The sequence below is a fragment of the Pezoporus flaviventris genome, unplaced genomic scaffold (assembly GCF_033815535.1).
Source record: "Pezoporus flaviventris isolate CSIRO_AGI_PZ_B2104156 unplaced genomic scaffold, CSIRO_AGI_Pfla_v1 ptg000005l, whole genome shotgun sequence".
NCBI classification, from domain to species: domain Eukaryota; kingdom Metazoa; phylum Chordata; class Aves; order Psittaciformes; family Psittacidae; genus Pezoporus; species Pezoporus flaviventris.
In genome coordinates, this window is record NW_026892553.1 from 4039715 (window position 1) to 4161610 (window position 121896).

Here is a 121896-nt window from a genome sequence, read left to right on the forward strand (position 1 = left end):
GTTTTAATTTGCTCTTCTCCTGGCATGGCACTGGTTTAATTAACACTCTTTTTATCTAGATGATGCCTGAAAGTTTAGTCAGTGCAATGTTTAGTTGGATTTATTTAGTCAGATAGATCAGATCTATAAAAACACCAGAAGGAAGAATTTTGTGCATTCATTTACCTGAAAATGTCTGTAATTAAATGTGAGTTTGGGAAACACAATGCCCAGACGTTGTGCAGAGTTGCTACTCTCAGAGCATCTTCTGAGCTTGATGCAACAACCATTCTGAAAAATGCTGAGCACTGTTCTGTGGGATGATTTTTCCACTAGGAACAGGTTTACACAGCAAACAAAAGGATTTTAGAATCGGTTTAACCAAGTTAAGAGGTTAAGAAAATATATTAGTGTATGTTGGATTTAACACTTAGAACATTCCAGCCTTTGTTTGTCTGATTTTCACCTCCCCTCTTTATTCTACACTATAAATCGGTGGAAAGCTAGATTTCCAGGTCTAGACTTTGTTTCAATCCCTCTTTTTCCAAACCAGGTAGAATAGGAACAATCATAAAAATACAACAGTAAAAAACACAGAAGACTCCACTAAGCATGTAATTATTCCTCCAGTGTCATTAATTCCTGATTGGATTCGTGGTGATGAATACAGGAATCCCTAACTAATTTCACTTTCTGATACAATTCCCTTCCGATTTCCCTTTATCCTTAAACTCTTGCTCCTGAGAGCATTCTGTGAGATGGACAATACCAAATCAGCATTTCATTTGTCACATTTTAGTTGTTTTCTAATTGTTTGGCTTTATATATGAGTTTAATTTGTTCAACTAACAGAAGTCAGGGTAACACGAATACATACGATTTAGCAAATATGCAAGATTGTGTTATAAAAACACAGCTACTGTTCTTGCTAGAGGGAAGTGCCAGGGGCCCTCCCAACATCAATTGTTAATGACTTTCCTCTTCAGCTGCCATAAAGAACCCATTAAGTGCCAGATTATTTCCCTAAACAATGAAGAGCACTGGTTCCTCTTTGGCCTATGTGTTTATTTAGTAAGAACTACAACTTCCTTCATTGATACCTAGATTCAAAGGAAAAGGAAGTCCAACATTGAGGCTATTTTCGAGTCAGCTGTAGTCAAGGAAAACCTCAAAAATATGCTTTAATGATGAATACAGGATTCAGTTTTCAGGACCCCTAATCTAAAATGCAGCAATATGAAACTTTCCAAAAGTCCTCACATTTTATTTTACCCTTAGGCTGAGGACATAGGGAACAGCAACCTGGAGTGTTTGTTGCTTCTTTAAGTTCTAAATGCTTTTTAACAGATCCATCAGCTTATAACTCTTCCTCCACCTGAATGAAAGCACTGCTTGAACAGCATTATAGTATGCAAAAGCACTTGTGTTTGGGAAGGAGAAGTTTGAAAAGGCATTACGTAGGAAAGGTGGACTGACGTTGGCATTGCAGGAAGCATCTCAGAAGATAAAATATGGTAGATATTTTGACAGATATTTTGGGCTTCGGCAAAGCACAGAAACTCAGAAGACTAAGAAGGTAAACACAAAAGTATAAAAGAGCAGAGCAAAATAATGGAAGAACTGTTAAAATAGTTCCATTCAAATATGCTCTGGTAAGCGTTCACCTGGAATGTCTAAAGAAGAGCATGTCTGCAGTGTACCATCTTGAATTCGTTGAGGGTTTGCAGGTGCAAAGCCTATGTAAACTGATGGGTCTATCCCATGTAGTGCTGACGCCCTTGTGTTCCACATTGAAGGTTCTCAGTATTTTACAAAATCAACCCTCTGAAAAGTCCAAGAGAAATAATTCATGCTGGGAAAAACATACACTCATAAAAAAAGAAACAGTTTTGATAGTAAAAAGATAGTGAGACACAGTCCTGTGATAAAAAGTGATGTGATGCTGCCTCCTGAGCACAGCTAGGGACAGCTGGAAGACGGTGGGAGGGCTTTGTCAAGGGTGACTGTAGACAAAGGCCTGTAAGACAAAATACCGGTGATGTGAAAAGCTGAGCAAAGACTGATACGTATCACAAAGCAACAGGTGAATAAAATACATAGTGGATGAATGCTGTTTTATAACAGCTGGGCTAGTGCTGGGGGTCAGATAACAGACAGTGGAGATCATAGGATGGCTTTAGACCTGACAGGCTCCTGTAGAAATCAGTGGCAACATCATTAATAGCATGATATCACACAGCCCTGCTTAAGGCACTCAGCATTTGGTAATGCTTCTGGGGTTTGTGAGGACTGATCCATTGCTGTTTTCAGCCCCAAGCAGTGCTGGCTGACAGGGGCTGCTGAGTGGTCGTTACTGGTTTTAGCAGAACTTCTCTATATTACATGGGTGAGCACGTGTCCAATTACCATGCAGAAGAGCTTATTAAAGGGCAAAATAACAACCATGTGATTGTCAACATCACCATTTCAGACTTGCTGTGGCTCTGGCCACACCTCTGGTCACACCAATTTTCTGGGTGTTGCTCTTGGGCAGAACAAAGACTGAATGCTTTGCTCGCACAATAACAGAGTGCTCGGGACACTGTTACTACTTTGGTTTGTATTGCACTACTTTTACAAGTACATTCAGTAACTTCTGATGTGTTTACTCACAGACTGTGCACGACAATCAGGGCCTGATTTTCATGAGCCTTCATTGCTAGTAGGCAATAGCATATGGTAGATTCATCTAACATGTTGTTATATTTTCCTATACTAACCTTTTGGGGGAGGAAAAAACAAATAACTTTGACACACACACAAGGAATGTTGGTCTGCAACCCAGGTCAATGTAAGCCTACCAAATTCCTCTTGCTTTTACGGCTGGCATTGTCATTAACAGTGTTCTGTGCCTGTTATCTGGTCAGATGAATTATTTTTTATGTTATTTCAAGACATTCCAGTATATTAGCTTAAAGTTGTCCTTGATGTGTATGCAGTTCATAAAATAATGTTACCATTACCTCACCATTTCACTTCGCAATAAGATACCCTCCCTCCTAGTGTTCTGCCCTGCAGTATGACAATGTCATGTACTCCTCCCAGCGATTTTCCCTCAGCAAAAGCCATGGCTGTGGTTTTCATAGTAATTGAATTGCTGTGCTGAAACAGCTGTTTGCCCATTTCTTTCCATTTCTGCTGAGGATTCGTGTGAAAGGTTATTTGGTGGTATGTGTTGTCTGACTTAGAGCAGCTGAGCCTGTACACAGTAGTTTGCGATCTGCTTCATTTCAAAAGCATCCAAAAAAACCATTGCTCTCTTTACAGTCTGTGCCTCTGTAGGGAAGTTGTGTCCCATGTGGGTGATCTCAGCTAAGGCATGTGGAAAAGAAAGAAGAAATGTAAATGAAATGGAGAAATATATGCAAAAATGGTGGGTGTCAGGTGCTGAAAGAAGGGAGGGGGTTAAGTCATGACATTTCCACAAGAAGGCAGGCTAAGAAGGACAAGGCACAAAAAGAGCATGAAAGCTAAAGAAGAAGGGGAAAAGAATGAGTGACAAGATGTAAAACCCAGTTCTGACAAACTGTCAGGACAAACCAGTAAAGAACAGCAGGCAGAAGCAGATCACATCTCATCTTTTGTACTTGTGCTGCTGAGAGGGCTGTGTGGAGATGTTTGGATTCATACATGGTGTGATGGGTAACTGCTGGGAGGATTCCCTCTTGGAGCACTGAGAAGAGGGTGTATCTCCTTTTTAATATCACTTTCATCTGGAAAGAAACCTATGTTTCCATTCCAAAAGTGCCTCAAGAACTGAAATACCGTGAGGTAAGTAGAAACAATTGTTGAGATGAGAGACAAATACCTGGGAAGTTCCTTTGCAAATCACCAGTGTAGACATAGAAAGCAGGTTGATCCTCATCATTAGTGTTACCATCTTCCTTCCAAGTTCATCATGAAACTTAATCATTGTACAGAGGCTACTAACTTGAATCCTCCTTAGGGAATACATAAAAATAGACTGTACTCCAGGAGCTAGATTACCAACTCAGGGAGTAATTACTTTGATTTCAGGGTTTACAAGAGTGTAACTGCTCAGAATGTTTTCTCTCTTCTTGTGTGCAAATTACTTTGTCTATGCAAGCTTCACTTCCAGATCTGGATTTACAAATACAAAGACATATTTTATAAAGGGATGCAAATTAAGTTTTTCTGCTGTTCTACATGCCTGCTTTCAAGGCACTCACACCTTCTCATCTGGTAGGAAGCAGCCACGTTGATGCATTTTCAGGGACTGGCTGTCCACCAGTGCAAACAAGAGGTAGTCATCAGCTTATTTGGCATAGCTGCCAGTGTGGTGGCAAGTGAACCTGTGCCATTGCAGGCCCCTGCAGTAACAGGTGTCACATGCTGCAGAGGCCATGCCAGCTTGAGGATGCAGATACAGGCTTAAGTTCAAAACACGGCTAATTAATTATTATTAAAGGGGTTATGTTATTTCACAACTCTTTTGCAGCTAGAATTTTCCCAAAATAGCCTCTCCTAATGTCCATGCCTTTAGTCTAAACTGCATTAAAATAGGATACAGATTTGGGTTTACAGGTTGAAAACATAAATAAAATTACAAGTATCATCACCACATGACCACAAGTAATCCACTTAGGAGTTTTATAGGAATAGTGAATTCTTTCCTAATAAAATGGATGGAGGGAGGGGGGTGTTCAGCAGAATTTATTGCTCAGGTAGTACCTGTTCAAAGCTTGACTGTTATGTCTACATCCTAAAACATTTTGCAGGGGGTAGAAGTGTTGTTCATGTTAACAAATTAATTTTTCTCTATAAGCTTCCATTGTCAAATGCATAGACACTGCATGTACCAACCCTAAGCGTAATATCCTTGATCAGTTAATTTGTTTTGAATTGTGCTGCTGGTCCATAAAACATCCACACTGGTCCAAGCCTTCACTGGGGTGTGACATGGTTTAGCGGTGGACTTGGCTCTTCTGGGGTAATGGTTCGACTTGATCTTAGAGGTATTTTCCAACCTAGCTGATTGTATGATTTCTTACTGCCTGCTTTGGCATGTTGTAATGTCTCTGACTGCATATATATGGTTTCAAAAGTCAGACAGACTTGTAAAGCAACTGGCAGTAAGATTTTTCAAAGTAGGCAGATGGTACCTACAGGCAGGTGGATGGCTATAGGAGGCATATACTCTGACAAACCCCATGCATTCTACTTCACAGACCCTTTGCAGTTCCCTGACCCTACTGTCTGAATTAGAACTGCCTTAGAATTTCTAGTTCAGAGTTTGTTTACAGCACTGTCTTCTTTCGCGTGATGGTTGTTCAAGGTTGTAAAGATCTGTCTAAAAATAAGAATTAGAACATGTCCCTTGTGCACATTTCTGTCTCCTTTCTCAAATGAGACCAACCAGACAGCAACTGACACCAGTACTCATAGTCTTGGTTGAATGTAGAGCGCTGCTGAATACACCAGGGCACTGGTGGTGCTGCTCTCAGGGCACAGTGGCTGTATGCTTCATTCTGGCAAAGGACTGGCACTGTCACCTGAGTTAAGCTGCTGGGAAGAGGTGTTCTTTTTTCAGACCTTTGTGTGATAGGAGAAACAGAAGTAAGTATGTACTCAGTGTGTATAGAAGCCTTGACAATGACAAAATCCCCCTGGTTCTCAACAGTCTTCAGTGTCTGAGGCATCTAGTGCAAATACTGCCAAAATTCCCTGTCTGTATCAATCTATCAGGCTACTGCCTACTCCAGAGCCCACTTGTCTTTGAGAACTGAAGCATATACATGTTCTTTTTCAGCAGCTGAGCATGTGAAGCTCTGTGCCATCACTGTCATTTTACCTTCTTGTCTCTGCTTGAAACTAAAAAAAGCCCCGTGGAAGCATTTCTTTTGATTCTGTGCTAAAGTGCCACATCATCTTATGTATCTGTGAATATAGAAGTAGTTCATTTAAAAATACCGTAATTGTATCTGTGAGACACTCAAAGATACTGTCTGTGTTTGAAGATCCTTTACTACAATGTGACTTCCAAATTTCAGGAATACTATGTTATTTTCTCTTCATGCCTAGGATGTTAGACAGAGACCTAATACACTAAAAAGCCATAGCTGTGTGTGTGGCCTCTGATATTCAGGAACATTCCCCCATAGCATTCTTGCAAATACCTAACATTTTGGACAACCTGCTGAATTCCAAAAGGAGAAAATATTCTACAGTGTTGTCAGACCTTTACAGAAATGTTATTCGTCCCTCACCTTTTGCTCCTTCAATCTGGAGAATGGATGTTTGAACAGTGAGCAGGAATCTTCACTAGACACAAGTGTTATCTCTTTCCCTTCTAGAGGAGTCACATGTTTATGGTCTTGCAGCCTCTCACCAACATTTTATCAAAGATCTACCAGATTGCAACAGATGCCCCAGTTAGAATCCGTGAGGTTACTAGAGTGCTGGGCTTGGAATGCAACCATCTGTATTACTGTTAATTACTACTACTAATGTTGCTGAGGTAAGTAGTTGTTGGGAAGTCTGAGCACTTGGCTGAGCTGGTGGCTGCCTTGGCTGAGCTGGGGGTAAAATTTTGTCTCAGTACTCTTAAGTTGTTTAACTCTTATCAGTGTCCCCGCTCAGGCTGGAAGGTTTGACACAGCCTTCAGGTCCCCGTCGCAGGTGAACGAAAGTGCTCTACGTTTTGGTAGTTGCGGAACAATGAATTCTGACACCTACTGCTCCACAGTGTTGTTTCATTGGTGTTTTGGTGTGATCAGTACATTAAAAATGAATGCCCAGACAGCTGAAAGCCACACTTTTAGCCACAGCTAAATATGGACCTGTGACTATGGTAGAGAACATTTACCAATGCATCTTCCTGTTTTTCATTCCTTACTCTTTGAAACCAAAGTTCCTCCACTGGGAGTAAGTAAATATATTGCACCAAATTTTGTCCTTTAGACTTTACTCTGACATGTGATGACTAAATGTTAGCCTGATGTTTGACCTCAGTCACAAACCATATACTGCTTGGTAGTCTAAGAATGTTTAGCCCTTGTCTGACCTCCTAAGTCGTTCCCGGAGTGTGGAAAGAGGGAATGCTGTCATGCCGGAGGTGCTGGGGAGAGGACTGCTGCAGGCTGTGCTCAGGTGCCACCTCTCGGTGAGAACGGGAAGAATTATGGCAGTGAACGTCCAACCGGATTGTCTTTGTTTCCATCCCCGTCTTTTCTACGTTCGGTGAAGTTAAAGATCAGCATCACTCACTGAAGTTCAGTAAAAAACTTGTCCTTCTTTAAGGGACTGATGGAGACAATGGTGTCTGCTGTTTATTTCTGTTCCTTTACGCTACAGATTCCCCTTTAAAACTCCTTGAGCTTAGTGGGGTTTAATCACATCCTATTTTAGGAGGAATAATATTTTGGGTGATTTATTTACAGCAAGTCCACATTGTTGATCCAATTTCAAAAACTGCCTAGGTAGTATTCTTTAATCTTTAGCTTAGTCCAAAAACTTAAGCAAAGCCTGTTAGGAGGCATCTACCAACCCTGGCTGCATGCAGCAGAGAGAGAAGAGGTTATTTCAAGGACAGGGCTGTTGTGTGTGTGGAACATACACTGTCTGCCCTAGAGCTTCATAAATGACACACGCCTCTGACGGTGCGTGATGTTAGTGGGAAGGTGTTTCGAAGTGAGGTTTTGTGTCTGTTGGTGTATGTTGTGGGCAGTTGAAGTGAAGGTGCTGAATGGTTTCACTCTGCCATATTCTCCTGTGCCACACACAGGACTTACAAAGAAGTAATTAGGTGGATGATTGTCTGGCAGGTACTGTCTCTGCTAACTACATTTCCCATCCATTACACGCTTTACTGATTCTGTTACTCACTGGAATAGACTTTAAAAGCAGTTTTTTTCAGGACGCATCTTGATCTACTTATTTCCTAACCTTCACTCCTGGTGCTTATCTCTGACAGTTCATAAACCATCTATCTTGATGGGTACACGTCCATTCTCCACAATATTACATGACTGTCTTCAATTCCCACATTTTCTTGTTTGTTAGGCACATTTGTGTGGTGATTTCAGCAACTCTTACCCCAAAGCCGGTCCGTGCTCAGAAGTTTTTCAGGTCTACCTCTCCAGTTCTAAGCAACACTATCACATAGTGTTGCTTCATTTCCTGTGGAATATTTTCTTCTCAGAAAACACCACCAGTGTGCTGCCTGTTGCTCAATCCTGGAACAACGTGCCGCTTCATTCATCTAGCATTCAAATTCCACTGCTTCATGCAAAACATGCCCTAATAACATTTCTAATAAACATACTTGCTCTTTCCTCACAGTTATGACTCTCCAAGGTCACTCACCAGCGTGACTGCTGTAACATCTTCCATACTTTCCATGATCTGGAATTTCCTTCTCCCCCACAGTTTGTATAAAATGGATATGTTAGTCTTATGTTCTTAGCCTGGTGATCTGACCAGATCCTTCCATCTTCTCTGCCACATAATTTAATCCATTAAACATTACTTCGCACCTCCCCTTACCTGGGTGTCCTTAGCTCACAGTGAACCACTTGCCCTCTTCAGAGATACTACAGGACCTGCACAAAATCCCATTCGGGAACCTTGCACATAATATAAGGAAGAATGCTCAAAACCTAAGGACAGGAACAAAACGTAACCTTTTTCCAGGATTTCGAACCGTACAGAGAATCCCTGATGACAAATTTAACAAGCAGTTGGTCATGTCAGACAGCATGACAACTACTGAGCAAATGGCTGTTGCTCCAGATGGAATATGTATGACAGCTGGTGGGCCAGGTGCAGTGCTCTGGAATAAATCAATGGAGCATTGGCATGTTGGTTTATTCTTGTTTCTTTTGATGGCATTTCTACCATTTTCTGGGATGCTCTGCTCTTGATCCTTAAGAAGTCATCTTTTTGCATAGTGGTGTGTTCGTGTGTTGAAATTTAAATACTAGGGAGAAGATTTTCAGTGTTTATTAACAGATAAGAATTTTGGGACACAGACTGTTGTAATTCCATTAAGATATTCACCTTGGGGTTTTAAAACATGATTACAATTTTTCTTGTACTTTGTCTTTTAGATATTCCTGGGTTGTTCAGAAGCAGAGAGAGCATTTCACCTATAGATAGCTTATCTCTATCTTCATTTTCCTTATTGGAACACTGTGCCAGGTGCAACAATGGCTGAGCCTTTATTGAGGAAATTGTCTGCTTTCTGAGAACTTAGCTAGGATCAATAATAAATGCCACCTAAGGCCCTGGATGGTGGATAGATTTGACTGGAGGTTTAAATATGTAAGGTTCTACAGCCTATTACCCTGAATCATCCTATTATCTGATCTATTTTAGTGACTAAAAGGAAAGGATATCTCTCAGTATCCCTGCAAAATAATCTTGAAATATAAATCCAGAGGTCACCTGGGAAATTCCTCACGTTTCTCACTTGGTTTGATCTTTTTGTTTCTGAAGAGTATCTTCATATCCTTAAACCTCTCCTCAAGACAACAGCAACACAGGGAATCAGTGTTTTTGAAGAGGATGATCCCTTTCCTTGCTTTGATGTGAACTTTGAAGAAACACAGAAACACCATTTATGAAATGTCTATGGGTTTGTTTTCTCTCAGTGTTTACCTTTCTTGTCTCTTTTATGATTAAATCATAAAGGTTCCTATAAATCACTTACAGCCTGTGTTCCCCTTACTTACTACTGTGGTTTTTAAACATATTCCTCATTGGCAGACTCATGCAGTCATGGGTGTTAATAATCAGATCCTGTGTTCTTTGGTAAATCAGTACTTACACATTTGTTACCAATAACTGTAGCAGGAATGAGAATTCATCCTACTGAGTATTTGGTAAATGCAGGAAAAACATGGTGAGAAGATTTACATCCTTTCTAAGAGATCCATTCCAAAGGTTACAGCCAACAGAAAAATAGATCCAAGAGGTGATACACTGACCTAGGTTTGGGTCTCCATAAATATATAGAACATGTAAAATAGGTGAGGTAAAAAGGAAACATGTCCTGGCTTGCTTTTAAGGCCTTCTTCTCATCTTTGGGACTAAACATCACTGTTTTAATGGATATTCCTGAAAATGCTTAGAGGAAGGGGGGCTCTCCCAAAGTGACAGTCATTATTTTTATGTTTATTTTAGAAAAGTGATCTATAATTGATTAAAAGCAATGATATGTTGAAATTGCAACTGGGGGGATATCCTGCCCAGCGTAACAGCTCTTTAAATTTGCATTGCTTTTGGTACCTAAGCTGCTTGATAGTTTGTCTTTAAATGGAAATTGCTCTGATGCCTATTGATGGGTTTCATGTGAAACACACTCATCTGTTACCAAATATTGATTTTTGCATCACCTTGTAGCCAAGTAGGTTAATTGAGTGGGACTTGGGGAGGTGATTTCAGATGCACTCTCTGTCTAGTATTTGCCTTCAATGAGCTGATGGAATTGTTTGACATTTAGCCAAGGTATCTGCTAAAACTGGAGCTCGAGCAATGAGGCTGCATAACCAAGGTAGTGGTTAAGGTCACTCACGTTTTGAATAAACTTTGTTTATTCCCTGTTTAGACAAAACAAACAAGCCAAAGGTCAGATCTGGCTTCCCTTAGAGCTAGTGGGTGTTTTGCCATTTTTTACCAGTTGACTGCCAGACTCCTGGTATTTTAGGGAACACTCAGTGCTGTTGTCCTTGCAGTTTAAGTCAGCACAGAGTACTGAACTGTTGAGCAAAGCTGCCTGTCCTTACAGTTGTGTTCTGTATTGCACATGTGGTCCTCATGTCAAAATAGCTGCTTTTGGTTCCAGGTTTTAGTACTGGGTTTCAGTCAGTGCTTAGCAGACAGTATGTGTATCTACCAAACAACAAGTGATGCCTCATTAAAATAAGACAATGTATTTCTAACACTTCACCTTCTCAAATGTCAATGGGGAAAAGAAGGAACATTTTTTCAGTTGAATCCCAATGAATATTCCCAGGAATATTCATATTCCTGGTATTTTATATTTATTGATAGAACATTCTGGAAGAGACAATAATGTGATAAAGCTGTTTGATTGGGGTTTTTTAATAAACCCTTTTCTAAAAAGTACACTCTAAAATGCTGATGACAAATTGTAAAGTGATGGATCATTGCTGCAAAATAATAAGTCTCTCACCATCTGCTGATGTATGTGTATCTGTCAGGAGCAATCAATATTATAGAAGCATTGAAAATAGGAGATATGATGATTTCTGTTTCTCCTTTCTGTGGTCTGTGTTTTTCTGTCTCATATCTAAGTGTTCCACTGACATCAGGATGCCTTCCAGCTATCTTTCTTCAAATATTTGTAAAGCAAAAGGTGGATGAGTCAATGAGTAGCCGAGACTTCAGTGAGTTTATCTGTGCTGTCAGTGTGGATTCTTGTCTAATGATGGAAGGGGTTTGTTTAGCAGATGTGGCAGCAAGCATCATGGTCTGCAGTGAGTTAATGAGTGTCATCTCACTGTACGGTTTTCAGCCAGATCAGTTCTGCGATCCGTCTCGGTAAATACCTACACAAATACAGACAGAAAGGAAGTGATGGGAATGCACAGCTGAGGATAGCACAGGATTAGAAATGGGACCACAGATTTTTGGGAGTGGGTGACATGTATGCTAAATTCAAAAGAGCACATTGGTGCTTTTCTCACCTGTCTTTTCTCCCCTTCTCATCCCAGTCATAAACTTCAGCTACTTACCTTTATTTGCCAACTATTGCTTGCAAGACCACTCTTTGTTCCATTTTAGCTTGCCAGGTATACAGAGGTAAGAAAAGGTGGCATCTTCCACAGTTTAATTAAATTAGCTCTGCAAAAGGTGAGCTTGATAGTCAGGGAGTAGATTGCTAATATGGAGAAAGTCAGAAAGTCTGGAAGAAAGGTGTGCTGCAGAGCCGCAGTTCAGATGCTCAGACAATGCTCAATGTTTTGCAGTATCCAGGGAATGAAAATAAACCATTTTCATACAAATCTGTTAAATAATCAGTTAATAATCACACAGGATTCTTGTAATACTGCCATTTGTAAGACAAAAGCAAGTGACAAAACTCTTTACTTCCAGTTGAAAGTAAACAGCTCTTCACTGAAAAATCATTCTTAAATGGCCACAGGTATGTTTGGCCTGGAGAAATATTCCTTAGCACTTGACTGTTGTTAAGTCATCCCACTGACCAGTTAATTGTTGTGGCCTACCTACTGATGCCCAGCATGCAGGTAGGAGCCAAATGTAAAGTGAGCTCAGAATATGATACAAGCTGCCCTGAACTAACCATTTCAGACAGCATTTAAACCATAATTCCAGCCCTGCAGGCCCTTCCCATCTGAGTGAGCTTCGCTCAGTACTTCTGTTAAATCTATAATGTGGAGTGGTTACTGCTCCATTGCAGCTGATCCAAAACTTATTCATAAAAATGTTTTTAATCAAAATTTATTTTAAGCTAAATTAGACAATTCCTAAAAGATGTATCTTTCCTTTTTTGAAGGGAAAAAGATACCGGGGGGGGGGGGACAGCTGAAAATTGGAAAGAAAAACTGCTTTTGATCAAAAACATACAAAAATCGGTTCACAAACAGAACTTCCTTGTTTCTTGTTTGTGTTTCTGACTTTAAAAATGACGGCTTCATTGAAAGTATCCATGGAAAAGGAACTCATTTTCCAGCTCCTGCTGCCCATAAATCTCTGGTACTCTGACCTGGACCTGGAGGGGACATTGATGGCCATTAAGACTCACAGTACCTTTTCTTTTCAGCTTCTGATGGACCCTTAGTGACCTTTTTCCTTAGAGACGGGAAAAAGGACCAGACAAACTCTGCAGCCTCAAAGCTTGCAGCCCTGATGCAAATGATTATGGAGTGTGCTGGTTCAGACCCACACAAGTTAAAGAAAACCATGGTCATGATGTGCAAGTGATGTCTGTAAAATCCTTTGGCTGTCATCTTGCTACAGTTAACTATGGTGGAGTCCACTGTAATTCAGATATGTTTAGCAAGGTTTTACTTATATATGGCCAGATTTTCATGAGAGCTCAAATCCTGTTTCATTACCTAATGAAATTGATAGGTTTTCAAGTGTCTTTAACTCACAACTGTGGTGACACTTTCAACTGACCTGTTTTGAAAATGTATCCCCCCTCGGGAGAGCTTTGACATGGACTAAATACAAGTTATTTGTACTTGATCTCACCAGATCCCAGTGGGTCAGTGGAACAGCTATCACTTCAATATACTGCAGGTTCTGTTCTTAAAACAACAAGAGGGGTATTTATCAGGGTAAGAGTCAGTCATTACATTCCTCCACTTCTGGTATGAAAGGAATTTGAGGTGGAGTGGTGCACAGTCCAGAGTCCCCATGGGATTGTAACAAACACGGGTTATGCTGAGAGTGAACTGGCCAAACCAGGCCTTCTGAAGTTCACTGTAGTTTAATAAATCCAAACTCCAGCTTTATCAGTGTTTTTGTAACCAGCATATAGGTCAAAGTGTGAATGCACTGAGCACGAGACCTACTCCCAGTTCCGATTAAAATCAACAGATCAAATTTGTTCTCATTCAGCCCTTGCTCAGGCTTTCACACTGAGTCATGATCCAACTTCATAGGCATTAATCAGAACCTGTCTGGAACTGGCTAGGCTCAGTTGCTTCTCTTGTTTTAGGAGACAGTTCCTTAAACTTCTGTACATCTGGGTAACGTTACTACACAGATGGCTGAATGCATTTCTGAAAGCTTAGTACATTTTTACTTATCATTAATTGTAACACTTTGAGTAGATCTGACTGAAGTGATAAAGCAGTGACTTCTAAGTAGAATTACTTCCTATCTCCGTACAGATACAGAACTATGTCATTCTATTTGCCATTTGATTTACAGGTTTAATTGAGTGTTCTTAGTATCAGCTATTTGGGAAGATTTTCAGCAACTAATAATTTTAAAGGTTAGCATTATTGATTATAGAATCAAAACCACCCCGTATATCCCAGCTCATCTCATAGTGATCCCAGCTATTTGAATAAAGCTACACATTCTGCCTCTGATTTATTCTGTGAGATCTAAACTAATTCACCATTTCCCTTCCATATGGTAAGTGGGTGTAGTAAAGCTGCATATTCCAGGAACCATCTTCACAAGTAAAGGTATTTTGATGAGTCATCTTGATGTAAACTGCTTGAACTCTGCATTGCTGCTGCGTCATTCCGGCATTTCTCTTTCATACATTCCTTCTGGAATATAAAGGTCTGGGGAGCAAGGGTGAATTGGCTTGAGGTATTGGAACTAAAGGTCAAGGAACTGTGAGGAGTATCTGGGCTTTTGAAGAGAAATTATGAGTTGCACTTGGTTATTACTTGAACTAAATCCACATGCATATTTAGGGAACATTTGGACAATATACAGTATGGCTGTAATTTGTTCAACTCAAAGTGGAAATTCTGCCTGCTTTACTACTCTTCAGACTTACACAAATGAAAGGCTTGTTACTGCTTGAGTGAATTATGCTCAAGGGAAGCATATTCCCTGAACATGCAGAAAATCTCTGGAATGTGTCGGATGGACTCCTTTGTTTCTTTCCTCTGTAAATGATACTTTCTCAGTAAAGAAAATCTGCTTTCAGGGAGTCAGATTTAGGTCAGTATTCTGGAAGTCTAATTTTATTCAATCAGCAAAACGCTACCAAGATTCCTAGTAACTGGGTTGGGTAGAGAAGTGAGAGAAGGAAAGCAGAGTCTCGTTATTCCATAGCATCAGTTGGAATGGTACTTGGACTTGTACCTTTAAATAAACTGTTTCATATTCAAACTACTTAACTGCTTCCAAGTATTCTAGAACCATGGATTAGGAAAATCTGAGATTTTAAGGAAATCGTGGAAGAATTGTTCACTACCAAGGCTCTTTACCTTCATGATTCTTGTCTCTTTTGAAGAACTAATAAGTTTGTGAAGAATAACTTCTCCTTAAAGGACTGTGGTGGGTCTACCCTAATACCTTGTGTTTATCCAAAACCCAACAACTTCTGTTCATTAGTATAATTTCTACCAACTTGTGCAGGACAGACATCAGATTTACAGGTTCATCTTGGAGCTTTTTTAGAGAGTTGACCTCAGATTTGCCACTTTCCATTCCTTGAGGACAGAGCCTATCATAAATTACACATTACATACCATGGTTAGTATGTCCTTTGGGAGCATGTAACCTGGCATATGGCTTCCCACTATTTGTTTTATGGATTTGTTCTAATGTTCTGGTACTGACATTCCATTTCATGACAGATCCTGCATTTCATTCCCTTTGAAGAAAGACTCTACATAAGATATGTTGTGAGCTCCTTCATGGTGATCAAAGACATGAAGGGTTTGTTTAGCTTTCTACTACAGCCTTGTCTTCTGGTGCACACTGATCACTTGTTGGCTTTACAGATTTTCTGGCACAGTTTCTTGCTTTTGATGCCTTTGAAAAAGGATTTCATTCATAGTGTTTCTGCCTTAGTAAAATGTTTCTCAGGACTAGGTTTGATTTGCTTTACTTCCTTTTTAAATCTTCCTAGCCAAACTTTATGGTTTGGTTTTTTTCCTCCATTTGGAAACAATTTTTTGGAGAGTGTTTCTGTACTTCTCTGCTCTTATTAATCATTTGGGACTTCTTTGGTCTTCTATAAAGCATATCTGCTATGTGGTACACATTTGTTCTGCATAGCCCATATTTCTAATGTCTTTAAGCAGTTTGCACCCCACCTGTAAACATTATGCTTGCTGCTCATTTTTTAAATTAATCACGGGGGTGGGGTGGGTTTCTTTCTTTTTTCCTTCCTTTTTTATAATCTCTTTTTCCCAAGAAGTTTAGACCTCATCATCATTAGGATGAAAATAAACATGAAATAGAGAATGGATGTATCAAATGGGAGTAATTCTGGTTTAATTTTACACTGCTAGACCTGAGAATGGGGTAAAGATGTTTATATGATGAAAGTGAAAGATTAGAATTGCAGTTTTCAGTTCTGCAATTGTCTCCCTTTGTGACCTTGAACGAATCGTATAGGGTTTCAGTGTCTTGCTTTTTTGTTTTATTTGGAAATTGATGATTATATGTGAAAAGTTTTAGGAAGTACTGTTAATAATTTGAGGCAAATAGATAATATGGCGATGACTTCAGTAAATTGAGATGTCTAAGGGGAGGACGTCTGAACTTTGGTATTAAGCAATGTTCATTGAGCAGCTGTGAATTCAGCAGGATACACTGTTTGATAGTGATACAACTCCTACACAGCAGTGACAAATGAGTGTACAGCTGACGCCGCTGGACAGGATCTGGTATCCCAAAGGGCACAGCCTCAGATGCCCTCACCCGAACTCAGTCTTCCCCTCTCACAGATGCACCTTTCCATTCCCAGAGTGTTTATCCCCTCCAGTATAGGATTTCTTCCCAGACAGCTCCACATCATCTTTAGTAATTAATTGCAGACCTCTTGAGTCTCTTTGGATTCGTTCCTGCTGTTCACTGCATGATGAAGATTTAAGCAGCCAGCCTTACAACCCAGCTTGTTCCAGGAAAACAGCGCAAGTTTCCTTCATGCCCTCACCTTGCTCCCTCCGCGCAGTGCGAACACGGCCCTGGATGCATTCCACCCCACTGGCACAGCCGGCAGGGATATTAGGGAGCTTCTGCCTATTTTTATATCCACATTCCTCCAGCATAGGGTACAATACCTGACCATGTTGTCTGTGATGGCAAGTTGCACTGTCAAGTAACCAACATGTGTCCTTTTCTACTGTGGTTATTGGCCAGGGTGTGTAAGGAATCTTTATCCTTGTTTGCATTCATAAATAACATACAGATTGCTTAAAAACCATTAACCACTTGTAGCAAAGCACGTGAGACTTGAACATTTTCACAGCTCTGGAAGGTGATGAAGTACTCAAACTCATGGGGTTTTATTAGTAAAAATATTACCTCTTTGGTAGAGCTGGAATGCACTGCAGAGGAGCCATCCGATGGCCTTGTGCTTCTCCCAGACAAGGTCAATGCTGCTTCATGACATTAATACTACTGTTACAAAATGTAGGGAGATCCTGGGCTGCATTGAAAGGAGCATGGCCAGCAGGTGGAGGAAGGGGGTTCTCTGCTCTGGTGAGACCCCCCTGCAGTCCTGTGTTCAGCTCTGGGGCCCCAAACACAAGCAGGAAGTGGAGCTGTTGGAGCGGCTCCAGAGGAGGCCGCGGAGATGCCGCGAGGGCTGGAGCAGCTCTGCTCTGGAGCCAGGCTGAGAGAGCTGGGCTGGGTCAGCCTGGAGAAGAGAAGGCTCCTGAAGGGGAGACCTTAGAGCAGCTCCAGTGCCTAAAGGGGCTGCAGGAAACCTGGAGAGGGGCTTGGGACAAGGGCCTGTAGGGTCAGGACAACGGGAATGGCTTTAACCTGCCAGAGGGGAGACTGAGATGAGCTCTTAGGCAGAAGCTCTTCCCTGTGAGGGTGCTGAGGCGCTGGCACAGGGTGCCCTGAGAAGCTGTGGCTGCCCCATCCCTGGCAGTGTTCAAGGCCAGGTTGGACACAGGGGCTTGGAGCAAGCTGCTCTAGTGGAAGGTGTCCCTGCCCGTGGCAGGGGTTGGAACTGGATGAGCTTTAAGGTCCCTTCAGCCCAGAGCAGTCCGTGATGCTGTGATCACCACATGAACTATAACCGAGTGTCACCACAGCAGAACCATCCAGTGCTGCTGTGCTGTGGTGCCCGAGGTACCGCCGGGCCTGCACGGCGCCTCCAGCACCCCCTGTACAAGCGCCGTAACCCGCCGCCGGCACCGCCCGGCGCTCGGAACGGCTTCCGCGGGTCACGCGTGCTCCGGAAGCGGCGGGCCCGACGGCGGCGCACATCCGGCGTCGTCTCTCCGCGCCGCGCGTCGCCTGCCCATGGCCGCCTCCGTGGTGAGTCCGTGGCGCCGGGCTCGGCCGGGGGGGAGCTTCGTCTGCGGCCGCGGCCTCGCCCGCGCTGGCGCGCAGGGTCTCCGCGCAGGGCCGCGGGCAGCGGTTGCTGCGGTTCGGGGGAGGAGCCTGATACCGCGGGCAGGGCCGCCGGTGGAAGAGGGTGGGGAGGGAAGCGCCTCGGTGCAGCGGTGTGCGCGGCTCCTTGCGGCTGGTCCCGCGGACAGGCCCGGTTCCGTGTGCCTTCGGCCTCGTGCGGGGGCCGGGGCCGGACGGTGGTTGGTGCGGTGCGTGTTACAGACACGATCGGCAGAGGCTGTGTGGATTGGCTGGTTTCTTGGGGTTGTCCTCAGCCTTCAGGGGGAGGGGTTTTGTTGGATGGGTTGTTTTTAATTATGCCTTTCTATTAAATATTAGGAAGAAAGATTCCCGAGGGAGGTGGTTAGACACTGGAACAGGAGCCCGGAGAAATTGAAAGCTCCGTCCTCTGAGATGTTCAGAGCAGGACACTGAGCAGTCAGGTCTGGCTCTGAAGTTGTCTCAGGCTTTGCAGTCGTCTCTGCTTTGAGCAGGGATTTGGACCTCCTGAAGCTTCTTCCAACCTAAATTGTTCTCAGAACTTAAGAACGTATTCCAGGCTATGGTGGTAAAGAACTTGTCTGGAGTATCAAAACTGCCAAAGCGTGTTTCCCATTTGACACCCACTGAAGGTACCCTAACAGCTCATTGCAGTCTCCTGGCGTTTCCTTAATGCTCTTCCTCACACTCTTTCAGTTCTGGCTGTTTGGCAGCTAAATGGCAATGTTTGGCTGCTGGTTAGAAAGTGTATCTGCGCAAGGGTGTGCTGATTGAGAGTAACAACTATCTACTTTAAATAACATTAACAGGCTGAGTTATAATCACTGTTCCTTTAGTGGGAGGTCTAATACTCTGTCTTACGGTGCCAAAGAGTTTCTCTTGGCACTTGCTGGAATACATCATCTTTAAGATGAGTTTGCTGTAGATGTTTGGAAATGCCCTGTGGCTTCTGAAGTTGCTGGCAAAGATAGGAAGATGAAGAGCAGGCTCGTGCCCTTATAGGAGATCAAAAGAAAAGTATATAGTAACATGAGAGTATTTGGTTTTGTGGAGTGAGCAGATATTATTTGATAGCCTTGTAAGTTGTAAATACTGAGAATATAATGCTGAAATAGAATAATGATAAATGATTGTATTTTAAACAGAATATCGTAACAGAACCAACACAGGTTTATAGATATATGGGCAGGAAATTGCGAATCACAACTTTCCAGGATGCCAGAGTTCAGGCTCTGTGAGAAATTGAGGACCAAACAGCCAAACAAACTGAAAACAATAACTGAATGAGATCACAGTAGCAACAAAGGCTGTTACTTGTGGACGAATAAAAGTAGAGAGACGTGAGAATTGTTAGGTTTTTATCTGTGGATATAGCTCTAGAGTGACTGATACTGGAATACATCCAGTGTGTGTGCATGTTCTCTCTCCATCTAATTTTTCTGTCTATATATCCACATATATAATACATATACACACATTTTACATATGTGTATACAAAGGTGTTTTAAAAAATGAGACTGTGGAGTGTGAGACTATCACAGTGTGATGGGGTTCTTGCTGATTTTCAGAAATATCTTGAATAAATCTTGTTCCCTAACTTTATTTCAGAGCAGCGTCACAGCAGCAAATATTTCCACTGAATACTTGCACGTTCACACGACTTACAGCCAGCTGTAGCCCATTTTGTAGTGTAAATATTTGCAATTTAAATACAATCAATATATCAGTATTCAAAATGAATCCTAAAGCTGTCACCTGGCTAAAAGGTGATACCTCCTGAAAGTAGAAATGGAGTTTGGGATCAATTTCAACATTATTTGATACAGTTTTTCAGTGAGGATGGAAAAGACCAACCAAGGTGACCTGCTGGAAAAATCACCTAGACAGCCAGGTTGCAAAAAGTTGCCTAAGTAATTTGGTATGATTTCTTCTCTCTAGGATTTCAAAACCTACGTGGATCAAGCTTGCAGAGCTGCAGATGAATTTGTCAACATTTATTATGAGACAATGGATAAAAGAAGAAGGGTATGTATCTATTGTGATAGTAGTTAGGACCGTCTTGTGCGTCTTTGCTTGCTTTTCGAACTACCATTACACTTGAAAGCACCCAGAAGGTGGTTACTGTGTATCCTATTGGCTGAGTTGAGACCTCTAAACTGCCCCACAGAGGATTTTGTGTTACTGAGCAGCGCACTGTAAAAAGTACCCTTTTAGAAAGTGCCTTTGACTTCTTAATGATAATAGTTCAGTTTGTGTCCAGCTGTGTTTTACAGGTACAGGGTTTGGTCAACACAGGCAGATAAAACTCGCTTTATTTGTCTCTGTTGTCAAGATTCAGCTTAATTTTTTCCCAAACTACTTTTATTAGCAGTTATTACTTCTGTTTCTGGGGGTCTTGAGGAGCCTTTATTTCAGGAGGGCATTTTATCTATCAGAATAATAGAAGAAGTCAATAATTCACAACATTCCTTATTCAAAGAATATTGGTTTGTATGTTGTCCATTCTACGTGTTTACACATTTTCCCCAAATATGTATTTTCAGGCTTTAACAAGACTTTATTTGGACAAAGCCACGTTAATTTGGAACGGTAATGCAGTGTCCGGGCAAGAAGAACTGAGTAAGTTCTTTGAGATGTTGCCATCTAGTGAGTTCCAGGTTAACGTGTTGGACTGCCAGCCCGTTCATGGTAAGCTTGTATTCCGCTTCACTCATTTATTTGTCAGTCTTTTTGTAACTGTTGAAACTGAACTGCAATTATGATAGTGTTTAATCTTTCTTTTGGAACAAGCTGAGAAAAAATGCTGAGGGTTGAAATGTGAAGTTGTGCATAAATAAAACACAAATCGAGAGATGCAGCAAATCCACACTTTTTCTCATATCTGGGAAAATATTTTAAGGACTTTTCTGTGAAGTTCATATTCATATATGATGTCTTTTCGTGTATTGAAAAAGTCTGGCGTATAAGGTTGTGTTGTACTTGACAGTGTCTAAGAGTTGAGACCTCTGCTGTAGCCTCTAATGCTGACCTGCAGTATAATGTGGAACAGATTGTTTACCTGTATGTACTTTGATTTCTTCACATCTAGAATAGATGTCAAGTTCTTTAGATTTCTCATTAACGACTGCTATAGGAAGGCTTACATAATTAAGAAGTTAATGAATTATTTCTAATGGACATTTTGGGAATGTAAGTAAGGACAATGTAAGCAGGGACAAAAGTGTATGCAGCTTCCTAAATATACATGTGTGTGTATATGTGAGTATGTGTTCTAAGCAAAAACTCAGGTGGTTGTTACAGTGCTCTAAAATGAACATGAGATGAAAATGGAAAAGCCATTAAAAAGCAGAGCTGGCCAACAAATACACCTGTGTCTGTGCAGAAATGATGCAACAAAACTGTACTTTCTGTAAACGTGTAACCAGGTGTTAGCTGACAACTAATATAACTACCGTGTACATTTCCTACTTCTTTACCTGGTAGTCTTTGAGTTGTTTTCTTAATACTTTTTCTCCTTGGGAAGAGCAAGCTACGCAAGGGCAGACGACAGTCCTCGTGGTGACAAGCGGGACAGTAAAATTTGACGGTGACAAGCAGCGCTACTTCAACCAGAACTTCTTGCTGACAGCACAGGCCACTCCTACCAACACAGTGTGGAAGATTGCCAGTGACTGCTTCCGCTTTCAGGACTGGGCCAGTTAGTGAGGACTGGCTGAGGAAGTGACCTCTCTCATGGGACGGGTTGAAGTCAGCTGTATGGACAGCCGTTGTCCTGCATGGGGAACACTTGCTCTTCGTCTTGCGCCTGTCATTTATGGAGGGTCTATCATCAGTGTTTGAGGGTTGGTCTCAGTGACTTTAGGTTTAGTAGTAAACAATCTTAAAATGTTAGAGGTTGCTGGTGTTAGTTGAACCTAATAAAATGCTAAAGGCAGTGAGTTGCATTGGAATCATTCCTAAAATGCCTTACATGCAGCTATGCTGCCACTTCAGGCTTCTCGTATATAATGCTGAAACTCTACTAATTGAACACAAAATTCTCTTAATGGACAATTCGGACCAAACATGTAGTTTTTCAACTTGAAAAGATCTGTTTTTACAATAGCATCTTCCCTCTTTTGGAGAAGATGCTTGTGCATGTAGATAGAATTCTGAAAGTTACCTACTCTTTGTTGTAAGAGGCTAGGAGGAATTGACAGTAATTTCTGATGTTTGTGAAAGTAGCAAATACAGCTCCTGAGTGTGTCATCTCAATCCATTCGAAAGGTAGCGTTACCTTCTCTGTTATGAAAGAACTAAATAATCTCATCAGGTTTCCTTTTGTCTTGAGCTTCCCAGACTGTGGTTATAGTTATTTTGCATCGATTTATGTGTACGGCATGCTGAATGATTCGGAGCACCTCTGCCAACAATTCCTGTCACATGCATGTGAAAGACTTCAAACGGATTCTTTTTCTTTTGAAGTCTTGAAGTTGTAAGAAATAGGTCAGTTGCAGCATTTCTGTTTGCTTTAACTGTTAATTCTGTTGCTATGAAGTCTGGGATATTTTTCCTGTATTCATTCTGCAAGTTTTGAATTCCTGCTGTCTTTTCAGGACACATTGGAGTAAAGAAGTGGCACTGAAAGTGTGTATTACTGTGAAGCCTTCAATTTTTCTCTTCAGTACTGTTATACAGAATAGGTGCTTTGGTTATTTTCAACCTAAAAGAACAGCTGTAAACACAATTACCGTCTTCCTCTCATGCAGATTTTTACTGTCGTTTCATATTAAGTATTGCCTTAAATTATTAATTCTGGAAATTTTTGTCTGTCTTGCTTGAAATTTGTGGTTTAAAGCATTCAGCCGCTTTAAAACAGTTTTCAAGACTGCAAGTTAAAACTGTCCATGTTAACTTGGGAACTCGAGAGTAAATCTGAGTTTCAAAAGATTTGTTTCAAACTGGTACATTTCTGTTTTAAGCTGAGTAAAAAAAATAGCTATATACCTGGGAGTGCACTTGCTTGTAGCTGACAAAACATGGGGGGAACTTGTAACTCTGATCTTAATATACATCACATGGGGGGAACTTGTAACTCTGATCTTAATATACATCACAGAGACAACAGCATCCTGAGTGCAAAAGCTGTTATGACTGGCTCACTTGTTTTATGACTTAAATCGGGGAAACTGTGAAAATGAGCATTATCCAACTTGTGTAAGACATCATAAAATGTGCAGTTTGCAATATAGACTCACAAATAATGGGATGTTTAGGTGAAATGAGTGGGTTTATTTCCTTTTAAGGCACTCTAGTGCCTTACAGAATTAGTTACCTGTCTTTATTCGGGAGCTGTTTGTGTTCTGAACTGTTGTGTAACTATTTTTTTATCCTGAAGAATATGAATTCCTGCAAAACAATGCAAGAAGTCCAGAATTTGTGAAAGCTGTAAATACTGTAAATAGTTATTTCTGTATGTAGTAACAGAAGGATTGGTCTGTTTATTTACTGTTTGTTCTTAACAGAGTATGCCAGGCTTCTAGATTTGCGTTCCTCCTACAAGTTTGAAAAGAAAACCCTACATTTGCCTGTTACTGACAGAGCGTTGTTGAGCAGTGATGCTGCCGTGCTGTGCTCTTCTGGTTTGCTAACTTGCTCTTGCTTGTATAAGTTGTGTTACAGATGTGTTTCCATACACAAAACAGGTTTTGACTGTTGAAACGTACTGATGGGTGCAACTGTTAGCATTTGCTTGTTGAACTTTGAAGGCAGTCAGCAGAACACACACTTATAGCTGTACCTGATAAACTTGTACTGGGAATAAATACTTATTGGGTATTTTTATTCAGGCTTTTATTTGTATAGTAGTTTTTAAGCTTTTTGTATGGAGATTGGGAGATTTTGAATATATATGGCAAAGTTTTAGCCCAATGTTATTTTCAGTTATTTTCATGCTATTCACAGGCAAGCCGCTTAAAAATCTGACTTCTGCAATGAATATTAAGAAAGAGGGGAGAGTGAGATGAGACCTTAAGAAGTTCTTCCATGTGAGGGTGCCGAGGTGCTGGCACAGGGTGCCCAGAGAAGCTGTGGCTGCCCCATCCCTGGCAGTGTTCAAGGCCAAGTTGGACACAGGAGCTTGGGGCAACCTTCTCTAATGGAAGGTGTCCATGCATGTGGCAGAGGTTGGAACTGGATGAGTTTTAAGGTCCCTTCCAACCCAAACCAGGCTGGGATTCTATTTAAAACAAAAAAAGCCATTGCTACCTGTAGCATCATTTAGGAAGCTCACTAATTGGCCTTAGCTGCACAAACCCAGTTTAAACTTTTACTTAGTAAGATGCGTAGCTGGAATTGGACTTGGTATGCATACAAGGGGGTTTGGAGCTAAACTTATTAGAACATAATTGCTTCAGCCTAGGGAGAAGTGCCAGTTAAGTACTGCCCAGTGCCATCGCCTCCAATGAGGATCACTTAGGGTGATTCCGTGCTACCATGATTAGCTGTTGCTCTTTTGTCTGAAAATGCTGGTGTATAAATATTTTTGTGGAGTGTAATGTAGCTCATGGATTAAATCAGTGATTTTACAGCCAAGTAATTAATGGCACAAACAAAAGATCTGTTCCATCTTAGCTGGAGAAGTTCGGGATGCTGCAGCTCTGCACTGCTTGTTAAAACATCTATGCTCAAAATAGGAGAAAAGAGCATACAAATGCTTTTTATTCCATTCAGTACCAAACCATCCAGCTGGTTTAGTGCTGCTGGCTCTGCTATAATGTCCAGAATTTACAATAGCGATCTATAAAGCAATGATGTTTATGCTCTAAACTGTGAACAGGAGGTACTGCCACCATTTTTTGCTGTTTGATACCAAGTTATTAATGTACAACCAGGCAGTGAGACCAAGCCAGCTGAAGAGCTGAGCACTTTCACATACTAAATTGTGACTACTGAAGATTTAATAGATCTCTTTTTTGTATATTCCTTGTGTTGTCTTTATCAGTCACTCATGTTGCTTTGTTCTTTTGAGATACTACAGTTAAACTGACTTAAAATACTTGTGCTGTTTCTTGGAATCCTAAAATCATAGAATAGTTAGGGTTGGAAAGGACCTTGAGATCATCAGGTTCCAATCCCCCTGCCATGGGCAGGGACACCTCTCACTAGACCGTGTCACCCAAGGCTCTGTCCAGCCTAGCCTTGAACACTGCCAGGGATGGAGCATTCACAACTTCCTTGGGCAACCCATTCCAGTGCCTCACCACCCTCACAGTAAAGAACTTCCTCCTTATATCCAATCTAAGCTTCCCCTGTTTAAGTTTGAACCCATTACCCCTTGTCCTGTCACTACAGTCCCTAATGAAGAGTTCCCTCTCCAGCATCCCTATAGGCCCCCTTCAGATACTGGAAGGCTGCTCTGAGGTCTCCACGCAGTCTTCTCTTCTCCAGGCTGAACAGCCCCAACTTCCTCAGCCTGTCTTCATACAGGAGGTGCTCCAGCCCCTGATCATCCTCATGGCCCTTCTCTGGACTTGTTCCAACAGTTCCATGTCCTTTTTATGTTGAGGACACCAGAACTGCACACAATGCTCCAAGTGAGGTCTCACAAGAGCAGAGCAGAGGGGCAGGATCACCTCCTTCAACCTGCTGGTCACGCTCCTTTTGATGCAGCCCAGGATACGGTTGCTTTCTGGGCTGTGAGCGCACACTGAAGCCAGCTCATGCTCATTTTTTCATCGACCAACACCCCCAAGTCCTTCTCTGCAGGGCTGCTCTGAATCTCTTCTCTGCCCAACCTGTAGCTGTGCCTGGGATTGCTCCAACCCATTCGTTCCCTCCAGCCTATCAACCGAACCACACAGCTCGGTGTCATTGGCAAACTTGCTGAGGGCGCACTCAATCCCACTGTCCATGTCAGCGACAAAGGTGTTGAACAAGACCGGTCCCAACACCGATCCCTGAGGGACACCACTCGTTACTGGTCTCCAGCCGGACATTGAGCCATTGACCACAACTCTTTGTGTGCGCCCATCCAGCCAGTTCTTTATCCACCGAGTGGTCCATCCATCAAATCGATGTCTCTCCAATTTAGAGACAAGGATGTCGTGTGGGACAGTGTCGAACGCTTTGCACAAGTCCAGGTAGATGACATCAGCTGCTCTACCCCTGTCCATCAGTTCTGTAGCCCCATCATAGAAGGCCACCAAATTGGTCAGGCAGTATTTCCCCTTAGTGAAGCCATGCTGGCTGTCACCAAGCACCTTGTTGATTTTCATGTGCCTTAGCATGCCTTCCAGGAGAATCTGCTCCAAGATTTTGCCAGGCCCAGAGGTGAGACTGACTGCTCTGTAATTCCCCGGTCATCCATTTTCCCCTTCTTGACAATGGGGGTTATATTTCACTTTTTCCAGTCATCGGGAACTTCACCTAACTGCCAGGATTTTTCAAATATAATGGCCAGCAGCTTTGCAACTTCATTCACCAGCTCCTTCAGGACCCGTGGATGGATCTCATCAGGACCCATGGACTTGTGCACGTTCAGATTTTTAAGATGGTCTTGGACCATATCCTCTCCTACAGTGGGCGCAAGGTCTTCATTCTCACAGTCCCTGCATCTGCCTTCCAAGACTTGGGTGGTTTGGTCAGAGCCTTTGCCAGTGAAGACCGAGGCAAAGAAGTCATTCGGAACCTCAGCCTTCTCCAAATCCTGTGGAGCCAGTTCTCCGGAGAGCTTCCTGAGGGGGCCTACATTCTCCCTCTCTGTTTTTTATTTGCTATGTACTTGTAGAATCCCTTCCTGTTATCGTTAATAGCTAAGTTTAATTCTAACTGGGCCTTAGCTTTCCTAACCTGGTCCCTAGCTTCTCGGACACATCCCTGTATTCTTCCCAGGCCACCTGTCCTTGTTTCCAGCTTTTGCAAGCTTCTTTTTTGCCTCGAAGTTTCCTCAGCATCCCCTTATCCATCCAAGGAGGTCTCCTGGCCCTCCTGCTGCACTTCCTTCTAGTTGAGATGCAACACTCCTGAGCTTGCAGCAGGTGATCCTTGAATATCAACCAAGGGTCTTGGGCCCCCCTGCCCTCTAGGGCTGTATCCCATGGAACCTTACTGACAGGTTCCTGAAGAGGCCAAAGTCTGCTCTTTTGAAGTCCAGGGCAGTGAGCTTGCTGCATGCTCTTCTCACTGTCCTGAGGATCTTGAACTCCACCATTTCATGATCACTACAGCCAAGACTGCCCTCGATGAAGAAAAGGGGTTTGTTGTGATGGTATGAATCATTTGTACTGATGGATTTGATATGCATACGCTTCCTTATCCTGATGGGAGAAAAGCACACTATAGAGATGCTGTTTTATCAGTAATTTTCCACGATTTAATATATTTTGTAAGTTTTGAAATTAAGACTTTTTGTAAGATTAATTAAAAAAAAATAAATGTAAAACTCTACCTGATGTTCTGCCCCTTTATTATTATTACTAGTTTTCATGGTTTGTTCTTATAATATTAAAAGGGCAAGAAATACATCTGTGCTTCCTTATCTTTACTACTTGCGTTCAATGTTACACATTGTGGTTGTTGCAGCCTGGTGCTGGGGCAGGCTGTGAGCTCTGTCAGTGCTGCAGTGAAAAAATGTGTCAGGAATAATAACCCCATGGCAAGTGCCTCACCAGGAGCACCATCAAGCTGTGAACAGTGTTGAACTGGCTGGAGTAACCATCTCAAAGTGATGCTTCCCTCTAAAATGTACGAAAGTTTAGACTGCTGTCCAGCAAATACCTGCATGAAGTCAGACAAAATTTGTGCCAGATTCTTGGATTGTAACTATTTTCACTGAGAATATATTGTTGTGCCTCTGGTGTTTCTCTGCCAGGAAGAAATGAAACACTCAAATAAGGAATGGTTCATGTGGTAACTTTCCTTTGCTGTTTAAATCATCCAGTTAGTAATGAACATCCAAGGTCAGTATTTGCATGGAAGCAGACACTGTTCTAGAAACAAATATATTGTAAAGGTCTTGCTGTGCTGGAAGGTGGAGATTTCAGTGAGGCTTTGCAAGCAGTCACATATTGCAGTTATCCTGTGCAAGGCTCTGACAGCTGATGCAGTGTAAAGGTTTAGGAACGCTGGGAAAAATAAATCACAGTTGAGGGACAAAAGAGAAGGTATTTTTTCAGCTATATTAAAAGTGAATCCAGAAATTGCTCTTTCAGTATTCCCCCTGTGCTGAAGGAAAGAGCAGTTCAGTCTTTCTAAACAAGCCTTTCATCTCTGATCCTAACTGTGAAGAAGTGGGTCATTGATAGCTGAGCTCATCCCTTCAGAAAGATGCCTTTAATAATACAAATAAATCTATCCTTTAATAATGCAAATAAATCTATCTTATTATCTCTTGTGTCCAGTGATTGAATGGACTTACAGAGACTAAATGACCGTGTTGCCCTGCATCAGCAATACAGGTGCCTTAGACTATAGTATTTATGTATAAATTGAATTTTGGTGGGTAATTTTTGTCTTTTACAGTCTAAATCAGTTCACTCATGGAAGTTTGCAGTTTCATGGGCTTCTTTAAGGTTTCCAACCGGGACTTACTAAATCAAACACACACAAATGAATGTTGCTGCTGGGTTTAATACTTATTTATCAAGGTCTCTGTGTACCACAATGGGAATTCCACTTAGGTGTTCAAGTACTTTAGTGTGTGTATTCGTGCCAAAGGGGTGAGAATGAACTGTATGTGAACTTAACATTATCAGCTCTGCAGTGTAACCTCCTGTCAGCTACAGCATGTTCCTGGGTTCTGAGTGTTTAAAGCACATTCTTCTTCAGAACTGAAGACATCCATGCTGAATCCTTGGGCTCTTCTGGACAGAATGATCCAGAGGGGCATTGTGAGTTCTTGTGTATAAGTGAATTGATTTAGGAGGCTTGAATTCCTAATGGACTGAAGTTTTGCTATGCTGAAAGGCTTCATTTGGTTGTATTTCTCCCAGACCTGGGGCAGTGCTGCTCAGTGGGGCAAGTCTAACCCATAGGGTTCCTGATTCTAGCTGAACTCTATGGGTGTTGCTTTCATTGGAGAGTCTTCAAGAAACTGAGGGCTTCATTTGGCTCGATAACTCTGCTGTCAGTTAGAGTCTCTAACTTAACTCCTCTCTGTAACTATCCCATGGCACACTTTCCCTTTAATTTGTGGTTTAACAGAATTTGAAACAGTATGTGGGCTATAACAAAAAATGGTACCGTGTGTTCACAGGAAAAGATAAACTGTGAAAGAACAGTGCTCTGAAAAGTATTTTGTATCTTTATAGTTGCAGGTTCTGCATCATCTTGATCATAGTAACTCCATCCCTGGCGGTGTGCAAGGTCAGGTTGGACAGAGCCTTGGGTGACATGGTTTAGTGTGAAGTGTCCCTGCCCATGGCAGGGGGGTTGGAACTGGATGATCTTAAGGCCCTTTCCAACCCTAACTATTCTATGATTCTAAACAAAGGGTTTAGGATTCTAAATGGAATTAGTTTGTGTAGTGGTTGTTATTCCCTGATGACTGGCAGGTGTGGAGAATAAAAACAATTCTTATTTTCTTGCAGACTTTCTGCACCCAACAGTTACAGTGATGAGGCGTAAATACAGGCAGTAATAAACAGGCACTTTTGTCTGTGTTTAGGGTGTGGGAAGAGAGGTCACCTGTGAAGACTGAGGCAGAGGAGTCCCCCAGCCTTGTCCATTGTTACCTGTTTGCCAGTTGTGTTCACCTGGGGGATGTACACTTTCTTTGACCTTTTCTGTCTGACATACCTGTAAAAGCCCTTCTCATTATCCTTTGTGTCCCTTGCCAAGTTCAGCTCCAGCTGTGCCTTGGCATTCCTGACCCAATCCCTACGCGACCAGGCAGCATCCCTATACACAGGTGTGAAAATCACCTGCTAGAGACACCAGGAGTATGTGTGAAGCGAGTAACACAGCTGTATAGCCACTTGCATTTGTGGATACATACTGTATTTATCTGTATATATGACGTAAATCTTGTTCCAGTGTAAGCTGCAGTTAATGCTTGATGGTGTTACTGTTGAACTGCAACGATAAGAATAGATGGACCGATGTAAATCACAGATTGCTGCAGTTCACCAAGACCTTGCAATTCTTTCAGGTACTGGAAGGTACAGATGGAACAGCAGATAATTAGAATGTGATGTTTTGTTAGTGCCTTGGCAGGAGGCCTTGTGCTTCCCTTACTGGGAACTCTCTAATGGAAGGTGAATTTTTCACAAGGGCGGCTCTTTTTCTAGGTAGGACCTAAATAATGGTATGTTACACATACTGTGGGTTTCGGGGGAGAGGGAAGAGAAACAGATTATGAATCAGTGGATTTGTTGGACACTGACTCCAAGGATTGCCACAACCTCCAAATTTGTCTATAGGATGAAGCAGTGGAAAGCAGTTAGTAACCAGCTGGCATTAAACAGGATGTGTTAAGCACATAGTGCATTGAAGGTTTAATATGTGCAAAAATGAAGACGTCTGGGTATTCACAAGCTAGTGTTTGATACCAAACAATACTTTGTCATTTGGTCTGTGGCTATTGCAGTCGTTTGCAGTGACAAAGTTGACTTGGTAACTGCCAGTCCTCTCGAGGATTTATTTCTCTTTAAACTCATCATTTCAGGTATTCAGTTTACAGTGATTCTCCACAGAGCTGTAGTAGAGAGGGTAAGGTGCAGTAGGAGACAAATGTAAGACTGTTTTGCTGTTGGAAAGAATATTCATGAGTGTTAGGAAGTCTATAACATAAAAAACTCTCCTCCTTTTAAGTTAATGTCAAAGCTGCTTTTTCCTGCAGCGTGGTTTGGATAAAATCCAAATAGCAGTTCAGATAGTGTGATGCACCATTCCTAGTGAAGGTGCTTGTTCCTTGGAATTGTTCCTTAATCTTTATCTGGAAAAACCCCACCCCAGGCCCAAACCAAGCAATGACAGACTGTTAACATGGCTAGAACACGCGAACAACCTCTGCCTGCCCAGCTTTTTTGCACAGAGCATATCCTGTGTGGTGTTTTAAGGTTTAACTTGTACAAAGGTATTCTTGCAATTCCACGTCTCTGTGTGTGTGTGGATGTTATTGATGCCTTTAACAGTTACTGTCCATCAGCACAGAATACTGTGATGAGGTTCTGATGCTTTCTCGTGGGAGCACCTTCAGCCTCTGAGCTCCTGTTTTGATAAATGATTCCAGAACAGTTGATTTATCAGAACGAGACCTGACCCTTCCAGTCCTTTGTACCTGGCACGACTGCCAGTGCTCTAAAGTGATAGAAGGGTTCGTAATACAGTGATAGGGTAGCTGCTTTTAATTCTGTGAAAGGCTGCCCACAGCAGTAGCACTGTGTTCGGGTAACAGGGTGGAATACTAACTGATTTTAGAGCAGAAGATGTTAGGTAAGCTCTAGAGGTGATTGATGAGAGTGGTCTCTGTACGTACGCGATGCAGGTGTTCATTGTAGAAAAGCAGTCCAGATCTGTGCAGAGCTGAAGAGCAGGTCCCGCTGCAGGACCGGCCGCGGGTGCCGATCTGTTCCTCACCCCGCCGGTCCTCGGGGAGCCGAGGGGGCAGGCCCGGAGGGACCGGCCGGGCAGCGCTCACATCAGCCGCTGCCCCTCGGCGGGGCAGCCCTCCTCTCCCGGCCCGGCTCGGCCCCAGTCGCGCTCGATGTAGAGGTGGTACGGGTCGTGCTTGGACTCCAGCTTCCGCGAGCGGGTGTAGGCCAGGATGAGCCCCCCGGCCAGGCAGCCGTAGAAGATCATGATGAGCAGGATGTAGAGCGACGCGTCCCCCCCGGCACCGGCATCGGGACCAGCACCGGGACCTGCACCGGCCGCGCTGGCGTTGCCGCCGCGGCGCAGCTCCCGCAGCAGCGCGCTGAGCAGCGCCTGCAGCCGCCGCGGCTCGGTGCAGTTCATGGCTCCGGCTCGGCGGCTCGGAGCGGCGGTACCCGGGATGGGCGGTGAGCAGGACCCGCGCTGTGCCGGTGGCGGAGAGCCCCGCACTGTGCAGGGGGATCACGGCCGCAGGTCAGATGAAGCGGTTCGTGCACGGAGCCCGGGGACCGAACCTCTCTGCTCGGGAGGAGCCGGGCGCTGCCGGGGCCGTGGGGCTGCGCCTTTCTCCCGCTGCGCTGCCTGCCCTGCCGCCGCCGCCCACAGCCTGGTGTTTGGAGAGGCTGATCCCACTTCCTCACGGTGCCAGGCTGCACTCAAACGCCCTCTCCCACGCTAGAACGGGTAAAAGTAATTCTGTTTGAAAGGTGCAGCCGAGCAGCCCTTGCTTGTGTCCTTGAGACCAGGAGCACATCCTACACAGTGGGACCAGTGGGCCTCACTGTGCACCAGCTGTGAGGGAGCAGAGAGAGAACAGAGATCTCCCTTTCGCTCAGAGAACGGAGCAAACTGAGACCCCTTGCCAGCCCCCCCCTGAATCACAGGAGCAAGATCTGTCATGAAGGTGAACACTTGGGTAAGTGTAGGTCCACCAAGGAGCAGGAAGGAGCTGGGTCTAGTTATGGGAGCTTTGGCATCTCTCCAGTCCCATTGCACCCAGGCACTGAGCGCCAAGACAGCCTGGCAGAGCTGCATGGGTTCAGCTGCTCCCAGTGCAAGAGTCATTTCCCTGCATCGTGGTGCACCGGATCCGTGTGGGAGGCCCTGGCTGGCTTATGGAGCCACTTGGCTGTGAATGGCATGGAACAGGCAAAAGCAGGGCAGTGCTGCAAGGAAAGGTGGTGGGTACAGGAGCTTGAGTGGCAGCAGCCGTGGGGGTCAGAGGGCCAGAGGGAGAATTAATGAGAGTAATGAAATAATTAAAACAATTGGAATTAGCGGATAGAGGGGTTGTTTTTGAGCAGAAAGGCTAGGAGAGGGCTGAGTGTTAGCAGGTTGGGGTTTGGGTTGTTCTTGGTGTTTGTGCTGGAGAGGGTTCTGAGGCGGTACCAGACACGCAACTTTCCTTCATTTACTTTCCTTTCCCTCCCATAGGTCTGTGCCCATAGTTATGGGGGTTTTGACATCCCAGGAATGTTCAGGTTTTCCCTCCTTCCAGGCTCTTATCTGGTAACTGTTTAAATTCAGTTGTTATCGTGCTTGTAGGTGGATGTGTCGGTGGTATGTGTTACAGGATCACAATCTTTCCAGCATGTAGAGTTGTTTTCACCCTGTGCAGTTTCTTTGCCTGTTTCCAGGAGGTGGCTAGGGCTGATCACTGTGTCCTGTCCTGTTTTCTTTCTCTGCTTTCAGGGAGAAGGATATGTTTTAACAGCAGACCAGGAGTGTCCATCTGTAAGGGCAGCTGGGAGGCAAAGTCAGTGTGGTATTGACTTACAGGCAGTAGGGTATGAGTGAGAGGTTGCTGCCTGCACAGTGAGGAGGTTGCTGATGTGCATATGGGTGCGTTTTGTCCTTTTAGGAGTCTTTTTACAGAATCACATCTCTTAAGCAAAGTTTTTGGCTCAGATGTGCAGGCACCTTGCTTTTTCACTGCTTGTGAGTGACCTACTGAAAGTACATTATCAGCTAGACAGTGGAAATAAAATGGAAAATACAATAGGTTACAGTTTTTGCTCCAGTTAGAAGGGCTGAATATCCATTTAGAATTTCAGCAGAGCCCAAAGGTCCAGTAGATTTTTCTTCACAGAGTGCCAGATTTTAATTTGCTTTTCTACAGGATGTTTTTTGTCGGTGTGAACAATTTCCTTGGCATCTTTCCTCTGAAAGCAAGGACTCTGCTTGCCAGTAAGTGCTTAGAGTGGGGTGTATGTGGGTTAAGACTGAGTCACTCTGACTTGCTGGAAAGTCAGCTTGGGTTGTGGTGTAGCATTTGTTTGCAGAGCTCCTCAGGAAGTCACTGTCACCACCTGTGCATTTCCACTCCTCACAGCAACATCCTTACTGTGCTACAGGAAGGTGTTCACAGCAGAGATTCGGGTTTAAAGATAACAAGGACAAAAAGTCACAAGGTGAGAGCTTCCCTGTTAGATGAGAGGCAAATATACTATGGAAGGCAATGAAATTAGAGGTCACTACCCTGAGCTTTATAGGGCAGAGGGGATGAGGGTTGTATTTTGAACATAGGGACAGAGTGGGGCTGGTTAAGTGACTGTACTGGGTTCAGCAGTAGCAGTCATTTTTCTCCTTCTTAGTAGCTGTGTTTTTGACTTTCAGCCTGGGAACAGCACTGATAACACCGATGGTTTTAGTTGCTGCTCAGTAATGTTTAGTCTGACCAAGGACTTTGTGAGCCTCATGCTCTGCCAGGGAGGAGGGGAAGCTGGGAGGAAGCAGAGACAGGACACCTGACCCAAACTGACCAAAGAGGTATTGGTCATGCCCAGGATGTAAAACTGGGGGCAGTTACCTGGAAGGGCTGAGATCACTGCTCGGTCAAGCTGGGTATCGGTCGGCAGGTGGTGAGCAGTTGTATTCTCTTCCCTTGTTATTTCCCTTATCATTATTATCATTGGTAGCAGCAGCAGTGGTTTGTGTTATACCTTAGTTACTGGGCTGCTCTTATCTCAACCAGTGGGAGTTGCATTTTTTGATTCTCCTCCCCATCCCTCCGGGAGCGGGAGCAGGGAAGGGGGGGGGGGGGGAAGTGGACTGATTTGCCGACAGGGTTTAATGACCCTGATGGCATTTCATAAAACCAGGCTCATCTGGAGGTTATGTGATTAGAACCGAAAGGCAGAAAGTAGAGTAGGGCAGGCAGCTGTAGAGAACAGTGATCTGTTCTTCATGTTCCCTCCCTGGGGGAGCACTGCAGGTAATGAGCTGCTCTATACCCAACAGGAAAGGTTTAGATTAGATACAGTGCTGTTTAAAACAAATAAAACCCTGGCAACACCTCCCAGGGCTGGGCCTTTCCTTGAGTGCAGCAATAATGTGTGGACTCCATGTGTAGTCAGGCTAGTCTTAGTCTTAAATAGGTTCAGCAATGCAGGAAGCCTGTTAGAAGTTGTTCAATGCTGTTTCAAATCAAGAAGTGCTGAATTACTCCCCCACCACTTAATTTGTTAAAAGGCAAATAAGGAAAACTTACATGGCCTCTCTTTGCTTTAGATGTTAACTGTAATGATAGGAGATCATGTCTTAAGAGTGATGGGTTTCATGCTCAGGGTTTGGGTTTTCAGAGGTAACGGGGATAGCATAGCTGGGGTGGTCACCCTTCTGTAACAGAGGACAGGTGAAGGTGTTAGTTACATGCTTGGCATCTTTGTTAATGTTCATTAGTGAGCAAGTTATTCATGTTCCAAAATGGGAAAACAAGTGAAAAATGCAACAGAGTTGGGTTTGGTGTTGTTTTTACCCTTTCAAAGCAGGTGAGGAGGCTGAGGACCACACACAGTGCCCAGAGCTGTTTGTCTAATGATGTCATTATCACTGGTCTGATGGCAGGACTGCACATAGTTTTGGACAAATTCCCTGTGATAATCAGCTTCATTAAAGCACTTTGGCAATATAGAATAAATCTGATTTTCTTCAAAACATGGCTTCCTAAAAAGCACAAGATTTATTCCTTTTAAATGTCTGATATTTAAATTTTAGCCTCCACAAGGGAAATGGATTTACTCTCATGTAAATAGAGTTCAGCCATTAGACAGGCTTTGTTAAACAAACAGCCTGCTCAGAACCACCCAAAACCAAGACACAACACAACAAACGGCACACCAAAACCAAATCCATAGTGAGAACGTATTTCTTGCATGGCATGTAATTGCAGAACATCCCTGGTTGATCATTCAAATATAACGTAGTTATTTGAAATAACTATTCTGGGACAGGGTAGGTTTGGGGCTGGTGGGGTTTTCTGTCTGAAAATTAGTGACCCACATTTTCAACTCGCATCCTTTTCCTTATAGAGCCAGAAAGTGTGCGATGGGAATGGCAGTTCAACACACAGGCTTCCTCGGCAGGCAGCTCTCTTGTGTCATGCTATGCTCAAAGATGGTGCAATGGGCACTAAAATTGGATTGGGTTGGTTAAACACCTACTCTTAAAGAGAATAACTCATCGCTTTCTCTGTTTATACATTTTTTGTCCCCCTGCAAGCCGTTTAATGACACCTTGCTGTTACCTGCAGCATTACTATTGCATTATGTGCAGCAGCCTGGTTCTCCTGCCCCAGCCCCAGTTCTGTGCTGAAGCTGTTTCTGAAAGGTGCTGTTCAACCTTTATCGACACAGAGGCTCTGTTGCCTTTCAGAAGGTAGGGATCTTGAGGCACTAGTTCAGCATTTAGAAAGGAATAGTTTTAAAGGTGTTTCTTTTAAAATATCTAATAATCAATGTCACTCAGTGTAAGCTTACTCTCTGCTTCTTCTCTTCCAATGGTGATAACTCTTGTGCTTGTCTTAGGGCAATATGTATGTAGCTGAAGGTTACTCTTGTCAATTCACCATTCTTCAGGCCACCTGAACTTAACTGCAATCTTCCTTCACACGTGAAGCTTTCTAGACCCACTTTTATGGTACTTAAACTCTAGATATCCCATGGGGCTTTTTGAACTAGAATGCCTAAACATCTTGTATCAGATGCCCAAACTGGATTTTGTTTCTCTTTCAACTTGTTTCTCAGGCTGAGGAGGGCAATTTGAAGTTCTGAACCAGCTTTCTGAAGATCTTGCAGCTACTGTGAGCTTTCTGGAATCTTCACGTTTCATAAATGAACTGCTCCCTCACACTGCAGTGGTGGGTTAGCAGTTGAATGCTACTATCTTAGAGGTCTTTTCTAACCTACATGATTCTGTAATGGTTTTGAAGCCTTCCACTGTTTATCTATGCATCCGAGTTCCTTACTTCTAATGACAAGAATGACATTCTTGCTCATCCTCTGTTTCTTTCTCCCCAAGCTGTCACAAAAGTATTCAGAATTCATTAAGAAAGAGGATAAAGCTCTTGCCAAACTGCAAATACATTTGTAAATAATCCCCGTATCTGAATGTAATCCTTCGCCTCCTCTAAAAACGCTTGAAAAGCTGATGTGGATCAAATTGCCTTTTGCAGCACATGCACATTTAGGCCACTTCCTAAAACCAGGCCCATGCTAGGCTGTGCTTTCAACATCTGTAGCACCTGCTCATTGCTGCTGTGTTCTAAGGTGTGCTCAGCCTCCAAGAGAACGTGAGGCACTGGACAGGAATTGGAGACAACTTGTGCAACACAAAGAGCTTGCAGAACACAGCTTTTTGAACCATTTAAATTGTATTCCACTGTTGAAATGTTAACATTGCGCATGTGTAGACACAGAACATACCTGCAGTCTCGATAAAATACATTGCGTATAAATACATTCATGGCTTAAAAACCAAACCCATAGAACCTGCAGACATACTCAAGTGCAAGTTTCTTACATGTATTTCACTTCTGTGATGCTAACAGGCCAACAAAAGGCTCTGTAATGATTCTGTGATGAATAGTGACCAATTTGAAACATGGAAAAACTGGTAATGTGGCTCCATGAGCAAGTCGTTCAAGAAGTTGCTCCTTAGATGGGAAGTAGTTGCTGTTGTCATACCTGTATATTAAAATCATTTTCTTTCTTACAGAAGCTATTTCCTCATTCCTTTTAGTGACTGTTTGGTTCCACACACAACTAAGCACAGTCAGCCCTGTGCCATTTTCCATTTCCCTTTCCCCTCGGCATTCTTGGAAGGGGAGGTGGCAGTGTTCTGGACTGGTCAGAGAAAGTTATGCACAGGGCAGTTTGAAGCTGGTCCCAAGGAGAAGGGATGGTTTAGTTCATGAGTACACGGCCATGACTTATTCTTGCCAAATCTGTTTGAACTGGAAAAAGGAAAAATGCACATACATGCAATCAAGGAAAAACTTGCCCTGGAATTGCAAGTGTGTTCAGGAGATGCATCATACAAAATCTTTACTTTCTGTACAGTGACAATACCAAATATTTTCTTTACCGTCATATACACAACACAAATATTATGAATAGAAATCTATAAATACTTTAAAATGAATTTGTAATATATAGCAGTTGAGGGCCACAGCTGTACAAAATGTAAGCAACATATATAAAACGATTAAGAAAGTGCAAAGTAGAACAGTATCAAGAGCCTCCACTTTTTACAGCACTTATGGTTCAAGTGTGAAGAGTAGCAGGAATGCGGGAGCTTAGCTACAAGTCAAAAGGAGACACAGTACAGGATTCTGCACACAAAGTGATGAACTATTATTAAGTTGTATCTTCCCACTTCTTCACATCTATGACTTCCAGTTAATAACAGCACATTTTCATAATGAATTTCTGTAAAGAGTGATTTGTCCCTTTCACAAGTTCCATAAAACAAAGGTTCCCTGGTCACAGACTACTCTTCTGTAAGTACAACAAGACTACGTGGGGAAACTACTGTTGGTTTCTGTTGCCTTGTTATACTCACTGTAGTTAAAAGGTGAACGGAAATACCTTCCATAAAGCGACTATTGATGTTTAGACCCTGATCCTCTAAATGACATACAGGTGACCTGTACCGTTGTTCACACGTATGTCAAGGTTTAGAGGATCAGTGCCTTAAAACCAACCACCCTTCAGAAAAACCCCAAACCAAACACTCACTGGCGCTTCAAATCCACTTAGAGACAACAGCCCAGCAATGTCACTGCTCTTTGGCAGTGGAGAGTCAAGTTTTGCATTCAGGTGATGATTTCTCATCAGTCCCTTGTACGGCAGTGCACGGCTTTGTCTTTTATGCTCTGTGTCCTAGTGGAAAGCTCTGTTTGTTTGAATTAAAATTCAGTGGCAAATAAAACCCCATTTGGTGAGATGGAAGCTGAAAGAGTTAATTCAACACTCTCAGCTGGAATCTCAAATACCTTGTTTTTAGAAAGCTTTTCAGTTCACCTTTATTTCAGTAAGTCTACTTTGTATCCTGTCTTAGGCACTGTAAATATTCAGGATGCTAACTGATGTGCAGAAGTATCCATCCATTCTCAGGCAGTACATTATCAATGATCTCTAGCAATTCCTTGACTAATGTTTTAATTTTTAAATGGAGAAAGGTAGATTTTAAATACTCTTTTCCTCTCTCACTAAGTGGCTTACTATAACAGAAGAATCATCACCATTACACTGATTTTTCTCAAGATTTCAGGCCAGATTTCAGAATGTATTAAGGAGAAGTTGTAAGCAGTTTGAATGTGCTAGAGAAACACAGTGATAAAATTACCTGGTCATACTGCTTCACATCGTGATGTCTGTCTCCAAACTGGAGATCATCACATGAAACTCTACAAAGACCATCAGTGTCTATTCTGCTAATAATTAAGAATCTGGAGTCTAAGATACTCTCTGTTGTACTCTATACAGATTATAGAAACAGTAATCCATTTGGTATATTTTCTGAATGTGTGATATCTACAGCATACACAGACATTCAAAATTGAGGCATGAGAAGGAACCATCTGCACAACCTGGTCAACACAACTTGTTTATTTGCCTCCATACATTCGCTCGATGTCGTTGAGGTAATGGTTTTTCAGTTCTTTCCTTTTCAGCTTGAAGGCATCTGTTACTAACCCAGTCTCTGGGGTCCAGGGCTCAGGGCTTAACCGTACTTTGATGGGTATTTCAAACCTCTCTAATTTCACTGCAGGGACAAGAAGAAACACAAGCATGACTATGATTACACAGCCAAATGAAATACTAATTCTTGTACCAATGCTGAGATAGTGTGCAGATATTCTAGTATTATAGCTTGTACTGGATGTGACAGTGTAAAATCTAAAGCTTGCAACGAGTGTGTAGCCTGGAGATCTGAGATGACTGTCCCAAGAGGATACGCTGAAGTCCAGACTTGTATCTTTATTGTAGGAATGTAGTAATAATGAGACTAACTCGGACTAGCTGGATGTGCTTCATATTTAAAGTACAATGAAGTACTTCTTCACTTGCCATGGTTGAATGATTCTTTCCCAAATTTCTGCTTCCCAAGAGTTTGTTTAAAGTTCAGAATAAAGGGCCTTCTCTGTATTTTTGTTACATTAGTTACTTATTTGCCCTTCAGTTGGAAGCAGCGGCTTGGCACATGCACAGCCTCACTGCTACCAAAGCAGCTTCTCCTTGCACAGGCCAAAGAGGGTAAGGAGAAGGCAGGTAACTGCTTAAGGGAGAAGGGCAGAGACATTGGGATAGAGTAGGGAGCTGCTGCACGTGTGCAATACCTGATGGACTCTGCTGTCAGCTCCTGCACATAGCCCTGTTTTGGGATCCCACATCCATAGACTTGTGGCTGAATTCCTAGACAATGTCTGGCAGTGTCGCCTCTAGGCGGCAGCAGATGCGGGCCAGACGAGGTCTGGCTCCAGGTCTGCACCAGGAGCTGTTCTCTGTAACTTCAGTCTGGGATTGTAATGTACTCTGTCAGTTTGTTTAGCTCTCTGCCTGCTCGTGACAGGGTGCGTTATGTTCTGCTGAAAACGGGAATGAGCTCTTTAAAACAGTTCTGGAGAAAGTAGTACCCCAATAGCAGAGCACCATCCAGAAGGCAGAAAGAACACACAAGCAACGGATTTTGAATAAACAAAGCTACCTATGTGGATAGTAATTTGCCTAGTTCACGACAGAAAACATGGATTAAAATGTTTAAACCCAAGTCTGAGACCTGGGGGACTGATTTATCTTTTTCTAAAGGAAGCCTTAACAGAAGTGCCTTTCATCCTTGTTTTCTTGGTTTCAAAAGGCACATTTCTCCTCTCTGAAGTTTGAGAGGCAGTGCTCAGCATGTACTTATGTCCGTTTTTACCACCTCCTCATATGCTGTCCCAAGTGCTCTAGAGACTTTCTTCCCCAGTGACTTTGTTACATTTTTGGCACCATAAAGGACTGATGAGGCTTTTGATCATTCAGTACCACAGCAAGGAATAGGAGGCCTTTAAGCCATTACAGCCACAGGGATCATGGTTGTTTCAGAGCTGCAGGGGAAGAAGTCACATGGGGGGAGGAGGAAACGCTTTGAAGTCTTTTGCTTAGCCAGTTTTTCTCACCAGCAAATGTCTTGTAACTTCCCTTCCAAATTTTCAGCTCTCTTGGACCTTATTTTAACTGTTTCACCAGTTTGATGTGGGGTTTTTGCATCCAATTAAACTACTAAGTTTTGGCAGATAGAGGCAACAGGAAGAAGGAAGGGCAGTTAGTGAGGATCACTTGCTGGGTAGGCACGTGAGACTGGCTAGCACAACATGCTGCTTTACTTACTCTTGTTTGCCACTTCTTTAATCTCTCGCAGGACTTCAGCTTCCATCGTAGGGTTGTTACAAATATCTACCCAGGTTCCACTGATACCCTTCTGCTCCGCTAATGCTGTCAGCCTCGTCTGATTAGGAACCACAAAGCTGATCACGTACGACTGGTCGCTAACATACGGTGGCAAGGGGGGAAAGGAAGAAAGATCCAAACAGTTGAGACTTCTGTTTCGGGGTGTCAGATGTTTCCCACAGACTCCCCCATACAGAATCCTTCTTGTACATCAACTCTTCACAACCGATGACTTATCAGAGGTATTCTAAGTTGTTTTACAACATTAGGTTTGACTGGTATCATGCTTTGCAGTAATGTCATGAGCACGTCTCTGTTTAGCTCCGCAGCTACATCTGGTGTTTAGCGAGTTCCCTTCAGTCCCCTTCATGTAGCGTGTTTAAGTTGAGGGGAGGGAGAGGAGACTGGGAGAATTTCCAAAACCCCGTGGAGAGCTCTGGATCAGGTGCAGAGCGGCCAGATTAACTTTACTCTGGTATTTTGCCAGAAAGCCAAAACACATGCTAGATATAATGACACCTGTTTAGGGAAGGGATGAGATGGAGCTGGAGTGCATTAGGATAGGAGAAATGCCAATAGAGGTAGGTCACTTCTTCAGGTTTTAGGGAATCTGGCTGCCTGTACTACTTCAGAGATGCTGTTTATAACTTGCACCCTGGGGGTGTGGGGTGAGGGTGTGTGTTCAATGGAAACCATGGAAAACTACAGTCTAGTGTCAGAGAATTGGGTCAGAGCCTGAATTTCCTGTTTACCCTAGATGGAGTTTCTAAATTAATACCACTCTTACCTTTTTGCATAAGCACAGATATTGTCAATCAATGGACAGTTCTTCAGTGCTGCCTCTACTTTGCCCAGAGATACATATTCTCCTGCTTGTAGCTTTACCAAGTCTTTCTTACGATCTAGGAGTAGGAGAAGGGAAAAACGGCTCCATTTAAACTTTTGCATTTCCACAGGCTCGTTTGCAAAACCACTGTATATGTATTATATGTGCAGTGCTATGCAAGATTCTTCATAAACATGAATAAAAGCATCTTAATAAACTTTGAAAGCAGCTAACAGCTTTATAAACCAACCTTATAAAGGCTTCTCTAAACACATTTCTGTAGTGCTACACTGCTTGTCACGCAACTTGTACCAAAGTGATGGGGATTTAAAGCTTTGTAATTGATACCAAAAATCAATCTTACATTTACTCTTTAAAGTCCATGTGCTAAACTTGGGTAGTGATAATGTCATAGGAAACAGCATCACTTCCAAAATATTCCTACAGCTGCGAGCACCTTTGGGAATGTGTTTTACCCTGTGATTCTCAAGCAGGTAACCTTCAGTAGATTAGCTCTAGCAAAGCCAACAACAGGATTAACAGCATGCTTGTAATTATGTTTAGTCAAGATCTTGTAATATGTTAAGGTATCAAAAACTGAGGCCAACCTATGATCTGCAGAGACCCATCCGGATGAAATTCCCCTATATCTCCTGTACAGAACCATCTCTGACCGTTCTCATCAACAGAGAAGTCATCTGTTGTCTTCTCTTCGTTTTTAAAATATCCCATTGAGACGTTAGGTCCACCAATGACGATTTCTCCTCTAGGATTAGGCTTGTCTTTATTGGTGTAGCCCCCTGAAAACAAGGAAATCCACACACAATTACACTGAACTTTAAATTCTGCTGCCAAGAAAATATTCAACTTGAAGTTAAAGTACACAAACTGATGACTGTTACAAAAGAACAACCACTTCATGTGCTACACCGAGCCAAGCAGACAGGCAAAGGAACCACGTAAGCACTGGTTACATCAGTTACTCTGAAATCAAAACCTTTCATACTCTCACCTTCTTGCCAGTCTTTCAGTTTTATTTCACAACAAATAAGAGGAGCTCCGACTTTGCCAGTGCTGTAATCAGTAGCTTGGAGAGAGAACAAGGAAGAAAACAGTTATTTTTGTCATATGAAATACACACTTGAACTATAAATAAGGCAGTAGCTTTTCTTACTTTATTGCAGTTAAGCACTACAGCTGTTCAGACTACAAAAAACCCCACCCAACCCTCATATATATATGATATACATACATATATATCTCAAATTATATATTTCCAGAAGCATTTTTACTACCTTCTGTAATTGTTCCAGCTCCACATGTTTCTGTTAGTCCATAGCCTTGACCAACAGGACAGCAAAAACAGATGTTCATGAATCTTTGTGTCTGAGGTGAGAGGGGCGCTCCTCCAGAGAGCATCATACGGATATTCCCTCCCAGCAGTGCCTTTACTTTTTTAAACAGGAGCCTTGAAAGAAGGAAAAAAAGCCTTAAAAACCATTCCCTCAGCTTTTCTAGAAAGGACGAAGAAGGTTTGTGTAGTTTTCTATTTGGAACACCTTCAAATTAACTTCATTCACAGATTTCAGCGGACAGCAGGAGAATCGGGAATGTTACCTCTTGTGCAACACTTAAAGATGGTAGAATTCCTGTAACTTAACTAAACAAACATTCCAGTTTTACTACCAAAAACCCCAATGCAATGAAAACTAACCAGTCATCTGTTCTGGAGATGAGTCACTCTTACCATTAAGTATCTGACCCATTTCCAGTAAGAACTTGGATTATTTCAGTGATTAGATAAGATTTGTGTGTTAGATGAGAATTCTCTGTGTCAGGTAGCTGAGCTGATTGTGCTTTTAGACTGTCTTAACAAACCGCAAGGAAAAAGGTCCATTTGGACTGTGAATTAGACTTACACGTTACACAGAGGTGCATCGTATCCCCTCTTGATTTGCTCCAGTTTGTAGTCATAGCCTATCTTGAACAGAGTTCTCTGAATGTAGTTCATCTCCTGCACTTTACTCATGACATTTTTATAAATTCTGTCCATTATTTCCTGGAAAGTGTTAAAAAAAGCAAGGAAAATTACCACACAGGCCAGCCTAGCGAGTGTAAGTGAAATTCCATGTGCAACATAGAATAAAACCACCCCTATTATTATTCTTCCTTTGAAACAGGTAATACAGTAAGAGTAAAAACGACTGCATCATTGGTTAGGCAATGCTTAACTGTAATGCTTTGAATGTGTGATCAGTTTATAGAATATTGCAGCTTGGAGCTATTCAAAATGGGTGGCACAAAGCATCAAAAATGAAGCAGAAAATGAGTGACTGAGCCTTACTCCTGTATTTGCTGTTTTCTCCTCACACCAGTATCACTAGAGAGGAAGAACCCCCGTGCTGTAGTATGTATCTCCTATTAAAACACTTGTCTTGAATTAGGCACACAGGCAAGTAATTGAGTAACCACTGCAGGTCTTCAGGTGTACTGCAGTAGTTCATAGCAGCCCTGCATTTCTACAAGCACCTTTTTGAACCTCACATTTAGTTGTGAAATACTTTCCTCCCCTCATGCTAAAGATGTCTTCTTTTTATCAACCACAGCTACAAATCTTGGGTAATGCTATGTTGTATTGCTTACACTGTTGATACCAGGTGATAACAGTTACATTGTTAACCTGAACTTAAATGCGACAAACTGATCTGAATTCAAGTTCAGCTCAATCTCTTTGCTAAAGGGTGGAATGTGCCATACAAGATTTATCGTGCTTAGGAGTCCTGGTGCTGTACTTTATCCACAGCAGCTCGCAAGCACACAGAATGAACTATGAGATTTCACTTCACTGCTTCCTTTACAAAGAGAAGTTTTTCAGCTTTCAAAGCAATGTGGTTTCAGTAATTCTTGTTACCTGACAAAAACCCCACAGACAAGAAACTCATTTCCATTAAAGTAATAAGCCTGTGATCACTAAAATATACAGAACTTACACAGTGTTCAGAGTGGTGAAGTATTTAACAGAAGTGGAAGGATCAGCTCCTTTGAGTTTGTGACAGCACAATGGTGTGATGGACTTACGTGCTTTCTGACAGAAGTCAATTTAAAATCGAAAAGAAAGCTATGAAAATTAGGTACTTTGAATATCAGAGTTCAAACTATCACAGTCTTATCAGAAAGCACTCTCATGAGGGGTTTTGATTAGCTCCTTCACATCCTCATTACTGGCACTGACAGAAACTAGCATTTCAGCAAACACATACTCTATTTTCAGCGCAGTTCACCCGCACAGTATCAGCTGCTAGTTCCAAAACCAGACAGTATTTTGAAGCAGAATTACTTGTAGCATTTTGGAAAGACTACAGAGGCATGACAAGGTATCTGGAATGACAGAGGCTGGAAGGAACGAGTGGTCTTATTACAATGTCCTGCTTGAATGAAGTATTTAGAATGTTTGTTTGTGCCTCTGGACTCGCCAGAATTATTTTCCATTTCATTCCTTAGACATTCCCATCCCTGGTGATGTTCTGGTGGTTTGTGTAATTTTTGGATAGCACCAAGACCTTGTGGAATGCAGAACCCTGGTCACCCAAATACTAACGTAAGCTACAGAAGCAATACGAGTTACAGTCTCCTGATCATATTTCCTTGTAAGAGGAGACAGCATGGCCTCCTTACCCTAAGAACAGCCAGGGAGACTTGGTCTAAGTGTTACCTTGGAGACAAGCACCTGAGACTCAGCACCCCAACAGCTACAGCAGCGCAGCCAAGCTCTATAATTCACCAAACACCCATATCCTTGGAGTGTCCATCTTGGCCAAAGCCACCCCGCTTTCCCCCTGTGCCAGAAGGGGTTTCAGGCTGTGAATGTCAGACACTTCACAACCCTGTCAGAGACTTTACGACTGTGTCCTACTGTTGTAGCAGCGGCCCAGTAAAACATCACTTGTAACTATGAAAACACATTCACAGTTTCAGACCAAAAAGTGTCTTGGCTTCAGCATCCATCTATTCTTGAGCTCATCTGCAGCACCACTACACTCAGTTCAGGCAATGGCAACTACAATTCTATATTGTGGTTTTTTTTCCCTATTAGTGACAGTTACACACAAAGAGGAAAAAGAGTTAGTAAGTGGATTGTTTCTAGCATGAAGAAAGCATCATTTTTTTGCTAGACATATCTGCTGCATACTCACAGGCACAGCTGCCATCAGTGTAGGCCTGAGGACAGTGCAGTCTCCTTTGCTTCCCTTCTTAATTTTACTTGACTGTAGTAAGGAAAAAGATGTCAATTTACAAAGTTGAAACCCAAGCAGTTCTTTAGAAAAGGACTAAAAAGAGAGTGAGATACATGAGCATGTAATTTAAACCTCTTCCTCTGCCCCTCCAGAAAACATTTCCTGCCTAATTTTTCTCCATTAGGATGGGAAAAGTAACAACTAACAACAATTTCAACAAAAACCACGTTTTACAAGCCCAACTTGGTTAAGTCCAGTCTGCAGATCTTGCTCTTATTTCCTCCCTCTAGTACTTGCTTTCTCCTTCCTCCTTTTCTGCTTGATGTACTCTCTATACCAGGTAAACATACAGCAGCATCCTTTTCCAGCTTAATTTGCTCTCATTTAACTGTTCAGTGGAAGAGGCAATGGGTTGAGTAGATGATCTACAGTAACTGGATGAAGAACTGCTAAAGTGAGACCAAAAACTTCAAATCACTTTAAACAGCGTCACCTTCAGCTCATCTATTAATAGCTGTTCTTCCCATAGCAAGTGGATAATGCTGTATGCATTTATTAGGTTTTCTTTTAGATTTCCTAAGTATTATATAAGTAGTGATTTTCAGAAGCTTCCTGTATGATGACCTGCTGCTGCCGTTCACAGGAATGGTCATTTGTGTTGAGTTCTGACCAAAAAATGGCCTTTCTGAAGTGTGCCACATCCATGAGCATTTCCTGAATGGCAGAGGGCAGCCATGCAAGGAGACTGCACACTGCAAAAGCTGAAGTTGGCTTTTGCTTCCCCCCCAGCCCTCACCTGATCCGACAGCGTGAGTGGAGAGGAATAGCCGATCCTGCAGCCATAAGTGATGCAGGAGATTTCTGCTGTCAGTTCTAACACGTGGGCCAGAGGCAAATAACCGATGTAAGTATCCTTGGACCTAGGACAGGGTTGTCTGATTAACACTGGTGCACAAGTGGACTCAGAACACTCTTCAACAGCTTTATTGTGTGCTTAGTTATTACGTCTTGAAAGACTTAAGCCACAAGTAGGGCTTATTCTTCTGCATGGAAGAAGGGTGTGATTTCAAAGAGTTTATAAACAGAATGGGGTAAATCCTACCCTACTGAAGTCAGTATGAATTATAGGATTTGCCCTGTTCTCTTGGAAACTCAAAGATTCCTTAATGCTCCACTGCTGTTTCTGAGTATGGAATTACGGATAAAATCGCTATATTTAAAAATAATCATTTCCAAATCCTTGACAGTCATCATAGCATCTCCTTCTAAAATATACTGGGTAGAAAGACAGCTGATCACTGCAGTGATTCCAGCTGCCTGAAAACAGCTACACAAGGTATCTCTTTATCTGGTGGCAACTGTAGTTTCAAACAAGAGGGTGAACTCAAACACAAGATTTATTTCTTACGAATTAAATATTACTGGGCTCATAACAGAATTTAATAACACCGGATGCCAGCAACAGACTTCCTATAAACCTCTGTACTTTTGGAGGTTCTGCTTTACCTCTCTGTGCACATGACAACTGTTTCTTACCCTAGTCCAGGTATTCTCTCACACTGTCCTGTCATTCCGGCTATTAAGTTCTTATGCACCATCATCACTCCTTTAGGTCTCCCGGTAGAGCCGCTGGTGTACATCACTAAAGCTAAGTCTGAAGGAGCAGGTCTGCTTGGCTGGATGCTTGCTACAAAATGCAGGAGAAAAATCCTTATTAACTCTTACTTACTTTCTAAATATTCTGTAATAAACTATTTCTGTAATTAATCAATGTGGCAATGTCTGTAATCAAGCAGTGTGAAACCCGTGCCTCAGCACAGTGTGCTGCTGAGTGCTCAGTGCTGGATGCAGAAGTCATGACAGAAAGATCAGTGGTGTTTTTAAGAGGAGGTGAGGGAAGGCAGGTTTTGAAAGGAATGTGTGCTGCCCTGCACAAAACTCCTTTGCCAGTTTACCTCCTCTTTTATTCAAGAGGGAGAGCTGGCTAAGCACAGGCTGGTGATTTAAGCAAAAAAGATGATCAAGTGCTTTCTCATCCTAGTGAAAGTAGGATGAATAAAAGGATAGCAGAAAAGGGAACACTGCACCAGATCCTATTTCACTTGATAAAGGTGGTCTTAAATTGTTCTGGTTATTATAGATAATATAGGTTATTACAGATAATTATTTCTATTACTCTAAAATTTTACCTACTATAAAGTGTTATCCTGAAGTACCTGTTCACAAAGGTGAAGGGCAGTAAACAGAAATCAGACATCTATTTAAAGGAAGCCAGAGGATGCACCTGCCACTGCCTTTGTGCTGGAGACCCGCATGGGTGGGATTTTCTGATACATGTCCTTCTTCACCTAGGTCTGATTTCACTGTTAACATTGCTTGCCTGCTTCTCTGTGAAGTGATTCACTTACAGTTCTCTGGTTTGGCTCCCAGCTCTTCTACTGTCTGCATACTGTGAATTTCCAGAGTTTCAGGGTATTCCGCTTTATTGATACTCCTGTTGTCCACATAAATGATGTGTTTCAGGCAGGAGACTTGTGGCAGTGCAGTCTGTAGAAGAGAAATGAAATTAACATTGACTGCACGGTAAAATTAACACAGGGCAATAACACGAGGTGAAGCGGGTACCAAATTACCTTAAGTTTGCTCTCAAGAAGTTCTACGCTGGTGACCAGATACGCTGCTTCACACTCGTTGAGACCATAGGTTACTGCCTCTTCCCCCAGGGTGGCATACAGCGTAATAACTGTTACAGCAAGGAGAGAGGGAACATGAAAGAAAGGTCAAGTAATACTGAATGCAAAAGGTCTTGTGCAGCTGACTGCAAAGCCTTGAGCGGGGAGCAGAGGGTGATGATGATAAAGTTAGCTCAAGGGGGAATTTGCTAATTTGGAAACAAACCAGCTTTTAATTTTTCCACCTAAGAATTTTCTGCCACACGAGAGCTCTGCAATAAGGGCAGAGCAAACAAAATTAACAAAAAAGAAAAAGCCCATATTCATCATTGTCATGAACTCAATCGGCTTTAAAATGTCACCAAACCCCCTTCAGATGAGCACATGATTTTGGTTACTCTGCCACTCCTCTCTCTTCTAATAACCATTTCGTGTTTCAGATGCGTAAGTCAGGATACAGAAAGGAAATACCATAAAACCTTCCCACACTCTGGGGGGAGAAACAGCTACTGATACCTTCAGAGTATTTAAAAAGCCCAACTGAACAGTAACTGTGCTGTTCTGTCTTCTAACATCTAGAACATTATTGCAACAAAAACAAAACTATCAGTCTTGTAAGTATGAGCACAGCGCATAGACTAGACTTGGAAACTGCTAAGAATCAGACCATAGGCAGAGTTACATTTATGAAATTCCTGTATTGTCAATGACAGGATCAGCAGATTCAAAATACTGAGTGCTGGGAAATGGTTCTAAAATACCCTGGAACAAATGAGTTGAGCACTCACGAGGGAAGTTGTACTTGAAGCAGGTCAGAGCCATGATCATCCATTCCGCTCGGGTCTCACAGAATATCACAACCGTACTCTTTGGGGTTAGTCCCAGGGCAGTCATTCCTCGCCCCAAACGATTCATTTTCTCATGTACTTCTTCATAGGATAACCATCTGTAAGTGCCTAAAATTAACTGGGGAGGGGAGAAAAAACCAACAACTGTGATGACAAGAAGCTGCTGGTAGAGCTCTGCGAGCTTACACGAGTTGGTGCCTAACACCATAAGCACACACGCTGCCATTCATTAGAGGAGATAAAATTGCTTTCATTTTTCTTGAGGTAGAATAAATAGTGCCTCCTGCGTTCTGTTAACTACTAGAAAAGGGACATTTTATATCATAAGATGATGATTAAGGAAGACCTCTAAGGAAACCTCCACTGTTGAGGCAAAGCAGCTCAAAACCAAACCAGCAGCTCAACCCCAAACCTTACCTTTTTGAACACTTTTCCATTTGGTTGCATTTCATTCTCTTCACTCAGGATTTCTCTGGTCCCAAGGCAGTCCTTCTTCGCAAACTTGGCCAAAGCATGGTCAAACAGCTTGTCCAGTGTGTCAGCTCCAGGAATGTTTATGTGTGCTAGTGAGTCAAGGTGGGTGACGGAGCGATAGGGGCTCCCAGGCTTGTCCGAGGTGGGCTTAGCTTTTAAACGCTTTGCCATAGCCTTTTTCTTCTTAACGTCGGTAAGAAAATACCATGGAATAAATACAAGCATACTGTACACATATATCAACAAGTACACAGGCAGCAAGAGGATGGCACGTACTTCTAGTCTAAGTTTCATTGCAGATATTTACACTAGAAAATCTCTTATTGTGTTCTGAAGCAGGCAAGAGCAAAGCAGCAGTGCGGCACGATGCAGCAAGGTAAGTGAAGCTTAGGTTCCAGAACAGTTGCTAAGAGTTTAGTAACCTTGGAGAGCCAACAATGGACGCCTGTGGGTGAAGACCAGAGCCAAGCAGAGAGGGGGAAAAAAAGAAGAACAGAATTAAATTAGTAACCTTACAGTCAGTCCATTAGGTTTAGTCCTTCTAAGAGTTCACTTCAAACACATCAAGACAGAGGAGGCTGAGATAACGGATTCAAGAGGCACGTACCCTGCAGGATGCAGCAACGTACTGCTCTGGAGACCAAAGGGATGAGTCTTTTCCACAGCTGTTTGCTGCATCCACAAATATTTACTTTTCAAAGGCTTTTCCCCACTATCTCTGTTTGAATAGTGCAGGGCCATTGAGATGAAGTCTGTCCTTCCCATCATAATGTTGTATTTAAGCTCCTTGAGTAATGCTACAGTTGTGTAATGATGGCAGAGGTCAAGTTGTTTTCCCCCTAAATATTTGTACTACAGGGAATAGACACAGTGCATCTCTTTACTGCTTTTCAGAATATATTAATGCGTACTCAGATTAAAATGTATCTTGAAACAGATTCCTCAGAAGTCTACAGATTGTAATCTAAAAATGATATAATAGTCCAAAACGGCTTTATAAACTTTGCCCAGCAACTGAATTATTCATCTGTTACTTTTCAACTATGAATTTCAGGCTCTTGGGAGAAGGATTACACAGATTTGCTTTTCTCCCTCCAAAAAGTACTTCAATATAGGTGTTTCAGAACTCCAGGTTTGAAAAAGTGGAATCCACTTAGACCAATTTAATCCAACTTAAAATAAAGCACAATTTGGCAAGATTTTGACAGAAGTCTTTCCTCATTAAGGAGAACTGGGCCTGAATAAGACCGAAGGTGACTGGGAGAAAACCAAAAGCATCATAGCAAACCTCAGCTGTGGACACCTAGCCCACTGGTCTGTAACTAGGCTGCGCTGGCACAGAAGAGATACAGGTTCTTATCTTCATCTGGGTGGCACACAGACACAGCACCAATGATGCTCACAGCAGGCGCAGAGGTGCGCTACCACCAGAGCAGTAGCTCAGACACGGGGCAGCGAGGACACTGCCTGTAGCTTACCCCAAAGCCCAGTCCCTGATGGACAGAATCCGATCAAAATAACGATGAGAACGGGGGAATTTTCAGGGCTCCCTCAAGACTCAGTGTGGGCACACCCCAAAAGGAACCTCGATGAATGTATCTGGCAGCCCCAGGTGAGGAGGCAGGCTACAATTAACATTTCAGGTTAAACCAGACAACTGCGACTAACAGCATAACAGAAAGCTATTAATAGGTTGTTGGGGTTTTTAATAAGATCAGCATCTGCAGTTGTGTTGTAGCCAGTACCAACAGCACCGGTAATGGAAAATTAAGAGATCTGCTAATACCTAAAATAACACTATTGCAAAGTTCATTTTTTCATGACATTTATAGAGTTCATTTATATTGAATACCAGTATAACGTACTCCACTAAGCTCAGACTTGTTCAGAAAGAGAGTATTCCACATATTTCTGCTTATAAAAAGTGAACACTCCATTCTTTTCACAACATATCAGCTTACTCTGCTCTAGTTAACGTCATCACCAGCAACTGCTCAGCAGAAGACACTTCCCCAAACTCTGCTATGGAAGTTGACTGGTTTATACTCAAATCCTGTGTGTTTTCATCCCAGTGAATCCAGTGCTCCAGAAGCAGCAGTTGAGCTTGTGTTAACACAAAAGCCAGCCATAGTGCTAAGACTGCAGTGAGGAACCTTCAGTGCATGCCAGGGTTAGACACAATGCTGCACGTGAAATAAACCCCCCAGAGAGCTCCCACTGCTCCGCAGCTCCCAACAAAAGGCGTGTGAGCAGACACTTGGATGAAAAGTGTAGGAAGTGTTTATGAGAACAGGACACTTGGCTTATCTGTAGACATCTGTGGTAATTTAAAATGCTTCAGCTGCAATTCTCAATAGACATCAGCTGGAAAAACACCGTAAATCCCAAAAAAGACAAACTTTGCCTTTTCCTTAGGACATACTCCTACAAAAACTGACACACACACACACACAGAGACAGGTACTTACAAGGTATCTGACAGCAGTGACCGAGGCTTTTTCAGTGTTGATTAGACCTATATGGAAACAGAAAAAACCCTTCATGAGGTAAATTTTCCCTATTACCATTACATGCTATGTGTGCACAAACCTCGACAGCCCAAGCTTACCACACCAAACACATAACCGATGTGAGTGCTCACACAAGCACTGACACTGTGTTTTGCAGACGCCACAGATGGAAGAGATGCTCTTTGATATCCTCAATTAAAAGCTTCAGAGGCAGATAACATGCAACACTCTATTCTTGTCCTGCAGCCAAGGCCACAGAACAAAGTCTGAAATCAGAGCTCAGGTTCTGGAAAGAAGAGGCACTCCTCTCCTCATCATTTGTCATTCATTTAACTAAAAATCTAAAACAACTGGCAGGTTTTTTAATGAAGAAAAATAGCTTTTAGATAGGCACAAAAGCTCATGAGATTAATGGCAAAAGCGTGTGTGGGGAACAGGGAGAGGGTTTATGGCTCTGGAAGCAACTATTCACAGAGGAGGAAATGCTTTCATCTTCTCTGCGTTTAACTATTCAAACAGGCAGCATCAACTTACCCAGCGTTTGCAACCACTACTAGAATTTCTGAGTGTAACTCAAGTACCTGCACCTAAAAACTTCACCCTTTGCAGTTTAATAAGGCAGCAAATGATCTTTGCTAGGAAAGGTTTTAACTAGCCAGGGCCCAAAGCACTTGTAACGGTTTAATATTGGAAGTATACAAATAGCAGTGTTTATTGTCCTTCCTCTTGTGATAAAAAGCTTGCCAAGGATCCCGTTTACTGTGTAACAGAGTTAGAAGAAAATACACTTCTTTTTCTATCGGCTTCATTCATTGCAGCTTTGGAAACAGTTTTTCATAGCGTTCGGGTGGTGAGACGGATGCCACTAGAGCCGGCAGGGTTCCACCTGCTGCCAGGGTAGTATCCTGCTTTGGGAAGAAAACCTGGATGTGCAAAACAAGAAGTTGCTTCGTTTAAAAACGCCATCGGAGGAAGTCCCGGTTCCCCTGCAGCCCAGCGCCTGCCAACTTTAGATGGAGACGCAGTTCTGGCTTTAGCATAAGTGCTCAGGGCTGACTCCTTTCAGGAAGCTCTGGGATCTTCCAAAACAATCCGGTATGAATAAGGAACAGCTATTTCCGGAAGTTTTCCAGCATTCAGGCAGATCCGAATGTTTCGGAAACCACAGTAAGTGTTCATAACCTGTAAGTGGAAAGGTGGTGCTACACCGTGAGAACAACCCGTGAGGTGACCTGAGTAAGTACACAGCTTGTTAGTTACAGTCAGTTTTTGGAAGGGAGTTTAATCAGTACCTAGCAGTCCTGGATTGGTTCCAGTGCTGGCACTGAAAGAAGCCAGGATTTCAAACAGAAATGAGAAACAGACAGAAATATCCCCTTGCCAGGAAGAGGCAGCAAGTTCAAACACAGCAAGCGCATACTGCCAGGCTCTCTGCACGTTTTGGTTTTCCAGATTTAGAGAGATGAGAGGCCTGTGACTAAACAGCAGTGAGAGTTAGAAGAATCCTGTGGCGAACTGCAGCTCTTTTGGGGTTGGACACACCGAAAAAAGAAAAACCAAGGGAAATGATTCAGTTCTTGCATCACGTCAGTGCATTTGAGAAAACAAACTCTGTCATTCTTAATGCAAGTTACTCATGGGAGAAAAGAAAGGACACGAGGTCCGGGGTTTGTTCCTTCCTACAGGCAGATTTCCACATATTTTCCTCTTACACAATTTTGTACGTTAAAGAGCAGTGAAAACCCCAGAGGTGAATCGGATCAAACACCAGCAGCTTTCAGAAGTGCTTCTGCACCCTGCCCATGCAATAGCAGCTCAAAGCCTGAGAGTTTTCAAGAGCTCTTACTATATCTGTACAGCTTAAATACTGTGTCCCAACAAACAGGGAGACGGGCAAGTCACATCCAGTGGATGCTGATAGAAATCAAGGATTCCTATTTAAATATATATATAGTCTATGCAAAACAGCAAACCCACAAGTAGGAAATCTTGTTTCTCTTATTGCTGCTTAAGAAGTAGTTAATACAATGTTTTACAGCAGAGATCAATAAAAAGACTGTTGTTGTCCTTTGTATTCTCTACTTCTGTTTTAATACCTCAGAACATATATGCACTTTATGTCAGTCAGGGAAAAGAGAATGCTTTTGTGTCAGGTGTCATACACCTATTGCTGTAACAACCTGCAGCGGAAACCGGACCAGCCAGGCTTAGCCAGGATTTCTCAATGATCTAACAGGCTGGTGTGAAACTTTCTCCCCTGATCTTGCACCATCAGGGCAAGCAAATATTTGATGAAAGGGTAAGAGCTGTTTGTGTGCCCTAAAGGCAGAAAACGTAGAAGGCCAAGGCAAGATTGCACAAGTGAAAGCTGCCCAGTGAGCACACACTGACCTGGGAAGGGATTTCCTCTAGATCCACTTCTGTTACTTTTGCCTCAGTAAATTCTACCCCAAATCTCCACTGTAAATACTTGAGGCTCATTCACTCCAACGCTCCCTGTCTCACAAGCCTGCACTCAAGCTGTGCTGGTTATGCTGTAATCTGATTAAAAGCCTAAGGTACACAAGGTTTCAAGTCAATCCAATTTATGCCGAGTATTGTGAGTGGTAGCAGCCGCTGTAAGTAACAGCAAATTCAGCTGTTCCAACACTTCTGTGGTAAGAGAAGTAAGGGAGCAGCATCCTTTTGTTTCATTGGCATTTTAGCTCATGAACATGGTAAGGAGGTGGCTTGGACAGACAGTGTTTCAGAGGAGGGGAGAAAATCGGCAGCTGAAAAATACTGATACTACCTCAAAACTCCACCAGCTACAAAATACACTTGGGCCAAAGGGCACAAAAATTCAGAAGGAAAATGCATCTTCTGTATACTTCTAGTAAGTAAGTGTTTCAGCCTCATCCCCTCAATACATACCCCAGTCTCATCATGCGGTATGACAAATGTTACTCTTACCCCATGTCTCGACAGCAGAGATAGCGACTGTACTGCTTCCACCCAGCTTTTTGAAACAAGCCCATGAAAAGGCAAGCAGCATGGTGAAGGACAAAGTTTAGAGGCTATGTGGTCGTGGAAGGTCTCCAGCAAAAGCTGAGTAAGAGGTCAAATAAGAATTTATCCTCCTCCCACAGGTAATAGAGATGGACCAACTGACTAGTTGTGTGTTCAGCTACACAACCGTTCTGCAATGGAGAGGTTGGGCCCTGATGGCCCAAGGAGCAAGATTTATGTTCTCATCTTCTTTTAATTTCCTGCTTCTCCCTCAGTAGTAAATTGCTTTGCAAAAATACCAAAGTAGCAGTCTCTCCTAAGGCTGCTGAATTACACAGTTGAGAAGATCAAATCAGTTTGAGACCTACAAAGCCCTCTTTGCCACCTCTTCCATAAGGTTCTTGCCTGCAAGCTCTGAAAGGGCTACTTCTTTCAGGTAACTTCTGAAACTATGCCCCCATTTCACTGCACTCAGCAATGAATGGATCATCTAGAAGACTTTGCTTCTGTCTCCTAATTGGAACACATCTGATATAAAGCAGGAATTCAAAGCTGGTTTCTTAACAGAAGCTGTTTTCTTAGGACAGGAGTTAGGAACTCTCTTTTCCCTGCATTTTCAGAAGTACATAACTGATGTACAGTGCTTTACAGTCTTCCGAGTCAGCCGTTTCTGTAATACTAATGAGCACATGAAGGGGGTACTGCAGCTACGCAAGTTACCTGCTAGATGCTTCCCTAGGTCTTGTGAGCATTCACTTTTATCTGTTTTCAACTTACTGGCAGTAGAGCCTTGGGTGACGTGGTCTAGGGTGAGGCATCCCTGCCCATGGCAGGGGGTTGGAACTGGATGAGCTTAAGGTCCTTTCCAACCCAAACCCTTCTATGATTAGGCACATATGCATGGACAACAGGCTGTTTAACAATTAGGGTGCTCATCTCCCCTCTTATGTTATTATCCATCACTTATGATAATCATTTCAACAACATCCTGTCATAGCATAAGGAAGCTAAGACACTGGGTGCTTTTTGTTTTGCAAGTAAAGATGGATTATAGGAAATAGTCTCCCTGGGTGACAGTTTTTCCGGATTTATCCAGAGATGCTGTATTTATGCTATGCCTGTTGGATGCAACTGCTTCACTGATGCCTGGCGTGCGTGCGTTCACGTTCAGACTCTGATCAAGCCATGGTATTCAGCTTGGAAAATGTTAATGATGTTCCACTCAACAAAGCAAAAATCTTCATTAATGACGTTACCCTGGCTGCGTAGATTAAACATCAATGCTTGCTTCCTGGCCTTAAGTCTGTTATGTTACCAAACATCTGGACAGCATGACCAAGGAGGAATCGGGTGTGCTTTTGTGCTGACGCATGAGAAATACTGAAAAGTAAAATGGCGTTCCCAATATAAGATGAAATAGTAACATGAATTATTCCTGCATAAGAACAAACAGGAGGAGAAAGTAAACACTGAATAATTCCTTTTTAAATAGGATTCAGCTGACAGATTCATCTGAGCAAAGCTCAGTAACATGAGCGCAGGACAGCCGGTCATTAAAAGCTACTTCCTTTATTTATAGATTTCCTGAAATCTGGCAGCGTTGCTCTGTAATAACCTTTAGTGAAAGGAGCAACTCAAACAGTAAAATGTTAAAGTGCATGAGCGCAGGTCCAGCAAGCAAACATGCAGAGTAATGACAAAGATCATCATAATCCCTCTTAATGCTCTATTGAGAAAGGCCAGTAACATTAACCTCCCGTGCTCTATTGAAATCCAGACACAATAATGGACTCCAGCAGCCTCTCCCTTTCCCTGTGGTTACATACTGCTTTTTAAATGTCTTGCCAAAAGCAACTCTTGTGTAATTTAACAGACCGTAGCTCCAAATACTATGCTCTGGCTTCAGGAAACCTGACTGGCTCTTCAGCTTTCATTCTGATGAGAAATTCTGCCACCAGTTGTGTATTTACTGCTTTCAGAAACCTCCAGTCTCTCTCATCAGGTGCATTCCGTTGCTTTCGTCTCAGGTACTGGTCATAGTTTAGGCAGTGAAATTCATTACATGCTTAAAGGGGGCAGGGGGAGGAGAAGTCAATGTTCCTCCTGGTGTAGTGCGTTAGCAGGGTTTTGCCTACCCAGAAGGGTCCTGTGGGCTGGGGAGGGCGCTCTCCCAAGTCCTTTCAGGCTGTTCGAAGTTCCGTGCGGTCAGGCAGCAGGAGGAGCACCGCTGCTGGGCACACACATGCCCTGTTCTCCGTGGAGCTCCCATCCAAACGCAAATTCCCCCCTTCTTTGTGACTAAGCGAAAAGCACCGGGCTTGCTTGTTTGCCATCTGGAGAAACTCTGTCCTTGCAGACGTTCTGACAGAGAACTGGGCGTGCTCTTAGGAAATAAGAGTAATAAACTGTTCCCACCCATGGACATTTGAGTTGGTGGCCCCTGAGGTTTCCAGCATGAGCCAGCTCTGGTTTTCGTTTTCACTGTGTAATGAAAACAGTTTTGGAGTCAATAAAAATGAGGAGCATTGGGAGCAAGTGGATCCATCTTCTGCACAAGCACAATCTTCCCCAGTGAAACAGAGAGGATGGATTCTGTACGTTTAAGGAACTGAAATTTATTATGGTCTTAATGCAAAAGTCTCTTGCTTGCTTCATGGTGACCCTGTCCTATCGCTTTCTAGCCGAACATACCTAAATGCATTTCTAGATGTCTCTCATCTCTAGATCCACACTGGGATTTCCCAGATAAAGAGTTTGCTAAGACAGTGCTTCATACTGCAACTTCATACTGCAACTTCATACTGCAACTTCATACTGCAGCTTCATACTGCAGCTTCATACTGCAGCTTCATACTGCAACTTCATACTGCAGCTTTACTTCATGCTGCAACTCTAAAGTTTTACTAGATTTACTAGATTATAACAGTTCTTGGACTTTACCTGCACTTCAAAGAGGTACTGAGATGACCAAGAGAATTTCAGTACATTTTCTCCTATAAGGCAAAGTGCACATTCAAGTTTTAACAGCTCAGTCTTGGGAGCAGTGTAACACTACCAAAGCAGAACAACGCAAAAGTAACTGGAACATAAGAATTTATACTGAGGCAGGAGAACCAGGTAGAAACTGGCACAATCCTTGGAGAAGTTAACAAAATGGAGAAAAATAAAGGACCTCTGAGACAGTTTTGAACAGCGACGTTTTGAACTTCACCACCACAGTACCCATGCACACACATTTATCACACTCATTTACAGGCACCGACATGCTGAAGGTGTACAGGCAGTTTCAGGCAGCTTTTGCTGTTCTTAGCCCAAAATACCCAAGGAGCTTCTGCAGAACACGGAGGACACGTTCACAGGACTGGGTCACAGCACCCTGTGCTCAGAGCTGGGAACGGAGAGAGCCCAGAGCGAGACCAGATCAAGGAGGTGTGTAACTGCGTAATCACGATCGTGCCTGATCCTCCCCTGGAGCAGAACATGCCAGCACAGGACAGCCCTGCACCAACACAGCCAGCAGCTTCCTGAAAGGAATTTGTTCAAGCCCCGACGGCCCACAGACATAAACAAAGCGTGTGACCGTTTGCAGCAAGCCACAATGCTACAGCTCGAGGAGTGGGATGGCACAACCTGCTATTTAGGTAACCAGATCACCTTTAGTATGAATAAAGCATGAGTCACAGTAGCAGCTGCAGAAGAAGGAATCTGTATAGACTAAAGTGGTCTTAGATGTAACAGATTCTGAAGGAAGCGCGAAGAGGAAACTGATGCTGTTGACCATTTAGCTTATTTTTGGTAACTTCTCTGAAAAAGGGACAGAAACATCCTGAGTATGACACCATTCATCACACAGCAGTATATGGTTAGTAATAAAAAAGGTAATTTAATTTGTTCCTTTAAGAAAAGGCTAACTTATAAAGCAAGAGGTAATATGGAACAAATTTATTAAACCACTTTGAGGAACACCAATGAATTACTTTAGAGAAACAGCCACCAGAAACCTTATCCTTACCTCACCCTTTCAGAGAATAAGGTCAAACACCCCCCTTTACATCTGCATCCAGTGTGTGGGCACAGATCACAACTCAGAAAGGTGGGGAAACAGCAACATTTTCCAAACAGAAACTTTTTAAGTGGGTGTATGTTGTACCTGAGTAACTGCAATGTTCTTACACTGGGGAACGGGGGGAGGAAGAGCACAGGATGGCCACCATCCTCTGTCATCAGGTAACATGAGCTGGAAAGAACCTTCCACTTACTTCTGACCATTCTGTGTATGAGATCATCATTCATCAAACCACCTTTGAGCATTCAGAGGTGCCGCTCCGGGGCTGTCAGTACTTCATGAGCAGGATGCTGTCTGTGATTTTCTAAGGCAAAATCTTGCCCTGATCCCTTTCCTAACTCCCACCTTCTCACCCTGCAGCAAGCTTAGTTTCACCTTCCAGTTGTTCCTCTTCCCTGCGGTGATACATTTCATAATGAAAGCACTTTTGAACACGCTGTTCAAACACAGGAGCTCATAAACATGCAAAACTATCTGCATGCTTATGAAATAAACAGAATCCATATTTCGTAATGAAAATTAAACACATCTATCTACCAAAAGCACAAAAACAAGGCTATCGAACTCAGTATTGCATTATAGCGTGTATTTACACAGCATGAATCAGCCGTATACACAGCTGTCTTCATGGAAAGTAATGTGCAAAATGACAAACTAATGGGCTGCTATGGACAGGACCTACTCCAGCCTCACTTCCCACTTCTGTGCCTCGTGCAGGATGACCACAGGCACCACAAACCAGAACCTCTTGCTGCTTTTTCATTTTTCCTTTCTATTGCTGTTATCACTTCGTTGTTGTTTGACGTTACCACTAGTTGCAGATTTACTGTCTCAACTCTTCTGTGTAACACACAAAGCTATGGGAAGTAGTGCTATAAAACTACCCCTTACCTACACAGTATCGTCATTCTTTTAGCATGTATGTTTTCATTGTGCAAAAAAGCTCCCAAAAGCACCATACTAAGAACAGAAAAGAGATTAGAGAGGTCAGAACTTAAAGCAAGTTTTAAGGTATAACACAACTTGAGCAAATTTATTGTCAGAAACATGATGCAGTGTAATGGAGGCTCCAATGAAGGAGTGAAAACAGTGCAATAAGACTGCTGGCTCTCTATCAGAGTCTTCAAGTTCAGGTTCATGGCAGCTAACTTGATGCAAACCCGGACTGCAGTGATCCCACTTTGTGCCCTTGGGCTGCAAAACTCCCAGGCAGCCAATCAGCCTTGAAGTTCAGCCAGTTGTCTGCCACGGGTCCCTGCTCAGTCCCACAGGCACCAGTGCAAGGGAGGAAGCGGTCACCTCAATTTAGTTCAGTGACACAAAATTACTTGCACCTCTATGTTGTAGCTTTGTAAGAACTTTAGACAAGCATAAAAGGGAGCTGCCAGCATCAGAGCTGCTGCTGCTGCTGACAGAAATAGCCTCCACCCATCTTCTGCTGTCCCAGTCTGTCCCCTCCCTTTTGCCAGAAGCCAGTGAGTGAGCACTGACTGCAGCTGCTGCACGTTTGGTGTGTGCATGGAAATGAGTGTTAAGAGAAAGGCACATGGAAGCTGCAGTGTGGTAACTAATGCACTTTACTGAAAGCCCAAAAAGAAGCCCCAAACCCTATTCCTAAACACCAAAAGGTCCTTTGAGAAATTTATTACAGATTTTACATATTCCAAAATACTTTAATATGCACAATTTGTGATTTATTGAGGCAGGAGTTGATACTCTTCCTAACCCAGAGTGGCTGTGTGGCACAGGAAACAGCAGCTGACTACTGGGTTGACAGTTTCAGCTATGAAATTAATGTCCTCATTTCATAAATCCCTGGCTTTTGCTATGAGCCAGCACGCAGTGTGCAGTGATATGCAGCTTCCAGCTCCTCAGACTCAACTGGCACAGTTGAAGAAGTGACATTTCATAAGCTACAGTTGAGCAGCTTCCAAGACAAAACACTTGTTGAGAATGACTCACTGTGTGTTCTGCTTATCACATCCTTCAGGTAAGCTGAACTTAGTGAAGTCTTTTCAAAAGATGTACAGCTACTGGAGACGAAGGAACAAAGCATCTGACACATTGCTTGGGCCACATGAAGAGTTACAGCGATTCTGACCAGTTACACCAATTTGGTAGTTTTCTTCTCCAGCAGGATACTTGCATCCTGTTACCAACAAGTACCACAATACAGACTCTTTGTAACTGTACCATTAGCTTCACCCAGCCCTGCAAAGTCAACAGGACAAGGATGGCTGCACTCATTTAAACAGGGACTCCTTCAGCTGTACGTGCCCCCTGCCATAAATCAGTGCAGTAGTGCAAACTGCAGCAGTGCATGAAGTTACAGCAAATGTTTTGTAGTATTTGACTCGACAGACAGTGAATGCTCCTCATGCTTCACTGAATGTGAGGAACTGACATTGCAAAGCATTAGATACACACTCATTATCTGCAGCCTGATGTTTCTCTAACCACCACTTTCTCAGCAGACTTCTTGGTTCAGGTTGTGCAGGTGGCTCCTGGTGTACAGAAATGGACATAAAATTTACAAAACTCTTTGACACTTATTTAGAATACCACCTCAGCCTGTCCCCAGCTGAGCAATCACTGCATGCACACGAAATAGGAGGGTTTTATTTTGGGAAAGTTCTTGTTTTAGCAAATACTGTTGTTAATGGAGCTTGCTATTGATCCAAGTAAGCTGGATGTGGCATAGCTTTAGCCTGCTCTTCAGAAGACCAATGCGAGGCTGACATTAGTTTCAGGCTCACCAGTACACGTTATCCTGAACCAAGGAGTAAAGTCCGTATGTTCGAGCAGAGTGGCTAATATGAAAAACTCCATTACAGGAGTAAAGAGCCATGTCCAAGTGATGCTGGGGAGAGCAGAGACATGATCCAAGGAGGAACAGTGGGCTCTCTCCAGTGCCTACAGCAGGCTCAGGGCAGGAACTGCCTTGCACTGGGCCAGAGTCAGCCCCTCTGGCTGTCTACAGCTGGGGCCTCTGGGGTCTACAGCCAGAAATGAGCATGTTGGAAAATAATCCCAGGAAAAGCTATCGGATGTAACAGTATGACAGTGCTTCCCCCTGTAAAAGCATCTGTGCAACTGAGGGAAAAGCTCGCACTTTGAAACACTTTTGACTGTAAAGGAAAACTGAACACGAGTGTTAACCTTTGTTCTCACTGCGAGATGTAATGAAGAAGTGCCCCAGGGCACACATGTGCTCTGCACAAACCCTTTATTTGGTTTTTATTTCTTTTCCAAGCAACTGAGTTGGGAAATACAAACCAGAACATGCTCACAAACTGCTGACTGAGCAGAATCTCTTCGTGGTGCAACATACTTAATATTATAATTTATTCAGTTCTTCTCTATGCTGATATTTTTCTACTCTTTGTATAAGCAGGATTAGTGTAAACCCTGGCAGTGTTCAAGGTGAGATTGCATGGGGCCTGGAGCAACCTGCTCTACTGGAAGGTGTCCCTGCCTGTGGCAGGGGGTTGGAACTGGATGAGCTTTAAGGTCCCTTCAAACCCAAACCAGTCTGGGATTCTTTGAAGACCCTTAAAAAAGGTTAAGGGTCACTCAACAAGGACAGTTATTCAGTTATTTTATGGGCCACTCTCCATTCCTGACGATGGAGCTGAGCAGATGGTGTGTAAGGGATGTAACAACTGCAGAAGTGGGAAGGGTCTCGTGAGCAGAGCCATGGCTGAAAACACAGCCCTTTGGGAATGGAAGAAAGTTAAGAAACGCACAGCAGCGCATGCGTGCTTGACACATTTGAGTTGCATTGTTTAAAGGTCAAACATTCCAGCATGGGAATGAAGGTGTTTGAGTGCTCAGTCCCTGCTGACCGCAACCACTGCAGCCCAGAGATGTGGAACCACACAGGGGTATGCAACAGGCACCACTGCTCCCTGAGCCCTGCCTTGCACACGTGTGCTGGGGCTGCTGTGGAAGAGCAATGTTCATTAAGAACCTCAGCTAAAGGGACTGTCACCACTGCAGTTCCTGTTCTAAAGTTACTCTGCAAACACACAAACAGTTTTATAAACCACACTTCTACCTGTAGTAACTGTAGTTGGAACTGAGTAACTGCACGTACAGAGGAAAACCTCAGTTAAGACGTAGTTCAGAATGTCTTGTATCTTGTAACGTGTACAACAGTGCACAATAACCTTCCTTTCATGTTACCTGAACCTACTGTTGTGCCTCCTAGAATGTAAGTCACACATAAAGCTGTACCGATACCATTTTCCCTTTAAAATGGGCTGCACAGTGGCATAAGATAGTTAAAACCAAACACAAGCCAGGTCTGCTGTACAGATCTAACAAGTGATTTTGCAAAACATAACCATTAGCTATATGTTAAAACGTTTCTGCATGTTGGCCATGCATATACTCTAACGAAAGCACGATGGGGTAGGCTAAACATGCCATTAAGAGACATTTTTACATGAGAATTCTTTAAAGAAATCCTCTGGGCATTTCTGTAACTGCCCTGGCATTACTCTCAATTTCTTTCTATAGTCAGGAGAGTTAAAACAAAACACCGCTTCAGAGTTATTAAACTAATAATGTAAAAGTCTTTAATTAGTACAAATTTGAAGAGCACAGGTACTGGAATGTGACGTGCTATTTTAAGGTTGTCCTTGTCACGTCAACCCGTTTCTAGTCTCACAGGCTTTCAAGCATACTTAGATTTTTTTAATTGATATATATGTTAATATTCTAACTGCCATTATACTCCTATGCTGTAAAATATTCCCCATTACCAGTGTATGGGGATACAGGCATTTTCCCTGCATACCAACAGAAGCAATGAGCAAAAATCATGAGCTGAGCTGCAGCATCGTCGCACAGTTTAAGGTAGAACAGATGCACTCACAGGTATTCGGCTCCAGTTTCTGACACTGAACAGCTGCTACTGGCAGAGCAATGAATGAATAATAAGAATTAAAAAGCAAATAAATCTGTTATCTAATAGGGAAGTTACAAATGTGCCTTTAGAAAAAGATGCTGAACTGATGAAGCAGGAACACACTCTTGTGAATCAACAGTCACATCCATATACACTCAAGGAAATCCTAGATCATTAGTCTAGCTCTCACTGAACAACAGTGGTATTCAAGTATCATGGATTTAAGAGTCTTGGTTTTAAAGTGATAACCAAGGATCCACCTTGGATTACTTTAAATCCAAGACTCTTAAATCTGCTAATTGTTGGATCACTTTATCTCTACCTTGTGAGCTCCGAGCTGCACAACATCCACTGATTTGGCATTAACTCTACTATGAAAAACACACAAAGTTTAAATACAGGAGATGGGGAATAAAGGTATTTTCTCAGTATCTAAGATTCCTTACAAACCACTTTACTGAGGTGAAGAGTGCTCTCTGATTTCAGTGCTAACTCCAAGTGCTTAGCAGTATCTGAAGCAGAGAAGGAAGCAATTCCTCACGTCCTCCACACTGCACAGCTGTTAACCCAAAAGCAAAGCAAATAAAATATCTGACTTTTAGATGCAGTGGCATTAGCTCCAACTTCACTTCCATCAACAGCAGCTCACAAACTGTAAAACACCGAATCACCCACAACGCAAACTGACATCCTGGCACGATGCTGGCAAACACTTCCCACCCCTCCCGGCCCCAAGCCCACAGTCACCTTTTCTGCTCCTCCATTTCCCAAGGCAGCCTGTGCTATTTCTTTTCTTGCTGAAAAACAGTTCAATGTGCCCTCTGAGTTTTCTACTATATTTGGGATCATCTTAAAATGCAAAATAACTCCGCAGCCAGATGTACCACCACGCCTCACTCACACACTCCTCGTATCTAACCTCTGCAGAAGATCAAGTTCAAGCCAGCGCCAAGTTTAGTCCTGACTCCTGAGCTACTATGAGCCATGGCAGCACAGCTCTGAAGTAGCATGGTAGCCCAAATAGTAGAAAGGCTTTCTATGCAGGGCAACAACAACAGGGTAAGGATTTGCCACCCCCACAACTCATTCCTAACCTGTGTATCATGCACTGTTGGGTAAATAATGCTGTGCACATCTGGCACAAGATCAAAGCAATACCTTGATTACAAGTACACTTTATATGAATATTAGGTAAGAACTGATAGCTGTAAGAAGTGGGGCAAGGAAAGCAGACTTGCTGTCGTTTAAGTTAATGTCCAGTTACTTCTGCTGCTCTTGGCCAAGTGGCTCAATGTGAATCATACCAGGTACCTACTGCAAAACCAAAACTGAAACCACTGAATCTCCCATGCAGCTCTGGCAGCTGGCCAGAGCTGTTCCTCTTTGCAAGCACAAGCCTTATTCCACACACTGTCTTTTAGTTCACATCCATATAAAGCAAGTGAAAGCTCTCACAGCTCCAGGATTGAGGCAAGGTTCTCCCCATCCACCACCCAGACCACAAACACCCACCTGTGAATAAGGGCCTTGGTGCTGACAGGCTCTGCGCCCACCACAGATCATTACAGGAACCTGCTGCACCACTTGCAGTGTGTGCTTTACTTTCAGTGCAATTATTCTGCGAGCAAGCAGCCACAGAAGAAATAACCAGTGCTGCGTTCAGCTTTCGTTTTTACCTGCCCAACTACAGAGTTCTAGATTTGGAGCAAACACGCAGTTACTGGAGTGTCAGATGATGGGCAATCCTGGTTTCCCTCACCCACCCTCAGCCAAAAATCCCAAGGAGACAAAAAGCAATAGCAAAGTATTAATAATTCCAGAGGAGAAATACTTTCTTAAGCTTTCCCTTCTGTACAGGTATTCCGTTGCACTAAGCACCTTCCAACTGGTAACTGACAGAGAGCAATCGAAGTTACAGGGAGAAGAGAAGCTAACTGTGAAACGATGATGAACACAACTCTTTAGCTGCAGGAGAATTAATCCGCCAGCTTTTGAAATGTGCCTTCCACAAGTGTGGAAGACATTGCACCATCTAAATAACAACCCCCTCCAGGAACAAATGGAACAAAACTACATTTTCTCAGGAAATTGCTTCCCTCTTTCGATGAAACTTCCTTCTCTCCTGAGAATAAATGTCCTGAACCACAGTGACCACACGCTTGGTTGCATATACAATGAGGATTTCCCTTAATAATCAACTCTTTTTGGCTTAAGCAATTCCTTATCCAGAACAGCTTTCTTATAAACAAGCACTCATTTGTCACGTTAACTACCCGATTCTATTTATTAATTATTAACTTCAATAGATTTTGCATGTTTACTTGGCTCCAGCTACTATTTACTATTTCATTTGGGTATTACCTTCATTTAGTCAATGTAATAGGCTGCATCTGTTTTACTGGATATGTATCTTACACCACTCGGGATGTATTTGTATCCAAGGCCCTGCCTCGGTGGCTTGTTCGAGAATGGTTTCTCTGGTCTTGTAAAGGGGCTGAAGCATAATCCTCATGTGAGGCAACTGAACACCAGTAATTTATTCTGCTGAAATTCTATAGCTGCTGGTAAAGGTCAGATTATTCAATGAGCAGGCGATGGGTAACACAGTGTGCGTTACAGACAGCCTCCAGGTAACACATGAGTAAAGTCTGCATGAGATGCAAGTCCCCAGATAATAACACATCACGAAAACCTTACCAGAGCAGGGCTCTCAGGGGGTGGCAGCCGTCTTGCCTGTTGCAAGTTAATGCAGTTCTGTAGTTTACGACAACAAGGAACTGGCAAATACAAAGAAATGAGAGGAGAGTGAAAAACACATATCTCCTAAAAATAACTTCTGTGGGCAAATATTTAAGGCTTCTGTAGAACTGTATTAAAAACACAAACTTGGTATCCACCAGTGAAGAGCAAAAGAAAAACAGAGCTAAACCAAACCACCTTCCTGTAACTGGAACACTGCTAATTCTGCCTCTTGGGGTTTGGGATTTATCCGTTTAAAATATAAGATGTTCAAGTCTTACAAAAACAAAATAAAGCCATGTCTTTAATCCCTGCAGTTGGTCCGAGATGACAAATCTCAGATTCAAAAGGTAGAATTTAACAGATAAAAAGATCAGATGATTCTAATTCCTGTTTGGAGCTTTATTTGCTAGTTTTTGCACCTCAGATGCGCAAGGCTATAAATGCAAGTTTGGATATAGCAGTAAATGACAAAGCATGTTGTATTGTATTCATATTTGTATGCTACAGCAGTTCAAGATGAAACGGGAAGCAGGGAAGGTCAGATGTTATCTTTAACCCGACAATCTTTTATAACCACCGGGGACTACAGCTGTCCATTCACCTTACAGGAAACAACCCTTAATTTACACTAAATTTCTCTGTAACCTCTACCGAGTGTTCTCATTGGAAAAAAAACATCGAATATGACACAATTATGTCAGGAAAAAACGGGGCACATACACCCGCTTTCCAGATAAAGCCCAAAATAGCCCTACTGTACAAAGGCGTTTGAGAACACCGCAGGGCGAAGCTTTCCTGAGGGGAGCAGCACGGTAACATCAACCAGTCCCCTCGCTTTACTTCACCAGGTGCTCTCATGATGCGAAGCAGCAAGCCGTGCCCCGTGCGCCGCGCTGAGCGGTGAATCACATTGCGCTACATCAGCATCAGCCCATAGCCGAGCCCGGCCCCCTCCGCCGCACCTCGGGGGGGGGGGGGCTCTGGGCAGGCGATGGCGCTGCCGGCGCGCCGGGCTCCCGGGAAGCAGCGGGCGGGCGGGCCCCGGGACAGGCGGGGAGCAGCAACCGGAGGCAGCTCCGGGGAGGCGCGCGGGGAGCACCGCGAGGGCCGCGGCCGGAGGCGCCCCGCGCTCCCAGCACCCGCTCCCGGGCAACCGCCGGTGCCATCCCCCGCCCAGGGCCAGCGGCGCTCCCCCGCCCGGTGCCGGGCCCGGGCGCGTCTGCAGCCCGCGGCTGCGGGAGCCTGGGAGAGCCCTGACCCCACGTAACCTCCCGCGGCTCCCCTCGGCTGACCCGGCCGCCTCCGCCCGGGCGGGCTGCGGCCGCGTCCCACCCCCGGCGGGGGCGGAGGATGAGGATGGCCCGGAGGGGAACGCCAGCCCCGCGCCCCGCTCCCCTCAGGTGCTGCCGACGGGCAACGCCGGGACCTGCCTCGCTCCGTCCCGCCCCCGAACGGAGAACCCCGCCCCTCGCCGCCCTCCCCGGCCGTTACCGCGCTCACCCGGCCCGGCCCGGCCCGACCGCAAGTCCCGGTGCTGCCCGCGGAGAACGCAGCCCGCGGCGCGCCCGGCTGCTAAAATGGCTGAGGAGCGGGGGGGAGAGGGGCGGGGCCAGCCCCCGCCACCGGCCAATCCCCGCCGCCGCCCCTCTGACGGATATGGGGAGGGGGCGGGCCCGGCCGTGTGCGAGCGTGTGTGTGAGTGTGAGTGTGTGTGTGTGAGTGTGAGTGTGAGTGTGAGTGAGTGTGAGTGTGGGTGTGGGGGTGTGCGTGTGGGGGTGTGCGTGTGGGGGGTGGGGTGGGTGTGGGGGTGTGTTTGTGTGGGTGTGAGTGTGACTGTGACTGTGAGTGTGGGTGTGTGTGAGTGTGGGTGTATGTGTAGGCAGGGGTGTGTGTGAGTGTGTGGGGGTGTGTGTGAGTATGTGTGGGGTGTGGATGTGTATGTGTAGGTGTGTGTGCGTGTGTGTGTGAGTGAGTGTGACTGTGAGTGTGTGTGTGTGAGTGAGTGTGACTGTGAGTGTGTGTGTGAGTGTGACTGTGAGTGTGTGTGTGTGAGTGAGTGTGACTGTGAGTGTGTGGGTGAGTGTGGGTGTGGGTGTATGTGTGTGGGGTGTGTGTGGGTGTGTGTGGGTGTGTGTGAGAGTGTGGGTGTGTTTGTGTGTGAGTGGGGGTGTGTGTGAGTGTGGGTGGGTGTGGGTGTGAGTGTGGGTGTGGAGGGGTGTATGTGAGTGTGTGTGGGGTATGTGTGTGTATGTGTGTGTGAGTGTGTGTCTGTGTGAGAGTGTGTGTGTGGGGGGGGTGTCTGTGTGTGAGTATATGTGTGTGTGTGTGTGCGCGTGTGTCTGTGTGCATGTGTGTCTGTGTGTGTGACTGGGCACGGTCCAGGCTCTGCCCCAGGGCCCCATTGACCACTCCTGATCTGTGAACACCAGCTCCTGCCCACAGCTCAAAGGGGCCCAGGTCTCTCAGGCCGGTTTCACACCCAGCTTTGCCTCCTTTAGGACACTGAGGTGAGCTGGAGGCTCCGACGGCCTTTACTCAGAGCGTACGCAGTGGGTTTCATCAGGAGCACTGATGAGAGCAACCAGGATTACTCACAGTGCGGTTCAGAAAGCCAGAGGCCACAAATATCCCTGTGATTCATGCAGGAGTTTGCCACATGGTTTTACATGTTCAGGCGTTCAGGCTTCTTGGGAAGAGAATTAGCACAAAATAACCAGCTTTTGACAAGGCGCACGGCCCTAACACCATGTAAAGGCAGAGGAAATGCTTCCTGCTCCATCTCTGCCGTGCACAAGTCCAGCACAATCCTCCCCCACACCATATGGAGTGGGACAGAGTGTGAAAACAACAACATTACAAACCAAGCCACAGCTATATTTGGTAACAGGAGTTTGCTCCGATGAAAGACAACACCTTGCAGGAGGCTACAATAGTCTGGCAACAACTGCAGAAGCAATGGGGATGCTGTATGTAATCGCCCTCTTTCACAGAGCACCACAAGGTGCATCGCTTCCTCGGATGGAGCCCGCATGGAATCACTGCCTGGTCTGGGCTATATGAATTTTAGGGTGCTCCGTTATTACTTTCACTTTGTTCTAATTTGTTTCAAACCCTGTTGTTTTGCTCAGCGTCAATCAGCACTAATGAGAGGGCCTGGATTGTGCAAGATGCCTAAAGGCACGTCTGGGTTATGCAGATTAACTATTCTTTTGATTTCACCTGCCTGTATTTAGGTAAACAAATGCTACACATTTTGTCCCTACTAAAACAGACACGTGAGCCCTTTCTCATCTGTCTGTTTTCATCTTAAACAGTAAATAGGGAAGAGAATAGATCTGTAATTTGTTCCACCTCTTTTGTACCTCCTATAATCGTCAATGTTGAATTAGCTGAGTTTGGCTCCACCATGCTGTACCCTGGTGTGTTCACTGCGGTGCTGGAATGGCCACAGTGGACAAAGAACAGGACCAAGTTCCCACAGTGTGCTGTTGCCAGCGGTGGCTGGTCAGCTCCTGGGAAGGTGATGACTTGGGCAGCTCAGAGACTCTTGGCTAGGAGCAGTCTATTTCTGCTCTTCACAGGGAAATTAACGGAAGACAAACCCGATTGCTTTCTTAACCCATACAAACTGGCATCTGCAGCTTGATGTAGTTCCACGGTTTAACATTATGCCACGTGAAAATCCCTTCTGAGCCTCCTGTCTGGTAGTTCCATTTGTTGTCCCTTCACTTTTGTGTTAATTAACCATGAATTACCATCTTCTCCTAGCTGTCTCCACACCACTCCCTGGTTTACAGATTGCTATCACAGATTCCTTGCAGTACCTCATTCATCCCTCTTCCAGGCTGACAAGTCTAATGTTTTCCAGGTGCAGTTTCAGAGCACCTCCAACAAATTTAAGTTGGAGCTTCCATCTCTGTACCTCAGACTACACATTCTTGCTCCCACATGGATTTCAAGTGCTCAAGGTTCTGCACTCCTGCCGAGTGCGACTCTTCCCTCACCTCGTCCTTAATGTCCTCCCTACTGTAGACCTCACCAGCCATGGGATGTCCTCATCAGCCTCTTGTGGCCTTGTGGGCCATGGCAAGAGCTCACTGCAGAATCCCGGTGCCTACAGGGTTCATCCGCTCATGTCCCCAACCTGAGCACCACTGAATGACATCCAGGTTCAGAGGCATTGTCAGAAGTACTCCACAAAACGCTTGCTTTGTTTCAGAAGGCTGAACATCTAAGTCAAATTAATGATTTTAGCAAAGTTGGAGACAAATACTGGTTATTTGCAATCTAAGGAAAAACAGAACCTGTTGGGTTATAGTTAGGATAATGGATACTGTAGTGACACTGTAGTGACAGGACAAGGGGTAACGGGTTAAAACTTAAACAGGGGAAGTTTAGATTGGATATAAGGAAGAAATTCATTACTGTGAGGGTGGTGAGGCACTGGAATGGGTTGCCCAGGGAGGTTGTGAATGCTCCATCCCTGGCAGTGTTCAAGACCAGGTTGGACGAAGCCTTGGGTGAGATGGTTTAGTGTGAGGTGTCCCTGCCCATGGCAGGGGGGTTGGAACTGCATGATATTAAGGTCCTTTCCAACCCTAACTATTCTATGATTCTATGGTTCTATGATTCTATGATTCTATGATTCTATGATTCTATGATTCTATGATTCTATACTAAAATTAACCTTATGCCAGACAGGATATCCAAGAGAAGAGTCAAATCTACCTTGTTCTGTGGAGGTTTTAGACCCAGCTCCATGGGAAACCTTTCCTATAGCCACAGGTATGCTAATGCCTGACTGAGTTAAGCAGGACAACTGATGCAGCAGTTTTTACCTGTCATAGTTGCATTTAAACTTGCTCTTTGACTGCTTTCAAACATTCTTTTTTGAAAACAAAGCAGAAACAGATTTACTTGGTCTCTGTAAATGAAGCCATGGTCAACTAGCAATACCCTGAGGGGAAGTGGAATACTTCAAGGGCTTCAAAACAGGTAGCTAAGAAAAGCACGCCTGCTGTCAGGAAGCTTACATTCACTGCAAGATGTCTGAAACGCCTTTGCAAACATTTTAGGAGTTCACAAACAGAAATTCACACTGCCTTTATATCACAGTGTGTCACACGGGCTTTAAACCCACAGCTGACTAAAAGGATTCGTGTTGCAACTGCTGTGTATCTTTCCAGTAAGAAGAACCCAGCAATAACCTCTTATGGAATGTGACCTGTATAAAGATCTCCCCAGGCAGTGCAACTGTTTAGTGCTGATGCTGATTTCATCCTTATCCCAGAGGTCAAAGAGAAGGAAGAGAAGGGTATGCTGAGGAGAGATTAAAGCCAAGCTGGAAGGTCTCCGATTCTCACCCACGATTCGGGGCAAACTTGGAAATAGTCAACAGCTTCTCACCTCAATCCTGGTATCAGCAAAGGGATTGCATAATCTTAACCCTTCTAATCTAAGTAGTAAATCAATATTTGAAGCCTTGTGGGTTGTTTGTTTATATTAGGAGCAGTGACTGCTGAATTCAGCCATTTCTTTGATGCAATCCTGTTTCTTCACAGAGTGGACAGTTAGAATTAAAACAACAGAAAACAAGTTTTGGGCATAAACTTGGCCATTCTGTAGCAAGCACTCTCCAAAACCAGTTTTGCTCAGGCTGGGAAAGTTTTCATGTGTTCCTATTTTGGTTTTTAATCATATTTCTGCTACTTCTCAATTGAACTTAGAGCACATCATAACAAAAAAGCTGACGCATCTTACACCTCCTCATTCCTTAACTCTGCTCATCAGGAGTAATGCACTTTTGTTCACTCTAGATCCTTTTAAACTGACTCTCGTGTTTTAAAAGGAAATGCAATAAACCCAACCTAACAGTCAGACATACACATTTGGTGACACAAAGGATTATTGAACTCTCTAAAGAAGTGCATTTCAAGGAGGAATTATAAGTGGGGGGAGGCGGGGGGGTGGGGGAATTGAGGGGAGGGCAGTTGAATAAAGGGCAAGGTTTTAAGGGAAGGGACCTACTTCCAGATATACAAATTTGTAGGTTCTTTGATGTTCAAGCTCTTTCACTTCCTTCTTACTCTTCTACATGAAACCACATTGGAAAATTGTCTGCAAACCTGTTTATAACCTGTATTTTACATACAGGATAAAACAGCCTTTTCTCACATCCAGCATCTACAGCAACGCACTGGGCCTTTGGGGGGAAGATGCAGGGAGAAAGCACAGGCTACTTTTGATAGGCCTTCTGAACAAACACCTTTAATGAAGGTTGTTGCCCTGGTCTACACAAACATGACTTCTCATTCTGAGTTGTCATGTAGAAAAATGCACAGCAGCTTGCAAGCGCTGAACAGAGGCTTGCATCATGTAATTGAATCTTTGTTTTAAGCCGTGTTCCACACATGGAAGAGAAACATGGACCTGCTTGCAGGCATAACACCTGTGTTCTGTAAAAACATCACACTCATCGCCTGCTCAGATCTGTGCAGAGTCCAGAGCTCTGAAACAATTTGGGGAAATCATTGGAGTGAAGACTAAAGTGCAGTGAGGACCTTGACCTCAATGGTCTTTCTATTTACATATGCCATGGCTGAGGTTTGTCCTGACAGAAACAGCAAGGCCAGCTTCCTGGCTGATCATTTTTTCCACAATTAATTCTCTTTTATTTAGAACGCAGATAGCAAAACCTACAATAAATAACTTGTTTGTGTTACCTTTGTTCCAGTTTGTTATCTCAGGTCAATCTTTATGAAGCTATGATTAGAAAAATAACACATGTATGTCTGTGGGCTGGCTGTCACTTGGAGTCCATCCCTGAGGAATGTGGAACAGGCAAGTACATACAACATCCTCTGCTGTGCTCCCGTACACATTGTGCTCCCAGGCAGCAGCTGCATGTGCATGTACTCCTGTCTTTGTAATGTGAGAAGTAATGTTGGTAAGATTAGAATGCCTCAACTTACTGCTTCTCTGTTTGTAGTCATTCCTGTAAGCTTTGGAGGCAGATACGCATCAGGAGATTTGCATGAAGGACAGACACAATGTTGGTCCAAAACATGTTCTGGAGCATGAAGTAATACTTACTCATGTTAGAGTAACTGGCTTCCTATGGAAAAATTTACCTATTGCACAAAGATTAAATGATGTGTTTCCTTGTTTCATTCCTTAGAGCAAAAACCATAAATCAACTATTAGTTCTTAGCACCGACAGACTGTGAGCTCTTTTCTGTACTTATTCGTGTTAAATCACATCTAAGAAATTTCTGATAATTATTTGCTGATAAATTGGCAATCTATTTATGCAAGTCTTAGAAAGTCTTATTATTTTGAACTGCCTCATGGGATTTCTTTAAATGAACTGTAAATGACCCTTAGAACATCTGTTTCTATGATTATAGATCTCTGTGAGAATCGGTACAAACTGATCCTAGTTTTATCAAATACACTCTCTTTTTGTTTCAGAGACCGTTGGGTCCAGAAGGCAAAATTATGGAGCCTCAACACAGAACTCCAGCCCAAGGACAGAAGTATTTTATATGCTTTAACGTGAGTAGGTAGTCTTCCAGTCTTAAAGTATTCCACATTACAGCAAGCTGCCAGTCTGCCCTGACATGCTCCAGCAGCTCTGCTTCAGCTTGCTCCTGAACTTGTAAGGGAGTCCTTACAAGACAGTCTTGCAGCTTCCATCCTTCCTGACATGATTTATGAGATGGAGCACCAATGAGAATCTCATTTACCCAGCTTGTCAGAATGTCAGGGTTTGCTGGAATTCACAGTATGTTACTTTAATTCTGTCTTTGCAGCAGAAGTTTCAGTCGTATCTTGTCTTTTCTAGCACAACCTCTTTCTCCAGAGGCTGACTGATCACTGGATTCTTTCCCATCAGTCTAACAGAATCGCTTCCATAGCACTGTGGCCTATTGAAAAAAGAGCACAAATTCCAGGAGAAGAGCCTTTTAAAATGTTATTTATGGACAGTTTGCAGCGGTGGTATAGACCCCCTCAGCAGTTTCACCTGTTACACAGAACAGTGTAATAAATGTGTGTTTTTAATTCCTTGGTCACCTCTTTCAGACCCTTTAGAAATCACCCACGAAACGTTCCCCATGTACACTTTTATCTTTCCCATCTACATATGTCTATACAGGCTCTTGCTGACATGGACAAAGATGCCAGAGTAAGAATTTCCTACGATCTCAGTAGCATTTTTCAGCTAACACATCAACATTTCCTTTGCATAGTAACTTCATTGTCAACATCTTTGGGTCTAAATTCATCTGTTTCCATTCATAACCATTTGTGGTACAGAAAATGTCTCTCCATGACAAAAAGGGAATTGGAACACAAAGATGAGAAGTGTCTTTCAGAAAGCTGTTTGGATTCTTACCTCAAAAAGTACTTCCCATGAGATCAAGGATTTGACTCAGCACTCAGATGTGTAAGGTGAAAGCACTTTTAGTGAAGAGACCAGGTCAGTTTCAATCTTTACAACTGTGGCAGTTAACAAAACTGTGACAGTTTTAAATGCTCACACGTGTAACATTGACTTCCCTTTCGCTGCTGAAACAGAAGAGAATTCCACTTACACAATCAGTTTGTCCTATCAGTAGCTGCTACCTACTTGTATATGCTGTTCCTTGGGGGTTCTATCAACGTCATGTATGCAAGAACTATTAATAGCACATGCTTCATTTACACAATATTTCTATGACTCTGCTTTCATTTCTGTCGGTAGTTCTGTTATAAGTCGATTCCTGTCGTTGATTCTGTAATTTATTCACATGACACTGGGTATGCAAATTGTCGGCAAAAATAAATGTTACTGTTGTAGTAGTTACAGGAGAAGTAAATGCTTGTGAATGAAACTTAGTTCTGACTATTTGCAGACACTGGTGTTGGGGCGGGCAATGGCTGCACTCTGAGGTGTCCTCTGCTCCTGCTGGTCTAGTCCTCAGGATTCAAACCTGCCCGAAAGCAGACACCACCACATTATCTGTGATGGTACCTGGCTCCAAGGCCAGTTCAGGTATCAGTGTTACACACAGCTGACAAACACCAGTCACAGTTTCCTCTCATTCAGATGAATAGTATCACTTACAGACCTATTTTCTTACTGGACAATGATAGTTAAGAAACATGATACTGGGGAGTTTCAGCTTTAGCCTGTGCTGCCTAGATAATCTAACTTCTTCATTAATATACAATAGAAGCATCTTCAGATAACAGCCTTGTAGCAGCTTGAGAAAATTAGAAGGTAGTGCAAAAATAGGCAGGGTAACAAAAGGTGCATTATATTCACCAGACAAACAGCCTGAGCAATTCCATCTCTTACCAAGCTTTAGAACATTATTTTCATTACTTCCTCCAACTACAGCACCGGGCCTAACAAGAGACATTTCTCTTCACAGACTTTGTCTTGCTTATCTCCTGATTATCAAGGCGACAAACAGCACTGTGGCTTTTTGTCCTTAAGTATTATTGATCAAGCATTTCGGATTGCCAAAATCCACCTACAGTATCTTCTAATATTCTGACCCTACTGGCTTCTCTGGTACTACACGGGGCACAAGCCTGGCCCGCATGCTCCAAAAAGTGTTGGCACAAACATAAGGGAGTTCAGGAGAAATGGTAGAGGATTTGTGATGAACAGGAGACTTAAAGAGTTTTAGACTACGACACAGGGTTTAACTTTGGACTAATTATTTTTCTATGGTGTAACTTGATGGCAATTCCTCTTAATACTGGATTTAAAAGTTTAAAATAAGCAAGCCCTATTCTGGCACCACAGGAGCTCTACAGCAATAATACCAATTAAGCCCAATAATCTCCCCCGTCTGTAGCTCTAAGACATTCCCCTGGGTGTTAGTTGATACTTTAGCCAAATAACGAAATGTGCAATTCAGGCAAATGAACAAATCAATGGTTTCAACAGAGTGAGATTAAAATACCTGCCACTAACTCAAAGTAATCATAAATAAATGCTGTCAAGTTTTCATCTCATGATCAGCATATTCCCAGAAGGATTCCTGCTTTCTTTCCCCATGGGCTAGGTGAGGAAACTGAACGGGGATGTGCAATATGCAATGACAACATCGAGGTTTTTAGGCCTGTCTGGAGGCAGAATGGGTGCGATGCTGCAGCTGGTGAGTTACTTGCTGAGAAATCTCGTTCAAGGTATTTCAAAGCAAAGTACCCCATTTACAAAGAACCTGTGAACCCTCACCCTTCCCCTAACACCCACCCCTTTAAGGATCAGGGAGGAGAGGAAAGAAGCGCCTGGGAATTACGTTTTAGAATCTGATTTAGAATTCAAAAATCCCCTGTTCTAGAGGCATTAGACCACTGCACTCTACTCCTCGTGGTGTAGCCAAAGTAGTTCAGATTGCTCAGGCCATTCAACATCCAAAACCCCATCATGGAAGCCTTTGCTTCCCCTAATAGGCAGGCACAGCTAGGTGTCTGTGTAGCAGAACTCAACAGGATTATCAAGAATGAGATTTACTGTTTACTTTGACATTCTACTGACACTTGTATCTATGCAGCAAGCTCTAGCCCCAGTTAACTGCTAGTGAGCTGTGCTGCTTCCATCCTTTACTGTTTTTTCTCCAAATGATCTTCCCCCAAACCACTCTGTGTTTGTCGTATGGCAGTGACCAATGGCACTGATACTTTCCATTGCGTTGCTAAACACCTCCTGCTTCAGAGGAAGGAAAGGGGATCTGTTTAAAAGCAGGAACCCGGACAGGACCGGATGCCTAGCTTTTCCCTAGAGGTGGAAGCCAGGCTAAGCCCAAGCAGGCCGTGTGCTGCCACCTGCTGAGCCACCTTTCCTCTTCATTGGGGAAAGTTTTCCATTTTATGTTTCCAGAGATGTGGCCTCTCACTTGGGCTGTGCGTCCACCCTACGGTTTCTGCTTACCCCTTCTCTCTGTTTGTAGTAAAAAAGGCTTTAAGTAAATTATTTGGGTACCTCTTTTCAACATAAGTCACAGTTTCTCAATGGAAAAAATCTGTTCCCGAGTCCCACGTGGTCTGCTGGTAAATGACCTGTGCTGAGGCCCACAGCCATGACCCCCTGTCCAGGCAGGAAAAGACTGTGTGAAGGCTGAGACTGTGGAAAAACTCTTCCCAGCAAGCAGCCAGGGGGTAAACAAAAAGCAGCTCCCTCTGAAGCATGATGCGAACCACCAGCCAAGCTGTTAAAATGCTCACATGTACATAAGCCTGGTAAATTTAGAGAGCTCTGTGGTAAATATGTCTAAGACTTATGAAAGAGATTAAAAGTGGCTGAGCTATCTGGAAATCACAGACCTGAAAAAATCCTTTGCCTCCGCTGTTCTGTGACTGAAAGCTCTCAGTCAGCATCCAAATGCTGCAACAGCAATAAAGGAGCTGTCGACTACAGGATTCATCTGAATCCTGAGGTAAGAACATGAGCAGAGATTAAATCTGCATAAGATGCATATTTATTTCCTTCAAACACTGTGCATTACATTGGCTTAAGCAACAAAACCAAACCAAACCAACCCTCATATATCAACTCATTACAAAAAATGCATTTCAGGAAAACTGAAGTTATTTATCACTACAATTCAGTCTGGTGACTGCTGCAGCTCAGAGCTGGTTCCTTCCCACCCCAGCTCATTAGAGGACTGTAAAGCCTATTTCCCTCTTTCAACTCTAACAGGAGAGAACACAATTCCTGCCTTCTTTTGGCACCTTTTCCATACATTCTGTGTTCTATTGATGTATGAGGTATTCAACCTAGGTACCTGCCAAACCTTCAGTGAGCAGAAGCCCTGTCATCATACCTCATGCAGACACAGGCATGCAGTCTTGGTCTTTAAAGTAAAACTCCCATATAGAAGAGTCTCATGTATCATGCAGGTGTGTCATATATCATTACAACAGAACTAGACCAATTCTTACTATTTCATTTCCTATGTGTAGAAAAGTAGTGTTAACAATATCCCCAAGAGGTAAAACAGCACAAATTGTGCTGCTACTGGGAAAGAAAGGTATTCGTTAATGGAGCATTAGAGTGAGAATTTGGGAGGTGAACAACCACTAGAGGGCTCGTTATTCCATGCAGTGGCTTTAACAACGCGGTTAACTAAACCTTCCAGTAACAACTTAAACGTGACCTCTGTCTTGCGTGAGGCTCCCACACTTCATGAAATGCACGAACTCGCACAGAAAACATGTGAGTATACCCATTTTTCCTCAGTAACTTCTTAAAATGAACTCCAGAGATATGTCTCTGCATGGGCTGCACGCAATCTCTGCGCCCATACCTGGAGCATCTCCTCCCCTCCTGCAGTTCATGCCTTGTGTGTCTTGGTGTCTGTAGAGTTCTGTAGCGTTGTTCTTACATACTCGCACTCCTCTCTTCTGAATGCTGCTGTTACACAGGCGGTTTTTTCCCCCTTCTCCTAACAACAAGGGTATAAGAGCTGCCTTTTGGTATTTTACAGCACCTATTTTTATGTATTATATTCAGCAGAATAGTTAAAATGTGTGACTGATACCTATGTAAGCTAATAAATGACAGGAAGGTCTAACAGAACCCATGGATGGATCAGAAAGCTTTGCTAAATATGTACAGTGCCTAATCAGGCATCCTTGTAAAAGCTGAGGTATTGCATGCCTCCTTCCCTGAGCATCACAAGACATAAAAATACACAGTGACAACACAATATGATGTAATAGACCTGGTCACATACTATTCCATGATAGAATGGAATTGTACAAATTTCATACAACTTATTTAACCAGAGATTACATCATGTTAGAGTTCTCCTTCCTGCCTTTTGTTTTGTTTCTGAGACCAGAATTACATTTGGTTTACATTATGCTAAAAATAGCAATCCCCTGATTTTGAACACCCAGCATCACTGTGGTAGTAATAATAAAGGCAAATTCCACACAGAAGTTTGGGGAAGACACCAGTGTTCAGAACCTCTCAGGCTGAGATTTATAAGTAAAGACCATGTATTATAATCAGAAGTTAGATTTCAGTTTTTAAAACCAAACGGAGTCTTAACAGGGTTTTTGGTAAGTCTTCATGGATGTCAATGTGCCCAATAAACTACAGCAAAATAGAACAAAAACAGGAAGCACAGATTCTTCTCCTTGCATATCTGTGTAGATTTATAGAATCACACACCTCCTACATATAGCAGTCATAGCTAAAATTGCCTCTAACAAACATGAACCACGCTAACAATTCTTGTAAAACTAATAATGGCAAATTCATCAGTGATTTCATTCATTGACTTCACTGATTTTTCTGAGACATCAGCATGAGAAGTATTTTACAGTCTAGCCATAGATATTTCAGGGATCACTTCCCACTTGGATGTGGTTCAATGAAAGACTAGCCAAGTGTTGTTAGGAGATTTATTGCATTGTGCATGTAAGCATCTACAAATGTGCATTTTATTAATATAGTATTTTGGCTTGGAAGGCAACAGTGGGAAAAGTGCTGTTCAGGCTGAGCTTCCAAGAAAAAAAACTCTGGGTGGTTCTTTGTGAAATGCTTTTCATTAGACTTTGCAATATTATGGTCCTAGTGCTGGACATGAAACAAAGCAAATGCCTTGAAAACTGAAAGAGGGCTAAACAATAGAGGATGCAAACACAAAAGGGAATGAACATCACTGAGCACTTCAAACTAACGTTTAGTTACCAATGTATGAAAAGAGCAGTTATCTTTCTGTTAATTCTCAAGATACTTCAAGCTTAAGAGCAACACATAAATAACATCTGGATGGGCACTTTCATTTTCTGAAGAACATATTTTAAGTGTTTTATAGCAGATCCTTTTTTCTTACACTAATCTCAACAAAAATATTTTTCCCCAAGCTCCAAATAACCTCAGAGAATGCCGTTACTCATCTAACATATGAACCTAAAAAGAAACACATCACCATTTCTTAGATGCGTCCTCAACCTGTGTTACAGTTACTGACAGTCCTGCTTGGCCTGTTAACTTCAACATGGGTTGAAGCTAATTAATTGATATGCAGATGAGCTGTTGACAATGATTTCTTTCTCTCAAAGCAAAACTCACACATTCATGATATTTATTTCTCCCTGGTTTTACACCCAACTGTTTTGTGTCTATTAATACTGCAGCTTCTTATGTAAGGGAAAAATAAGTCAAATACTGCAAACATGACAGAAATGTGATTCAACAACAAGCTGGTTCACACAGTTGTCACCTAACAAGTTTCTGTTGGTTCTTTATATAATTATTTTTCAGTCCATCGGATTAAACCCATGAAAGGGTGAGATGCTTTTAAAGCTTCTAGTTTGAATGCTTCACACTGATGTTTACCTTTTTTTCCAGTATTGTCTAGTGTATGTTCTAGCAAAATTATCTGACAAGGAGAGATATGACAAATGCAACAGCTTTTCATCTTGCTCTCAAGAAAATTCCTTGAGAGGAAATCAGCAATTACACTACCACAGGCTTTCTTTAAATTAATAAAAATACACGTGAACATCTGACTAAACAGAAGGGAGTCAGAACAACCGATGGAAGAATCTCTGTGAACACAGATTTGTAGCAAGGAAAAAACAAATAAGCAAATGTAGTTTTCAAAATGTGAACTGGTGGTAATTCAACATGAAAAAGTATAACGGAATCATAGAATCATAGAATAGATAGGGTTGGAAAGGACCTTAAGATCATCTAGTTCCAACCTAATAATAATATAATATCTAATAATAATAATAATAATATCTATCTTCTTTTTGGGGGAGAGACACATTTGCTCTAGGGATCAATGACAATATAACCACTAGCTCTTGATTATTTCACTTGCTGATATCAGTAGGCAAGAAGAGAGATACCACCTTGCTGATTTGCTGGGAGGCATCTTCTTGTGCCCTAGGAGGGAGAGCACTGGTATTTCTTCTCATTCCTGCTCCTTTTGAGCATGTTACATTTATCAAAACTACCAGTGAAGGAAATATTGAGGATGTTTTTCCTAACCTAAAGAGTTTTGAAGACTACTTTTAATGTTCTCCTGCACTGTCACTGAAGTACAAGAAGATTGTTTAAAAATGGAACTCAAACCTCATGATTTCCCATGTTCATGCTCAATAAAACAAAACAAGTGATCAGCACTTAACCAAAGCCAGTCATGTTGAGAAGCTGGAATCACATATGTCCATGTGGCTAGTGTTAGACATTCCCTAGGTCAGGGTGTTGACTGTAGGTTAGATTCACCTTAAGGTTGGGCAAGTTTGAGTCATTATGTATTAGCCACAAGGGTGTGCTCACACCTACAGCACGTGTAGTTGCAGCTTTTGTGATAATCTGAATTACTTCACACAGTCTCTGCTAAAAATAGCCACCAGTTGGAACCTGGAGTTACCTGTTGCAGTGGAATTCCTCCAGTCATGTTCAAGAGCAGCAAAAGGGCAAAGTTTCATGTTCTCTTTTCAAGTCTTCTTTAGTTATGCTCAATAGCATTTCTTAGCCACCCTGTTGGAAGACTGTTTCCTAAATACATAAAAAGGTGAAATTCAATGTTAACCCATGAAGAAATGGCAGGGCCCTGAGTGCTCCAGTCTGGCTTTATGGCTCCAGTTGTGTCAAGGCTTGGGTGAGAACTGGTCCAGAGCCATGGAGCTCCCAGGCAGATGGGCTGTGAGTAGGAGCCCCACACAAGGCTGCTCGGGTGGTTAAGGCCTACTGGCACACTCAAGGCCCTGGCATTTCTTCACAGATTAACATTAGTTTCACTTTTTATATATATTTTGTATTTCCAGAAGCCACAGACAGAAAAATAAATCTCATGTTAGATACAAGAACAAGCCTGAGGCTTTTGTGCAAGCATTTTAGTTACAGGAATTTATTGCTTTTAGGGAACTATTTCTGTTGACATAGGAGATATATTTGTTTACAATGGGTCTTACAGCCTAAATTACTTAGTGAAAGGATAAGAGGAAATGGTTAACAAACAGAAAAGAGCAATGGCTTTGTGTTCAGTCAATAACACTGAATTCTCATTCACAGATTACAGAGTACTTTTCAAAGAAGAGGAAGAAACTGGAACAGAGAAAATGGAGGAACTGTGCCTAAGACACCCAGCAGATGAAGATCAGAGAACCAGATCTCTTGGATTTATAGGGACTCTCAACCTGAATATGAATTAACAACATTGTGCTGTTCCAAAGAAATATCAGTCGCACCAGGATGTCCAGTTTATATCAGCTGTGCTCCTTCATTCTAATGAGTGGAAAATCACAGCAAAACAAGAAATCAGCAGGTCACCTCATCCCTCACCATGACCCAAAACAGGATCGAATTGATCAGCAAACTGCTCCAGGTTGCAGCTACCTCTGGAATTACAACTGTATGTTAATCAGCTTCCTCATACAGTCAAACACAGAGCCCCAGAAGAGTTTATGCTGGCAGAAGGCAGTGGGAGAGGAAAGGAGTAGCAAGGGGAAGAGGAAAGGCAGTGATGATTTACACCAGGTGGCTTATCACAGTATAATGTGTTCAACTATGTTCCATCTTGCTGAACATATTCTTCAGTTTTTTTAAGAGACTATTTTAAAATTTAAATACATCCCACTCAGCTTTGTATCACCTGCAAAATTAATAACTATGTCCTCTGTTCCATTATTTATATTGTTAGTAACAAAAAGACCCAGACTAAAGACAGGCTGCAAGAACCCAGCAATATATTCTTTCCTTTTGACAGTGAACTACTACTTGCTATGCAGTCAGTTCTGTATAGACCTCACAATGCATTTATCCAGACCATATTTCTAACTTTTAAATGAAAATGTCATGAAAGTGTCAAAACCATATTAAACTGGCAACAGGCTCTGTGTTATCCACAACGCCTGTTCCTTAATGGAGGGGAAAATCAAGTTATCTGGTGTCATTTATTTTTGACAGATCCATGTTGACTGCTGTCATTCCCTGGTTATCATTTGGTTGCTAATAATAGTTTGTGAGATTATTTGTCCCAGGAGCTTTTCAGGGATGCAAGTTAATTACACTGATCAAGCTGTATTTCTTTGGCTCCACCACTATCAAGCTAACCTTACTGCTATTTCTATTTTACTCATAATTGGGATAAATGAGCCCTTTGACTTATTTTCCTAAAGCACTGTTCCTTTTCTTAACTCCTTTCTTTAGACTTCTTTGCTATGAGATCTTAACTATTAATTGCTAAAGTCTTTAGCTTTCATGACATCTGTTTTTATTTAGCTGTTCTTTTTCCTTCCTCTTCCATGGACAGCAAGCTGTCATTTTGCAAATGTTCTTTTTTTTGTGGGCAAAATACTGCCCACTTTCACACTCTCAGCCAGTTATTCTTCACCGGCATCCTCTATTGGAAGTAGAGGAAGAAAAGAACTGCCAAAATATTGGTGTTAGTGCTGAGCTGCTTAGTTTGATTGTTCAGGCTGTGAAGCAGGTTAATGCAGCAAGTCTGTGCTGCAGGCATGTGCAGGACCAGTTAACAGGGGAGGCATTTGCACCTATTCAGGTTGTGCATCCAGCTTCTTCGTATTCCCTTTTTTTTGCAGCAGGTTTGTGCATAATCAAAATGAATGAGAGGTGTTCTAATGAATCAACAATGGCTGAGAAAACAGCGTTTTCTAGAGGAATTCTTATCAATTTTAATTATGGAAAGGAGCCCTTGCAAATCTTGGAAAAGCCTGCTGGGTCCCCTTTCTTTCCCCTAAAAGGAGTCATTTCTTTCACAGCAGGATGGCACACACATAATGCTTCCAGCTTTACAGACCAGGTGTTGCTGCCTCTCTGTCTGTATGGAAATCACCTCCACTCAGCCAGTGGGCGTATCTGCCTGGTCTTTTAAAACTTATGGGGAGACTGAGCTTTTCTTTTCAATTAAACAGGCTCAATGGTTTGGCCAGCAACAATGCTGTCATAGTGCTGCTGGGTGAAGGGCAGCCCCGGCACGGCCAAGGAGGGGGGAGCAAGGAGCAGGTTATATGAAGTAAAATCTGCAGCCAGCTCTCAGGTGCTTCCATTCCTAGCTCTAAGTAACTCAACAACACCCCTTTAACGCACTTTCTGGCTCTTCACCTACCTTTGCCTTTCAGATGGGAACAGAGTTTTGTGTTTGCACTACAGCTGCTTCACGAAGCCACAAAGCGGGAGCCAGGCCTCCACTGCGGAAGGCTCGCAGACCATCACAGAGTACATTACAGAGTACATCACCTCGGCGCAACGGCCGGGGCTGCGCTCCCCTCTCAAGCTTGGCCTTTCATGGCCGCAGTTTCTTGGCCGACTAACCCCCGCTGCAGTGGCACTTGAGGAACTCGTTCAGCGAGTTAACGCCTCTTGCTGGCTCGCGTCTGGCCGGGGAGCAGCGGGAAGCTGTGCCGGGCCCTCGGCTTCCCCTCCGGAGGAGGCACAGAGCGGAGCCGGGCGGGTGGCTGCATGTGAGGAGAGCCAGCGGGTGAAGGCAGAGGTAAGAGGAGAAGGAAGCCGGGGAGCGCGGGAGAGACGAGCACTGCCCGCTGAGGTACAGCCAGCCGCGGAGGGAGGCGGGAGCAGCCGGGGCGGAGCGGGCGGCCGGGCGCAGCCAATTCGGGGGGGGGGCTCGTCCATTTTTCGGTGTGAGTCAGGCACGTCGGTGGGGTGATGCTAAGACGTTGGGAAGGGGCCGGGAAAGCCGCGGGAGGCGGCGGGGAGCGGCCCGCCCGCCCAGGGCTGTGCTCTCTGCCGTGCCGCCGCTGAGGGGAGCGCTGCTGCTTCCTCCTCCTCCTCCTCTTCCTCCTCCTTCCCTTCCCGCGCCGGGGCCGGCGCCATGGCTGGGGGCGCTGGGCCGCGCCGCGCACCCTAACGGAGCGGTGCCCGCCCCCGCCGCGAGGTACGGGGCCCAGCGCGGCGCGAGCCGCGGCCGTTGGGGCGCGCGGGAGAGCCGTTGGGCGGGCTGAGGGGGGACGGCTCATAGCGGTGTCCGGAGGGAAGAGGAGAGCCGGGAGCGCGAAGGAGGCGGACAGACAGGGCCGGCCAGGCGGGAAGAGGAAGGAGTGCTGAGGCCAGGGGCTTTCGCTGCTGCTCGTAGGCTCCATTCATCTGTGGCTCCTCCCTTCTCGCAGGCTTGAGGGTCGTGTCCCGATACCGAAAGGAAGAGCCAAAAATGAGCCTCGCCCCGAGCTGAGCCGTTTCTCCTGAAGCTGAGGGAGGACGGGGACTACACAGAGGCCGTCCTTGCATTTCACGGTCCATCAGCCCGGCAGCATTTTGGCTTGGATTCCATCTTGCTGCTACCTGTTCCTGGACAGTGTCAGGGAGGAGAAGAGGCACCATCCCACCATGTCTCGTTACAGCCTCCATAATCTCCTGGACTGGATGTATGGGGGTGTGGACCCCAGCTTTGCTGGTAACGGGGGGCCAGAGTGCGCGGCCTTTCTCTCTGGGCAGCAGCGTCTTGTGGAGAGTGTGGTCTTCCTCAGTGTGGGAATCGTGGAGATCCTTCTGTCCCTCTGGAAACTCAGGCAGCTGCACTTGAGGGACCTGGAGGATCATCTGCTGCAGCGGCCCCAGACTAAGCAGGAGAGCTTGGGCAAGAATGTGCTGCTGGTGGTGCTGTGTCTCATCTTTGGGCTGGAGATGGGGTTCAAGTTTGCTACTAGGACTGTCATTTACCTCCTAAATCCTTGTCACGTTGTTACCATGATGCAGGTAAGGCTTGTGTACAGTCACCAGGAAGTTTGCTTTGGTTTTATACTTGGAGTGTTTTCCCCACAGTCTGTTTGTGGGCAAAAAGTGCATAGCAAAAAGTACAAATGCCAGGAACTTATATAAGCGTTTTAAACCGGACTTAGAGTTGAATCAACTGATTTGAAATCTGTCAAAAACCCAAGAAACATGAAGAGGTGAAATTATAGCTATGACTAATGTCCAAATCTCTGGTTGAAAATGGAAAAAATTAAGGCAGCCTCACCACTCTCTTTCACCTGATCCTTGTTTCAGGGGTAGAAAATGCTGTTTCTACTGACAGCAGTGGTGAAATTTGCATCAGGTTTAATGAAACCAAGATTATTGTTAAAGCAGCTATGTGGTTTACATGCAACTTCTTCAGGCGAGTGGCTTTTAGGAGTGTGACTGTATTTTGTGAAGGTGTTGAAGAAAACCCTCTCAATTTTGTGCAGACAGTGTTGGTTTAATGGTAAGGAAGCAAGTGTTACCTGTGTTTTGATACAAGGGGTGGACAAGCTGATCTGGTTTAATATCCATGGCTAAGCTCTGTGCTTTAATGACTTGTGGTTTGGTTGTTGATGCATGGTAATGTGCAATTTGTGTAGCTTCCAAAATAATAGCAACATTTGTAAACATTACTAAAAGCTTACAAGCTGTATTGTAGTCCTGTGCAAGTACTTAACTATCAGTTTCACTGAGCCTGGTAGGGAGTGTGGGAGAGATTAAAAAGTTGTTTGTTTAACTTCGCTAATATTGTGCATTCAACACTGGACAATTTACAAAATTTAAGCTCAAGAATTAGTAGAAGAATGGCAAAAAGGCTTTCATAAAAGCTGCCGTGATAACAACATCTGCAAGATCAGTAACATGAAAATCAGACCATTGCCACTCTTGGAATCCTTTTGCAGCATGCTGAGTGAACTGGGCTGTATCAGATCAAGCCGGTTGATAGCTTCACTCCTTGAGAGCATTTCCTAACAGGAATGGAAACACTGTTTCTGGTTGTACCAGAGGTTTCAGGGAGATGGGTATTATCCCAAGAGGGAGAAAACAAGCTTTTATAGCAGTATTCGAGACCTTTACAGAAATCGGCTTACAGTTCCAGACCTGAATTAGCAGGTTGTATAAACTCCTAAGCAATGATGCAATGTTAGCTCAGGATTTTACACCATTCAACACTTGCTTCCCAGGAAGTGGGAACAATTACTGTGCAACCAGTTAGTACTGCTGATGAAGAGGAAAGTAGAAGGTATGCAAGAGCTGTAGAAATAATTATAATATAGTCACATTCTATTTCCTGGCAATACTTAGTGTTTAGTAGAAAATTTTCCTATTTTCTGTGAAAAAGGTGAGCATATGATACCATTATGATTTGAAAGTTTAGTTGTCTTGATCTGGTATTTTAATATGATGTTATGATAAGTATTCAGCAAAAGCTAATGCCTCGTGTATGTGTGTGGGAGCTGGTATGGCTTACCTCATGCATTAATGCTCTCCTGAGGAAGATGTAACCTCTGTAATTAACATGGGCACTTGATCTCTTTTTGACCTATTGTGAAGCTTTTTTAATAATCACGTGCTAATTACTCATTAGAAATGTGGAATTGAGAAGGTGGATATGTCTGTAAAATGCAGATGTCATGCCTCTTCATCCTCAAAGGGATGTGTTAGAAATAGGCTTGGGCTTAATGTAGAGAAGGAAAATGGCTGCAAACCCAATGGCTTTCGTCAAAGAAAACAAGTTAGATACAAAGACAGTCGATGACCTCCATCAGCAGAAAAGTAATACGTAGTAGCTGGAATCTTACAAGCATTATTTTTCTGGCCTGAATTTCATAAGGGCAACAGGTTGGCAAGATGAAATACATGAAAATATAATTTATCTTTCGCTTCTGTTCTTAAAGTAATTTGTACATAATCCTGCTGTTGGACCTAAGCAGGAGGATGTACAAAGTAGGATGTGAGAGGTGAAACATGCTACAGCAGTCAAGATCACTTCAAAGGGAAGCCAACAGTAGCTGATTTTAAAGGTCTCTTCTTTCACTCAGTTTCTGTTAGCTTCAGCTGAGAGTGTTTCACCTTAGAGCAACAAAGGCTCTGGTCTCTGAGCCAAAAATATTTGGAACTGGAAATTATCCTTCAGACTTTCTCTACAGAAAATCCCTGCTCTTAAAAGGCCTAAGACTGAAATGAAGTCACAAAGTGGGAATTACACCTGTGATGTAGACAAAAACTGCTTAATACAATGGATACAGAGTTCTACAGCTGAGTCTGTTTTGATCAGGCGTTTGATTTCTGCCTATCACACCAACCTGTGTTCAAATCAAATTTTTTCATAAGTGGGAAGAACTAGTTTAGATGTACCATTGCGAGGATGAAGTGTTGATCAAGTGAACATATTTACCTGCCTAAACAGTTGTCATGGTTAATCAGATTCAGAGAATTCGTTGCTGTCTTGCCACCTAAATTATATAATAGTACTACTCATTTCTGGCAACAGTCTTGGTTTTGGCTTCTTGCATAGATTTTGAAGGAAGAGTAGCAGTATTTCTTCACCAGTGACGTAGGTGTAGGATCATTGAGAGAGAAATACTTAGATTTTTAAAAGACTTAAAAATTTACTTTAAAACCAAAGGTGAATGGAAACTTCTGCAGTTTCCTGGACAGTTATCTGGTGGGGTATTTTGTGTAGGACATCATGAGTGTGTGGTGCAGTGAGGAGGAAGTCTGTGAATGAATTAGTACTGAGCTCTTTCTTTACATAGACAGTGGTCTCACTGAAAGTTTTTTGAATACCTTTATGAAATAAAGCCCCAACTCACTCTCTTTTTAGGACTGAAGCTATAATTAGGCTGATGATACTGCTGTAAACCTGGTGTGAAAGGGTATCCAACACCACCAGGGTGTTGCAAACGTTTTCTCCTTTGCATAGCAGGAAAGAATTCAGCATATATTAAGCAGCCAAGTGTTATATTTTCAAGACATTAATCCTTTGGAGTGTTATAGAACCATAGTTAGGGTATTGAAATTGAAGATGTTAAGGAAGACTTTTCAAGTTTTTGATTTGACAGTGTAAAAGGGAAGAATCACCCTATACCAAATTACTGCACTTAAGGACTGACATTTGTCTGGAATAAAGAAAATGTTTTTGGAGGAAACACCTGTGTTGCTGGATGAACAGTGATCCTTTTAGACAAAGATCAGTAAACTAAAGGGGAAGTGATAGGTGGAAAAAAAGGCAAGGGGAAGGAGCATAGGGAAGTCCATTTTCATCCAGTGATCTCAATCTGATGTTTGCATAACTAAAATCAGTGCTAAGTGCATCTGCAGTTCAGTAAATACTAAATCCTGTGTTCATTATTTCCAGTTTTAGCTTCTTTAGAGTTCTAGATCCTTTTGTGTCCTCCGTAGGAAGGCTACTGTGTTTTGGGAAACAATGGGTTGTATTTGGTACTTATGTAGTAAACATAGCTTGCCTGAATTGTGCATCGTTTGGGAGTATGTCCCAAAATATGTATCAAATTAATTATCTCCCTTTCCCCTCCTCCTTTTTGTTTTTTTTTTCCTGTTTTTTAACCTTTGAAAAAAATCTGTTTATTCAAATTTAATTTTTCAAGTGTGAATCTGATTTTAATTTGCATCTATGGCTCCTAAATGCTTTGTAATATTTGGAGGAATCCAGTTAAATTGTGTATGGTTTTCCATATTCTGTCTCTTCAAAACCTTGAACTAAAGGGAACATTTATATCCTGTTATTTGGGAGTGAGTATGAAGAGCCTTTGCTTATAGAAATTCAGTAAATTTTTAAATAAAAGTGAATTGTGTTATTGGGTTACATGAGTAACAGTCAGCAAGTAAAAGTTTCTGTTATTCCATTTTAAAAGGAATAACTCCATTCTGAGTTATTCCGTATTTAAAGGGTAGCAGTATTCTAAATTGAAGGTGATTTTCAGTAGTTTTGTTCACTGCTTAATGTACTAAGATTTTTGGGCAAGATGTAGGGCACTGCAGCAAAATTTCTAATGAACATATATACATTTTCCAAAATGTAAGTCTCTAACTGTAAGCTTCTGAATCTCCCTTTTTGCATGTGTGCGTAATTCCCTTATCTATGTCATTTTTTTTGTGTATACCTCATATGTTCCAAAACCCGATACTGGTCCTTGCAGAACTTGTAATTTTTAAAGCAGCTCAGAAGACAAGGCTCGGTTTCAAGAGGTATGATAAAACTGAAATTTAGTAGAATTTGGTATGGTAAGGATTGTAAAAAAAATATTTGAGAAAAACAAGGCTATGTATTGGAGTATAGTATGATTTAGCCCCATTTAGGAGATGCGTGAGACTGTTGTAGGAAGGTCAGCAATCCTTTGGGTGCTCTGAAATGCTCTCTGGGAGACATAAACTTCAGCACTTTGGTGGAAGATGTGTGTAATGGCATCTCGCAAACCTCTTGCATTATGAAGTTTGCAGTATGGTTTTTACATCTGTGTAATGCACAAGTCTGTCTTTTTACAGCTGTACATTAACTTGTGATACTTCCTCTGAATTCTGATTGCTCAAGAGGAAAATCACCAGAGTATGTGGTGAAAAAGGGTGTATGAAGAATAATTAAAGCACTGGAAGCACCAGTAGTTCTTGGTGTGAAGCCTTATCTCTTAGAAGTGTGCATTTTATTGCTACAAAGATAATAGCAGCTCAGGGGCCATAGATATGACCTGACAGGTCATGAGACAAATTGTCAGTTCCTTTATACTTGGGATGCTCCAGAACTATTAATTTGGCTTTCAGAAAACCCATGGCTTGCTTGTATTGTCCAGTCTGCTTTGATTCCAAGAAGGGTCAATTTTTTCTTGATTGTTATAATTTATTTTTAAGCTGTGATTTTGTTGTGTTTAAAAACAGTCAATTGAAGTGTAGAGACATGAACTGATGCCATAATTAATGTAGTAATTATTTACTGAGCTGAGGAAAAGCTTTTCTTTCTGATAATTTTAATGCAGTAGCTTGCTTCACCATTGTGCTCATTTTTAGTAAATCCCAGCATATAGTAGAGACACTGAGAAATATAAATATGAGGCAAGGGAAGGATTTGTATTCAGAAATAAGTAATTTTAAATTTAGTATGGAAGAATAGAAAAATGTGTCTTAAGGCTGTCAATCACAGTTTGCTTGCTTTGAAGAGTTTGCAGCTCAGCCAATTCGACTTGAACAAGGTTTGGCCAATTCATGCTCTATCTTGAGCTGAAAATGTGCGTGCTTCAGTCAGGGTGATGGGGATTGTGGTAATATGTTGTGCTACTGATTGATGTTCTATTTGAGGAACTTGGAGATTCAAGCTCTAGGTTAAGACTTTGTTTTAAAGTTGCTAGAATTTGGAAAGGAATATAGAAAGTGGGGAATTGACAAGAATAAATCTTGCTCTCTAAAAAGGATTAGGGATTGCATGATCGTAAATTCTAAGTGACAAAGCTTAACTTTATTACCCCAACTGTTTACACTGAGAGTTATTGTCTAAAGGCTATTAGGTGAATCCTTAGGTAATCAGGTATTGGTTTGTTTTGATGAGATCATCAGAGATTTAAAGCAAATAGCAATCAAAGTGTAATGTTTAGTTTGAGCAACATGTTATGGAGACACAGGCTTTTTTTTTCCATTTCTTTTTCACTCTTCTGTGTGCGTTTTGTTTGAGAATGGAGCTGTTAAGAATTGTTTCGGTGTTCTCTCCAGTGTTGTATCACTGTTGGCTGTAACATATTTTTAGGATGGATTTTTTAACCTGTTTAGCAGTTTCACACATCATTTACTGTAGGCTGTTCGCTAGCAGTTTAAACTGATGCTTCAGGAATATCTGCCTGAGGCCTCCAGGAGCCTCAGTGTAGCAGTGGACTGAATAAAATAAAATAGCAGCAGTAACAATATTGGACACCTTGTAAGTTCCAAAGATCAGGATGACTTTGATCTAATGATTTACATTCTAAAATCCCCTTTCTTTGTTGTCTCCCTTTCACTGCTGTAAATGTTTGTTGTAAATGATAGTTTGTATAAAACCAGCTGCTGAAGCAAAGCTGTCTGATGGAGTTGTTAAACCATTACTTTCTGCTAAATGATAGGGTAATTATTTTAAACTTTAATTTTAGAGTTAATTAACAAAATGTTCTACATCTTTTAAATTATCCAGCTGCTTGAATGGTCCTTACCTTATGTTTTACTGTTGTGGGGGAAAGTGGGTGGTCTTGACACCTACAGTAAAATACACTTCGTTTTACTGCTGTATCTTAAGGTACCTCTTAATCCCTTCTCCTCCGAAGGGTACTTTGATACACCTAAGAGTGAGTGGAAATTTTTATTTCAGAAGAAATGAAAATCTAACTTCTTGAAGTTTTCATTTTGGAATAGTGCATTAAACCAATTTATGACCTGCAATCTTTGAAAAGAAAGATACGTTTCCAGTCTGCTGCAACACGGTAACTAAATCAAGCAGGCAGCTCAGGGACAGACAAGCTGTTCTTTTGGAAGGTAAATGAAATCTGTGCTGCTGTGTGAGATGCACTGGTTTTACTTGCAGTTTAGCTGTCTTCTGCCAGAAACAAGTGTACTTGTAAGGCATCGGTAAGCATTCCCATTGATATTGTAAGTGGTACTTCGTGTGATGTTAAATATGGAACGGTTAAGAGTTGTGTGACTTGTTCTTTTCTTCCCCTGCTACCCTTTGAATTGTCTCATTTTGTCTCTTTAGTTTGTTTCTGATCAAACAAGATGATCTTTGTGTTATGCTTGTTTCTGTCTCAGCAGGACTAAAACTGGTAGGAGAAAAGCCTTTCATGACAAGTTTTGACTGTGCTCTGCCTCACTGTAAAAATAGCGTCATTAAAATACTTCTGAAGGGAGCTGTTAAGTATATTATTTTGGAGGAATTTGAGAGGTTTTGGAATCAATAGACCCTGGGGATTCAGCCAACTCACAGGACAAAAAATGCCCAAACCAACCTAAAAATGAGTGGTCTCTCCCAGTTCAGAGTGGTCATGGAGTGAGGCAGTAACATTTAATGAATAGAATGGTACCAGGCTTAGATATTTGAAGAGGTATTTTACTTCAGGTCAGAGACACTATTGCTGTCCCAGACATAGAGAGATCATTTGGAGCATTCTCTTTTTGTTAGTGCATGGTTAGAAGAAGAGAACTTGTAAGAGACTGTTGGGCAGCCCAGTCATGGGCGAGTTCAGAGCAACCCTAAATTCAGTCTCTAAGATTTTTGTCTCGGTGAAGGAATGGTTAAGTAGTGCAATCCTGTACATTGCAGTCTTCAAGCTGTAACATCCCTGCTGACCCATCATGTGTTGTGGTGTGACCTTTGTATTTGGGTTTATGCAGGATAGTGCTGACTGTACAGTTCTTTATGCCAGCAGTATTTCCCATGGGAATGGACATTGTTATTTATGGTCTTGTAATTATGAAGTATATTGTCAGAATTTCTGACTTACGTTTTCATCTGGATCCTCAATGTTAAGTGAACTTTAGTTTGCAGGTTGACTAGTGTTAGGAGTTTCTTTCAGATTTGTTGCCTGAGAACAATTGTAAAATCTTCTGGTCCTGTGCTGGTGGAAGAGACTCACACAGCCTGATTCACAGTGTCATCCCTGCCTAGGACTTGGTACTGATACGTTTCCTTGAGGCCATGTGTGAGTTTGTACACTCACTTGCATTAGCCTATAGTCTTTTACAGGCTGAAGAGTCTTAATGTGTTAAATCCATATATGGAAGATGTTCTGTACTTATTGATCATTCTTGTTGACCTCTGTAACCCTTTCCTAAATTGCCCTTTTTTTTTTTTTTTTTTTTTTGAGATTGAGAGGTTAAAGTGGGAGGGAATGATCACAACTGGCGGTGTTCAAGGCCAGGCTGGACAGAGCCTTGGGTGTCATGGTTTAGTGTGAGGTGTCCCTGCCCATGGCAGGGGGGTTGGAGCTAGATGATCTTAAGGTCCTTTCCAGCCCTAACTATTCTATGATTCTGTAACTGTGCCCAGAATTCAGCCTGTCAGACAGTGAATATCTTACAGCTTATTTTTCCCTCTGGAAATACTGTCTGTACATTTTGGATTTCTGGTTAATTCTTCTGTCCTTTTCATTTTTAATGTGAAAATGTAACAGGTAACAGATCTGACAGAGTAAGGAGGGACACCAAAATTGTTTCTTAGTGTTTCTTCTAAATTGCAAGTTCCATTACTCTGCCTTGAGCAAGGAGAAGCTACTTAAGTGTGTTTTAAAATACATGTTGTCCTGTTTACACTAGAACTCTGCAACGTGCTGGCGAAGGGGGCTCACGTCTGTGCTAGCCTGAGTGCGTAAAACCTTGAGAGTTCTGGCAGGAAAACAGAGGCTGGGAACTGTTCACAGCCATGCTGCTAATTTAATATGACATTGTTTGGTTTACAAAACATAACTGTTTCCTCCTGCAGGGCAAAGGATTTTATTTCCAGTATGAGTGAAATGTAATAGGATTATGTGACCGTTTGTGTTGGAGCTTGTGAGCTTGTCTGCTGTGAACTAGATATTTTAGGAGTTTTTCATTACTCTGAGCTGAATGATGACCCTTTTTATAATGGTTGAGTCAGTGATACAGTCCTTTGAAAATCAGATACAGGGGGTGTCTTGTAAAATAACCCCTTTAAGAGGCTGAGGTTTATTTATCACAGAAAGTATATGCATATTTAGAGAGAAAGTGCTTGATATTAAACTGCTAAAGCTGAAACGTATGAAAATCTCTTCCATTATCCTGGAGTTTTAACATAAACATTCTGGTTACGATTTCTCTGCCGTCGTAAGAAGTGGAAGTCAGGCTTATATTCTGAAAGGTCCCTCATAAAAGAGGGACTTAATTGCATAAAACATTAAATATTTGTTTTTCCCTCATCAGTCCTGAAACTGTGTTTCTTGCAGTAGAATTGACATAGAAATACACAGCTGTGAATCTGGTTCTCTTCTTTGCCTGTCTCCATGGTAGTGAAGAATTGGCATGTCAGTTGTTGTAACAATACCATCCTTTTTTAATACTAGCTATTTTTTAACCTTAGTGCTGAGATTCAGACAGTATACAGACTTGTGTTGTAGTTTTTGCTCTACCATGTGGTACTTGAAGCACTTTTCACTGTGTCAGAAAAACCAATAACTGGTGTGATTAAGTCACATTTCTGGTTTGATTATTTTATGCATATAGAGAAAAAGGTTGATCTGCTTTAAGATGTCGGAAATGAAAAAAAAATCATACTGGGAGAGCAGAAGGTATGAATTGTGCTTCAGAAGAAACAGGTTTCTGAATTTAAGGAACTCATAAAATAATTTTAATTTAAAGCTCTGCATGAACTAGTGAGACTCTAAATATTGCATCTTCTTTTGCTAACATACAACATGTGTTAAAAAGTTACACTAATGCATATAAGTAGCATGGGAAAAAATAGTTATTGTAAAAGACCTGTAGAAGACATTTATGGTGCCCAAAGAAGGAGAAATATAGTCCACAATTCAAGGAACTTCAGTTAGTAAACAAAGTTTACTGCAGAATATGCAGTGATGGAATAGTGAAGCATAGTGAGTGTTAGACGCTTTTCCTAGAAGCCATACATATATATGTCTTATGTGCAAGGTGACGTGTAGACCACTCGGAAGAATGTTCTGGCATATACTTCTTAGTACAAAAAAGCATCCATTAGTAGCTTGTCATCAGGTGTTTGTTATGTTTTCTTTCTCTTTAACCTGCTCTGATGAGTTAAAATTGCTTGCCTTTTAAATTCCAGACTTATGAGAAACTCTGGATTTTAACAATATTCACTAAGGAAATGTCTTGAGGGGTACATTCAGTCAGTTTTAATTGCTGCCTCTTTCCTGCTGTGCTTTTATTAGAATTCTGTATGACTTAGGAAAAACAATTTGTATGTGTGTGTATTCTAAACTGTTATTGAGGCTGACTTGAATTAAACATACAAGTAAGTGAATCAGAGAAATAAATGGTTGTATATTAACAGCTTGCATTGGAAATAAGACATTTTGAATGTGTGTGTGTGTTCGTATGGTAGAAGCAGCAACCCCTTTTATACACAAGGGCTCAGTGATATGATCCAGACTTCAACATTTCTACTGTTGCTGCAGCAAGTACATGATCTGGGAGTAATTAAATTGAATATACATCAGAAGCCTCTTCCCAGCCTTGCAGCGCTTCAAACAAACATGTTGGATGAATTGTTTAATCTGGCTTGTCCGTAAAGCAGACATTCTCCAAATGCTCTCACTTGAACTGATTTAAAGATCACTACAAATCTGTTTTGTAGGTTGGCAGTGAAATGTATTGTGAATTTGTTTTAGCAACAGCAGTAAAAAGTGTGATTCATTTATTTCTTATAAAATAAATGCTTATCAGACAGTAGGCCAAAGTCTCTTCTTTGCAGTAGTGGGCAGTATAAAAGGTATGAGTTTTATCACTGAGCACTTAGGTAGTAATCTCTTCATATCTAGAGTAAAGCTTGCTGATAGGAAGTATTTCAAGTTGCTGTGAGAGGTTTTGTACAGCAGTATCAAAAGAGTATGGTTATCTAAATTTAGGTGGGGCATTTTTGCAGATCAACCATACTTTATCACATGAAAATTGAAATCAAGTCCTATTTGTGGTAGTAGTATGGCTTGTAAAATAAACATGCTGATCCAGTTGTACTCTGTTATTTTTGGTCTTGTGAAACAGCTAATAACTGGTGAAAATGTTACGGTACTTTAACATACTGTATTGAGTATGGAAGTGAACATATTTAAAGATGACTGCTAAGCTTATAGAGCAGATAATGAGGTAGCCTTATTTCGGGAAGCATGAAAAGGCTTCTCTACGCAGCCATCTAGCATGAAGTCTTCAAGAGCTGGGTCCTACACTGCTGAGGGGGAAGTACTGTCATTGTAAATGACTGGTCTTCAGCACAGCAGGGGCATTATCATGATACAGGGCTAAGGGAGCTGCTGTAGTAAGATGATTGGTAATACAGTAAAGTGCTTTGTAAGAGACCTTTTGTAATGACAACATCAAACAGGCTAGAATTTCACTTGTTTCTTAGGCACCGACTAGGTGCTACTCATACTGCTTGAATCCTTTTATATGTAGATAATGTGAGACCTTTTGATTTGTTGAAGAATTTTAGTCTCTTCTAGCTCTTCTTTTACATAGTTCTGCTTAGAAATGATTTGTGACCTACAGAACTAGGAAGGAAAGATATAAAAAATTGAGTCTATATCATTAATTTAAATTTGTTTCTACCATTTCAGATTTTTCTTCTTGCCTGTCCCCCATGCCGGGTTGCAATGATTCTCTTCAGGTAATGCCTCTTCCTTACTAAATTTCTATCTACTTATGACTTATGACTTTCTATCTACTTATGACTTAGCTTAAGTCATAAAATATTAAGATATATATCTGTTTGGAAAGGCATATTGGTTGGAATGAAAAATGACACCTTGAAAATCGTCAGGGCTTAAATCATGGGTGTTGAGCCACATACCCTGGGTTCTTTTGTACCGTGGTTTTGGCCTTGCTTAGCCACTTGGATTATCTCAGTGACAGATAAGAATGCAGGAGTCTTCTGCAGATTAACCTATGGGTTTGCGTAATTTATGTCATGGGCCTTGTACCTCTTTATTTTCCTCACTAAAAATTAATAACTGGACAGGGCCATGCATACAGGAAGGATCTAGTTTTAACGCTGTGGATTTAAGTTAAATAGTGGAAGCAGATTCCTGCTGACTTGTCTGTTTCCTAAATCTATGCAATCTTTCCTAAAATATTGCATATTGTTACTAACTTCAGGAAACACAAGAATTCCTAATGTGCAGGAAGCTCTAATGGGCTGCCACAGTAGAGTTCAGTAAGCAGCTGAGAAGTATAACTGGTCATATTGTGGGGAGACACACAGGAATGGCTGTAGTTGCCACCGTGACAGCTCTTTCTTGTGTTAGTCTAGGCAGTGACTGGAAAAATGATGATGGGGTTATGCCTCATGAATTATTTTGGAATTGCTGCTATCTCTCTGCAACTTTGTCCTGCTGTTCCCCATTTGGGCACGGAGTAGGCTGAATCCAGAGATCCTGTGTTAGTGTCTCCATCTTGGAGAGGGTGAAAAGTACATCTGGTATCCAGGGAATCCTGGATTTACTATGTGCATTTGCAAAAGACCAGTTGCAGAGTGAAGGCCTAAATATTTGTTATTTTTCAGAATGAGCTTTTCTGTTTTCTAACACCCTGACAGCATGTAAATTAGATTTGGAAAAACTATTTTGAAATTGTAATACCTTTTCCCCCCCTCAAGTTACTTTTAAATTCCTAAGAGTTTATGACAGGCAGTGGTTGTAAACAGTTTATTCTTTACTTTGTGTCTTATGTAAAGTAGATTGAACTAGAACTGACACTGTTTTTGTGTTCTTGTGATGCAACCATGGTGCCGAAGGAGATGGCTGGAAGCTATACAAAATACAGTATTATAATACTACTTTCCTGCCTTATTCTTTGCTTAGAACTTGCTGTTAAGTTTTGACAAATACAATTCTTCTTTTGTCTAAGGGACTTTTTCCAAATTCCTGAAGAATTCAGGCTTACTTTGAAGCTGAACATTTAAAGAGTTAGACAGGAGTAAAAACCTTTATCAAACATGCTATCTTAAGCTCTGAAAGACAAATGAACAGCAAAATTTCAACTATTTAGCAGCTTCCGTCATGAACAGGATTAACACAAATGAGCAGTCCAGGCTTTCTAGGGATCCAAAGCTCATTACAGAAAGCAGTCCTACTTCAGGAAGTTATTTGTGTATTTGAAGAGAGGTTTTTGTCCTGGTTGTTGTATTTCATAGTGCCTTAATTCAAATTCAAGCAAAAAGGTTTTTTTATGAATTTTCTTAAATCTCTTGCTACCTTTTATTAAAGAGACACTACATAAAATATGTGAAGATGTGTTTCTGTCTGTGAGAATAACACTACATCTCTCTTCTAAGGTTGCAGATGCATATGCTGAATGGGGCCCTCTTGGCATTGCTGTTTCCAGTTGTTAATACACGCCTGGTGAGTCTGCTGTACTTCTCCTCCTCCTTATTTATTTATTTATTTATTTAATATTTATTCCTAAAATATTTTCTTTGGACAGTTAGGCCTATGTTTTATTTGCTCTTTTAAAATTCATGTTACCAGGCTGTAGATTCCTACATAGGTCACTACCTTGGAGCCAGATACTGATCCAGTATCTTGGATTTGATCCAATATCAAAAGCCAGTATCTTGGACTTTTTCATGTTGATAAATCAATGTGGAAAGGTAACACTGCTGTATTCTAAGGATCAATTCCATCCTAGCCTTTAAATGGAGGGAAAACGTCATGGCTTTGAAAGACGCCTTCATCGGTTAGCATTGTAGCCTGTGGTCAAAATTCAGTTTCAGGCTTTTCAGACTATATGTAAATGTAAGATTCCTCAGGTATGGAAAATGTCGAATATTGTTGGTGGCTGTCACCCAGCTCCCCCAAGATTAGGCCCAGCAGGTTTTTTTCCCGTGCAAGCTTTCAAATCTGCTATAAAACTCCCACCTCTTGGACAAAAACTCAACCTGTTGGTGTCTCTAGAAAGATTCTTACTATACTGAGAGTTAATGTCAGAAAAGTTAACCTTAGTCTGAGCCATATGAAATATTTCTAAGGACTGTCTTTAACAGCTGTTATGTGTGTATATTAGAGCTGTGTGTATGTATATATGATTATATGCCTACGTGCTGTTCATTTTTGTGTCAGTTGACTTATTTGCAAGAATCTGTTGTAGTTATTTAAATGCCTGTTTTAATATAGATTTCACTTCTATTTATCTGCTTATGTTTGTATGGTGTCTGGATAAACTACTCATATCTATATCCATATAGCATGTGGATTAATGATATTATGAACAAAATTGGTGTGGACTTTAGACTCCATTACAAATCTCATTAGTGGCTGCTTGCAAATCTTGACTGCCCTAATAAGATTAAGTGTAAAATCTGCATCTGTGGTGAACTTCATAGATGATGCACTGTGTTCATTGCTCACACCGGTAGCTAAGGAGACCGGAAACCTGATGGTTCTATTGTTGCCTTTTAGGTAGTTTTTTTTTTTTTCTTCCCCTTTTTAAGACTATGAAATTTTGCACTGAGACATAGTTCAGTTGCTAGAGAGAGGATAATATGTCTGGAGGCTTTTACATGTGACAAATAATCTTCCATAAAGCATGACACACGCTGCATAGGAGGATGGATCATTTTCAGATTTCAGTGGATTTAGTTGTATAATAACCCTAGAGTTCATTCAAGATTGACGTTGTCCTTCATAGTTTGGTAACTATATGTATTTTTCAATTCTATAACATCTTATGTGCAGTTTGCAGTTATATTTTAATAAAACTTGATACTGCTGAAGTGGCATCAGATGAATAAAGCAAGTGGGTCCTTTTCTGATAAGGATTACTTTTGTATTTCAACCTTTCTAGTTTTTAAGTAAATCTAAATTTAGCATAACAGTGATTTTTCTGGGTAACCTTTTCAGGGTAAGATGTTGAAATATTTAATAAATCATTAGCCTGTATTTGCTCTGCCATTATTATGTATCTCATTTGTATTAGGGCAGTGGTAATTAAACAGGAAAAAACGAGGCTACTTATAAATTTCTCCTTAATTAGGTTTAGAGGAGCCAAAGGATAATGTCCAAGAGCAAATATTTTTTGAATAATACAACTCTAGGATATTTTTGGCCTGACAGATGCTTTCTAGGCTGTTCTCTTTTCAGTGTTTCTCCTGGCACAAGATAATGTGGGTGATGTTTTATAGCATTGCTGCTTTGACCCAGATTCTCTATTGGTAGACACACATTCTGCTCTGCAACTGTTACTGTAGTTTTTTTCACACTGACATGGTCCTGAAAGCAGTGAATGTTTCTTAAAGCTTAGCAGGAAGTCCAAAAAAGCAGTCATTTTGTCCGTGCTGTCTGCTTTGGTTTGTAGTATCCAAGTCCTGATTCTCTCAAGAACTGTTGTCTCAAACTTTTAAATCCAGTTTTAAGTTATATATTTTAGTGTGTACATGTTTTATATAAAAATTTTGTCTACTTAGTAATGTCTGCAAATTGGTGTAATATATAGTGTATGGCACAAAAAGCATGAAGAATCAGGCACCTAAACTATTAAGTAAGTGAGGAGTGATATGTTGTCTGGGGGCAGAGAGAGTCACAAGGTCAGTGGGAACTGGAAAGCAGGAGACTGTTGCCTCAAATGGATATATTGCATAAGCACCAAAATGCCTCACTGTTATCTTCCATAGTGTACAATGTATTTTATCTTTAGAAGTTATTTGATGTCTTGGTGGTGATAGTTTTCATTGTCTTCATCTGACCTTCTCCTAAAGCTGTCTTCCATGTGGATTGCCTGAGTTATCTCACAGGCAGCAGATGAGCACTGTTGAGCTGCAGTTTCTCTTTGGAGAAGCCTGCTAATTTGACAAGTTCAGCAGTAGCATTTACATGCTAGCTAGCAAACTGTGTGCCATGATGGAGGTGAAAGCAGTGAGATGCACAAGGAAATAAGCTGTTTTATTTGTGCATATCAATAATCTGGAAGGGACAAGAGACAGAAGATACAGAATGAAAAATAATCATTAATTCACCAGCAAATGGGTGTTTGTTAAGGAACTAGTGGCTGTCAGGATCTTGGTTCTAAGTGTTAAACGAGTCAGAGTAATTTCCAGAACACCTCTTACATCTTGTGGCACAATCTGTTAGGGTCATGTATTTTTGCTACCAATCACTTTACTTAATGCATTGTAAGTATTACTTTATATATATAATTCAATGTTAGATTATCCTGAAAAAGAAATTTCTGGTAGCTGATAGCATAACTCTTCATTTTCTTGTATCTGTTGAAATTTTTTAGAACCCGAGTCGTTTCAAAACTATTCCTAAATATTAGTCGCCAGTGGAGAGTTGAGATACTCATTGAGACTACAGCAGAAAGTTTCTGCCTTCTGTTGTTTTAACCTTTCAGTGATGCTATAATCCTTAAAAACCTTGTTGGGCTGTAATGGGCACATGGGATAGTATTCAAAGAAAAATGTAGCCTGAAAGATGAGGTCAGTCTATCCTCTTCTTTCCAAGGAAGTATTTTCCTGCTTTGGCATGATGCTGAAGTACCAGCAATTCACAGCCTTGAGCAACAGACGCACCCACTTGTGTTTAATTGGCAAGTAAATATTCCAGTTATTTGCTGCATTACTTACCATGTGCTGATGATGTTAAACTTTGTACATCAGAATAGTCACTGGGTAAAGAAAAAACAGTTTGTTTCTTAGGTGATGTTTGTCTTTCAGCAAAAAAAAGGGTATTTTAATTTTCACTCACAATTTCATTCCTTTCTCGTGATGTAAATCATTCTTGTCAGCACTAGCAGTTCACATGGAAAATAGAATAATCTTTTATGACCCTTAAGTAAATAGAGAAGGTGATGTTAAGGGAACTGGATTGCTAGGTTCCCAAGTGGGAGCCAAGAAAGGTGTAAGAGGATATACAGGGGTGGAAAGATCTCTTTCTACTCTGTATTTATATTATATAGAATATGGTATAGGTCCCGATAAATTTGCTATGCAAATAAATTTATTTAACTGCCAGAGACTCCAAATGTTGGAGAGTAATTGGTTTTGTTAACTTTCATACTGTGTTAAATTTTAAGGGGAACTCTTTCTGCTGGTTTAAAAGCAGGGTTTTTTTGCAAGGTGATGCCCTGAAAATGTTGATATTAGATGAAGTAAAAAAACAGGGCATGTCCCAGAGGCGTTGGGCTTTGCTCACACAGCTTCAATGGTGCAGTTTTAATGTTTCCAGAAGCTGCTATATTCTATTATTAGAACTATTTGGCTTGAGAGGTATGCATCCTAAATCTGGTTTAGGAACAAATCATACTCTGAGCAGTACTTCCAGTGCACTCTGTGTAGTGCCCGTGATCATTGCCTACTGTATTGCTGTTGCCTGTTAAGATAGGTAGTTAAGGTATAAGTAATTCACTGTACTGAATAGGTTGCCTGAAATGCTTGTGCCTACACAGCAACATGGAATAGGTTGTGGTAGCACAGTATGTGACATCAATACTGATTTCATCTAACTGGTACAAGGAAATAACAAGCAGTTGCACATTGGCAGATGTTGAGAGATTGTGCTTTGGTTGCTGGTAGGTGCTCAAGTCAGGGAGGGTTTCTGCAGCTTTAGGCAGTATCTGTGCTATATGCATTAAAATGGTATGGGTGTGGAAGTGGAGACTAGACTCACACTTATATTTGATAACTGTAAATCTACTTTCTGCTGGTGGTCATAAGTAGTCCTAATATTGTCTCTAGAGGAACTGGGAAAATACTATTTCAGAAATTGTTATTATCTACCTCTTTTGGACTTGACCTTACAAATGCTTGATTGTGTCCATTGTGTCATTAATGTAAGCTAGTTTGCATAATGAAACTGAGTGACTAGGAGACAGTATTTTATGAGACAATAAACATCAAATATAGTGCTAGTCAAACACTCAGAACACTGATAAAAGTCAGAACAAATGCATTTAGTGGAGAGTGCACTGAACAAAGCCTTTTCCTGATTTTTCTCAGTGAGCATCATCCTCTGTAGCGACAGGCCTCATGTCCTGGTTTAACCCCAGCTGCAGCTCAGCATCACACAGCTGCTCGCTTCTCACAGTGGGGTGAGGGAGAGAAGTGGAAGGGTAAACGTGACAAAACTCATGGGCTGATAAGATAAAGACAGTTTAATAGGTAAAGCAAAAGCTGTGCATTCACAGGCACAGTAAAAACAAGGGATTAATTCACTGCTTCCCATCCCCAAGAAACAGGGCTCCATCACACCTAATGACGACTTGGGAAGACAACTGCCATCACTCTGAACATACCCCTCTTCTTCTTCCCCCAGCTTTATGTGCTGAGCATGATGCCACTGGAATATCCCTTGGGTGAGCTGGGGCTAGCTGTTCTGGCTCTGTCCCTTCCCGTCTCCTTGTGCAACCTCAACCTCCTTGCTGGGGTAAGGAGCAGAAAAGGCCTTGACTGTGTGTAAGTGCTGCTCAGCAGTAACTGAAACATCCCTGTGTTATCAGCACTGTTTTCAGCACAAATCCAAACCATTGCCCCGTACCAGCTACTGTGAAGGAAATTAACCCTATCCCAGCCAAAACTAGCACATAAAGAAGAAAAACTCTTAAAACTTGTAATGATTTGGGTTGGAATCCTGGGGCCTTTAATATGCTCAATAGACAGTTTAGATTACAAGTCTTGCTAACAGATATTTAGTCATTCTGAAGCTCTCTGGGTCAGGTTGAAGAACTGAATCACAAACATCACCGGTTGGTTACAAGGGGGATACTGCTCTTTGGAGAGGCTGCTGGGTTTCTACAGGGGCACCTGAGCCTCTTGGGGCCTGTGAAGAGGGTCTACGTTGGAGATTGTTGGAGTCTGGATTTAAATACATGTGGCCTTCATGGGTGCCTATGGTCAATATTGGTAGAGGGACTGACTTGTTCTGTAAGTGTTGCTTTGAGTTTTTAATTTCTCAGACTTCACCACTTGCTGAAGTGCTTGTTTTCACAAAGAGGTTCATTAAATCCTAGACTGCTGTGGGTGACCCCTTCTACCTTGTCACTATTTGCAGTTTCTCTTTGCATATCTGCTATCTGTAAGTCCCTTATTGCTAAAACAATTTATAGCTAAGACCTTTAGAGCGGAGTGAGTCGGTTGCACAGGACAACTTTATAGATCATTATTTGTGTTTGTTCTTTTTGTGTTTGTTGTAGCCTGGCTGTACAACTTAGATGCTTGGTTGTACAGAAATTCTGCCTTTGTAGCTCTATACCAGCAGATGAACTTGCTGGTTGGTCAGGCTTCAGAACAAGCAATCTTTTATAGTGAAAAAAGATGTTTTGTTTTATAGGAAAAAAAAAATATTGTCAACACTACTGCAGCAAAACAACTGCTACTCTGTTCTCAGAAGTGTCCTGAGCATAGTATTTGTGTAACTGATGCTCACAACTCAGCAAGTGTAGAAGCCCTTATGAAACCACAGATAAATAGAGAATGCTCCTTGGCAGGAGTGGGTGCCTCACGTTGTGCTGTTTATATTGGGAGCTATTGTTTCTGAAGTGTGTCACTTCCAAGTGGAAGAAGTACAGCTCTTTCTCCAGTTAGGAAAACTGCCTGCTTTAGCCTCTTCCCAGGTAATTTGGATTCCCTCACTTTGCTCTCTGTGTCTTTCAACAAGGGACAGAAGAAAAGATTCATATTCAGGAAACCTCACAGCTTCTGTTGAGTTCTTGCTTTTGCATGCTATTATCTTGCTTGGTTTTATGTTTTGATACAGAGTTCTTGGAATAAAATAACCCAACAGTTTGTATGAAAGTTGTGAGGGCTTTTGTGTTGGTCTTTTTCTTTTGTTTTTTGCTTAGTCTCCCAAGAGCTGGCTGAACATCTTGGAGGTTGTAATCAGGACACTGATACTGTGCAGCTGGGGACGCCAGGACTAGCAGAATCCAGCTGTTGGGTTTAGCATCCTTGGCATTCAAAATAAGATATAAGAATTATTGTTGAATTTCAAAGATCACTGTATTAATTACCAGCAGTTTATTGACTACTGTTATTGGTAGGATTTGTGTCTGGAATCTCTGTGGAATGATAGAATAAGGCTGTGTTTGAACCAAAACTCAGGGCTTTGTGTTATTCCTGCGAGATTCCATACGTGTGTTGTGGTATTGTCCAGTTTTCACTTCTGAAAAATAATGGCAAAGTCTTTTCAGATCTGTAAGTGAGCTGCAGCGAGAAGCTGAATTCTGGATTTTGAGTTGGAATCTTTTCTACTACTCTTCAATTTCAAATGTGTTGCTTTAGTTTAACAAATAGATACAGGCAAAGGCACTTACAGACAGGAATAACTTTCAAATATGGCACATCACCTTTTCTAACTGATAAAAAGCTAGAATTAGTTGGGTCTGGATTAAAGGGTTCAAATTGAACACGGAGTTGTGGGTCAGGTTATTTTTAGCACAGTCTATCTGGCTTCTCTGAGAGATAACATGAATTCAGCTAAGCACATGGTCACTAACTGTGACTTCCCAAAAGTTGTCAGCATTTGAGAAATACCCGATTTAATACGAACTGGTAACTTGTTTATATGTATCTTTCTGCATCATCTCTTTAAAACCAGTGAAGTACTGATTATTTTATATTTTGTGGAGCTTGTAAGTTTCACACATACATGCAGATTGCTATAAATCAGGTCTTTTGATTTTTGCACAGGTCTCCTCAGCAATTATTTACATATGTATTTATTTATATACTTTTATATATAAAAGAACTCATTTATAGAATGCTATAAATAGAGTTTTACCACTCAGAAGGCAGCAATTATCTTTTCTTTCTAAATAGACTACTACCATATGGAGTGTATACAGTTCCTGGTTTGATTATTGAGGGTTTTGCATTGTTAATGGTAATTTATAGTTAAGAAAGGGAAAAGAGCAATTTTATTTTATTCCTTTTTTGCTGTGCTTTTAGCCAATTTTGAGAATTGTCTGCTTGAAGTGCTGCATTTGTGGCAAGGGGAATGGAATGGGTACACTTACCTGCACTTTCAAAGCACTGGCGATGAATGTCATCTCTTTGTTAATATGCATAGGTGATGAAATAACTGAAGGGTTTTTCATGGGTCATGAGGAGAATGGTTCCTTGAAACTCAGGTGTCAGTGATGAAAAACATTTACAAATATTTTCCTTATTCCACAGCTTCCATTTGAAATGGAAATTTATTACATCCAGCATGTGATGCTTTATGTTGTGCCCATCTATCTGCTGCGGAAAGGAGGTAGGTTGGCAATTTACTCTATACATATTGAATTGGTCCGGTACAGTGAAAAAGCTGTGCTGAATGGTTACCACAGGCTTTACTCTTACTCATATTTTACCAGTTTTCTCTGTGTTGTTAAGTAATAGTTTCCCATTTTAAGCTGGAGTTGCAACTGAGGTAGCAAAGAATTTTTTGTCAGGCTGTGAAAGGAGAATTAAAAAAGGTCTTTTGCCCAAAGGGATATTAAGAATGTGTTGGCATAACATGCACTCTCTTCCTTAGTAGCATCTCTGCTGTCTTGCAACATTCTTAAGTTGTTGTTGGAGTCTATTTTTAAGACTTTTTCCTTCTTAAATGCATCTTGAAGTACTGCAACTTCAAATGAGCTGAAAAAAGGTGTTATTATATCCCAATGTAAATATTAGTTGGCTAGTGAGAGAAACTCTTGGCATTCTGAAGCTCTAATGAAATGTAAATGTAATGACACATATTAATGAAATGAACTAGCTTGCTTCTTATCTCTTCTGATAAGATTACTGTCTTGCATTCACTTATACCATAATAGTTCACAAAGTCTGGGAATCCCAAATTGTTCTGCTGGCCAGTGATTTTTCTAATCGTGGCTCTTCAGAAGGGAATGCAGGATGCCTTGATCTAGTGTGGTGCTCTGCCCCCCTCTAGCGTTAACATGCCTCCAGCTGCATTTTCCAGCAGAGCTAAGTTGTTTTGCTCTGGAAATAAAAGATGGTAATTTGTGGTCCATATGTTCAGTGGCCTTTAATGAAAACCCCGAGGCTGTGACTTCAAAGAATAGGAGACAGGTTAGCAAATGCTCAGGACAAGCAGAGTGAGCCTCTTCCATTCTGGTGAATCTGCTGTATTTTATAGCAGCAGTTACTTACAGTGCTTCGTACTTACTGCACTATAGGTTTGTAACCTTTTTGTTTTTCACTGCTGAGGGAAACCAAATTAAAATGATCCAGAGGAAAACGTGAAGTGTAATACTTCAAAAGATTCTGCTTCTTCCTCTTACCAGAGTAATATGCCATGCAAATTTAATTTTAATGTGTCTTTGAGATCTTAAAATTCTGGCGAATAACGCAGAAGTGCAGTATAGCTGTTGAAATTGCGCAAACTTGGTAGAGAGAGGTGGGAGGTGTAAAGAGCCATGTAATACACTGTAGGTAATGGCAAACCATGCTCGTGATGTTGCTAAATCACTTCTTTTGATGGCCTCGAACTTCCTATGTAACATCATTTTAAGGCATGTTTGGTTTTGAGGTTTTTTTTATTGCTTTAAGGTTTGGCCTTGGATGTTGCTTGAAGTATTCCTCTGACCTTTGTTGAGTTGGTTTAGTTTCTTGTTAGTTTTGAGGTGAAGGTTCTCTGGGTTCTTGGGTGCCTGTTTCCTGGGGCTGATAGGGCTGTATCTGCATTTGGAGGGCTTTGTGTTGCACAGTTGTCCCCTAGCTCAGTTTCCTACATTTTTTGCCCTTTATTAATTTACAGGTATTTGCTGCCATCTAATGTTGACCTGATAGCAGTGACATTTCTAGAAGAACTTTAGCATCGGTTGAGACTGTCTTAAGGTGTGTGACTAATAACAGTTCCATTGCTTATGCAGTTGGCTCTCATCACCTGACTGACTGTAATACTTCCTTAGCAAAGCACCCATGGACTTTTGTAGGAGTTATGGCTAGTGAAACAGGAAGACGTAGTGTATGAAAAAAATTACTCAGCTTAAAAACATTTGTTACTATGTTGTCATTTCACTAGCACCTTTGTTTAAAGTACTTTCTGAGTAGCTCGTACCCTATATTCTAATTATATGTTGTGAAAATTGCTTTTTCATCACTGACATTGATTGGCATGCAGCTTTATTTCTGGATTTAAGATAGAAATTTCTATCAGTGAGTCTATGGATTATGACTGGGAGAAGTAATTGAAGGGTAGTAAAATTGAAAACATTAGAATGAATGGATTGCATATGGAAGTATATACCAAACCAGTTTTATTGGGAATCTGTCAATTTTACTGACGGCCTTAGTAGAAGCTCAAACTTTTCTGAAAGGCAGGTTGAGCAGAACACCTGAAGCAGAGCTGGTTCGTGGCTTACTCTACACAGAACTGCATGTCCAAGTTTGTTGACATGCTACTCAAGCATCATACCAGTCATGCATGCACATCCAGTTACCTGTTGAGGGGGTTCCTTTTGAAAGGAAACTGGGTGAGAGTAAGCAAGGGCTGTAATCACTCATTTGCTTTCTCTTCCTGCTGTTCATTACAGTGGTGAAGACTGCTCATGCTATACTGGCAGCATCATCTTCATGTTGTGTGTCGTCCCCGTCCCCCCCCCATGTAGGTGCAGGGGCTTTACCATGCTCAGGATCAAATTGATGAGAGATGTTCAGAACTCAGGCTGCAGTGTTGCAGTGAACTCACTGAAGCTCAAGGATGTATTCCCTCTTAGGGATTAAGACCTTTTTCTGTCTTCCTCTTTCCTCGCCTTCACCTCTGTACTGAGTGAATACAGATTCCTGTATTTTCCTTTCTAACGTATTTTCTTTCCAAGTGTACGAATGCATATGCATGCCAGGCTAGACAAATAAATGCTTATGCGCTATGGCTCAGATCTTTCTTGGCTGCAGTGAAGCTGTTATGCAAAATAGATGTAATGTAGACATAATAGGCCAGCATAGAAGATTCATAACTCAAGGCAGTTCTTACATCTGCATTTGGCAACTTCTTTGCTGAAGGAATCTCACCTTGTATCACCTGTGAACCCTACCAGAAATTACAGTATGTGCCTGGGCAGGACACAGCATTCCTGAAATAGCTGAATAGGCTATTTCTGTTTTCTTTTGTCCTTTGGAGGTGAGGCCCTAGCTTCCCTGTCAAAACAGTATGAATGCCTTTGTTGCTTCTGGATTGGTTTACTGTTGCATCAGATGACTGCTAGGATTGGCAGGAGGGAGGTGCAATGAGTGAGTTGTCAAGGTGCAAGGAAGAAGACAGGAACCGCAGCAGGGAAAATTTAGATCATGGAACCCACCCCTTCATTGAAAAACTACTCAAACCACATTCAACTACAGCTAAACTGGTCTTCTGAGGCATATGAGTATGCTCCGATAGTTATACTTTATGGTCCTGGGATAAAGGCTTAAGGAGATGACAGCTGAGCATGTGTAATGTCTCTTGTAACTGCCACAAATATTGCAACAGTGCACTAATCTGACCTTTTAAGATCAAGGCATTAGAAACCTTCATTGGTGTTCAGGATAACTTAGTTTTTCTAACTGTATATTCTTAACATAATGAAAAAATCATTAAAATCTAGCCTGCGCTGCGTCAGCCTTAAAGACTAGCAGCTCTTGACTGTCTTGGTCCTTAAGCTAGTTCGGTCGGATTTTCAGATGGATTTGACAGGATTAGATATGCACCTCATTTCAGAGCTTCAAATCGTATTGAATTTTGATCAAAGTGCAATTTTTATTTCCTGAGTGCTGTAAGCAAATGATATCATGCCACAACAGTTTGAAATAAGAGTTAATTTATAGCAGCTCCCTAGCACTGCGAGATCAAGAGAGAATCTCGTGTTTTTTGATTCTCAGCATTATTTAATGGAATTAGTAACTTAATAAAGCAGAAAAGGATGTTAGTGTTGAGGTGTTTTAGAATTTTGTTGCTTCAGGGAGCAATCTGATGTATGAACCTCTACCTGAAGCTCCAGGGTATCGGGTATGTTTAATTAAAGGCCCTCGTGTTGGTGTCGGAGTGGTTGTGTGGCTCTTGCACTTTAGCCTGCAGGGGGAGATAGTCTCCAGCACCCACTGTCGAGGTGGCTATGCAAATTCTCAGCAGTCACAATTCAAAGGCAGGTTGTCCACACTGTGGAGAGAGTAAAATTGATTTGGTTGCATTTTTTTTTTGGGGGGGGGGGGGGGGGAGGTGGTGGGTGGTTAAAATCTTTTGGTGCCAAAACTGACAGCAGTGGCATTGCAAATTCTGAACAGTCCTATGGTCTGACCCCATGTATTTTAAAAACTGAATGACTGTTGTGTAGCTGTGCACCCTGAATAGTCAAGTAGGTGAGTTCTTTGCTGGGGGTACAGTTGGAATTTTCAGCTTATAAGGCAGATGCTATATTTTGATAAGCAATGAAGAAACTGTCTCTCTGATTCCAGACATAAAGCCCTTTCCTTTTTTGATCCAAGTATCTTCAAAAATGGCATCAGAAGAGATGAAGTTCTATGGCACTGTCAGAAAGTCAATAGAAGTCGATTATTTCTTCCCCCCCCCCCCGGAGAATGCTTCTCTCACACTTCAGCAGATGGACAGAAGGGGCTTTCCAGCTTTCCTAAGGGCACTGCAGTGTTTCTCACCTATTGAGAAGCTGGGCTGAGTTGTAAGATGTAGAGCACAGATACAAAGTACAGACTAAAGGATCATGTTTCCTGTGGCTGTAAACTAGGAAAGTGCAAATTGAAGCATTTGGGGATCTAAACTTGTGCTTTCCATTGGCTTCCAGAGCTCGCTGGCAAGGGGTGGGGGCTTACCACATTTAAAGATATTTCAAGCTGTTGTATTCTTTCTCAGCCACTTCCTCGCTTTTTGACAGTTGACTGTATTTAGCTATATCTTTTCTTAGCTTTTAAATGGAATTATAAAGTGGACTTTATTATATACCTTAGTAGTAATGCAGGAAAAAAATCACTATGTGCTTGAATATAGCTAGGACTTTAGTTTATCCCCATCCTCAGTGAAATACTTGATAATGTAAAGCTCTTTCACTGAAACTCCTGGAGACCTGTCAACTCTTATGTATTATTTTCCTACTCTCTTGCTGGCAGCTTCCATGTTATTATTTCCAGCTTTACCTCCTGAATCTCATGTTATTAGATGTAAATGCCTGGTTCACTGCCCGGCTGTGCTTGGACTGTGGCACGTTGAGCAGCAGGGGAGCTGTTGTGTTCAGCAGCCAGAGGTGTGTGCTGTTGCTCTTACTGCAGGCTAATGCTGCAGTCTCTCTTCTAGCTTGATCATTTCAGGATAATCTTGTTTGATTTAAGAGAGCTGGAGAAGAGGAAGAGGGGATATGACTCTGTCTTATGACCCTTCCTTTGAAATGGTGGGGGCCTGTTAAAACTAAATAAGGAATTTAATGTGGAATTCTCCGAGTGGACCCAGGGTCAGTTCTCAGAGATAGAGAAGTTTAGAAGAGTATGTACTGGTATATGGAAGAATTACCACTATATGAAGGAAGAGGGAGAACTGCTGCTGCCTTACGGAATATAAAGAATGGTTCCTGAGAGGAGCAGGGAATGTAAGACCTCTGAGCTGATTCTGATGAGAGTAGCTAGCATTGAGGGAAATGGAAATCTCCTGGCCTAAGGTAGTGTTTTGAAATCTACACAGATTCAGAGCAGCTGTAGTGGAAACAGTGGGTTTCAGGCTCATCCTCTTGAGAACATTTTTCCTGTTTTCCCCTGGAAAGGAAGTTTTGTCTCCGCTACTTCCATAGGCCTCACTATTAGAATTAAATTAACCCTTTGATCAAGGGAACTAAAATGGAAATAAATTTGCCTTCACATTTTTATAAACTTGAAGATGAAGGAATGGTGATAGTTGCTTTGAGGGTGTGTTGGGCTGGAAAACTGGAAAAGCTCTATCACGTGTAGTGGGAATGAAAGCAAGGCATTAAGTAGGAGAGAGATTTTTCTAGTACCCTACTAAATTAAAAAATTATACTACATTTAGGTTCTAATGCTCTAACTCAAACAGGGGAGTAACTTTTTCCTGCAGCATGTTTTCACAAAAATACAAAAGCAGTATTATTTTCTATTAAAGTATGTTCAGATTTTTACAAGCCTGTATTTTGCGAACTTCAAACAAAAATAATAGTTCATAAGAACACCGGAACTAGCACAAGGCATTGTGGGAAGCAATGTAAATGAAATTGAGTCTCTTTGTCGATGCTGAGAATTTTAAAGCCATGCTTCCACTTCCAAGTTAACTTGCCACGTTCAAGGTCAACAGATTCTTGTTACAGGAGCAGATGATGAACCCCAAACCTTTCAAACTATATGAAATCCTTCCTATCAATGCTATTGCAAGAATGAAGTTTAAATTGAAATGGCTACTGCCATGCTATTTCAACACGAGCAAATATACAGCCTACTTGGATGACCCTGGTTTGGGAATGGTCTCAGTTGTCTGGGGCATGAGGATTTTTTAGATAAGTGCCAGACTGGTAGTTGGATTAAGTTTTGAAGAGTGCTTATTAACACAGAAGAATTGCATGGGATCCTTAGTGAAGAGAGCAGTGAAACTCACTTCTACCTATGGAAACTTGTTTCCTATGTAAAGAGCAAATAGCTTTTGCCAAAGCCAGCACAGGCCATTCAAGGAGCCGCTCAGCTGGGTCTCAGTTTTGCTGTTTGTATGTTTCTGTTAACACACTGTGTACTACAGTGCACTACAGTGTACCACCACACTGCTCTCTTAAACAGGCATCTGCTGAATAGCAGGACCGTAAAGTAATAAAACCTATTATTTTTCTGCTGATAAATGTACAGAAAATATCCCAGGTATGAATTTAAAATGAGTTTCCCAAAGCACACTTGGAAATCCAGAGCAGTCTGAAGTGTTTCCGTGTAGAGGTCATTGTTTCCTCTTTGTCCCTTGATGTCCAAATAATGATACTGCTGAAAACCACACTGTTATTTTCATTGTGAAATCTAGCAAGGAGGGCTTTTTCTACTACAAAGTGAAATCAAAAATCTGTAGAGGGCGAGAGCTGCTAATGGATTTTTGTGAATTTTGAAACAGAGAGAGGATGTAGCAGAGTGAAATTCTGTGCTGCAGGAACCTGAACAGCTTTCCTAAGAGACTTCTGAAGTACGATTCCCTGATGAGATTGAAGCTGGACATGAGAAGCTTCAGTTCAAAGCCAAATTATGTCACTGATCTGTTTTGTCACCTCGTGCAATTTCCTCACTCTTCAAGGGGCTGCTTTGTCCCTCCAGTCTTGTCTCATAGCTGGGTTCACTGGTCTATTTTAGTGTTTATATACTACCTGCTTTGTAACCAGACAAATTCACGTGAAACCTGGTTTGGTGTAGCACTACTCTGCCAGCTCCTGGCAGCTGTTTCAGATATCTTATTTGAATTTTATCTTTTGTTTTACATCTGTGTTAAACATGCACCTAAAACTGCAAAGACAATAGAAAAAAGCTTTGCAAGTCAAACTGTTTTCTTTACAGCTGAGCACAAAGCATTTCTGTATAGTTTGACCAGGTCACATAAAGTTGGTTCAGCCAAAAACAGAGCTGTGATCGCCTGAACTCTGACACTAAGGCTGGTTGCCTTCTCTCTTGCTCTCTGTAATGAAAAACCATATTCAAGGTGGTGTCACGTATCTGATGTTTTCAGGCAGTGGAGTTTAATGAATATCATTGCTATTGAAGAACAGTCTCCAAATAGGATATCGGCGCTTAGCTCATGCCTCCTGAGTGTGTTTGAAGAATTACACTGTTGTGAATTTTTCCTTTAGCTGTAGAGCACTCCACTTTGAATTAGTCATGTAGAGTTCTCTTACCTTTGGGTTTTGCTTATACTTGAGACACTTCTGACCTTCACCTTCCCACTGGATAAGGAATCTTATGAGCTGCCTTATGTTTTCAGAGTAGCTTCTCTGCTCATATTTGTCACGGTTGCACCAAATCACAGCTGGCTTACTAAAGCCTGGTGTGCAGTTGTTTCTTAGGTAATTACACTAATACTGTTGCTCATTAAAGTCAATGAGTGATACATGGGGTGCATATGTGCTGTCGTCATTCAAATGTACAGTCAACTCCATACTAGCAATAGGGAAGCTGTGTTACTGAGAGTGGACAATGAATAGATGTACAGTTTTCGGATAATCAAGTAATATTTAAATTAAATTATTTCAGGTAGCTACTGCAAAATCAATCTGCAGTGGCATGATGGAAAAGAATTGTAAAAGGGCAACAGGGATTGAAAAAGCATCTCTAGAGATTTTAAACCTGAGACAGGATGCAACATTCTATGGTGGTGTGGCAAAGCAAATAACAGCACTTACCTGCCTTTATCTACATATGATACCATACGTAGGAATACTCACACCAGCTTTACTCTGGTGAGTTCTGTCATAGGTATCTACACGTGTAGTTATTTCAGCTCTCAGTAGCATTGTACAGTATATCCTGAAGTCTGTAATTACTTCCTGGTAATTACAGCATGTGCCAGCTAGCAAAGGCTGGTATGAATATTGTGCTCTATGCCGTAAGCTGTCCTTTGAGTACTGGATGCACGTTCCTACATTTGGTAGTATCTAATGGATCATAGAGCAAAGACAGATAAAAATTGCCAGTGTATTTTTGTAATTGTCTGAAACTCTGCAACTTGTTACAGCAGCTGAGCAGCATGACACTGGGCATCTTTTGTATCCCTAGGTTATTAAAGTTGTAAGGAAAATAACGTTTTTTCCTCATATCTTCCTCTGAAATTTTTATGCCTACTAGTGTGAGTCTTGAGGACTCTGTAAACTGGTTTTGTGTTCACTTTATGATGTTTGAGTGTCTAATTCCAAAAATAGGCTTGTAGCTAAGGGTACTTCTATTGCATCTGATTTCCTTGGTACGTTCTACATCACGTCACATTGCTTGTTGTCAGGAAGTTGACAAAACCTAGTTTCAGGAGGAGAGAGACAGGTGAACCCAGGAATAATGTGATTATTTGCTACTTTGTTTGAAGGGATAGAGTATTTTACAGCATCTGTGATATCTACTGATGATAAAATGTCTCCAAAGCAGTTTTCAGTTAAAAGTGCAGTCTATCATTATGGATTGACTACTCTGTGGAGTTTTTCTGTTCCTAGGCATGATTGGTGCAAGTTACTTTCTAGTAATTGTTACAACCAACCATAAAATTAGGAAATGGCAATTAGGCTGTGCTCTAATACAGTGCTGTGTTCTGTATGCCGAACTCATAGCCCCCATGAGATACAGGTGTTTAAGTATGGATGGCCTGATTTTTCAAGATTCACTGTATACCATTGCGTAAAAGTAATTTAGTACTTCAGTGGCAGAAGGAAACATAAGGTAAAAATCACTGGTGTTGGTGAAAAATAGGCGAGCTGAACGAGGTAATATATTGTATATTTTATTCCTGGACCACAGGGAGGGAAGATACTGTTGAGAATGCTCCAGGTAAGAAATGAGGCTCTCAAATATTATTGCAAAGATAGGATTGAGTAGGTTATCAGCTATAGCCAGATGCCCTAATATCTACAGAGCAGAAGAGAGAGGATTATTCATGAGTGTTTAATGGACACAGCAATTCAGCTGAACACTAATGTATTCCTTTCTTTTCAAGGTATCTACACTCCAGAACCACTCTGCAATTTCTGGTGGGCTCTTTTATCCACGGGGTTTATGTTTGTGTATCATTTTAGCATCTTGCAGATTCTGGGCTTGGTAAGTAAATAAAGGTTAATAAATGGATAGTTTGCAAGTACATTCAAAGCTTATGGCTAGTTTATATATGGATAAGTCTGCTTGCATGCAAGTGTTTAATTGCATGTTCTAATAAGCATTTGTATCCTATATCACAAGTATCAGTACAATATTTCATAAATTGGTTATGTACCTGCATAAATCCATCTATTAAATGAACAACTGAATTTGGATCTGCTTTCCTTCTGAAAGCTGGCCTGTTTGTGTTGAACAAAGGAGCGTCACCTAAACAGTTTTGATTATGATGGTAATTTCAAAATTACCATTTTAGGTGTCTGAATTGGTGCAACACAAAAATAGTGTTAATTTCTAAATTTGTTGTCACTTTCCCAGGTTACAGAAGTGAATTTGAACAACATGTTGTGCCCAGCCGTCTCAGATCCTTTTTATGGGCGCTGGTATCGAATTTGGGCATCTGGACACCAGACTGTCATGACCATGACTCATGGGAAGCTTGTAATCCTACTGTTTTACAGTGCTGTCCCCATCTTTAAGTGTAGCATGGACTTGCTTAGACTCCCAGCTAAGAAAATAGACTGAAATGTCTCCTCACATAGTAGTACATACAGGAAGCAGATATACTTTTACTGGAAAACAAAGAGGAGGGATGAGAGGACAATGGGTTTATACTTCTCCCCACAGTTTATTGCCTCAGAAACACCTCTATAACCAAGTGAGGTTTTTTTAACTGCTGTTTCTCACTGCCTATTGCCAATGGCAAAATTAGTGGCCTTATTCTGGAAAAGGTTCATGTTTTATACCTTTTGTGTAGATTACAGTAGAATCTTACTAAGCCACCGTTGAAAATGAGGCCAGGATCTGTCCACATTCCAGCAAAGACAGTGGCAGTGCTACCTCGTTTTGACTTACTTTCCATTAAATATAAGTACACTTATAGCATAGGAAATTAAGCAACACTCTAGTGACATGAACAGAACACATATTGATATGCATTATCTTGGCTTAACTCTTAGCACTTGGAAGTTGCAAAATGATCACAGTGGAACGGTGTACACTTGATCTCCCAGTCATAAGTGCAAAACAGGGAGGTTCCACTATATTTCTTTAAGCTGGTTGAAAATATTGGGGAACAATAACTCATTCAAAAAAAAGTTTTTTGATTGACTATTGAATTTCTAAGCTGCTGTGGATGAATATCTGTCTGGCTGAGTCCCATCAGGTCTTGATGCTTTGGAGATGCTTTTATTTGAGTGAGTGGAAAAACACCATGTTGAAACAGTTTCAAAAGACCATGTTACGTATAAGTTACGTGAGATATTTCATCCACTGTTCTGACCTGACTTTGAACAAAATCTTGGGTTTTTCACTTCGCTTGGACAGGAGGAGTGGAGATACAAAGTCCAATGTTAACTTCAGAGTTGTTTTTTTTTTTTTTTGACTTACTAGCTTTTGAAACATTCCTCCTCTGTGTTCTGCACTGATCCTCACTCAGTAGAGTGGTTAGGGAAGAAAAAATGAAACAGTGTTCTCTCTCCACACCTCTAATACATTCTTTATACTGATTTCAAAATACAGACATAAAGAGGAACTTCAAATCAGTGCAGGCCTCTACTGAGAAGAAAGCGTTCCAGTTTACTAGTATGACTGAATCTTCCTGTCAACATGTCTTTTGGAGAACAGGATGTAGATAGAATGATAAATAGTAAGCTGTGTGTACTTGTTCAAATTTTCCAAGGCTAGAGGAGAAACTGATGGGCAGAAAGATGGGAAACCTTAAGTGTGTTTCTCCTGCTGGTTAATTGTGAGCCTCTTATGCAGACTGTTGTATTTCAGGCCTGCAGGAATTTTGTTGTACAGAAGTTTGTCGCAATTTATAGATTCATTGTGTTGTCAAAGCTGTGACTTGTAAGATAAAACCATCATACCTCCTTCAGCTGGGTCACCTGAAGAGATATTTGATACATTGTGAAGTTAAGGTACAGTCATTTATACCTCAAGAAGGAAAAGCAAGAATGAGAAGTGGTTGGCTTTTTTTTTGTTGTGTTTTTTCCTTTCTCCTTAAATGTTTCATGGTGAGGGAACAAATGGCAACTTCAGACATTTTTACTCCATGTGATTAAAGAAGAGGACAAATCAAAGATCTACTGTCCCACATTCTAATTTACAAACTTGTTTCTGGCTTTCTTCCATGCCTTGCAGTGTATATGTATACATCACAAATATACTGTACTCTCCCAACATGAGACCGTGTGACGCATGCCCAGACTACCCATGAAACACGTATAGCTTGGCTTAGTTATGCAGACTGTATGGCTCCTTGTGTTTTTAATCAGAATTCAGAAAGCAAAGCACCCGAAAACAACTACCAGCATTCAGAGTTACCTGTCAGTTGTTGAGCTTTCAAATGTCTAAGTACACAATGAATTAAATTATGTAGTAGTCCCACTGCTGCCTCAGTAAAGCGGGGCTTGTGTTGTTTGTGGATTGGGGCCTAAAGAAGGAATCTGGTGGTACTGAAGGCCTGAATCTGTGGAGTCAGCTCTGTCACTGACTGAGCTGCTAAAGTGATAGAAGTTCTTGCTGCTTATTTCAGCAGATTCAGTATTTCCTGATGAAATACAGGGTGTTGCTGGGAGATGCTGAGATGCACAGTGCATGTCCCCAGTATACTTCATGAAATAGCTGAATGAAACATACAGTGATTCTTCCCTCCCCACAGTTACTGTCAAGTGTATGATGGCTTATTTATTTACTTAAGAATTTGGCAAAATGCCTTGTGTTGGATTCAGTCCTGTTGAGAAGGAATGTTTTGGTATCACAGTAGAATGATTTTAGCCACATTCTGCAAATGGTTTTTAGCATTATTGTTTGCTTAACATTTGTTTTTAAGAATTTACCTTGTTTTAAATATTTTCTTCAGAATATTGTAGCTTCTGGAAAAAATTCCTGTGGAAAGTAGCAGCTTTTTTTTTTTTAACTCAACATTTCCTCTCTATATTCATATGCTTCAGGACATTCTAAACAATTATGAAACAGCTGCTGTTTACCACCACTGACTGCCTCTGGTCAATGAAGACTGCAGAAGCATTTAAATAAGCTCAGGTGGCTTGCTCAGTGCAGGCTGTTTGCTTGGAATGCAAAGTATGAGCTCTTCTGACTGACTGAAATTCAGTAGCAGGAATGGTAATGGAATACAGCTGACAGGAGGGAAATCACTGGGGCATTTTGGATGAAAGGATTCTTGGTGTAGTTGTACCACTTGTGCCATTTGACTTTGACAGCAGAGCCACTGTAAGTGGTTGTTCCTGCCTTCCTCCCACTCTGTGCCACAGATGTCTCTTTCAGTCTCTGTGCTGTGCCACTTGCTTTTCTTCCTTATGCTGGTCCAGTTGTTTTGAGTCGCACTCGAAACTTCAGGCATAATTTCACAGCATGGAGTGTGCTGACAAAACTGCTCATCAGAGCCAATTGGTCACTTGCATTTCCACTCCAGACCATACCAGTGTAGGTTCTGGAGCTTGTAAAATTCTTCTGTACCAATTTAAGTTGTTTAAATGCTTAACTGAACACAATAATTCAGCAGAAAGCTAGAGAGATAAGCCGATTTCTACACTTAGCAAGAATTTTAGAAGTATTTGAGCTGCTATAAAAGAGTTGAATGGTGCAAGTGGAGTCAGGCAGGAGGGAAGGCAGTAGAACCTTCACCTCTTTGACAGTCAGCTGTTGCTTTTTTGCTTGTACAACATCAGTGAAGCTGGCTGAGTTAGAGCAGAATCATTTAGGTTGGAAAGGACCTTTATGAACAATGAGTTCAACCATAAACTTTACACGGCCAAGTCCATCACTAAGCCATGCCTCTACATGCCACATCTACGTATCTGTTAAATTCTTCTAAGGATGGTGACCCAGCCGTTTCCATGGGCAGCCTGTTCCAATGCTTGACAACCATTTTGCTGAAGAAATTTTCCCTGTTATTCAATCTAAGCCTCCCCTGGCACAACTTGAGGCCATTTCCTTTTGACCTATGGCTTGTTACTTGGGAGAAGAGACATCTACCTCATTACACCTGCTTTTTAAGTAGTTGTAGAGAGTGAGCTTCCTTTGCTCCAGGCTAAACAACCCCAGCTCCCTCAGCAGCTCCTCAGAAGACTTGTGCTCCAGATCCTTCTCCAGCTTTATTGTTCTTCTTCACTCTAGCACCTCAAT

At 42.0% G+C, this 121896-nt stretch overlaps 4 protein-coding genes across 8 annotated transcripts; 2 read left to right on the forward strand and 2 right to left on the reverse strand.

Annotated features, from left to right (window-relative positions):
* The first annotated feature begins 17846 nt into the window (after positions 1-17846).
* NXT2 (nuclear transport factor 2 like export factor 2) lies at positions 17847-23921 on the forward strand. The gene is made up of 4 exons (XM_061445734.1): positions 17847-17940; positions 19954-20040; positions 20559-20703; positions 21539-23921. Exons 1-4 carry the CDS (start codon positions 17926-17928, stop codon positions 21715-21717), a joined length of 426 nt encoding a protein of 141 aa, XP_061301718.1. The 5' UTR covers positions 17847-17925; the 3' UTR covers positions 21718-23921.
* A 7262-nt stretch (positions 23922-31183) lies between these two features.
* On the reverse strand, positions 31184-31950 carry KCNE5 (potassium voltage-gated channel subfamily E regulatory subunit 5). The gene has a single exon (XM_061445712.1). It carries the CDS (start codon positions 31948-31950, stop codon positions 31630-31632), a length of 321 nt encoding a protein of 106 aa, XP_061301696.1. The 3' UTR covers positions 31184-31629.
* A 7511-nt stretch (positions 31951-39461) lies between these two features.
* ACSL4 (acyl-CoA synthetase long chain family member 4) lies at positions 39462-67627 on the reverse strand. 3 transcript variants are annotated; one of them, XM_061445715.1, is made up of 16 exons: positions 67529-67627; positions 52824-52870; positions 50299-50538; positions 49822-49999; positions 48995-49104; positions 48770-48908; positions 47898-48048; positions 47158-47281; positions 46320-46391; positions 44046-44185; positions 43422-43594; positions 43139-43213; positions 42735-42926; positions 42088-42202; positions 41241-41398; positions 39462-39633 (listed from the first exon to the last, which is right to left on the reverse strand). In XM_061445715.1, exons 3-16 carry the CDS (start codon positions 50524-50526, stop codon positions 39476-39478), a joined length of 2013 nt encoding a protein of 670 aa, XP_061301699.1. In that variant the 5' UTR covers positions 50527-50538; positions 52824-52870; positions 67529-67627; the 3' UTR covers positions 39462-39475. The 3 variants fall into 3 exon arrangements, with proteins under 3 accessions (XP_061301699.1, XP_061301697.1, XP_061301698.1); XM_061445713.1 differs by having other exon boundaries at positions 50299-50800; positions 67529-67626; XM_061445714.1 differs by lacking the exon at positions 52824-52870 and having other exon boundaries at positions 50299-50800; positions 67529-67621.
* Positions 67628-86077: 18450 nt separating this feature from the next.
* On the forward strand, positions 86078-119717 carry TMEM164 (transmembrane protein 164). 3 transcript variants are annotated; one of them, XM_061445731.1, is made up of 7 exons: positions 86078-86103; positions 86684-87269; positions 98588-98637; positions 100303-100369; positions 108133-108211; positions 117590-117690; positions 118063-119717. In XM_061445731.1, the coding sequence occupies exons 2-7, from the start codon at positions 86901-86903 to the stop codon at positions 118267-118269; spliced, it is 873 nt and encodes a 290-aa protein (XP_061301715.1). In that variant the 5' UTR covers positions 86078-86103; positions 86684-86900; the 3' UTR covers positions 118270-119717. The 3 variants fall into 3 exon arrangements, with proteins under 3 accessions (XP_061301715.1, XP_061301714.1, XP_061301716.1); XM_061445730.1 differs by lacking the exon at positions 86078-86103 and adding an exon at positions 86165-86451; XM_061445732.1 differs by lacking the exons at positions 86078-86103; positions 86684-87269 and adding an exon at positions 93705-93803.
* Positions 119718-121896: the final 2179 nt, after the last annotated feature.

What these genes read in the sequence shown, in the direction of transcription:
- NXT2 (XM_061445734.1), top strand. An exon ending in CAATGGATAAAAGAAGAAGG is followed by an intron (nt 20,041 to 20,558) that starts GTATGTATCTAT and finishes ATGTATTTTCAG; the next exon opens with GCTTTAACAAGACTTTATTT. An exon ending in GGACTGCCAGCCCGTTCATG is followed by an intron (nt 20,704 to 21,538) that starts GTAAGCTTGTAT and finishes CTCCTTGGGAAG; the next exon opens with AGCAAGCTACGCAAGGGCAG.
- KCNE5 (XM_061445712.1), bottom strand. Translation starts at nt 31,950, where the DNA reads ATGAACTGCACCGAGCCGCGGCGGCTGCAGGCGCTGCTCAGCGCGCTG.
- ACSL4 (XM_061445713.1), bottom strand. Translation starts at nt 50,649, where the DNA reads ATGAAACTTAGACTAGAAGTACGTGCCATCCTCTTGCTGCCTGTGTAC. An exon ending in TGGGTCTCTGCAGATCATAG is followed by an intron (nt 42,203 to 42,734) that starts GTTGGCCTCAGT and finishes TCCTACTCCTAG; the next exon opens with ATCGTAAGAAAGACTTGGTA. An exon ending in ATCTGTGCTTATGCAAAAAG is followed by an intron (nt 41,399 to 42,087) that starts GTAAGAGTGGTA and finishes ACCGTATGTTAG; the next exon opens with CGACCAGTCGTACGTGATCA.
- TMEM164 (XM_061445731.1), top strand. Translation starts at nt 86,901, where the DNA reads ATGTCTCGTTACAGCCTCCATAATCTCCTGGACTGGATGTATGGGGGT. An exon ending in ACGTTGTTACCATGATGCAG is followed by an intron (nt 87,270 to 98,587) that starts GTAAGGCTTGTG and finishes CTACCATTTCAG; the next exon opens with ATTTTTCTTCTTGCCTGTCC. An exon ending in TCTTGCAGATTCTGGGCTTG is followed by an intron (nt 117,691 to 118,062) that starts GTAAGTAAATAA and finishes TCACTTTCCCAG; the next exon opens with GTTACAGAAGTGAATTTGAA.